A 110,692-nucleotide genomic window follows, 5' to 3' on the forward strand; every position below is an offset into this window, starting at 1 on the left:
ATCTTTATGTAAGAGGCTTAGGAGTTTGCCATGTTCTTTGATAGGTGACTGTTTCCTGAGTTGCATTCACTTTTGTGCCCAGTTGTATCTGCAGGCTTCATAGAGTTAGGAACAGAGCATGCTTGCTTTAAAAAAAAATACAACATTCCTCCAAAGATTAATTCAACTAGGAAGAACTAATGCCATAACAATTGAAGTAAGGATGCACGTGTGCTCTCTGTTCTACATCCTGTTTTGATAACTTGTGTGCTTCATCACAAAGGAAGGATTTTCCTTATGGAAAGCTTCCATTTTTAGAACTGTGTATGCTTTTGATAATTATTTGTTCAATGAGACAAGATTAATAAAATGTACAGAACTGAGCTTTGTGCTTTCATGGTAGAAATCTCTGCCATTTTTTCCTACTGCAGGATTATGTCTGGCCTATCTGTACCACAGTGGTCATTAAAGACAAAAAAAGGCAGCTATTAAGGAGAAAGAGAGGAAATGGTAATATAGACAGACAGCTTTATCCAGCTTGTTACTGAGACCAAAGGTGAGCATTGTCTGCTTTGTCCGATGACGGAAACAGAATGTTAGCGCTGCTGTCATAGGGTGGAAATGGAAGACAAAGAACTGTAAAAGTTAGGCTGTGGCTTGCCAGAAAGGATTAACTTTTCCTTACAAAGAATAAGTTTTTAGTAAGAAAGGTTTCACCTCTGGGAATGCCTCTTTGATTTTAGGATAAAATTTCCCTTCTTTAGTCTCCTCTAGTGTATTGTTTAGTGTACAAGCACTAGTCACTTTGGAGATCTCTGTCTGGGCCTCAGCACTTAAGAGGAAATTAATTTATTCCATCTGCATAGAGTTTTGCATTGTTTTATATACAGGGTTTAGGTGTGATAGGAGAAATGCAACATAAACCTCAGATATTAGGGACTACTTTCAGTTTTTGTAGTCAAGAGACATGTTGCATCCAACGTACACTTCCAGCACTGATTTCTCATGCTTTATTTTATACTTAAGAATTCTAAGTACATGCAGCAGTGTACCCCCAGGTTTTCTTAAACAGAGTAAATGTTTCTCGAGTGCCTTGTGTTGACATGCAGCCTCGCAGGATGAGATTCCTCTGGTTAGAGTGAGCTTTTGTAGCTCACAGAACAGCTGCTGTATTTTCCCATATGGTAGTACACCTAGGAGGCTTGCTGTTTTGTGAAGTGCTTAAGGACAGCTGAATATTGAAGGGCACTGTGTAAATCAAATCATTTTCCCACTACGAAATCACTGCCGTCCTTTTTCTTAGCTTTTTTTTTTTAGACGTAGAGTGAAAAGTTGTACCCATGTGAAGACTGAATGTTGATTACAAATGCACCTGTGCTGGACTGTCAGATAAGCCATAAGTTACTTCATTTTTATTTCATGTAAATTTTAGCAGTATTCATTAATTTCTAAGTATATTTCTGGAATGTTGTTATGAATCTCAGAAGCAAAAGTAAATTTCTAAATCAGATAAGGCCTTGTGCAGGGAAGTAACAAATAGTACTTGGGAAAACTGAAGTGATCAGAGATGCCTAATATTACCATAAATTTTAAAATGTTTAAGTATTTCTTTCATATTGAGTATATAAACAAATGACTGTCATGGTGAAAGTAGTTTGAAGGAAAGTGTTCATGTTCATTCTTTGAAGATTTTTCCCAGGTGGGATATAAAGATGTGCTGTTACACGTAGCCTTGCTGCGAGAATGCACTGGATGCCACTGAAAATTTTCAGAAATTAAGCATAATGAAGGAGCTGTAGAGAGACAGGACAGAGAAATTAGAATATATTTTTCAGGTCCTAGGAAAAAAAGTCTGAAATAAGCAATTTTTTTAAATTTTTGTTTTTTTCACAGGCTAGGTCTTCTGTTTGTGTTTATTTGCATATATTGTTTTATTTAAAATTGGTTTTATTTTAGCAGGAAGTTAAGTGTAGCAGTGTCCACTTTTCAATAGTTTTATGAAAGGAACTTTTTTTATATCTGATACTAATATCTCCAGGAAATGAGGACATGGAGAGAAACATCACTTTTTTTTCTCCAGGAAATAAATCCATCCTAACTGTATTTTTCTCTGGGTTGAATATATAATACTCACATGTACATACTTCTTTCAAGATACATTTTCGGCCTGATTTCCGCTTTGCAGAGAAAGGAGAGGTTACTTTTTGCTCCTCTTGCTGTTTAACAATGAGGGTTCTTTTTACTTACATAAATCATTATCTGCTGCTTAAAATAGTACCGTTCACTGGCATGGAGTTCACACATCAATCCCCCCAGTCGAAAGTGGGGTTTGAGTTTTACTTACATGGAAATAATGTTCATTATTCTTTAAAGTGTGAAAATAAAAGGACTGTGAAAATAGGATGGTATTGTCCCTGTCAGGATGTTATTGTCATGCTGTTAGTAATAATGGATATACTCTGAAAACCTCTGGAAGAATAGGAAGTCATTCTGAGGTATATTTCGGAGAACTGTTCATAGATGTTATGCAAGGCGATGTTACTCCTTGCCATAACTTTTCTCTGTTTAACACTTGTGAGCTACAGCATAAAGCAGTATTAAACTGACTAAGTATTTCATGCTTCCCTTTGCTTTTGCTGGGACTGAATCTTTTTAATGGCTTGTAGTTCAGTTTATCTGGTGAAAACGCAGACCCAGTGTTACATCAGTAGGGTGCAAAGATTTTGTTTTTTCTGCCCTTGCTGTAAAGTGCAAGGTGATTTCCTGTCAGGTTTGACAACCTGGGTTCCATTGCCTATGGACCAGAGTTCTGGGATTTAGAGAACAAATAGGAAAAAAGCTCAGCTTTTTGAAGAGAACAGAAAGAATCTAAGAGGTTCAGGCAAATGAAAATAATGATTGGAATTCTAAATAGGAGTGACTGAAATCCTTTAAAACATGCCTATAAAATAAAGGCAATACATAACAATGCTGATTTCATGCAACTAGAGAGGTCAATAGGATGCACTTGCCAAGGAAAAAGGCTTACCTACCACACGAAAGTTGTAATTGCATCCCCTAAGTGCTCAGAAATAGTGCTTTAATCTTTGGCCACCTGAGTGGGGGCAGATAATGGAAAGCAGCAACTGCATATACTGTTGATTTCCTGGGAGTCTCTTGGGTAATGCAGATATGACCTGGGTGCTCAGCAGTGTTGACTGACTGATACACCCACACAGAGTTTTTGATTTCTCACAGCTCACTGTTACTGCTGTGTTCTCTTCCTGAAGCTACAGATGGGGTCTAGAGACTAGACCAAAAAAAGCCAAGCTCACTGCAGCAGATTATCACTTTGCAATTATTTTTCAGCTTTGGGTAATTAATTCTTCACTACTTCTTGTAACAGAAGTTTTAAAATGCTCTGGGCAGAATTCAAGTAGTGCTGCATGTTTTTTTTTAATTTTCATTCTAGATCTGCTAAGTTACAACTGAGTCAGTCTTGTCAGTGATTCAGAATGTTAAGTCAGTATGTAAGATTTTTGTTGATGATTTGCTCTACTTGCAAGGGTCAAAAAAGGGTTTCTCTTTGTAAGGGAAAATGCAGAACGCAGAAATAATTTCACTATTCTATGCATGAAGAATATTTCTTATGTGCCAGAGCAGTGCTGCCCTTTAGATTTTTCCCTAAGAACATCCTCATAAAGTTTGTAGAATTTTACAGATGTCACCAAGTTTATTACTAACTTTTTTGTTCATTATCTTTGGAAGAAAAATACTTGCATTACTCAGATGTTAGAGCACATATGCAAATTTGTGTGTTCAGTTGCACACCGAGTTGTTTGCTTCTGTGTATGTAGTAATATTTGCCTGGAAACTAAGGGGGGTTTTTCAGACCTGAAAATCTGGTTTTCTGTGCAGTGCCCAGTTCTAAAAAATCACTGGATAGTCTTGTAGGCTTCTCTTTTGGGATGAAGAGAGTAAGTGTAGTCACTGAAATGATTGTGCTTCGTAGCTATTATTAGTCCTGTGCTCATTTATTGATGTGTGTGTGAGGGTAGGGATATTGGAATGTTATGCAACTGGTTGGTCTACTATGTAATCTGCCCGCTGCTATTATACCAACTACAAGTTTGGGGATTCTCTCAAGCATTTTGTATTTCACATTTTTAATTTGCTGAAGAGTAAACATCTACCTGTAGTCAAAAGCTTTACAAGGACTACAAAGAATTAACTTTAAATTCTGCTTCTCCATAGTGGGCTTGGGCATACCTCGTGGGCTTGGGCAGGCCAAGTCATCTTTATTCCACCTGTAAAATGGGTAGAAAAATTTATTTTATGAGAGGTCTGATTTTTAATAGAAACTTGCCCCAGCATTGAGAGGGGGGAGCTCCTTCCAGTGTCTCAGAAAATGTGGGATTCATTTAGCTTTGTTTACAGTGAGGAGTGGGCTATACTGACAAGCTTTCTGCAGGATTTGGCTGAAGATACAGGCTTTGCTAGTCAGACTGATCTGCCCAAGGGTTGTCTGATGGCATAAGTATTTTAAGAGTGAAAAGAGCATCAATGGTGATGAAAGTTCAAGATGTAAATTAGCATCTTGTCCTTGTGAGTTCTTCAGGAGACTATACTCAATTTTTAAGCAGGCCTTTAAGTCCCCTAATGGGCCTATTCATGGGCTTTTTTTGGAGTGCAGAAATGCCAAATTCAAAGTATAAGTCCTGACCACCTGGAAGTTTTGAGCATTTTAACTTTAAATCATAGGAGACCTGGGAACAAAGCTGGTTTAAGAGTCAAAGTAAAAATATCCCGCTACTTAAAAATTTACAGTGTAGTAAAAAATCACATCTGAGTGGAAACTTGCTTTCCTTGGAGAGCTGGGATGAGAGGGAACATACAGTCAGGTGAGGACAATATTCCCCTGAGAGCTGTTCACTGAAATTCACTTTCTGCCTCATAGTGCCATGCTTTAACGAGATTCCTTGTATGTTATGATTTGGGAATCAAGAGCTTTCTGACTGACAAACCACACAAACCTCTCCCTCACTTTTTGAGTCTATAAATAGGGATAGTATCTATTTATGTTACAGTAATGTTGTGGACATTAGTGTCTTAAAAACCTTAAAGATCAAAGAAGTGTGATTACTAACAGATGTCTCTCTGACCCTGTAGGCTGGCAGCACAAAGCTTCTAAGTGTTCAGGAGTTTTGGGATCCTCTCAAAGAAAGTTTCTATTGCTGTGTATACATAGAAGGGAAATCCTGCAAGAGAAAATAGTCAGGATAAGCACTATTGTGAAGTGCATATGAAAAGAAAGATGTAGCTAGTCATGCAACTGGGACAACAAGAGGAGAGACCAAGAGGACTCGGATGTGGGAAAGGAAATGGCATCTCCTGTCCCAATACAAGAAGATATTTGAGATGTGTTTTTGTGGACCTAAGTGTCACTGCAACCTCTTTGTCCCATTTTTTCAAGCCCTGAAAAGGTGTTCTTCCCCGATTACTAATCTGCTTTGTAAAGTCTGCTCTTGGATTCATTTAACACTTTATCTTGAACTCGAATGGTTCAAGATACCTCCAACTGAAATGCAAATTAGTCTTAGATGTCTCTCTTCAATTCACACTTCTTGGAAGAAGTGACACAGTTCTTGAAAATATCATAATGATATTTCTGTGACATACAGGCTCTTTGTTGCATACATAGTATAGCTAATCTGAATCATACCAATATCCTTATGGTCTGCCCGAAAGTGTCATGTATGCAAGTTGCACAGCACATGATATTTTTCACTGAGTATGTGATCTGGTGATCTCGTGTAAAAGAAATATCGTCAAAGACCAGGGAGAAACAGGGATGAGGGGTGGGATGGGAGATATGTCCTTTTCCAAGAAAGGACCAAGCAAGCTGTAGCAGTTAGTGAACATATGCACAGCAGCTCCTAAAACTTTTTCCTTTTAACTTAAAAGCCTAAACAGTTTCTAAATATAAGTTTATTAAAATAAGTTTAGCAGAAACGGTTTCTTTATGATGATTAGTTGCATAGTGAATAGATGTAGCTGACTCATTCCAAGTTCTCTTTGGGTTTTGCTTTCTGAATTTTTAAATTATACATTTTCCTATTTAAAAATGCCTATTTTTAAACTACTCATTTCAAAACCATGTTGCACTGAAGTATTCTGACCCATCAAATGATACAGAGTATACTTAAAAATAAAATGCTTATTCTGTATAACATCTAGAAAACTGTTTTTTTTTTTTTTCTGATTTTTAAAGATGCTACTTTCCAGAATATGAATAATGGAGAAACCTAATTTTGCAGCCATAACCATTTTCTGCATCTATTAGAACTAGTAACCATGATCAGAGAGCATTGTAGTAGGTGCATCAAAATATACCTACTACCTCAAAGAGCTAACACCCATAAGCATAAGAAAAAGGTAAGATATGGTAGAAGAATTAAATTCTTTTCCTGTTGTGCCATGGAGAGAACTTGAGGAGCAGGTGAACACCAGTTGGTTACTCAGGGGCAGTGGCTGGTATGTGAAAGAGGTGAGCTTTATACAGACCCTGGCCCCTCACCTTCCATGCTGCAATGTTATGGTGCAATTGTTTGACAGTTCTGTGTTATGTGGAGGAGACTGGCTGCCTGTAACACAAAACTGTCACGTAAGCAGGATAAATTTAGCATACCCTAAATAGTAAAAAGGTAGGATACTGGGACCTTAAATGCATGGTGTTGTATCTTAATGTCTTGCTGACCTACGTACCACATGTTGCAGAGGTCTGGAAAAGGAAGTCTTGTATTCACAGAGGAGGTAAAAGTATGACTTACCTTGAGGAAGGTCTTTTCCCCAGAACTAAACCTCATCTGTTGTGTCCTTTTGTCAGCTGAATCCTGGAGCTTTTAGGATTGACACCAACCTTCGTGTCTTTTTCTAATGTGCGACCAGACTGAAGAGTTTGTGAGTGAAGAGTCACTGCCTTTCAGGGGCTAAGCTAGCATAATTGAAATTGTTTTTGCAAACCCTTTGAGCTGGCTTGGAGATTACTGACCTGCCTAGCCCGTGTTACTGTCAAATACTTCTACAGCACTGACAGAGAACTCTCACCTCACACATGGTGGCACGGGTGGGAAATTAAAATCTTTTAATACATGAAGAAGCTTCTGCACATAATGCAGATCTACTATAGTTCTTTCTTTCTTCTTACTTCCAATCTTGTACGTTAATGAAAGTATAAAACAGAAGCAATTCCTTTGGCAGGGTGGCTGAAAATATTTGTATGATGAGACTGTAGCCATCCAAGCTGAACTATTCATAGTGTCCCAATAAGTAACTATATTTGTTAGCAGTTTTCCATTAATAAGATGTTCTGGTGTAGGAGTCTGTGTATTTGGCTTTTTATTCACGCTGACGATGTTTGTTTCAGTAGAAGTGTGGTGTTTCGACCATATGCTCAAATGTTAACATGTTTAATGCCAGCAGCAGATTATTTACATTAAAGGACTTGGAGCCAAGTTAAACTCAGTTGCAACTTTATTAAATGAATTACAGTATTATTAGCAAAAAACAGCTGTGATAATCAATTGAGTATATCTTGCTTTTTTTTTCCTCTCTAATTTTTCAAGTGGGCTGAGGCAGATCTGTCCTTGTTAGACAGTGCTCTAATCACTACTTTAATCCCTTGTGCAGCAGTGTAGAGGGGGAATGCCAAGAGGTATTCTGCTTGAACCTGAAGCTCATGAGAGTGAGGGATAGGAAGGTGAGTATATCCAGAATTTTATTCCATCCTCCCTCCCTCTTGTTAGGGGACTAGAAAATGTTACATGTCTTTCTTTTGACAATGCACAATTTAGCTATGTTAAATTAAGCAGTAGTTCTGGAAGAGAGATTTTATGGGTGAGACTGATGCAGTTGAGTAGACTGTCCCCAAAAGGCTGTTGATGTACAATATCTGACTGTATCAAATGCCTCATGAGCTTTCCACCTCTCAGATCAGGCTTTTTTAACTGAAGCAAGGGTATTTTGGTAGAAATGTCTGTCAGAAGAATAACCAGACTGAACAAGTCAGCAGATTTGAGGAAGTGGTAACTGAGCAAAGCATGGCGTGGACAGTTAGTGATGGACATCTCTGTTGCAGCCAGAGGAAATGGTCTGTTCATAGATTATGTCAGAACTGGAACTGCAATGCAGGAATAAAGTCTCTAGACTTTGTTTTAAACAGTAAGGAATAGGGCATTACTTGGTGGGATCACAGTAGTGGTAGGATGACGTGACTGTGAAGTGCAGAATTTGAATAAGCATTCGGCCTTTAATAAAATCACCAAAACCCAACTCCTAATAACAGCCTCAAACCCTGGATGATCATTAAGCCAGGTTGGAAAGAGGATCAGAAAAGTCTTTCTTTATACAGTTCCCCTTTCCATCTGAAAAAAGAGAACCATCAGAGGAAGGCAGAAAGGAGAAGTTCAACGGAACTTTTATGGTTTGTTTGTTGGCAAACACTAGGCCACTTTTTTTCTTATTTTTCCTCCCTCCCTTTTCCCCTTCCAAAGTTGTTAATTCTAGTTAGGCCCATTTCAGATGTTCATGGAGAGGGATAACAAGGACGTAGCATCATAATATGATCCAGCCACTAGTGATTTCTGCAGAAGATGGACTGTTGGCATCCCATGTGAAATATGTCTGCCTCAAGAGGCATTCTGACTGTTTTTGAGACAAGAAGGTAGCAGAAGAGCTGTACAATGGAGAATGAAAAGCTGAGGAATTTACACAGAGGAAAAATTGATCTGCATGTGGATTAGGCAGCAGTAGAGCTCTAGAGAGTTTTCTCCTTGCTGAGCTGTTGCTTCTGAGACTGGGGATAGTGAGCATGCAGGCAAGCTGAGGGCTTGTGCGCCCCTTTTTGGAGAACATAGATTTGTAGGAAGTGTTGGAACGAGTTATCTGGGTGCTGAAGGTAAAAGAAGGTGATATATATGAAAATGAGAGACTATGAAGTTGAAAGAAGCAGATTTTTGTGAGAGATCTTTTTTTCCCACCCTTGTGCATTACGGTTCTGGTTTTATACTTGTGAGCAGGAGTGAATGAAAGAGGGCCCGTTTGCCCGGGTTTGTGTCTCAGAGCCCATCATCTTTTCTGTATCATTTGCAAAACCTCGTGACACACACTGACCACAGCAGCTCGTTTCTCATTCTGAGAACACGGTCAGACTGTGGTGAGGGGTTAGAGAGGTGGTAGCCTCAACTTCCCCAGTTATTTTAGGCCCCAACCACTTCTGAAAGGAGCATGATCTTAGGGGGAACATTTGATTCATTCACTTCTTAAAAGCTGTCAAGCTCTCAATCTCAATTGTGTTATTTTCCTAGTTACAGTGTCTTAAGAAAAGATCCTGTAGGATGCAGGCACTGATCCAGGAAGAAAAATGGCAGTTGGAAATGTCAGGTGGAACAGAAGTAGTATTTCCATGTTTACAGAAACCTTTGATCATGCATTCACCTTGTTTTTTTCAAATTTTTGTTAATGGCTTTTTTTTACTGCTCTGTATCCGGTGACCTGGTCCAATTCCTTGTATTGAGTTAGAACAGATAATGGTTTATTTCATTAAGGTGGTCACTTACGGGAGTTGGTTGGAGAGCACAGTTCAATCGTGCAGGCAAGTGAAAAGAAATATGCTTGGAGGAGGGAGCTACGTAAATATTAAGTCAAATTTGAAACTATCAAAAACAAACAGTGGTCTCAAGTCTGGTATAATTTTCCCTTCTGAAATACTTGAAAAATTGTCTCTTGCATTCCAGATCCCAAATTTGAAGCGTGGTCACGCTTTCTGAAACGGAAGACTTACCACAGATGTTGATTTCTATACGTGATTTAGTGGCTTCAGCAAGTGGCAGATTTACAGCATCAGGACTTTCAAGTTTTATTGCAGACGGAGTCATTTGGTGACCTTTGGGTGACTCTCGGTTAAGCACCTACACACAGGGAGCGTGGCCTTGAGCAATGGGGAACGGCAGCCGCCTCCCGGTGCTCCCGCGGCGCTTGGCCCAGGGCCGGGCGAGGGCAGAGCCGGCGCGGCCCGCACTTCTGCCCGCCAGCAGCAGGGGTAGCTCCGCCGCTGCTGCCCGGGCAGCCGCTCCCCTCCCTGCCTCCTCCTGCTTCCCTGCCAGAAGGGGCCAAGGCAGCAACCACAGAGCTTCTCCCCCTCGCTGCCTGCGCTGGGACGGCGACAGGAAAGGGGAAGTGGTGCAGGGTGTCGGCTCGGAGGACTGCTTTTCTGGGAGCATGCTGCGGCCTGTGGAGGTGGGCATGGAGATGGGAGTTGCTGCCGTTGCTTTTTCTTTCTCCCACCCCCATGCAGGACTTGATTATGAAGTTTGCTTTCTTGATGTTGAAATGAGTTTGTGGCAAATGCTGCAATACCCTGAGTGGAAAAATGCTGTTTGAACCTATAGGAGGCTTTCATGTGGTATGGAAAGAAGGAAGGTGAGCTGAGGGAAAGCAAATGACAGCTTCATCCAGATAAGCTTCCAAGTTAATGCCACATGGCAGTCAGATGACTGAGCACAGCTGCATGGCTGCATGGTCACATTATTCACATCCTCACTAAGTAATTCGTTGGTTACCTCAGAAGCACAAGTCAGGGAAGGGGAAAGCAGAGGGGCTGCTGGGACCCACTGTCATGTGGCATGGGAGAACCTCTGGTACTGCACTTCATGCTGGGTAGTGAAAACAGTGCAATAAATACCCTTGTGCACAAAGCCTGCTTTTGTGAAAACCCAGACCTAGAGGACAGCAAAAGAAATCTTGTCCAAATGAGTAAACGCTCAAAGCTTGTTGATTTCCACCTTCAGCATTAACTTTTTTCACACAAAGAGACACGGTGGCAAGTCTGGGACTGCTGGCAGGCACAAGAGGAAGAAGTATTGAGCTGCATGGGCAGTATTTACTGCTCCTATTTCCTCCACAGAAACAACTGTGGGCGGGTCTGGTTTTAGTGCATATCTCTCGAACTGGCTTTGCACATCATGCATGGTGTGGAAACCACGGGTTGGGAAACCTGACCTAGATGAAGGGAAGCTGGTGAATTACTGCTCTCAGCCTGTTTGAAACTCCAGTGCCACAAGGGAATGTTGCTTCTAAAAGGAGTTGTTACCATTTAAGTGTGGCAAGCCAGTGGTGATGTTCCTTGTGTGATCATTAGCAGAACTGCTGAATCAGACAGAGTTTCTCTAAACTTAGTCCAACACTAAATGCAGAAATCGGGTAGAGGAGGTAGAAGCAGACAGGGTAGTGGTTAATTTAGTTCTGTTCCTGAAATTCTCAGGCTTCACGGAACACATCAGAAAAGGATGTGAGGGGTAGCTATGGGTTGTGATGGAGCAACTCCTGGAGAAAGTGTGTGAATTTGAAAGTCACGGAGTAGTTGAGACACCAGCTTCACTTCCTGTAATTACAAGGGGAGAGAAAACTGGAATAAGGAGTTAGACTCTGGCTAAAGGCAATTCCTGTGAGGCAAAGGATATCCTCAAGGGATGTTGCCCTACCAGTGTCCATGGCCACTTCTCTGTAAGGGCAGGAGTAAGAGGCTCTTCACTACTGGCTGCATAGTATTTCACTGCCATTCCGCAAATGGCAAATTTTCAATACCTTTTGCTGAATATATATATAAAACAGCCGTGATTATTTCATGTGGCTATTATGATACGTCTACTCTTGTTTTTCGTGAAAGCTGCTATGCTTTGGTAAAAAAGATTTTATGAATTTGAAAGATCTCAGACAAGTTGGTTGTGAGCTGTGTTTTTTTTTCTTGAAAAACACACACCGAACAAGCCTCCTCAAAACACAAAAGACGTTAAAAACAAAGGTTATTTTCTCATTGGGGAATTTTGAAATGTTCAAACCAAGCAGCTGTTTTTTCAGCTGTTGCAGGTATTAAACAATAGCAAGAAAATCCTCTGCTATGACCTCTCACAAGAAATAATCCTTTCTTGATCATGCTGAACATCCAGGTTCATTGCTTCTCCTGCAGTAGTAATATTCAGCTTCTCGACTTGTTACTTGCACAATGACTCGTCCAAATTTTAAGCTAATGGTATAAAATATGAAATAATGAAATTGCAGATGTTTAAGTGCATCCTTGGGATTCATAAATTATGGGAGCTATAGTGAATTGTTAGGAATGAATTAGGTGTTTGGAAGTGAGTGACTTTGAAGATATTTTTGCTTTTTTTAAAATGCTGAATGCTTTTGACCTTTCTCCCCATTGTAATGCAAGTGAACACCTAATAACACCGCTTCAATTTTGTTGCTTTTTTGTGATCATAAATAACATTTACTTTCCATGGTGATACTTCAATTATGCAAATCAAATTCTCACTAATGGCTTTTTTTCAGACCCCATAAATCTGGAGTGTAATTTGTTTTTTACTAAATAAGTCAGGGGAAATGCAGCACTGACAAAGGTGGGCAGATGCATTTTGGATCCTCTCTTTAACTACATCTGTGCTGTGTAATCACTTAGGAAAAAAAAAAACCAAAAGCCAGAAAGCCCAAAAAACTAGTGGTCTCTATAAATGTTAAGAAATGGAAATCATTATTAGAACTACTGTGGTTTCTGTTGTTATTGTCGATAAGGGAACTGTTGTCGATTTATTTCACTTTACAAATTTCAGTGGAACCAATCATGAAAAATATTACTTTGGGAATATCCTGTAGGATTCCTTTACTTGGAGATCAACATTTATTTCTGGCTTCAATCTGCTTATTGTTTAGATTAAAATCTGCTTTGCATGGTCAACATAGTTAAAAGCAAGCAGATTGGCTTCTGACTCCTACATTATCAACATAAGAGTAATTGCAATCACAAACAAAAAAGCAGGAAATAACTTGCATTACTTGAAAAAGAACACACAGCTTTCATGTACACACATTTTTAAGGTTAACAATTACTTTCCCTTCTCTTTCTCCTGTTTTCAAATCAAAACAGAATCCTATCCTTAAAAAGCAACAAAAACTCAGGAACAATCAAACCACCCCAAAAGCTGAGAAACAGGCAGTGATCAGTAGTTGCTGGTACAAATAAAAATGGGCTTCTGCTGTGTCATTTCTAGAATCATATTTAAGAAAGGTACAGTGATTGAATGGTTGCTGCAGAAATAAAAGCGTAGGAATGTACTGAGGCAGAGCTGCCTGAGCCAGACAGACCAGAAATACAGTGCACTGCAGAAATGTTTAAATTCAGTATGTAGGAATATAAAGTAATTTCTGCGCACCAACCAAGGTCACTTCAGCTGGCTGAGAGTCTAGAAGATAATATTAGAAATGCAGGGTTGTGAGGAGGGGACTCGGGAGGAGTGCAGTGCTTAGGACCATCCTGTGTATGTTGAGGGTCCTGTGATAGCTACAAAAGGTGCATTTGAACAGAGAAGATTAGATGTTCTCCATTATATGCTTGTACTTTCCCTTTACCATCTTTTTGGCATTCTAAGATTTTATAAAGAAAACTAGAGTGTAAGAGCATGAGACACCTTAAAGAATCAGTAGGTGAATAGCAGTTCTTTGAAGATAAGCACACTCTGCTCAGAGGCCTGTTGATTATCCAACAGCAATTTGATCTTATGCTCTGTTGGTTCAGTGATTTGACACATGGTGTTGGAATTGTTATTTAGGGTGTTTTATGTAAACCGGTAGGAGCTGGTTTATCCTGTTTAGAGTGTAAGCTAGTTCTCCCATTCTCCCAGCTGAATCTAACAATTCCATTACAGTGAGCGCTTTCCTTATTTGTCTCCGAACTCTTAACTGTGATCACAAAAAAAGCAGCTATGATCTCTCTCTTTGACATGAGGTTGTCAGACTTTACTTAACACAAGATGGGATGCTGCCTTGCCTGGCTTTGGATAGTTGTTCCCCATTATCTTCAGAAATTAAATATTTTTAGAAAAGGATGGTAGTATTTGAAGAACCACCGTTGTTCAAGTGTTTCTCAGGCTGCAATCCTGGATTGCTGGTTGGCCATAAAACATGGGAAATTACAGGCAAATTATTAGCAGGTACACAGTTTTAGCATTTTTTCTTTTTGGGGAATTTTAATAAGTAACAGGGAAGCAAGCATGGCCTTGGATATTGTTTGTTTAATTTTCTGAATGAACAGCTAGTCCTATGATTTATTTATGTTTGGGTTGTTGGGAAGCACTGTGCTTGGGCTCTGTTCTGGTGGGCCTGATTATCGTGGGTATGAGATGCTGTCCATCCTGCCTCTGATCTGGAGCACAGAAGTCACAAGCACTGGTCTGCAGGAAGAACTAATACAGCTCCTATTGCAGCCTGCTTGTGGCCATCTAAATTTGGCAACCATGTGATCCTTGGTTTTCATACATAAACCCTTGGACTTGGACAGTCCTGCTGTTGCCATTGTCATAAACACTTCTGGTTTTTTCTTCATGGCTAAGTGCCGTGGCACATCTGTGTCACCTGAGCCATACACAGGCTGCTGTCCCTGCAGTGGTCCATCCAAGCAGCTTCCAGACAGGTCATTTCACACAATGATTCAGAGTGTTCAGTTCTCCAATTTCTGAGGAAATTCAGCCCTTGCAAAACTGAACAGATGGATCTGAGTTCCAGCATGTAGACACGGAACTATGTTTTATTCCCACATCCTGAATGAGTGCTGTAACTGCTAAGGAAGGGCAAGGAAACTGCTGCTTCCTCTGCTCATGCTGTGTAGTGGAGATGTTGCCCTTCCTCATGAGAGCAAAGGGGTAGGCAGGGCAGAACTCAGCATGCTGAACTGCAGATGAAAAGCAGGGCCTCCTGTTGCCCTGCATGAACAGCTTGAGCCCCTGAAGAGGGGGATTTAAGGAGTTTCTCCCTCCTCCTTGCTCCCTGGTGCTGCTTGAAGCGGCTCGTGCTGGAGAGAGCAGTTTACATGGACTGCGCACTTGCCTGCACATTGCATGCAGAACTTACTTGCTGAAATCACAGCTGTTGCTTCTGCTGCAAAATCTGGAGACTGCAATAGTTTTATGTCCTTTTGTGCAGCCCTGCTGTGCCAAAAACCTAGGTCCACAAAAAGATTAACAGCATGTTCCTTAGGGGACATTAACACCACAACACTCTGGAAGTATGTACAGAGGAAAAGTAGCGTTTGGCACTTATTTCTTCCCAAACTTTCCTCCCAGCAGGCTGCATATAAAATATACATTAACTCCCCCAATAACTACATAATTATGACAGTTGAAATAGAATTAGAGGAGCTACCATAAAGCCCAGACCCCATGTCCCACCCTCACAGCAGGCTGCCAGTGAAGCACCTGTCAGTTGTGATTTGCGTCTGTGCAGTTGCTTCTTCCCTGAAAGAAGAAGAAGAAAAAAAAAAAAAGCAGGCTTGCTTCCAGCCAGCTACCCTGAAAATATCACCAGTCACAGCAACAGTTGTGAGACATAGCCAGGATAGCTTCTAATGTGTGCATCACCATGCTCTTACAAGCACAGCACTGACAATCAGTTCTTTGCATCTTGTTGCACTTCAGCCGCTGGTGGGACATCTACGAGCTGTGACCAAAAAAAAAAAAAAATCCAGCTGTAGCATATCCAAAGTCTGCACTGATATTTTTGTCAATCAATTTCTTAGTCTCCTCTCAAGAAAGACTGTATATAGAGTACACAATGTATCATATATATACAGAGTACACAATAAAATAGTTGTACAAGAAAAAAAGACTCCACTTTCTCTAGAAAGCTCTAAGCTGCCTGGGATGGTCTAACACCCAGAGTTCTGTGATATATGCATTAGCATCATTCAAGAATAGATGGCATCTTTCTCTTGAATAGGCAACATGCTTAGCAGGAGAAATAAGAAAAACTGTCTTCCAAATACCTGGTATAATGCATTGGCATTTTCAGAGGTTGATTTGGACTTTCAGGATTTGTTCTAGTAGTCCTAACTCTGAAATATCAGCATATTGTATTCATTGCTTTAGGTGGATCCCTTCTTTCTAAGCTGAGACCAAGCTCTAAGGCAGTTGCAGTTTAAAGATAATAATGTCTTTAGCTAAATAAGCCCAGGACTGCAATTTTTTAAAAATGTAGCTCTAATCCATTTGTTGCAAATTATGACTTTCTGTGTTTGCACTGCTGTGACTATGCTGGTTCCTGATGTAGGCTCATTAATAGATTATTTCCTTGTTAGCTGTAGGTAAAGCTTTGACCTAGAGCTGATTAGGGAAAAGAACTTCTGTATCTATTATCTGTTCTCTCTCATAATTAGTATAATTATGCTTCTGTGCCCCAGACAGCAGTCTCAGACAGTCTGCTGTGGAGCCACAGAAACTGTCTGGATTCCCAGAATGGGAGTTTGCTGTTAAGTAAGGCTTAGCTGGGTTCTGTAGTGTCAGGGAAAAGCTGAATTACACTATTACACAGAAAGTAACCAAACCAGTGCAGAGAGATTTCCCTTCCTCCCCACCCAGTTAAATCCAATTAACTGTGAGGAATGCAAAAAGCAGGTTTTGTCATTTCCACTTTTTTAAAGGTAAACTGGTATGCCTATGAGACAGAATCAGTCAAAGGCACAGTATTTCAGTTTATAGATGAAAATGACGGGCATTGTTGAGGAGGAGAGCACCCAGCTGAAACTGCTCTGGTTTTGACACAATACTGCAGCTTTTTAGTAATGTGTTCACCTGTTCTCCCTTAGCTGATTGAAAGGGTTTGCAGCTGGGTGTGACTGGGACTAGTCCAGCACTGGGCTGGGGGCTGCTCTCCAGCAGTGAGGGGAGGGGTTTTCCCTTCCCAGGGTTATCCTGCTGCCTCTTAAGTGAGGTTACAAAATAAGAGCAAATGAGGGGAGGTCTCTTTCTAAGGTAGATCATGGCACCTTTTAGGGGAAAAAAAGTTCAGAAGGTGAGTTCAGTTTAATACCTACTTTTGGTGTGTGTGGAAGACTTTGAGCAGTGTAACAGGCAAGAAATCTTGTAGCTTAAAATTTGAAGGATTTTAAGAGTGTGTTGGAGAGCAGTACCAACTGTCTTTTCTGTTGCCTCTTACCCTTCCCACCATGTCAGCACCTCAGAGTATGTGTTGCTCTTTCTTGCAGTGTGACTGCTCTGACAGGATTTAGCAGGACTTGTTCTTTACAGCCATCTCAGGTATCATTGCTCTGGTGCTGTGGAAGTGTAATTCCCATCATGAAATGGCAGCTGTGGCTGAAATGCAAAGCTCAATTAAAGGGGAAAGAAGATGATGGTAGTAGGTAATTGTGAGGAGGCAGCAATTTAACTCCTTCCTTGGGCTCAGGGCTTGGAGTCCTTACCTTGTGCCTTACAGTGGAGTTTTCCAGTGAGGTAGAAACAATTGGTTTTTCAGTGGGAGCAGCCTTCATCCAACTTTTTGAATTAATCTTGCAACCTGAGAGATCTGTAGTCTGAGTGCCCGTATCTGAGGTGATGAGGGATGTTCTAGTGTTTCATGCTCTTCTCCATATAATGATAAATTCATGAGCAGCCACTCGAAGAGTGGAGAAAGCTCAGGCTCTGGGATACAGTTAGCTTCGGTATTAGGATGCTTTCTTGGGAGCTAAGAATTATAAAATTGGATCTCTTCCCAAATGGAGAGGGTTTAAGCTAATTTACCACATCTCAGCTAAATGCCAAATTAGTCGTGGTCTAAAAGCAATGACTCTTGCCTTGAAAGTAGGAGTAGAGGTGTTTAATTAGAGGATGTGCATCATAGACCAGTGATGCTGCTTCTTCAAAAAGACCTGGAGGTCCCAGGGAGGCTGGGCTCTGCCACTTGCCTGCATCTCCTGAGGAACCTGATTGTCTTTGGACTTTGGGTGAGCTCAGTGATTCTGCTGACACAGTCCCAAGTTCCACCCAAGGGCTTGTGTTTGGTTAGACCCTGCAATGCCACCTGTGGAGCCGCTCAAGTCCCACTGTGGCTGAATTCCTTGCTGTTAACCCTCAGCACTGTAAGAAATGAAATAGCTGAAACATGTGAAAATACTTTGTGTAAATAAAGCACCTGGTAACTGACAAGGGATAGTTGGATTTTATTTTTTTGGTTGATTGTTTTTGCTGTATTGACTTCTAAAAAAATTAATTTAAGAAAACCATTAAGTAAAAACATAAGCCAGTTGGAAATGATAAAACCACTCTGGGTTGTGCTGTGCTGTAACTATCCATGTTCTTTCTGTGTTCCACATGTAATAAAATAGCCTGGGAGAGGTCTGTAATACCGTCCCAGGCTGCTTGCCTGGAGGTGTGAGCAAACCCAAGGATGGGCCGTGATGAGGGGTGTGGCATCTGTTCTGGTTTGATGGGCGAGGGAATGAGTGTGAGACTGTGATTAAGGCTCTTCTGATGGGCTGTGAGAAAGTGAAAAGCTTGTTTGTGTTGTCACTGGAAATTGAAAAGGACTTCTGTGATTTATGGACAAGTCTGCTCCTGCGTTTAAGCTTTTTCAGGCTGTGATTAAATGCTCTTGAAGCTAATGATTGTCTGGTTGATTGGTTTGTTTTTTAATACAGATTGGTAAGACTGTTTTGTTAGTGTAATAACACATTTTGGAAGTACATACGTGATTGAACACAAGAGCTCGTGTGTTTAAATTAGGTTAGTGTCTTGGGGCCCAAGAAAACAGGTAAAACCTGTCAAGGGGAAGGATGCCATTGAATCCTAGGTTACCAAACAGAAGTCTGAGATGCTGCCTGCATGTGGAAACATTTCAGGTTTCAGCTAGATCTTTACTAACTTTGGGACTGAGTTCCAGTTAAGAAGCATGAATTAGTTTATTAACTGGCTGGTACTGACCTTTCTCTCTGTTTACTCACACTGATAATGCTTTCTGTGCCTTACAGAAGAAGCTACAGCTTGGGCTCTCTTCCTGTGGAGCTTGCAAGCATTTACTTTGCAGGGTGAAACCTCTTCCTTCAGCTGATAAAGGAGCACCTTGTGTTAGAAGTGTAACTATTAGAACTGAGGCAGCTCCCAGTTGGGCAGGGTGGAGGCTTGGAGTGCTCATGAGCAATGGAATGTCCCCGTTCCAATGAGGACAAGCCCAGTGTGAGCAAGGCTGGCACAGAGCAGGTGAAGGAACCTGGTGATCTTACACTGTTTACACAACCTACTGCCAGTTGACCAAATAAATAAACTTGCCTGCTGACTGTATCCAGAATGAGTCAGGCCATTTTACAAGAGGTCTGTTTTGGCTACAGAAGTGTAGGTGTTCTCTTCCTGTGAAAGACATTGAAAAAGAGTGAGACTGACTTGCTTGTAATGTGTGAAGAAGTTCTGGCATTTGCTCCTTGGGTTTCCTTACCTCCTGTTTGCTAGTCACATTAGAGTGTATTACTTTTTTCCTAGACTTTCAGAATATAATTTATTTCTGTTAGCCATCCAGTCATCATGCCATCTTCCAGCCCAAGGGAATTAGTCATCCCCAGCTCCATTTTAACTTTCTCATTTTCAAGATGTCTTAAAATAAAAAAAAAATTAAGGTTGGGTGTGGCTCCCATGTGAGAGTCCTTGAAGAGAGTGTTGTTCACTGACTTTTCCTTTCAAAGTATCCAATGTGAGGGCCTTTATTGTTCATATTTTTTGTTTCTCTTAAAGTGGAAGATGTGAAAGAGTCACAATACATATCTATGAATTTTGAGGTTTAGATCTTGGTTTAGATTTCATTTCTTGCCACTCTATGAGATAAGCTTTTTTATTAATTTTCTTACAGGTCACAAGTATTCTTTTTATAATGCTGTTTTCTGTAGGCATGGTAAACAGGTTATTGAGTTCCTGAATAGGTATGATTCTTTTGGAACCTCTGACTGACAAGCATTTTGGTGGCTGCAAAAGCTGGTATGATGTTCCCTTGTAGAGTCCTATGCGAGCTCCTGTTGATGGTTGAAGGCTTTTCTTCATTTCCTGGGATTAGTTTTGATGGCCACAGTGTTAAAGATCCACAGTAGGAAAATGTCATGAAGGCATAAGCAGGTTTGGGCATTTTTTTTTGACTGATGGAAGGTAGTGCACAAGCATACAATTTATTAAAATATTCCACTGTGAACAGAAATAGCACAATGGCAAGTAGAATTCACTCTCAGAATGGCTTTTTATTTTTGCTCTTAAAATTTCTTTGCCAGCTGATGCTGTTGAGTTAGGGTGGTGATCCTGGTAGAAGAGGGAACAGCTCTGAAAGGCTCCTGCAAAGCTGCAGTCACAGTGCAGTGAGGTTTAAAGGTCTGAGACTATTGAGGGATGAGGAAAGTAGGATTTCTTAGAAGATGTAAGAGGTCTTGTAACTGATGCATAAAAGTCTGGGTTTCCCAAGCAGAAGTAACAGCCTGGGAAATGGTGTTTACTAAAGACCCTCCTTCTCTGTTAGGAGAAATGTGTTTCCAACCTGTTGTGCGAATAGATCTCTTCAACACCTGAAAATGGATGCAAAGAAGGAAATCTTCAAAATCCCTGGAGGAATTTGCAAGCTGCAGAAAATCCCTGAGCCCTGCATAGAATTGAGAGTTTTTTGTGTTTTTTATTGACGTCCTGGTAGTCCCATGCTGCAGCTCTGAAGCCTGAATTCTGGCTGCTGGGATCAATTTCTCTGCCATTCCCATGGATGCACCAAGCTTGGTTCCCAGGGCCTGCTCTTTAGGTAGTACTGTCTCATCATGGTTTGTGTTCAGGTCCCTGCTTGTGAGGCCCATGGAGAAACTGGACACTCAGGAGGTTGTCTTTGCAGTGTGAATGATTCTCTTTGTCTCAGCCTGACTCCTGCAGCTTGTAACAGGCAATGGTGAAATGGCATCCACAGCAAAAAACAGTCACAATTTCTCTCCTCGGACTGTCCTCCCTCTCCTTCCTCTTCCTGTGTTGTGCCAGAATTGTGCTGTTTTTCACTATTTCTCTTATATTTTTTTCTTTTTCCATAAGGAGAATATGGAATGAGATGAAGCATTTTCCTTTTTCTTTCTTTCAAGCCAGCCTTTCCTCTGTCACATATGATCCACTCAGAAATCCCCAGTCCACATCTTACTGTGATTGGTAGCAGTTACCAGATGGTGCTTCTGGTTCAGTGTAGCTTGTGTGCATCTTGGAATAAAGGCTGTGGTGAACCTGGCTGGAGTTGTGAAAACTCTGCCCAGTTGTTGTACTGCTGACTGATGGGCAAGGGTGAGTGCAGTTCCCTCACTTTTCTGTCAGTTCTTAACACCTTTGTGGTTGTTCTCTAGTGCTCTGCAGAATGGCTGCATTGTCTTGCCTTGAGCTTTCCCACAAGTCCCATATCCACTATCATCTTAGTGCTTTCAAACTTTATGAATTGCCTTTTGGGAAGGACCTTTGCAGTGCCATCTGAAACAGCTCTCACTCACTAAGCTCAGCCCTGTAAAGCAAGGCTCTGAGAAAGTTCTGCATTTCATAACCAGTTCCCAGAATCTCTACTACTTATATCCCAAAACTTAGGTTTTGCAGTCTATCTGGACTGTTTTGTGAGCAATCAAAAATTGTTTAAAAAAAGGTGTACTTTGTAAATCTACAGATTACAGATTTCTTCCCCCAATTACAATTGGAGGAAGAAAAAAAAAGTTTCAATAAGTGGAAATGGATGTTACTGTAGTCTGATCCACAGTTAGTCTGCACTCAAATACTTCTCAAAGTGGCCAGCTGAGTGTTGGCTAGTTAATGTGAGATGTTAAAAAGTAGTTGAAGTACCTGTTTATATTCCAATAATCAGGTGGCTTTCCAAGGTTGTCAGCATGCACAGCTTGAAGCCTTTTAAGGTTCCAGGAGTTTATAGCGTATTTGGCCGTGCTTTTTCTATAGACTTCAAGGTTTGTTTCATTCTTTCGCAGAATGTTCTGAGTTGGAAGTGACCCACAGTGATGATCAAGCCCAGCTCTAAAGTTAATGGCCCTTCAGTCACAGTGATGGGGTGGTTTTGCTTTCTGCATGCATGGATTTACACTTGAGGAAGAGAATTTCAGTGTCTTCACCTCCAATAATCTTACCCCAATGGGCCAAAGAATTCATTTGAGTAGAAGACACCTTTTGCCCCAGGGCCATTTGCAGTCCCCATCAGCTTTTCGAGGTCACTGCTGATGAGTTGGGATAGGGCCTTTCTGCCTGTAGAGCTGTCAGCCAGTAGCAAGATGCACTTTTCAGCTTGACATTTGGGGCAGTTCACTGCAAGCTGGTAAAGTTTGCAGGGGGGCTGCTTTGTTTAGTGTTTCATGCTGTTGTTTCCAAACAAGGGAACACTCTGTGTTTGTAGTGCTGAGAGCCAGTCCTGTTACACTGCTCTGGCTGTTGCGGCAACTACAAGCATGGTTGTTGAATTGTGTAGCACTTCTCCAGCTGAAAGTTGATTCTGGCCAATGGGCTTTGGATTTTTCCCCTCATCAGAACTTGATTTGATTATAATTGGAAAAGAAACCATTTTGTATGGACTTTTACTGGAGAAAAAGCAGTAAGTAGATCTGTATCTCTGTTTCTGGGGTTTTTTAATATTTTGGGTTGTTTTTTTTTCCTGTTCAGCATCTTTCCCATCTTTTGATGATGCACATAGGATTTTTGGGTCATAGTGAAATATTTCATTGATCATGTTATGAAAAATCAATGAAAAATCTGACAGTTTTGTGCTGCCTACTATGTATGCAGTGATGGGTTTGACTGCTCAGCATTGTGAGCAAGAATAAAATTCCTTGGGGTGCCCAATTATAGCAGCAGTGAGAGGAAATTCAGAAGAGTAATTTTGGCTTCCTTCATTGCCTTTATGTTGGCCTCTGAGCGAGTGGCCGTTCCACTCCTTTCAGATTTCACAGCAGCAAGAGCACTAATGGCAGCTCTGTGCAATCCTGACTTCTCGTGTCTGTGAGACTGAATCAATGCTTTTGCTTCCACATTTGATAAAACAATTTTACACGCACACTGAGCAGCTATTCTTGTCTATACCTGCTTTGAGGTGGACTAGATGAGCTGGAAGATTTTACAGAACGCTGTCTCTTTCATTCATTCTCCCTCACCCACTCTTTCTTTTTCTTTATTTTTTTTTTTTTAATAAATTGGTTGACAATAGAACCGTTCTCTAAAGGAGGTACTTTTAAAGCAAAGATGAGGAAAAGCCAAGGGGTTTAATAGGGCTTACTCATATCAGGGGAAGTTTAAAGCAGGAAAAAAGAAAGTTAATGTTAACAGAAAAAAAAAGCAGTTGAGCTTGCCCAGATCAAGCATACAAAAATCAGGTGCTGTTACCACAGTATCTGAACACGTAAATTGATAATGTGTTTATTGCTGTAACATTCCCATGTGGTTTGGAGCAGAACCTTTTGGGAGGGAACTGTGACCTAGAAACTGAGTTTAGGGGCTTGGATATCTAAAGTAGGCTCTAAGCAGAGTTTAGATGCTGAAATCCAGACTGCAGTCTGTCTCTTCCCTCTTCAGTCCCTACTTACCCTTGGAGGTGAGGAACCTCCCTGACATCTATGACCAGCTGGATTTTCCTTTTGTACCCACTCAGGACTGCTTAGAATGGGAGTTCCACAGCACAGCTCATGGGGAAATGTGACCTGACCCCAAAATGAAGAGTTTCTTTGCCTAAGATGTGATCAAAGTAGACTCATTGCTCGGGGGAACCAAGCTCCTGACAAGCATCACACCTCTATTTTGGCTGCTTTTAGATTGTAGCTGGGAAAGGAGTGAGCCTACAGGGGAAGGTGCTTGCCTGTGAAGAGGAAGGCAGGGGTCAAGTGCTATTTCTGAGCACTGTCTTTTAATGTGCTGTTTAATATTAACATCACATCCATAAGCAGAAATGAGAACAGGCAGCAAAGCTCTTCATTCCCATACTACAGTCATGCTTCCCCTTAGGCATAGTTCTCCCCCTCTGGCCCAGAACATGCATTATTATAATTTGGGTTGAGTGGCAGGAGGAATCCCCTTCCTCAGGGAGAGGCATGTCTTGGACTAATGCTCTTTGCCCTGCACTGAAGGCTTGAATCTCTTCAAGGCAGTCATTTAAAAACAGTGACCATGCTTCCTAACAGAAACCCAGCTGCATTTTGGAAGATGTTTGTGTGTGTGGTAGGCAAGAGATCTCTTTCCAGCCTCTGTGGCAAGAGGTTGTGTAATACATAATCTCTCTTCTTAACTGTAGTTGATTTATCGGTGTTAACTGAACAAGCAAGCACTTTGCTCTTTTGCAGGAGTTGTTTGGGAATACTTGCTAGCAGCAGGACCTTCCATGGATCAAACAGTGTCTGCTCACTGCTTGGTCTGTGCTTTAGAGGCAAGCAGGCAGACCCCACATAAGCAGCAAACCTTTGGTTTGTTTATCAGCACAAGTATAACACTCCTAAAAGAGGGCACTAGCTTTCCTAGAGTGACAATCCATGGCTTTCTCTGTGGAAAGATCTTCACAGTGTAACTTAACAGCCACATGTAACTTGTGACTATCAACTGGCAGCAAACTGCTTTCTTAGGAAGAGGAAGAAAGTGGCTTCTAATATTCCCAGCTAGTTAAATGTCAGCTGTACCTGACCATATGCATAGGGAAGAATAACCGCAGGCACCAGCACAGGCTGGGGGCTGACCTGCTGGAAGCAGTTCTGTGGAGAAGAACCTGCATGTCCTGATGGAGAACAAGCCTTCCATGAGCCAGCAGTGTCCTTGTGGCCAAGAAGGCCATTGGTATCCTGGGGTGCATTGGGAAGAGCATTGCCAGCTGGTCGAGGGATGTGATCCTGTCCCCCTGCTCAGCCCTGGTGAGGTACATCTGGAGTGCTGTGTCCAGTTCTGATCTTCTCAGCACAAAAGGGACATGGAGCTCCTGGGGTGGGTCCAGCAGAGGCCACAAGGGCGATGAGGGGACTGGAGCATCTCTTAGGGGGAAAGGCTGAGGGAGCTGGGTCTGTTCAGCCTCGAGAAGAGACAACAGAGGGGGGACCTCAGTGTTTATAAGCATCTGAAGGGAGGGTGTCAAGGGGATGGAGGCAGGCTCTGCTCAGTGATGCCCAGCAATAGGACAAGAGGCAACAGGCAGAAGCTGATGCACAGGAAGTTCCACCTGAGCATGAGGAAGAACTTTTTTACTGTGCAGGTGACCGAGCACTGGAACAGATTGCCCACAGAGATTGTGGAGTCTCCCTCAGTGGAGGTACTCAAGAACCATCTAGATGCAATCCTGTGCCATGTGCTCTAGGCTGACCCTTCTTGGGCAGGGAGGTTGGACCAGATGAGCCACTGTGGTCCCATCCAGCCTGAGCCATCCTCTGTGACATATATATACTTAGCTGTATATCTGGGTAGTTCCTTAGTGCCTAACTGCAAATGCATGAAGAGAGCACATAGAAATACTTGCTGGATTCATGGAAACTTGTTCTCTTCAGACTTAATGAAGTTTTCTTTCCCTTGCACTTAAAATGTATTTTTCTGGGGTGAGTCTGAGAATGTGTAACTAAGCTGTTTGCCTGGTTTTCCCAAGGAAGCAGCTGCTGCTGTGCAGCAACAGAGAATATGGTGGAGGAGGCAGCACTGCTTTCTTCATGTAACAGGCACAGCTGCAGGAGATCTGAAACCTTGTGGCTACACTTGACCTGGTTTCCTTGTCAAAAACACATCTGGTTTTCAATTTGATTTAACATGGAATCTGTGTTCTGCTTGTGCTGGGGCTAGGAGTCCTGAGATGCAAATCCGTCTGTAAAATGCCAGTGTGTTACTGCTGGGAAAATTACCAAGAGAAGAGATCTAAATGTTGTCGGTAGTCCTATGAGAGAGGTTCACCTTTGTCTTGTCACCTTATGAGGCTGGGACTTCTGCCTGGCAATTTGAGTGTTCCAGAAATGTCAGACTCCCCTCTCCTTCCTGTACAGCTTTGGTTTGGCTGGTATCACCTGGCATCCCCTCACAGCAGCACTGTCTTAGTACAGGTGGCTTTCCTCTGTGCTAGTATTTCTTACCTGGCACCATGGACAACAGGAGCCCAGAGTGTCCTCTGTGACACACGTACACTGTGCCATGGACTTGGTCCCTGTCTTCCCTGGAGCAGCTCAGCTGAGGAGTTTCTGCAGCTCGCCTAAGGCTCCTGCAGGAGCTGGGTCCAGGTGGAAACAGGCTGCTCTTGGTTGCATCCTGCGCCAGAGGTACTGGAATTCTTTTGTGCAAATGAGCAATCATTTTCATCTTAAGTGCTGGGAGAATAAATGCCTGCAAACTGCAGCCCTCTGACAAAACCTTTGCTTGCTTCTGGTATCGAGAGTGTTCACAGAAGAGACAAAGAGAGAGGAGATTTGCCAGAGTTACTGATTGTAAGACTGTATAAATTCCCAAAGAGCAGGCAAGCCTGAGGTTTTAAAATTCTGCCTGACACAATCCCTTCCAGTATCCTGGCTTAGGAGGGCTGTGTGGATGCTACAAATGTTTGAATACAGACCCGTTATTTGGAGTCTGGATGTTTTAAACCAAGGCCTGAAGGGCTGTCATGCAAAACAAATGCACTGGGGTGGCAGTGGAGTATGGAACAGCTAATAGATGTTTTCCCTTTGCTTGACATCTGTCACCTTCCCCCATGCCAACCTTTCCTCTGTTTATAGCAAACCATTTGCTTCCATTAATTATAACTGGATTGCTGCCATCTGGCCAGCTTTGTGCCTGTACAAATGTCAACAGAGTCAGGACTGCACAGGTGGGGAGAAGGGCCAGTCAGGGGAGATCTGTTGCATCTGTTTGGGGAGAGGCAGGGAGGAGGGAGAAATGCCACCCCCCCTTTCCAAATCAGGCACACTGGCCTACAGCAATAATTGAAATGCAGACTGGGAGCCCCAGGATGCCACTTTACCCAGCCCTTTTCAGAGCAGACTGCACTTTAAGCCATCCCCTCCAGTTAAATCTCTTTATCAAAGTGGTCTGTATGAAGCTTTACATACAAGAAGATAATGGTGCTGTCATTTTTACAAATAATCACAATGGGAGCAGAAAAATAAGAGGAAGATGATTATGCCTGAAAATGCAATGAGGTTCCAATTGCTAATGCAGTGGAAACTAAAAGGAAGCTGAACAACCATCCCAAGCTGTTCCTGCCAGGCTGGCTTTTCTGCTGTGATTTAGGAGTGTACAGCTGTTGCCATGACATTAAGAGGAAATGTACCCACCCTGGGATGGTTTTTCTTGTGTAAAATACTATGAAGACAAAGTATTTAGTGTAGTAGTTGAAGCAAATCTTGAGTGGGAGAAATGGGTTAACATAGATTGGCTTGGCTGGGTTGTAGAAGAAAAATCCCTTCAAACCTTCCTGTGACTGCCTCCAGCAGTGGTGTTCTGCTTCTGCTGAACATGAAACCAGAGGATGGCACTGGTTTTAACACTGAGGATTAAACCCCATTTTAAAAGGAAGTAGAACAGCAGGCTTCCGTCACTCCTTCATATAATGCATATAATGTTGGGAAGTGTTTCTTTGTGAAGGGGAATGAAGAGGTTTGATGGGATGTGATTGTGTGTACTCCAGAGTACTTCAAGCCTTTTAGAATGATGGTGATCTGAATCTGTTCAGACATGGAGGACTTGAGTGCCGAGGTTGTGAGTACTCCAAACACCTGAACTAATGGCAAAATGGTTTCGGGGGAGAAAAAATGGTGCCTTGTTCTCACAAACTTGCAAGGAAGGAGATCTTTTGAAGTCAACAGTAAAGAGATTTCTAAACAGAAAAGCCTTGGAGATGTTTTTACAGCATGTTGTAGGAGGTATGTAATTCCCTTCTCCATGGCCTAGCATATGGGTATCCCTCCTTCGTGGTCCCCTGATTGGACAGGGGCCCCTGGCCCCCACTTTGCTGCAGTGGCAATGGTGTTTGTCTGGGGCTTAAGTGTCCCATGTTGCAACATCCCAGTCAAGTAAGCAGCTTCCAGCTTCAGTGTTCTCCCATCAGAAAGGACAGCAGCAGTAGATCTTTAACAGACCTCTTCCTTCTTTCTCACATTCTTGCTCTCCGTGCAAGATTTTTCTTCCCTCTAAAAATGAGCATTTCTTGTTTCTTTAAATCAGCAGCACTTTCTGTGCTGATGATAGATACTGCCTTTGCTGGTTAGAGGTGAGGCAAATAAAACATAGAGCTGACTTATCTCCCAAATTCTGCAATAATCTATCCTAGCACAATATTTTCCCTAATTAAACTAACTTAGGGAATAATTTACAGGTCAAAGTAAATGGACTCGCTTAATGCATGAACATAGTTGGAAAGCAGAGTGTCTCAGAGTGATGCACAGAGAGCAGTTATTGTGGCTCATGGGCTGGTGGGGGTGGAACTGTCAGTTCTCTGAGACAAAATGTGCCTCAAAACTATTAGTTTTGTCTGCATTAGATAAACAGAGTCGACTGTAACAGGAACTTAACAGATGCATCTTTTTCAGGAAAAAAAACGGTCACTGTGTCAATTAAATAGCAGAGTATTAATTTGCTGATGAGATGTGCCAGTTTTAGTATCAGTGCTGCTGGATTACCAGCAAGCCTTTACAGGTTTGGGGTGGCACTCATCACACAAGTGTAGAAGTAACAGAGAGCTCTGCTGGCAGGGCCTTGCTCTTGGGAACAGCCTAAAGGCAAGAGAAGGTGCATTTCTATAGGCTCTGTTGTGCAGACAGGGTAAACCACAGGGTTTATGTTTAAATCCAAGGTCTTGTTCTTCTGCTTGGATCTTTACTTGAGTGAAAAGATTTGAGCTTTTCTAAAACATTTCCTATTTGAAAGTGTGTTGAAAATGTGCAGATAGCAAACCCACCATTGCCCACAACTTAATCCCTGCTTTCTGTAAGTTCTTTGCTTCTCCAAGAAAAAGGTTGTGCTTTTCTTCTCATCCTTTTTGCGTTGGATACTTTTCCATATCTCTGAGTATAATTACCTGTTGCTCTTAATTTTTGCTTGGGGTTTGTTCACCCTGGTTTGGCTTGTCACCGCAGGCTTTCCAGTCATTCCCGTGAAAAAGCTGTATTGTTCTCTCTGTGAGATGTCAAAAGGTAGGAAATGAGAGAACAGATGGGGAAGTGAAGAGAAAAGGTGAGGCAGAAGCTCTTTGGATGCTCAGCTGGGCATTCCCAGTTGTAACCACCGTATGGGGGCTACAGCCAGTGGTTTGGGTGGTGACAGTGAGTGGTCACGGCCCCCTGAGGCACAGCAGCAAACTGCCCAAGTCTTGGGAAAAGCCTGTGTTCCTGGGAAAACTGTCGTGGGAAGGTCTGGTTTGACTTCTCTGGGTCTTGGCTATGAGCACATTGTGCTGTGTTAGCACCTCTGGAATGAGGTCTCTGGAAGTGCACTGAAGGCAGGCAGTGGGGATGTTCATTAATGGCAGGGTTCTTTTCCAAGGAAGGCTAAAAGGCTGTGAGAGCTCTGTTAAAGCCGGTACATCCATCTGTTCAGCTGGCAGATGCAGGAACGTGCACCTGTGCACAGAAAAGAGCAGCACTTGGCTGCTGGAGGGTGCTAGCCTGCCTCAAGACATTCCCATCTGGGAATACACTGAGAGCTGGGGGAACTTTACAGATTGCTGAGTGTGAAATTGCCGCGTTCCCAAGACACTGAGTGATCTGAATGTGCGTAGCAGGGGGGCTTTCCAAGGTGGGGGGCATTGATGGATGGGGTGACCAGTGCTGACAACAAACTCGGGCTCTTAAGAAAGGAAGCTTGAGAATTCTTGTTATTGTCACAGAAACAATTTTGCAGCTGTGGAGAGAGCAATTTCTGTCTTCTCCCACAGAATAGGCTATTTCAGAATTCAGTCCTGATATCCCCTGAAGTTAAACAAGGAGATCAGGAGAACAAGCTTTTGTCTGATGCCTCCAAGAATGTATGTCCTGGTATTGATTCAGACACACTTTCTTAGTGCTTCTGCTTTTCTCTAGATTGTAAGTGATTTAGATTATACCTGAGGTTTTCGGCTTTAATGGTTTTGGGGTTTTTCTTGATCACAGAATAATTTAGGTTGGAAAAGCCGCTTAAGGTCTTTAAGTCCAACTGTAAACCTACACTGCCAAGTCCACCACTAAACCATTTTACCATTTTTAAAGCTGGTAAAAATGACAAGGAAAGACAAGTTTCTGCAAGACAGACTTAGAGTGCATTAAATAAATATAAATTTTATTAAAAACACCCACATCTCAGCGTTATCAGGAATGATATAATAATAAACAGCTTTCAAATAACCTGCATTACATTACAATACTTACAGTATTTATAACCATCCTTGGATTCTTTTTATAGACATACCAAACATCTCATGAAAATGAATGAAACTAAAGTTAAAAAAAAAAAGTAGAACATAAGCATAGAAAATGCACACAGAAGTTCATTACCTTAGTGTCAAACTGCTAAAGTTTCCTACACAAGTTAACCACTAGCTTTAGAAGTGAACTTTATACTGCTGTGCGTCAATCAAGATGAAAAATTCATTCAAGTAAAGTTGACAACTCTCAGAAGCATCTTCAAGTATGGCTATAATCGACCTGATAATCCTATACAAGCAACTTTGTCTGCTTTATCATTCGTTCCAACTGAGGCAGGGTTCTATACACCAGAAATTACAGCTCAGGTATTTACAATACAAAACTGATTCACCAACTAAACTTCCTGCTCCTGCTGCCAGCAGTTTGGCAAATGACAGTGCATGGCATATTAACGAAACATCTACTATGGATTACATGAATTAGATAGGATTAAAAAAAAATCACCAAAAGATGAAGATATATAATGATTTACTTAATCTGACATATAACCATCATTTTTTTTCCCAAAAAGGTGAAACTTTTGTTTCAATGAGTGGATAAAGCCACAGACTGAGAAAAACCAAAATTGCCGTAATAAATATTTGACCATTAAACCCAAAGGCCTCCTTTGATTTACTTGAGTTAGGTTGTGATTCTGTTGGATAGAATTTCTTTTGACCAAACTTAATCTTACAGTATATTGCACAAGATATAGCTGGGACATGGAGGTTTGCATGTTTAGGGAAGCCCTTGTACTGACTGTACCTTTTTATATTTCATTTTATTCATTACAGTATCCAAGAAGCCTTGTTTAGAGAGTGACTTGAGCAACTCTAGCAAACAGTCACTTGCCAAACCCCTGCCTTACATTTTTCCCTTTAATCAGCTCAGTGCATTCTACTTTCTTTTTGTTTAATCATTTGAAACAGTCAAAACATTCTAAATCTCTTAAACACTTCTGTTACAATAAAAAGAGCTAACAAATTTACAAAATTAGTTTTAGTTACACAATACATGTACAAGAAAAATAAGAGAAGGGATTCAAAAGAAAAACATTAAATCCATGAAAAAAAACCAAAACAAAAACCCAAGAATAATATATTTAACCTACAACAGCTTTACATACACACAGGTGACACGTTGGCATAGGAGAACATGAGCTGAAATATCCCTGAATTTTTAGAACAAAAAAAAAAAAAAAAGTTGAAGTTCAAGTTATACTTGCTAAAATGTCAAGTATTGAGAGTTTTTTTGTTTACTTTTTTTTGTTTTTTTCAAAGGCTATTGGGGGGAAAAAGATGGTATACAATATATAAACTTTCACACTCAGTTCAATATCCTATTGCCAAACTAGTGTTGAGGTATATGACAAGTAGGAACATCACTCAAACCTTTTAATGTATTTTTAGCTCACATTATGATATATTTGTAGCAGGCTGAGTAGCACCATGTTGTGAATTCAGCTCAAAACCCAAATATATATAGATTTAATATTTTTACAGTACTAAAATACTAAAGCATTGCGTTAAAAAAAGTTTTGTTTACAATTTAATTTACTATACAACTCTCCTGCTTTTTAAATTTTTTTAATAGAAATTAATGATTTAAAACCACCACAGCAAGCCAGCTGCCTATTTTTTTTCTGTTAATCAACGGAATCGCAGAGAACTAACCCTGTTTCATTCATCTTGTGTAGGCATCGGTCTGCTCAGTCTTTCTGGAAAAGAGGCCACTTGCACCAAGAAATGACTTGCACCACAATGTACATAATTATCAACACAAAAGCAGTTCTGCCATTCCATAGTGGGAGCACACAGATCTCTAGAAACAGCAGAAGGCCAAGCTAACTAGGTGTAGTCTGTTGCATGCTGCTAATTATTACCTGTGGTTAATATAAAATTCTTTCCTTAAAACTGTACATATTTGAGCAATGAACTTCTCATAATAATAGTAGAAAAGAGTTTACAGTATAGATGTGTGAGATGAGCACCAGAAAAAAATGTGTTTTGTGTACTAAAGTATTCCCTTATATCCAGTAAGCCCCATTTTTACCATAACTGACTCTATTAAAAATGGATATGTAGCCCACTAGCTGATGCATGGCTAAATCAAAAGTATTTAAAAGCTCTTTTAGTTTAAAAAAATTATCTTTGCATTTTAAAATCAAAGTAAACTCTTTTTCTTTTTTTTTAATGTCTTAGTACCTTAGCATTGTTCAAGTTGCCAAGCTTAGGTAGACAAAGTGCTTTTGAAACACTATTTAAAAAAAAATATCTCTCTCTCTATTTTATTGTCCTTTTCTAGGACTTGACTGGATGAGCAAAATCCAGAGGTCTTTGTAATTCCCATATGTTAAAAAGTAAGCTTATTTTAACACCAGGTAACTTCAATACATACATGAATGAAAAGGTCCTCCCTGTTGCTGAAGAACATTTGACTACATCATTGACATTTTGTTATAAAGGCATTAACTGTTTCACTGATAAAATAAAGACACCATTCTCTTGGATAGCACCATGGGTTTAGAATATTCAAACAAATTCAGTGTTTTGCTGTCTGTTTGTCTTATACTTATCTACTTTGTTAAATAAAATCAAAAAACTATTAAGATTACAGTAAAAACTGCATGTTAAAAAGCCATAATTCCAGTATTTCAGTACATCATAGATTCAGCACCAGATGTTATTTTAAGATTCCTGCAGTTGTAATACTACAGTATTATTTTTTAGGGTTGTTTTTGCTCCTGTTCCATGACTATGCAAACTTGATGACATTAAAAGTGGCCACAGATGTGAAAAACTGTAAGAAAAAAAAAATCCATTTGCAGATTATCTCTTTCAGTAATAGAGCCAGTGTTCTCCAATGTAAATTGTGAAACACTTTTTTCTTGTGTTCTCTCCTTTTTTCTTTCCTTTTATATTCCTCTTCTGTTTTTTAAATTTTTTTTTTGCATAGGATGCTTTGGTCTGTTTCCTACATGCCATCTGTGACCACTTAAAAATCAGTGGAAAACAAGTGCTCTAGTGAGATTTACCTCTTTTTGCTGGTGTGTCGAGGCTTTTTCCACCGATGAGCTCCGTAAAAACAGTCTTCTTCTCCACCCTTGCCTTCCACGAAACCTAAAGCACTACTACCCTAGTGACAAGGTTAAATGAGGTAACCAACCAAGGTGTGAAGTCAGATATATCGGTTGTAAGGCCCTGTAACCCGTGTAAAGGCATATGGAGATGTGGTGACGGTGGAGTCCGTGGTGACCGACAGTGTCCTTTGTGCCAGGGACTTGATGAAGCGCAGGTACGTTGGCTCAGAGGGCTCGTGGGGCTCCACAGGCTCCCGCTTGGCTTTTTTGCCGTAGGTTTTCTGAGGCACGTAGTCTGGGCCGTACTTCTCACATTCCTCTTCTTTCTCTCTTGCCTTCTCAGCCATCTTTGCCTCCCACAGAGCCAGACCATGTTTTGGCTCATTCATGCTCTTGTGCTGGTAAAATACAAGGGATATTCTGGTGGGATGGTTCCTGTTGGGATTTTTTAAGGGAGTCGTTGCGTGGAGCTCGCGTTTTGCACACTCTATGAGAATTGACCCATGAGATGGAGCAACTGCCACTCCTCCAATTTCTGGATCCAGAAAGTTCTGCTCACTATCTGACCAGACTTCATCGGGATCCTCTGCTTTTTCTGGATTCAGCACGTCAGTTTTATCTAAACCACCCTGGGGAGTAGTCCTGTCATGGTTTTGACCTGGAAGCATGTTAGACAAACCATTAACTGCATGCGAAATCATTTCATTATCCTTATTTTGGAGATGCAGTGAATTAGGAGGACCACTAAACATATTTGGAGCAGAATGGTAGTCATGTGATAAATGTTGAGGGGGTTGCATGTGATGATGTTCACCTGTTTTATTCATGGAGGCATAATCCATGCTTGGATTACTCAGATTAGACTTTAACCTTGAGGCAACCTCCATAAAATGGCCATTGGCCTCATGGGTTGAGTAAGAGGAAAATGGCCCTACATGGTGTAAATTTGGTCTAATGGTGCAATTATTGAAGGAGTCTACCTGCATATTTTGGTTTCCGTAATTCAAGTACTTGGGACCAAAACTCTGGTTGTTCCCAAACCTATGCTGGTATAATGTTTGAATGGGTGGTAGACTTAGTTTAGACATATGGTCCTGGCTCTGACAACTATACAAGTCCATGTGCTGATGCTGGGAAGAGTAGGAGCCCAAGTAAGAGGGGCAGTTGTCCATAGCTATGTTTCCATTGCATTGGTAAGGGGGATATTGGTTATTTTGACTTAAAGATCCGGAATAAGGATTCATGGGACTGGAAGAATTCAAATAAGACCCCGCAGACTGTGATGAGGTTGGATAGAGGTTCACGGGATTGGACCCTCCATATGGATCTGAAGTGTACGAAGAGTTTGGATAAGCACTGGCTGGATTAGGCAACCTTCCATAGACATTTGCAGAACCTGAACCCGAGTAAGAGTTAATGGGATTTGACTGAGGGTTGTTAGGGAGAGAACGCTGTGGATGCTGCTGCTGCTGTTGTTGTGTGGCTGGTCCTGAAAGACGTAAAAGATCTGTAGATGTAAAAAGGAAAAAAACAAACAACCACACAACAAAGAGGCTTTTAAAAAAAAGGCCCCAAACCAACCAACCACCCAACAAATTACATATTTTATATGAAATTTCTAAGAAAAATAGATTCATTAACAGATGCTCCCTTTCTCATATCTCAAACATCATCCTTTAAGAAGCTGAATAAATACTAAGGCTACTCTTCCTTTTTGGCATGTGTCCAATGAGATCAGATGCTAGTGGCAGTGGGGAAAAGAGGACAGTGCAGTCTGTTCAGAGTCACATGCACAAAATCCAAAGAGTTGAATAATCTTTTAAGTAGCCCATGAAATAGAGCATCAAAGTGCTCCCAAACAGCCATGCACAAAGTGACTGTCTTTTCCCCAAGAGTAAATAATTCTTCTCATCTACATGAATAGAACTGACTCCAAGAAATACCCCTGGCAGTATGTTAAAACCAATGTTCACTGATAGAACAGTGCAGTAATAAGTGAGATTAACTGAAGACATAAGAGCAAAAATAACATTCGCTAAAGTGCAATGGCATAATTTAATGGTAACAACCCTTGCCTGGGTCATGGGACAGCTGACTTCTATTCGTAGGTATTTCAGTGACCTTCTGGGTGGCCCTGGATGTATCGCTTTTTTCCTCTCTGGGAAAACTGCTGCAACAGTAAAATAGTTCTGATAACTCCTTTGCTCAGGACTCTCAAATCTGCTGCTGAGAACTGCCATAAACTCTTAACCCACTATGGAAAACCTGCTTTGCTTTTGGTCTTGAGGCAGAGAGTATAAGTAGTGGTAAAGAGGTTACGCTTGTACCTCCTGAAATTAGGAGGTGCTCTGTAACAGTGGCAGACATTGAGTGATGTGTAGGTCATCCTTTGGCAGCAGCACCACACACTTCTCTTCATGGCTGCTAGCACTACTAGTCCTTTAAAGATACATTACTATACACTGGATGGCAAGCAGAGTTTGTTTCTAGATTCCTACAAGTGTTAACTATCCAACAGTAAAGGATTTCTCATTGCAACTTTTTTTTTATTTTTTTCTTCTCTGGAGTTGTACCAAATTTGGCACTCTAGTATTTATATAATATTGATATTTGTTTTCAAGAAATCTCTTGCCTTTTTACTTCAATACATTCTTGGGCTGAAAATAATGGTTTTCTTGAGGCTGAGTATAACTGGCCCTGATTTGTGGGATGCTTACCACTGCTGACCCTGCTCAGATTCCTGTGTTTACCTGCCAGCTGCTTTGCGTGACCTGCTGCTTCAGAGGTGCCTTGCTTGTTGCGTGCTGCAGCAGACTTCTCTCTCTCAGCTTTGCTAGACCCATTCTCCAAGGAGGAAAGCTTTTCTGCAGCTGCTTTCTTTGCTTCTAGCTTCCTTTGCCGACAGGTCTTAACGGGCTCTGCCAACATCCGTACTTTTCGTCGAAAGGAGGTAAGGACCTGGATGCTGCCGTTCCTCTTCTTCTCCTCCTGGCCCTCAGTGCTTCCAAACTCATCCACATCAGAGACTTTGTATAACGGGAGCACGTGGAGCTGCTCATCTTCTGGTGTTTGGCCAATTTCACGATTGTCTTCTCTAGTCAGTGTGCAAACCTGTTAGAAAAATGTATTAGAGATCTGAAACTCTACCTCTGCATTGTGCCTTGCCCTGACACTGTCAGCAGTGGCATCTGGCAATCTCTTTGTAAACTGTAAGTTTCTGTGCAATTTTTGCATATCAGAACAAGCCTACAAATGTAATCTCTTCCATTACTTTATTGGACAGTGTTAGAAGAAACAGAAGGCGTAAATATCGATTTCTTGTGCTGAAATTAACAGTATAGTTAGGGATTACCCTCATGTGAAATAAACTCTGTGATCCATTGTACCGTGGCCAGAGAGCTAAAGCAGTGGAATCTGGACTTTGTACTCACCTGAAGATTCTTTCACTACAATACATGAGGTAGCTACCTATTAGAGAGAGTGTGCAATATAACACACTGGTGTTGTACTTCACACCACCTTTACAGTGTAACTGTAATGTTAGTAACAAGATTTAGGGGAGTTACTGTTGTAATGCAGCAAGCCTGTTGTATTAGTTCTAGATAGAACAGTTATTGGGAGGATCTTTGTGAAAAAGGTGCTGATAGGGACATATTCTGCAGCAAAATCATCGTCCCAGCTTTGGGAAGAAAGCTCAGCTGGAAATGTACATTGTATTGGTGGTGATTAACTTGTGAATTAAGTCAGACCCTGGAAACAAGAAAAATTCAGTTTGAATTGAAAAGACAGACTCTCTTTGGTCATAATAAGAGCTGCACTGTGAATCTAGGGAGCTGCTTCTAATTACAGCCTTAGGAGTATTCTTTCCTATGTTTGGCCCAACTGTTTTGTCGCAGAAATAATCCAATACACATTCAAAACCAGCTTGCTTTTCTAGTATCTTCTACAGAACTTCTGCTGTACCTGCCAGAAATCAGAACTGAGGAAAGTCAAGGGTACATGGACTTGCAGACTTTCTGCTCATCCAAAGAAGGAATAAAATCCAAATTTTCCAAAACTCTCTCAGAGAGAAGTTATTTGTTTCTACTTTTATTTTATTAGAAGATATAATCCAAAGTTGTTAGAAAAAGAAGGATTTCAAAAGGATAAACATGAACCGTTTTTGTGCCAGGAACACTGCAACAGGCATTTCAGTGCTGCTGGGACCTTCTTTCCATGGTCTCCACAGTCCCTCTTTTTCTAGGTCTGTGTTAAACCTTTCTTTAATACACCATAAGTCTCATTCAATTGAAAGAAAATTGTGTAGGGGGTAGTAAGTTAGCTCAGTTACTGCCTAATGGTTTTTTTTTTTACTGATCTGCATTTTGCAATATATATTTAAACAGAGAGGAGATAATGAATCAAAGCCAGGAGCTGAGTACTGAAGTGAGGAGGCTGTTACACACCCCAGACTTACCAGAGTGCTCCCGTTTTGCATATTGTGCAAGTCTCTGTGAGCATGAGCACAGAAGTCGAGGCAGGCAGTGACCCCTGAGAATGGGCGACCTTCCTTCAAACCCAGGCGACACTCAGGGGCTCTGTGTTCATACTCGATCTGGAGAGACAGGACAGGTTTCACTGGGTGCTCCAGGACACCAAGTGCCCAAGGAATGCTCTGCTGTGACAAAGGGCAGGCCTCCCTCATGTCTTGGAGGTGACAACAAACACATCTTGAAAGCAAATAAACTACAGCAATTCGATGGCCATTTTGTATCCATGCTTCATTCCTAGATGCTTTGTTCCCTGGTATCTTCAGTCTCTGGCGTGATTGTGAAATTAGTCACTAATACTTTTCTTTGTGTATTACTCCTGATTTTCTGCCAGGGGTTGGTGTTTTTGCATGACAAATGCAGTGCGTGGTTTCCGTGACTGGCACTCTGAGAGTGATATGTTTGTGTAGACTGGAAGTATACCAAGCTATTAAGGGGAAGTGGCTTTAGAAAACTGACTTCAGAATGACTTAATGAAAAATAATAATTTGCTTTTTGATTTGTAATATTTTGACATGTCAAACATGTATTTCATGAACTTAAGTACAAATCTAGCCCCTGACTAAAAAGAGAGAGAATTCAGTCAAGACAGTACTTTGTACCCATGCAGTCATTATTAAGGAGCTTTACAAAGAACTCATAAAGCAACAACACACCTTACACAAAAAGGATTCTGTAATGGACGATAAAGCCTTAAAAAATGATGGTTTCATATTTTATTTCAAAAATTAAAAATGAAACCACATTTATAAAATACTTTGCTGAAATTCCTGAACCTTTCAAGTGAATGCACAGAACATCCACGCTTAATGGAACTTAATGGATCTCTTTTTAAGTTAAGGTCAAATTAGATGCTTTGCCAAGTCTTCATTCAAAATCACTAAAAATATGTCTAGTTTGCTCACAGACATTCATTTTTCAAATCTGGATTATTTACTTCCCTGGAATCTGAAAACAAAAGAAGAAAAAACCTTGAAAACTGTGTAAACTTCTTTGGAATTAAATGTGAGCAGTCTGAAATGTTATCCAGACTATAATTGCCTGATCAAACTATATGGGTTTAGCTGCTCTCCGAAATGTTCTGTTTGGTCCAGTTGGGAAAGAGTCCCTTTCCAGTTCTTGGTTGTAATCCAGAAGTGGTCCAGATTTGGATTAGAATAAATCTGGGAATTTGAAATGTGGTTTTAGTGCGTTTTTTGGTTTTCAAACCGTTTACAATATCATACAAATTAGAACTCAATCATCTCCCTTTAAAGCCACTGACAGTAGCTCAAGTACAGTTTCCCCACAAATACAAGGTCTACATGAAACTCCTGAAATAAGCCAAACTATACACATGCCTTATTGCATAAGGTAAAAATTGAAACTTGTAAAAGCATGTATTTTCAACAAATGTTGGGCAGCACCACAGTTTACTTGGAGAAAAGTTCTTAAGTGAATTTTTGTGGGAAAAGAAAAGCAGCCCAAGCAAAGAAACAATTTATTGTTCACCACCTCATTTTTCTTTTCTTTCTCTTCCTATTTTCTCTTGCAGAATGTCTCTCAGATATTTGGACAGATAACCACAGCTAGTGGGCACATAGCCACAGTTTTCTCCATAATGAGTCTCCAAACATCATCAGATCAGGTAAGTGAAACTGGGTACATCTGCACTGAGTCTGCTTACCCTGTCTAGCTGCTACTAAATACGCAGTAAATGAGAGCATTTTGCAGCAGATAATGATGGACAGTTTTGTGTTAATTTACTGTTTCTGTTAAAGCTGAGAATCTGTCTTGTGCTGGTTGTACAGTGCCGTCAATAGGAAAGCAGGGTGATGTCACAGTTTGCAGTAGATGCTGAAAGTTTGGGGATTGTAGTTCTGTGAATGTTCCTAACAGTAAACCTGAGCAATGAAAATAAGGTTAATAGTTACATGTTTGCAAGGGGTGTGCTGTCAAATTTTGGTGTAACTATCTGAAAAACATTTTGTAATGAAATGTAGACGAGACACAGCCACACTGGGAACCTCATCAGAGCTCTGAACATGTCCGAGAACAGATCCCCTCATGCAAGAAGGCTGCTGCAGGCATTTGTGTGCATACACAGGAGTGAGTTGTGTTCCAATATAGACCTTCACTTTAAAAGCATGTTTATAAAGGCAGTTTTGGTGAAAACTAAATTCATCTGCTGCTTGAGAGAGCAGAACTGAAACTGTGGTTTCAGGACTTGAGTAGAAACTGTTGCCAGTCTCACACCACATACATGGCAGCTTTGTTGGTTTGGATGGTAATTCATGCTAAATTGAGAAATTTGTATTTTGGAGCTGAAGAGTGAAATAATTTTATCATGTTGATGTAGCTGAAAGGTTAATTCTATTTAGTGGACCAAATCCTGTTAGTTTTACTTGTGAGAGCATTTTAAGTGAAATTGTTCATTTCTACTTGTCTTCATGCTGATATCAAAGAAATGTTGGCATGAAATGTATATAATGGTTTGGTGCAAGGCTGAAGCATTGGAAAGTATCTTAAAAATTAGGTTATTTCCATGACTTCTCATAATCCTTTTTTTCCCCATAATACCTGGTTGTTATATGCATCGGGTGCAAGCTTCTTGTAGGTAGGTGCCATCAGGGTTGACAGATTCTGCAAATGGGATTCTAGTTTTTCTTCCTGTTAGAGATGAAACAAGGTTCAATGACACTTCCATACTGTACACCTGGGATCCAACAAGTTAGGGTCTTTACACAATTTTGTTTACACTGACAGTTGTGTAAAGGCATAAACCAGTATCACTGTGACTGATATGACTGTTATGAATCTCCTTTTAATGTCACAGTTCCAAGGCCTTTAAAGGAATGGAAGAGTTATAGCGGTGTAGTGGAAAACCTGAAATAGAACATCATATACTATACACTTAATTTGTTTTATATTAAGGAAAATCACATTTTTCAACATGGATATGTTTTAGATCTAAATGTGTTATCCTTGTTATTTTCCTTTTTGGAATTGTGAGAAAATAATACTCTTCAGAAAGCTTGAGAGAAATAACATCAGAATGGTCCAAGTAAATATGGCTAATTTAAGGGTTTTGCACATTGCAATGGCAACACTTGACATACTGGAATATTTTTACATGCAGAAATTTAAAAATATTTAAATATTGCAGCCTTCAAAAAGTTCCCAATCCTTAAGCAATGAATGGATGTGTCTAGTAATTGGTGATATGGAGGTGGGAATGACCGCACTTCCTTTTACTATAAATTGTACACTGTCAAAATAAAGTGTTTTAAAAAAATAATCTAATAACATACTCCAGAGTTGTTCCCCATCATCTAAGGATGAGAATCCCAAATTCAAAACCTCCCTTGTATGAGGCCCTTATCTTTCATTTTAAGTGCATACAGAATGGTGGCATACTGGAGTGGTGTATTTGTTTTTAGGAGTTTTTGTATTTAAAGAAGATGTGAAGAGCTGTGAGAAAACAGGTTTCAGAGAGGAATGCATTTGGTGGGTTGAAAGTTTGTGTTCCCTACTACGGGACAATATCCTAGTTTGGTTTGACACAAAATTGTCAAAAAATATCTTGCTGTGACCTCGTGCCTGCTGCCAGAATGTGGAGCTTTTGTATGGCCTGTAGGTTAGCATTTGTTAGTGTATCTTCTAGTTTTTACTGGTGAGGATTCTGTGCTGCCTATAAACTGTGTGTGTGCTATGGAACCCAGCCCCTGGTCTGGATGCGTGCTTTGGCTGCCCCCAACTTTGGGACCAGGACTGGAGGGTAAAACCCTCTTTCCCGTGTAAATCTGGCTTCCATAGGAAGTAAATCCAAGAATGCAAGTTGGAAGAGTGCCCTGGTGTGCTCTGGGCAGGTATCCATCTTAGAAATGTAGGTAGTTTAGGATTGCAGTTTGTGATAAACGAGGCTTTGTGCCACAGCATGTATGGAGGAGAGCTATTCTGTAGTTCTTGGTGCTGTAGAAGAGCAGTGGGCAGGAAAACCTGTATGTTAGTTATGATGATATTCTGAACAGTGCACTCTTTTCAGCACAGGCTATAGGATGTGGAATTACCTGTCTCTCTGATTATGAGACAGTAATGCTTGGATTTGTGTAAGACATCAGAATACAGTAAAACTGCACCAACATGCCAGTACACAGGCAAGGGACTAAATCTGCACATCCTTGCCAGAAAGCAGACTGGGCCACTGGAGCTTCACATGACTTGCTGGAGGTGTCCAGGACTCACTGCAGTGATAGCTTCACGGTATCTTGTGTCCAGGCTAAGGTCAGTGTTTATTACTCTGGCTCATTTTCAACATTTGCCAGTTTGTTGTAACATGGAGCCCTGTCTGGAAACATTCAGTGGGGCAGGACTGTACGTAGAATGAATCTTGCTATCCTCTTCTTCCTATTGTCATCTCAGAGTTTCATCATGTTTGTCTCCATTGAACCAGTCTGCTCTGGTTCTCAGTTGCAGTGTTATGTGCCATTAGCTGGTAAACCTTTCATTGTGCCACTGGGGAATGCTCAACTGCAGGCCTAATACAGCCAGAATTATTCAGGCCATGCCTTCTCCTCTAATTGTGAATGCCTGAAAATATGGTTTCAAGTCTCAGGGCTTTTACCAGCTGTCAGAATTTGGACAGTCGATTCAGCTGGCTCAGTGACTGGAATCAATCAGTTTTGACTGGCAGTTATTTAATTACCCTACATGTACAGCACTCAGGGAGGCCTCGGGCCCTGCTTTCTTGTATTGTATCTCTATTTACAGAGCGACAGAAAACATTTCTTTGCAAATGAAGCTCATTTCAGAAATGGACACCAACCTCTTTTGGGTCATCTCCCATCAGCTTGAACTTTCTTGGAATCTTGCTTCTGGCAAACTTACAACCATTGTAGTACATGCTCCAGGAGCAACCAAAGGAAAATGAAGCACCACAAGTTTCAGGGTCCAGCCCTTGGCATGCACAGTTCCGTCTAAAAGATAAGAGAGCACAGCTGTTAGCAGCAGGCAGGTTCTCCTGTGGTGCTCTGGCAGTGGCCATCAGCGTTCTGCCAGTGCTCCAGGGAATCAGCGGTGTGGATAATCTTCCACCAGTATATAATGAAGAAATGCAAGAGGGAGACATACATGTCATAACAGAAGAATTTATCAGAGTGAATAATTTCATGGTTACAAAGCAGGGTCTTCGGGGGTTCTACACTTGTGTGAGAAACATGGCTTTGCTTGGGTGAGGGTATGTTTGTGTGGTGCCTTGTTAGGTACTGATATTCATAGTGCCTCAGGGGCTTGTGCTGACAGCCCTGCAGGAATGTGGGAGCATTCTGACAGGGGCTAAGCAATAATTCCTGAAATATTACTCTACCCATGAAGCCAAAGTAACAAACAGTGACAGCTGTGGTAATTTTGGTCTAAATGTTCTTGTCTCTCAGAAAGGCACGGGAAAGAGATACAGTGCAATTTCTGTAGATTAAGGCTAGTCTGTGTCAGCTTACACAAGTATGATTTAGTGCACCCAGCTTTTATTTCAATGTTGAGGTACCAGCTATCCTGGCCCCTGCTGAGATCTCGTCTTTTAAATATATTGAGATGCTTCCTAGCTCTGAGAAATTGTTTTTCCCTATTTATAAGAGTGTTTACTTTGGGTTTCCTAGAAAGTTTGTGGGTTTTCAAACCACATGAAACAGCTAGGGAGGTTGTAGACGTTTCAGCGTAAACAGCATGTGTAGAAGTGCTGGGTCTGAAGATGGGGCTGCAGGTTTGGTGAGCACAGCCTTTGCTCCACTTACTCTTCATTCAGGGCGCAGCGTCGGTTGGTGAGCGTGCCGTACTTCCTCAGGGTGTCGGTGAGTTCTGAGTAGAGCTTGTCGGCCAGGCTGGTTGGGATTCCCTCCCAGACCAGGATGAGAATCACAATGACGGCCGTCTCACACGTGTGTCCTGCTCGCTCGCGCACCAAGCAGAGCAGCTTCTCCTCCTGACTGCTTCTGCGGACTACCTGCATGTACAGCAACACACACCCCAGAGCCCCAACACAAACGATGCCATTCTTAATGTGAAGAGCAAGAGAGTAGGAAACCTCAGCATTACTGAGTGTGGGAGGAGGTTAATTCTTCGTGTATTCTTATCTTTCTTCTTCTACTTGTATCCTCTCTTCTAGCAGTTCAGTCTATTTTTCTCACTGTGATATGGCAAGGCTACCCTTTGTGTTAATGGAGCTGACTCTAAGAGGTTGACTGATGGCATGGAAAGCTGTGGTGGTGGAAACCAGCTTTATAAAAGTAGCTTCCATGCTCTGATTCAGCAGGATTCCTCTCCTGAATCTGTGTTACAACTGTGGCCCAGACTGACTGATGAGCAGTGAGGTGTCTCCCCGCACAGAGCTGGGTAGTGAACACCTGTCTTCGGGCAGGAAGCATGCAGAGAAAGGCAGGCAGTAAGAAAGGGACTAAATAATTGGACATGGGAGCTCTCTCCCCTTCCCTTCCAAACTTAAGCAGCTGTAGTCATAACCAGCCTCACAGTTTTGTGACCTCCTCTTGTTACATACAAACATTACAGTGTTGGGAGGAAAGCAGTAGATGTTTTTCAAATAAAACAGTATCTTTCCAGTAGCATAAGCACTGAGAATCATTTCCTAAAAAGGGTGCAGTCTGGCATGCATAAAAACTATAATGTATTCATTTTCCCTCATGCTGTCTAGCCCCAGCAATCCAAACCACTCAGTAATTTGTTCCAAAGTGTGACAGTGTTTGCTAAGAGGGTGTCCTAACACCTCTCTCAGACTGGGAAGGTATTTTAAAGACATCACAGTGGTGCACTTACTGGACTTATTTGTAGGCTAAAATTAAACAGCAATGAAAATGTCAGGTGGTGCAAAACTTTAAGCAAACATGCCCTTCTTCTTAGGTTTTCATACCTTTGAATTAAATTTTATTCTTGCTATTCTCCATGCAACAAGTCAATGGAGTGCGAGAAGGGTGGGAGCAGGCTACAGGCACCCCATATTAGTGCTGCTGTTGAGCTATTTGAAGTTTCCTAGTGTCAGTTAAGAGGACATGTCACTGCTGTCAGCTGCATGAACCATCATACCAAACTAGATTAATTTGTTTACATCACTTACCCATTTAGCAATTGGACATCCTTGAGAACTTTTGCCTTCTTTCCCAGTGTAGACAACCCTCTCAATCCTTATAGCTTTTCCCTTCTGTCCAAATCTTAAACAAAACAAAAATATGTACAGTAAACAGATTCATGTGGTTCTGTGTAAGCACTGAAAAGATGGAGTACATTTGCCAGTCTTATCTTAGAAAAATAAACACTATGAATTACAGGGAAAGATGTGCAATGTGGTTTGTCTTCATGATTTTATTACAGTGGTGGAATGATATATTAAGAGAGGGAAATGTCTTTAATACATCCCAGATGGGTAAAAATTATCATTATCACATTAATATTACAAAATATTTTAGCCATTTCTTTAGAGCATTTGTTATAGATGACATTTTGAAAAGTGGAATTTTTTAAAAAAAACAAGTCTCTTTATTCTGGTGAAGAATTTTATATTTTTCTTTTAATTTCGGGGTTGATGTTTCTGTGAAATGTACATAATTAAGTTGTCAAGGAACAGCTGGCATGTAACAGTCACTTTATTAATTTTCTGTGCTTGTTTCTGGCTTAGGGTGAATCAGTTAAGTCAGGATTAATTTGCTTCATATCTATTTTTTTAACTTTATAATCCGCTCATAAATTGTTACTTATTTACTTCTACTCGACTTCTGTACTCCAGATAGGATCACAAGGTGCCCTCTGATAACACCATTTGTGTGCCTTTTTGCAGCTAAGGTGGGCAAGCTCGACTCTTGCTGAAGGATTTAAACAAGGGGATTACGCTCTCAAGGCAGGCTCTAGCTCCATATGCAAGCAGTGCTGTTGCCAGAGCAAAGAGGAGCCACTTTCCAGATGGAGATATGTGGCAAATGCCACGTGAAGGATATCTTTACTCAATAAAAAGTGCTGGATGTGTTGAGCCATTTCCAGGCATATCTCTGGGATTGCCCACCTGCTGAGCCCCAGGAGCACACCAGGGCTCAGGGGAGGCCGGGGCAGAACCCGCAGTGGCCGTAGTTTACAGACTGAGCCACCCTGGACACTTGGCTGCTCCTTGGGCACTGGGCAAACTGCACTTCCATCACCATTTCTGGAATTCTGCCACTCTCACTGCTGTTACCTTTTAATAGCCAAGTGTGGGAACGAACTAAATCAGTCTCTCTTTATTCTTTGCCTTTACCAATCAAGGTATATTCCTGTTATGCAGCCATTTAGTGATGCCTTAAGGACTTTTGACCCTTTTTCCTCTTGTTTTTGCACTAAAGTCTTGGTGACATATTTAAGGGCCAGTATCTGTATTTAAATGTTTGTCCTGTAAAGGAAATGAAAAATGCTTATTTTTAGATGTGATCTCATTGTGAAGTTTTAGTGTCACAGGAAACTATATAAACAAAATGAAGTTGTACTACACATGTTCTGCAGGCAACTGTTAGGTCACTTTTTCCTGCTTAGGCTTGGATATTAGTATTTATTTGTTTCTTTACTTAACCACATTAAAAAAAACATTTTTAAATCTTAACATTTTCTGTCAGTTTTCTAATCTGGATTGCAGGACAACTGTGTGGATGCCTCTATAGAACTATGTTGTACACTACACACTGGAAATTAAATGGACTTCATCCCAATTTTTTTCAACTGTCAGAAAGGAATTAGTGCCTGATGTTTGTCATGCTTGCTTTCAGGCCAAAGCTGATTGGCTTTAAAATTCACTGAGCATGAAGTAGGAATTGGGAGAAAGAAGAGGTAAAACGTCTGTATCTGCTGCAGATTCTGCAAGAAATTAGTTCTAATGTAGCTAAAATACTAATTCTAAGTCTAAATCCAAGTCCTGGCTTCTTTAGCGATGCTGATACCTTAACAATCAATCCATATGCATTGGAAGCCAGGTTAAAAGTGCTTGAGTTGTGATTAATGTCACCAACTGCACATGTATGCTTGAGAGCATCTTTATAGTGAAGGGTTTGGTTCTTTTTTACTTAGGGATACAAAATTAACTAATGAGTTCTGGAGTTTAGAGAATTTCATAGTTCATACCATACAGTTGAACACTAGCCATTGTTCAAGTGGCTGCTGCTATACTCTGCTGAACCTGGCAAATTAGTTAGTTGTACGTTACCTATGATATCTCATATTTTCCTTCTGCCAACATGAAATGAAATTAAATTCAAAAGAGAAAAGAAAAAAGGTAAGGTCAATGTTAAGAATGAAAAACTACTTTCCAATGTAAAAAAAACCAGAAAAAAATTTCATCTCTATAATTGACATTAGAACATGAATAACATTCCTCTTTTATTTATTATTTGTAAATACTAAAGAACCAGTTGATGAGAGCTCTGGAGATAACAGATGGTGAAGAATTTCTTCAGAGAGTCAGTGTTCACTCTCCCTTCCCAGAAGGAAGCTGATTTATGTAGTTTACATGCACTCGAGCTACTCCCAAAGCTGAAAATTACTGGGGCAAGCCATGCACAAGAGTCACAGGGAAAGAGGTGCTAAGAAAGAGAAAGCACCTTATGATTTAATCTGAAGGGTTTAATAGGCTACAAGTGCCCCATGGTTGTGCAGTGATGAGCACAAGCTAACAGACTGTGCTAAGAAATGGTGCTCCTTAGCTCAGACCGAGTACTGCAATAATGCCCACTTCCTTTTGGTTCTGCAACTAGCTGGAGCTTCACTGCTGTTCTAGAGTCCAGATTTTTAAGGTAGGAACAAACCAAATTCCCATCTGTCTCTGACTTAACTGAAGAGTTTTTCTTTTGCTTTTTTGTTCAGGAGGGGACTGAATTCCCAGATACCTCTAAAAATCTGGTCATTATTGGCCACAAGTAATGCAGAATTCACAGTGCAGAAATCACTTTTGTGACAGCTTTTAATTTGTATATCTTAGGTAGGCTGGTGGGGGTTGTGCTTACACATATTTTTAAACAGCACATATCATGTATCTTTTCTGTGCCTTTAAAAATTCCTGGTTTGGTTGGCTTTGATGTACTAAATACACCACAGGATGCAACACGATGACAGGGATTGTCCATAATCAAGATAAGACTGGGTTTGTGCAATACTCCAAGGCAGGGGAATGTTTTTTCACAACACTGCTTATCGATTCTTGGGCTGAAATCCCATCCAGCAATTCTGTGGCACTCCTCTAGACATGAATGAAAGAGATTCAGACATTTAGTAATTTTGTGAGAGGAAACTAATGCTGAAATTTGGTATTCTTCTCTTCATCCTCCTTCTCCCCTGGCATTCTCCTAGCCAGAGGGAACACCAGCTCCATGCCTGCCTTTGCAGGCACTGCCAGCCGCCTTGCTTGGCAGGCTGGTGAGAACTTGTTCCGGCTTGGGTTGGCTGGCATCTGTCTCCCAGGGCACAGCCCGTGCCAGCCAGCAGACTATTAGCCCTGTCAAATATTGTGACTCTCTGGTGAATAGCAGGGTGCGTAATGTTGGCAACACTGGAGTAGCTAAGCCTACAAGTAATTACTTGATTTGCAGTTGTTTATTTCTTTATGTGCAAAAGCTGGAAAAATTCTGACATCCACAAAAGGATAAAAGTTAATCTGCTCTGTGCCTTTGCACTAATTACCTTTGTTCCATGATTTCTCTAATAGCTGCCACATTAGGACCGGCTCCTAGATGGGTATAGAAGGGACCTTCATCTTTTTCAATAATTTGCTCTGTTTAAAACAAAATAAAGGTTATTATTTTGAAGCTTAATTCTTTCATGTAAAATGTCACATTGCAAAGCTTACCTCTAGCTTGTTAGAAGACTGCTGTATGGGCTCGGGGTCAGTTTTCAAACACTTTTGCCTAAGGTATTTGCCCACACAGTTTGTACTAAACATGCAAAGCAATGGCTAATCCTGCAAACAGCTGTGATAGGGACTGTGTGCCTTTCCCTAGCACAAACACTTATTCCACATCTCAGGCTCTACACTGACGTTCAAATTGGTATTTTCCTGTTATCAGTGAACAATTGTTTCTCCTTCTCCCACTTCCTCCTCTCCCAGTATGTAGAAAGGAGGATGAATGGGATAACAGTGGTAAATATTGATGTTAGGGAGCAGTATCATACTTGTTTTTGACAGTGCAGGAACTTACAGCTTGAAAAACTGGCCACTAAAGTTACACAGAGAATTCCTGCCACCCACAGAAAGACTGAGAAAAGGAAAAAAAAAAACCCAACAAATTTGCTGAAAAAAAATCATGCCCAAGGCCTGGTAAAAACCCTTGTATGCCAAGAATGTGGCCTCAGTTTTCTGTGTGTAGGTAGGACCGTATCAGCAGTCACAATACATGCTGTATGTTTGGTTTGACACCAGGAAGCAGGCTCCAGCTGTGTGAAAGAGAAGGCCAGGCCCTGACTGGGTTCAGGAGGTGGTGGAGCTGTGCTGGCTGATGTCTGAATGCTGACTTGATGCTTTCTGCCATGCTACCTCCACAGGCTGGATGGGTAGTGCTGCTCTTGACAGCCAGCCTCTGGAAGCACGATGAAGGCATGATATAAATATGAACGTGTCAGTGGGGCGTGGCTTAATTTAATCTTCTTAAGGACAATATTGATAAGAAAGAGCAATAAACCTATAGATTATGCTGTGGTACTGGGTACTTCAGAGGGAGTTCCATACTCTCGTATTTCTTAGTGTCTGCTAGGACTGAAGAATTAAAATGTAAATGCAGGATAAGTTCTTAAGTTTGCTTCGTGGTTTCAGTAGGAAAAAAAAAGTGATGATTAGGAAATAAGTGCTAGAAAAACTTGTGCTAATTATATGGAAGAAACAATATAACCCCCCCCCCCCAACAAATGATAACTGTGTTTTCAAAAAAACCTACATTTTGAAGGTTGTTTCTTATAAAACAAGGAACAGCAAGGAATTGGCTTCCACAGTTCCTACTGGGAGCTCTAGAAATACACTACTTCCTGGTTTTGTTCCCACATACCATCTCTGAGACACAGCCCCAACATTCAAAAAGGCAAAGAGATCCATTTTGCATTTTGGAAGAGCATTGATTCAACTTCCCTCTTTTACAGTTGATACAAAATCCTAGTAACTGAAACTTTAATAAGGATTTTTATTTTCTTCTTCTCATTTTTGGAGCTGGACCTTTTGTTTCAGCCTGAATAATTTATCCAGTAGAGTCTGAAAGTGCCTATTACACTTGGCTATGTGCAGTGTCAGTATTGTATGAAAGCTTGGGCTAGGGGACCATGTCACTCTGCTCCCCTCTGCTCTATTTTTCCAGCTCTTGGAGATAGGGTTTGCCATCAAGCAGCAACAAGGATCCCCCCACTGATTTTTTTGGTACTGCTTGTGTAGCTTCTCTATGAAACTGTGGATCTCTTTAGCCTTACAGGAGACAAATGCCTGAAAAGGAGGATAAACTCTTGCAACAAGTAAGGAATAATCTGACATCTGTTTTTGCTTAGTCTTTACTAAAGGAAACTTCAACAATTTCACTGTTAGAGCAGAAAATGGCCATAAGGCTTTAAAGTTTTGGACTGGGATAGTTTTTTTAAAAGCTATATCTAACCTTGACAAATAAATCAGGTCATAAAGTTATGACCTACTTTTTATCAGTATGTTGTTGTTACATGTCTGCTGCTCAAGGAGAATGGATCTGAAGCCATAAGCATTTTGACTGAAAAATCAAATAGGTAATTGCTTTATGGAATAATGAGAAAGGGGCCATGTTTAGGGTTGGTAAGTCGAGTAGGCATAAGTGTGTAAAATCCCAGTTTTATAAGTCTTCACTAACTACTGTTCTTAAAAAACCCCAAGAAAATATTCCAGCAAAAACATCCAACTAAACCTGTGATCCCAACCTGAAGGCTCATTTCCTTCCTGTGAACTATTATGTTTTTAGTACATCTCAGCACTTACCAACACAGCTGCAAGATGGGAAATCATACTGGGTTTTGGCAGGTGTGTCCAATAAATTTTTTACAGGCGTATCCAATAACTTGGAAGGTGAGTCTAAAAAATTATTGAGAACAGTTCCAGCTGTTCTTTTGGTCGGGGTTTTCTCAGCAGACAAGTTTGCTTGCTGATCTAAGATTGGGGTTTGAGTGTCAAAATCTGCAGCACTGGTATTTCGTGATAGGATGGTAATAGGGCCTGCTGTTTCAACCTTCACATGTTTGGGTGATTTGAGAGTAAAAGTCTTATGATCAAACAGTGATTTGACCTGTATCTGTTTTAGCTGCTGCTCCATTGTCTCAATGATGCTCTTTTGTTGCATGTTCTCACAGCCAAAGTGCTGATTCTCTTGTTTAATTGTTTTTTTCCACATTTTGTTTTCCAGCTGTCCAGCTGATGGGCGCATGCAGACATTAGACTTTGTGCCAGCCTCAGTTTTTATAGGCTTGCGTGCTGCACTGGGACCAATCTCAGTTTTGGGTTGCTGGTATGCTTGTTGCTCCTGTTTTTGCAAAAGATGCCACCGCAGAGCAGCATGCTTTTGAAAATCCTTAGGGGTCTGGGACTGCAAATGACAGCCTCTCTGGTCTTGGGTGTGGGGGGCAGTTTGGCTGTGTGGTAAGTACTGCTGAGGGATCTGTGGAGCTTGTTTGCTTGGGAGGTCTTGGTTCAGACTAGCACCATAGCCCTGTGAGGGCTGGAGGGGTGGCAACTGCAGAACTGAGGCTTGTTGTGTCTGTTGCTCTTGTTCTTGAAAACAATGATTCACATCTTGCTTTGCGGTCAAGTTATTTGAAAAATACTGCACATGCTGCAAGTCCTGCATTTTGTTGGCTCCAAAGCGTTCCATATTTGCGGTGTTCGCTTTCTTCTCGGAAATCAGGTGTCTGTTGTTTGGGCAAGGGTGCTGGAGACTGGCATTTGCCTTCTGAGTGTAAAGGGGAGCTTTGTTGTTCATGGTCTGTACCTGCTCTAGGCCTAGCTGAGGGTTAGGCAGTGGGAATGCAGCTGATTTAGCATACTTAGTGCCAGTTTGGAAACATTCATCTCCTTTAAGTTGATTGAAGGAAGTCCTGTCTAGAGGCTGCTCAGCATTGCTTTGGGGGTGGGATACGGCTTGGGGCAGGTCTTTAGTTTTCATTTGTGGAGCCTGCTGCTGGTTTGGGGTTAGCTGTGGACTGCATGGCAGTTGCACTGCATGTGCCTGTTTTTGCAGCATCTGTTGCAAGATGTGTGAATGCAAGAATTGACCGTTTTCCCCTGGCTGGGAATTCAAGTGCTGCGGCTTCAAGGGGGCCCCTGAAGGCTGTTCACCTTGTTGTTCTGATCTTGGCTGGAAATGGAGCTGCTGTGGAGGGTGTTGCTGCACTTGGGACTTGAGAAGGGAATCCACCTTTGTGAGCTGTGGCTGTGGTGAGTGTTTCTGGAACGGCAGCTGCTGGTCAGCTGGGGGATGTGGCTGCAGCTGGGAGATCTCACTTTTGTACAGTGGAGGAAATTGTTCCGGTTGCATTATCTTCTGGCTCTGGGCCTGTCCTGAAGGCCCCTTTAATGAATCAGGACTTCCAGCATACTGTTTTGTATAAACTGTTTGGGCTGTGCTTGCCTGGTACTGAAGAATTGACCGCAATAATGCCTCGCTGGGCTTCTGGGGAGGCTCTCCCTGGCGGAACTGGGTGGAAACCAGTTCTATCCAGGCTGGTTTTGAATAATGTTGAGCCTGTTGTACGGGCTCTTTCACTTGGTCCTTGTCTTTGTCAGGAGGAGTCTCAGGTTCTTTCTGTCCTGGGAAATGCTGATAGTGTTGTTGCAACTCGCCCTCGCTTCTGTGTGTTGGCAGGTTTTGGAGGGGAGATTCTGACGCCAGCGTCACTCCTTCGGGGCACTGCGGAATTAAGGGGGCCACAGCAGCTTGCGGGTTGCTTTCACTGACATCTTGTTGTGTCGTTTGTGCCTGTTGCAGAAGGCTCTGCTGAGGTTGAAGTTGTTGGCTGAGGCTGGGACTTTCTGACATTGGTCCCTCCTGTTGCCCTTCATTTTTTATCTCCCCAGGAAGAGTTTCATGACACCTGTTGTCATAGGAGTGGTGTCCTTCTCGCACCGCGGCAGTCAGTGCACCGTTCATTTCTGGAGCAGGAGCAGTGGAGGAATCTTTGTGAAACGTTGAGTTCTGTGTAAAGAAAGCACCATTATTTTCTGCTTGCTCAGAGTACCTTTCCAGAGCAGTGCTCTGAGCTTGCAGGTTACTGCTGGAACTTAGAGAGAGGTCGTGGTTGGGAATCTGCCCTATGCTTCCATGAATATTACTGTTTCCTATAGGTAACTGGTGAGGATCATAGCCTGGAATCTGTTGCTGTAGATCTGGTTTCTGAAGTGAACAGCTACCTGGCAATACAGATGGTTTACTGGAGTCTTTTGTGTTGTAGTCCTCAGTAACCACTACAGCTGGCACTTGAGGCAGCTCAGAGTTTGAGGTCTGAGGGGAAGTGATCTGCCCTGAGGTATGGGATGAATGCGTTGTCTCATAGGACAACTCATTAGTGGCCTGACTGGTAATGGCATTGATATGAGATGTGTTCTTCTGCATTGCTATGGAAACATGTTCTGGATAATATTGAGACAGTGTTTTCTCCAGGAGTTCACCATGCATGTTTTCCATGGAAGAGGCAGAAACTGTAGCACCATTAGGCATTGGCACTGCCTTGTTCTTAAGTAGTAAGACAATGTCCCTGTTACGGCAATGAATATTTTCCTGCTCCTGCTCATCCTGAATCAGAAGGTCATGAGGGTTTTCTGAACCAACACTGTTGTATCTTGTAGACGGTATCAAATCTGAAGCTTCGTTTTCTTGTCTTTTAAAACTTTCAGATTTCTTCTCATTGTAACAATTGGAGACACTTGGTTTTTCACTATTGTCCTCTGGCTCAGGTTTTTCTCCATTTACCTCTTTGTCTTGTTTCACCTTCTTGCTCTCATGAAGTCCATACAGAGAGGGCTCGCTAAAAGTGCGTTTGATCCCACCATTTTGCATATATTTGGAATATACTTTCTTTTCTTGTAAAAGGTCTGGGCTAACACAATTGTTTGGACTTCCCTTCAGGTGGGGCACTCCAAAGTTGCTTTTATTGAATAGTGGCTTGTGGTCTCCATTTACTTCCACTTCAGATCTCTCTGTTGCTGGACTCCCATTCTGTAGCTTCACTGCAGAAGGCTCTGCCTGGCAAATGTGAGAAGACTGTGGTATTAGAAATGGACTCAATCTATTGCCGTCAACATGGTTGGTTCTGTCCTGTTCCATCTGGCCTGCTCTGAGGCCATCCACAAGGCTACCCTCCTGACGTATCTGAAAGAGAAAAGAAACAGGAGAGAATCTAAGTCAGTTTTAGTTTCCATTGAAGGACAGCCAGTTACTGACAATTCCTGCAGTATTCAAGCACCCCTTGCCCTGGCCAGCTCCCACACACAGCATGAGCCTGCAAGCGCACCCGAGGGGTGTTTCACTATCCTAGTGCATCTTGCACCCCCAGGTCTCCCTTTTTCTTAAAGGTTTGTTCTTCAAGATGAAAAGAAAGTGACAATACAGAGTGACTTCCTTACCCCCATTTAACACAATAAGATATTTTACCAGAAGAAATCTCTCATAGTAGAGCAAAAAGTATTCTCCGCTTTCGAATTATTTGCATAGACTCCTCTGTCATCACATTTTGCCCTTGGTAAGACAGAAAGTCATGTTGAAACTGTGGTTCCCAGACTTGGTGCTAATCCTGTAATTTGATCAAGTGTGCCAAACCTCTTTTGTCTAACTTGAAGGAGTATTGCCACCAAGTTTCCAATTAGAAGGGAAAACTTTTTTTTTCCTGTCCTCAGCTGTCTGACAGGATCTTTTAAAACTGGCATTCCTGAAGACCACGCAAGTGGCACAATACACAAGATAAAGCCATGCTTGACTGCTGTCCACAGGAACTCTTACAGTTCATCAGCAGATTGGTAAAGTTAACAGAAATAGAGTAATTTTTGAAAGGCTTGATGGAAATGCTTTTTTTCAGGTATCAATATCCTTTCAAATTTACATATAGACATCAAGCATGCCTTAAACCATGCTTTGGGTTTTGAATTGAGCTCTGCAGCTGTGGAGCTAGGATTTTTTTTTTCTTCTTTGTTGGGGTGGGAAATCCCATTTTCTCATATACCCTTTATTTACAAAGTGAAATTTTTAGCTGGATAAAAGTACTGACAATGTGCAGTGAGCAAATTCCGTACAATGACAAGTTAATCCTGTTCACATGCATCTTCCCAGAATTCACAGACCCAGTTAACATAGATAAAGCCCTTGTTTGACTCTGCTCATAATTTATTCTTTTTTGGTTTATGGTTCTCAACTAGTCACAAATGACAGAAGGCAGACTGACAGTGGGTCTTACAGATTTGAAGTTGCACAGAGAAAATTTGGATATATGCATGTCTGTTCTGAAGCTTTTATTTTTGGTTTGCATAAAGGAGAATCTGAAGGGTTCTCCATTACCAGGTCAGCCCTGCTCAGACTGCAGAGTCAGGAGAAGCATTACACGTGACTGGTATTGCCACTACGTAGGAAGAAAGCTATTACACTGAAAAAAATCTCCCATCATAATTGCTCTGCTTATGTATTTATCCTACATTAATATTTTTATGTTATTAAAATGTAATTTAAAATATTATTTAAATGTAATTTATCTAGTTTTCAGTGCAGTATTGCCTTACTCAGTTTAGTAATATGATTCTAAAATGCTTTTATAAGTAATAGTAATTAATTATATACACTGCATCCAGCAGAATTCTCTCTGCTTGCAGCACTGATTTCAGTAGCAGGACAATTCAAATGCACATTTTGACCAGCAAGCACATATATGATAACTTGTATTCATTTCCTCCGAATGCCAAACTTGTTTTTAGATTTACTTTTGACCTCTTGAAGTTTGATTTTTTTCCTTCCTTTACTCAATTTATTTTTTTTATGACAGAAGTAGAGAAGTTCTCGCTGCAGGTAATGATACTTTTAAAAAGAATTTTTGCAGGGAAAGCTAAGAACAGGGAGATGGAAAAAAATGTTTGTCAGTCTTGCCTGGGTTTTTTTAATATGGTAGTGTAGGCTTATTCCCTTCTGGAGGTATTTCCCACCCTAGCTTTATAGTACCACAAGACACGAGCCTTTGCAGCTTTCCCAGGGAGATGATGTTCCACGCTTAGCAGAAGCTGTGTGAAAAGGATTCCTCTGATGTGTCATTCTAGCCAGGCAGTAGAATGATGCTCCCAGAGTGTCTCAAAAATAAAATGCCAGACTAATTTGGAAGCCTTTCTTTGCCTCCACACCTTTCATTCCTAAAACCTGCAGGTGAACCACAGACATGAGTGGATAGGCTGCTGCATTTCATAAGTATGAAATAAAATAAAGGGCACCATAGTGATTAACACCGTGCTGTCAAGCTGTTTCTAAAAGATTTATTTCTTTTTAAGAAAGTTTTAGTCTGCGTGACTAAGCTGTGAGAAACTTTGTCTGGTCCTCAAAATCTTCCTTGTGGCTTTTTTTCTGAAGTACCTTGTAGGTTGCAACCAAATTCCTTCTGGGAGTTCCCAGGCAATCTTACTTCTCAACTCATTACTATTTATCAGATAAACCCACCATTTTCTTTAGAAATGGGGGCTCCCCGATTTCTTTAAACTTAGCTTGCAAACCCCTCAAAGGAGCACATCTGTGGTCAGAAAAGAGTCTTAGGTTCATGCTGTTCTCAAAACCCACAAGGTTATTTTGTGAGATGAATTATTGTTCATGGCATTCTCAAAAATCTTATGGTACGTTTCCCCAACTTCTGACCACTTTCAGTGTAAAAGGCACTGGTGTTAAACATTGCAAAGAACATGGGAATCATTTGGTTCTTCAAAAGACAAAGTTAATTCATGCATTAAAAGTGCCAGATCTGCATTCTTTGAAATGCCTCTAGGATGGGGGTAACTTTGCATTATACTTCTTTCTCTCACTGTCTACACTCAAATTATTCACTATCCTCAAGTCACACTTGAGTAAAAATCTTCCTCAAGCAACTACAAATCACATCAAATGTAAAGTAACGTAATTTGTAATGTAGAACTGGCAAAAAATAAATGGCCACAATATCTTTATTATTGGTTTTACCTGGCACACCATGAAGTAGTACTCCTACTTGCTTGCATCTTAAAAAGTCTTTGTGGTTGTCCTTACAGAGGTGAACACTCTACTTCTCAAAGTAAATCTACCTTCCCACAAGGGCAGTATTTAGTCTTTTTAGTCTTTCCCATAGCTGTATTTTATCCAGACCATTTAGAAGCTCCACATATTTTTCTTCAGCTGTAATTCATTAGAAATTCAAGTCACATCATCAGCATCTGTGAAACAATTACTGCATCTAGGACTGACTCTGCAGTCTAATCCATCATAATTATGACTGGCCTCTTTGAAGATGCCACGATGCATGACTTAAATATAGCACATTACTGTGCAAATGGATCAGCATCTCATCCCACCAATATGCATTCAAGTTATAATTCAGACTACCACTGTTTGACTTTTTCAGATGCAATCGATGTAAGTACATTTCTTTCTTGATGCACACAGGGCACAAACTGAAAACTAGGCACTGAATGAGAGCCTGAGATTTTTCTGTTGTTTGTTTTATGGACAAGTTTGGCATATTCCTGCCACCTCTTATCAGTATACTGTGAAAGGTGTTGTTACAAGCAGAACAAATATTTCTGCAGCAACAGAAGTTGTGTCATTTTCCTTCACAGAAAATCTTTAGTTTTAGCCAGTTCTGGAGGTTCATAGCTTATTTTCTATAGCACCTGTATCTGGAGAGTTTGTGAATGCAAAGCAGCTCAGATGAATGAGTGAGTAAATACACCCACTGCAGGGGAGTACAATCTTCTGCAAAACTGGGCAGGATTCCCAGGAGAAAAAGTAGGTGGGGGAATAGCTGTGGTAGAGCACTCATGGACCTAAAAGGATCAAAAGGTGGGATGTCAGATGGGTTGTTTCCCCTTCTGGGGTTAGCTGAGATAGACATTTATCTCCTCAGAGGTTTTTTTTCCCCAGCAGAAATACCCATCCTCAGATCAAAACGTCAGCTGACTTGTGCTCAACTGCTTATCGGCATGAGACTTGGGAAAGCAGAAGTCAGATACCCAGAAGCTTGTTGATGCCTCACTGGGTTGTTCCTGGGGTATTGCCACAGCCTCCATCCTGCTGGCACCCTTCTGCCACTGCCAGATGACACAGAGGTCTAAATTGCTCCCAGACAAGAAACCCCTCTAGCACTTTCTCGACAGGAGGTGAATTTGCCCATATGCCTTGCCAAACTCCAGTTTGGTAAGTTGTACTATCTGTTGCACTCTCCTGCTCCTGTTGTCTGTGTACGGTAGCTGGCTTCACTTGTGGCTACCTATCCTTATGTTCTGTTGTGCAGTTGCATCTCTCCTCTGAAGCTCATGCATCTGGCTGAGTTATAAATACTGAACTTCCAAGATAGGAAAAAGCTCTTGAAGTTAGGGGTTTGGGTTTTTTCCTATTTCACTAACAAATGAAAATATGAGAAGAGGCACGAGTGGTTATTACTTAGGTAAGGGCACTGATGCATAACATTGTCAGAAAGTTCAATTTCTGTTCTAAAACCTGAAATCTTCTGGACTTGCTTATGAGCAAAATTGTTTCTGATTAACCCTATGACAAAACTTTCTCTTCTTTAACATTGGAACAAGGTGTGTAAGCAGTTAGAGTGATGCTTAACACCAGGATTTGATATTATGGGATATGATTCCCTGGCATAGCTAAAGACCAGTTGCTGCAGCTGTGCCCTCAATTAACACCTGTAAGCAGCTGCCAGGGTCCCTAGACATGCAGTGAACTCAGATGGCTAAGGATTGATAGTTAACACATCAAAGCTCCTTACTGGGGAGACATTTCCATTATTGCTGGGATAAAAAGTTGAACACGTGGTATAGTTTAAGGATTTCTTACATGTTTTGCACTTAAGGTACTGTAGTTTATACACAGAGAAACAACGCGAGCTTCCACATGGAAACTTAGAGGAGAGGCAAGACCAGGACAGATTTGAGAGAGATTGCATTCATACCCAAGGTGAACTGAAGCTCAAAACCTCACAACATCCCCTAAGGATTTGCTCTGCTCCTTACCAGCAGCACTGCTGTGCTGCCCTACTGCATATGTGATGGCTGAGGAAAACACAGTGAAACTTCAAGGCAGATATAAAGGAGGGCCCAGAAGGACAAGGACACTGTTGTTAGCTGAGCTCTGTGGCTTACAGTAGGGTCTTTTTGCACTACATTCAATTGTCTCTTCATTAGGATAGTTTATTTATTTAGGGCATTAGCAATGCTTCGGAAAAAAACTTGAGTAAGGATGCCGTGTGTTGCCTGTCCCTTGAATTTTTTTAGTAAAATCTATATTTCTTCCTAAAATATACATATTGCTTTCTTATTGTAGCTTTAAAGAGCAGTTAAGGGGTTAATCTAGAAACTCCTCAACGACACTGTGACTGTATTCTGCAGAAGGTCATATTACATGAATATAATTGTCTTCTCTGGCATTTAGATCTATGATAGTCTGTGTCAAACAAAAGAAAATGTGGGATGGATAAAATTTGTTACCTAATTTATAGCTAAATTATCCTTAATTTACAGGGAAAATGGTGACTAGTGAATATATGTATAAGCAGACATACAGGAATGAAGAGCATGGGATTTGTGACATATGAGGATTAATAATTCATTAAATCTTCTCCAAGCCAGATGCTTCAAAATTCATGCATTTTTAAAATCAACTAGTGCTAAACCCCCCTCAATTTACTGACACCAGTTCCTGCATTTCAGTGATACAATAGTATAATTGCAAAAGCACTTGAATCAGTTTGATTTTTGAACTTAATACAGAGGGCATGATAGTAAAGCTAAATAGTGATTTCTCCTTGCTACATTACATAACCATCAACAAGACTGGATACTGTGTAATTTCTACCCAGATGTGGAAAAATTGTACTATTTTAACAATTACATAAAATCAAGGGAAGTAAAAATTAAATGACTCTACAATATGGGTGAAAAAAACCAATTGTGCAAAGGAAATGAATTCAGGATTATAAAATATGAGTAAACAGAAATTATAATGTTGCATCACAGAGCTCTCCAGTTCCCATTTTTTCTGATTTGTGTTCCATACAAACTTTGTACCAAATTTTACTATGTAGCTCTTCTAGCAAAACACCACAGTCCTAAAGTAGTTGCTTTAAATGCCACCATGGTATGACCAGATAAGAAATGTTTCCCTAAAGGTCAAACTTCAAAACCAGGTTGAATTTAAGAAACAAAAGGACCCTCCTATTGCAATAACCAGATCATTCAAGGTGAGGTTGACATCTCTGTCTGTTCTTGGCAGTTATGAGCTCTTTTTTGTAGTTTAGGTTTGGTGTGTGGTGGATCCAGGTGGTTTGTATGGACAGGCCATTCCACAGAGCTGCAGCACTCCCCAGGTTAGCTTGTTTGGTGCTACCTTGGGTGCTGGGATGCCAACATACTCTAAGACCAGTATTGCTCAATTTCTTGAGCACCACCCTGACTATTAGATGTCTTTAACAAATACAGGTAAGCTGAACTAAAGCACCCTTTCATCTTTGCTTTTTTTTGAGAATCTTTGTATCCGACAGACAGAGTTATAGCCTTAAATCTCAGGGGTGCTCAAATAAGTGTGTGTTGAGTGAGATGCTTTTGCATAATGAGAAAATTCTCTGTGAAGTCTAGACCAGCAAAATTATTTCAAATTGTGACCCACACAGGACATAATTCAGTAATTTCACAGTGCCTGTGAATTAAACGCTGGCAAAGATGTTTGGGTTGGAAAACAGAACAGTCTCTTTTTCTTCATCTCAGTCCATTATGTTAGGCTAGGTGTGTTGAGCAGTATTAATCAGGTGCACAACCAGTGCTTTGACCCGTTTTTGATTTCTGGAGAAAGGATGTTATTTGAGGGATGATTTTCCTCTCAGTACTTCAGCTACTCCATGTGTCAAATGGCAATGGTGATATAGGCTGTTGATTAAAATCAGCTCCCTGAGAGCAACAGCTGACTTCTCTTGCTGTTCTGGCCAAGCTCTGCAGTGCAGCCTCTTGTGAGCACGCCAGGATAAGCAAGCGTTGGTGGCTGAACCGTTCCTCAAGGCACACTTGATGCTATCAACCTGCTGTTTAGGGAGGGTCACCAAGAGGTCACTGTCATCATTATCCTCCACTTTCTGTGATCTTTGTCCATTTGGCTTCAGACCTGGATATAGCACGGATTTCTTGGGTTGATGACTTCCTAGCACCAGTCAAAGGTTAGTTATCCATGACGATTTCATCACAGCTTTTGGCAGAGTGAAAAACCACAGGATGGAAAAAAGAAACACTGGCAAGCTAAAAATTTCAAGGTTTCATCTTGCTGGAGCAGTAACATTAGAAAACAGACATATGAGCGGAAGAACTGATAGAAGAGAATAAAACCTTGTGGGCTGCAGTGTCCTCAGGAAACCTATTTACACAGCTCTGGCTTCCATTATCCTTTGAACTTTAAGTAGGAAATCCTGTTGGTCTCACAGTTTTGTTGAAAACAGAATTTTTTACAAAATGTAGTTTTCTTAAATTTCTTTTTAAAAGTTGAAGGTCATACTGAGAGAAGAATGGGGAGAATGCAAAGAGAAGGTTGATGGCTCCAAGGTGTACGCTGACTGGTGCTCCTGCATGTCCAGATGGTAAAGCAGAGCTTTCAGCCCCTTCACTGGCCTCACTACGGTAGCCTTTACACCCCTCTACACATTCTTCCTCTGTTTTTCTCATGGCTCTGCCACACCTAGGCTGGGATGTTGTAGTGAATCAACTTTTGGCTGCTGTGTTTTGAGAAATGAGAGGCAGCCAAAGAGGCAGCTCCCACACTACATAGTGTGCCGTGTGTGTGCCGATATAGCCAAGGGGCAGGTTCTGGGGATCCCTGCCAGGGCCAGTGAGCCATGAGATGCCCTGTGACCCTGTGAGAGATGCTGCCTGCCCCTACATGTCCTGCTGGGGCTTCACTTCCACACAGTGGAGCTGGAGGAGTTGAGCCAAAACAAGGGTACTGGTTTTGGAAACATCTTACACTGTTTTAATTGTTGCATGATTTAATTTCAAAATGTGTTTTCATTCCCACTTGTGATTTAGTTTTATTCCTCCCAATTTGTGCCTTTCGTGACTTACAAACCAGCCCAATTGCTCATAAACACATGTGTAAAATAGGTTTGTCAGTGCCTTGTTCCTTGGCTTCAGGGCAACACCAGCCAGACCTGTACCAGTCCACTCCAACCTGTTTTCAAAAGTCTCTGATGATGAGGGTTGCATAATAACACACAGTTACATGCAGTAATTAATATAACTCATTAGAAAGCTTCTACCATTTAAAACATCACCTTAGATCAGCTCATCCCATCTGCCACAGACATGCAGAGCAGGTTTTTTTTCCCTTCTGTGCTATGGCTTCTTTCTCCCCATGTAACTGAAGATTGTCATTAATGCTCCCTCCTTAGACAGAATGAACAACCCAGTTCATGACATCCAGTCTCCTCCCTGGGTGGATCTATATCCATACCATTTGTTCCCTGACCAAATGCATGGAGGTCACATAGCAAATCCACAGTCTGTTCTCTGGAGACATTATGCACATGCTACACTGCTAGATTTTCTCCAAATTCAGATGCTTGATATACAACCAGCTATAACGTGTATCTGTACAATCTTCCAAAAACCTGTATGAATTACCTTGACTTTCCCCTCAGTAACTAAACAGTTTTATTCCCTCACTGTATAAATCACACTGGAATCAGCAAAATAGGCTTGTTACTCCTAGCAGAGCTTTATAGAAAAGATTGCTTCCTTAAAATCTTTCAGTGTGCTTAAGTCTTCAAGCTATTCACACAAACATCTCTTCTGACTTCCACTGTTGCTAAGGCAGCACAGAAGATAAGAATCTAATGCATTTTTAGAGGTCTATGAGAAGATGCTCCCTGAAGCTATGGTTGCCATTCAGCTTTTCTGCATTTGTGTGTGGTCTTCAGGAGCAGTTTTCATGTGGGTTATTGCAATCTACACAGAACAGTGGCATAGATTATTGGGCTGAAATCCAGATCTGAGAAAACAGTTACCTCTCCAGATGTACCAGAGATGACAGACAAGGTGGTTTTGATGACCAGAGCTAGCTGACAACCTAAGAACAGTTGAGGTCTAATCCCGATAAAAGCAAAACTCTGGGAAAGAAACAAAATATGAGCTGGTGTTGCCATACCACAGTTCCAAGCCCACAGAGAGCTCGGCATGGGTACTGTTACCATCCCCTTCAGCTTTAGGTTTGAGATGAAGATGTGGAACTGTGTTTTCATGTTGAATATGCAATATACAAGTTTAGGAAGAACTTGGTCATTGATCGTCTTGGATAAAAGGGCTCAGGACCCAAACAAATTGTCAGTCAAAAGACACTAACTTCACATTGTGGCATCATTTATTGAGGAGCTGCAGCCTAGCTTCTTAAGCTTGGCTTGAAAAACGTATTTTCTGTAGTAACCACCTTGGCTACAGTATTTTTCTTCCCTTTCTAATTTTAGTTTTATATCCCTTTCCAAGAGAGCTTTTAGGTTTTTCTTTAGAAGGCTGCTGTTAATCTTGTAGTGAGGATCAAGTGATAGGCTCCAGTTCGTGCTTCCACACAACCAAGGCCATTTCTCAGTTACTTCTTATCTTGTTCTATTCCCACTTACAAAGGATGTGGGTTTTATGTATAGCCATTTAAAACTTCTTAGTATTTAAGCATAAATGGGCAGTATATGGGGAGTTCTATGTATTTTGTGACAAGAAACATTTAAGAAAACTACTAGAGAAAAAATATTATTACAAGGATACAGGCTTTTTCCTTTCTGTGGAATATCACTTAGGTATTCCAGGGAAACTAGAAACCAGTAACAAGTCTAGATTTTGTGAATGAGATGATTGCTTAAAACACAGGTCTAACATGAAAGTTTCTCCCTTTAACCAAATTAAAAGACTGGATAAAAACTTGGAATTGCTGTGCTGAGAAACAGTTGGGACCCGAGAATGAGCTGGCATTCCTGCTTTTCTTTAATTTCCAGTAATTCAAAGGAACATTGTTTCTCCTGTTTAAATTTTTCCCTTTGTGGCAGGATGCAACATGAAGAGGCAGAAAATTCACTGCTGCCAAGCTAAAAGGAGCCAGGGGAACTGGCAGATTGTGATTTAACTCTCACTAAGACTTTTAGACTCCCACAGCTGACACTCGGAAGAGCGGTATTTGAGCAGTCCTGAAGGGAAGTGCAACACCTCTCTCTGTCCTTCCTTTTCAAATATTTTCAAAGCTTTGAAAACAGTTGGTTGTTCTTCGTTCTGGCAACTCGCCACTTGCTGCCGGCTCACATCAGTTCATGGTCTTCTGAGGTATCTAGTGGCCTGCATGGATTTGAGAGAGTTTGAAGCTCTAATGAAGGACCTTTGATATTTTGGAATATTTAAGAGACATACAGAAATGGGTGAGTTAAAAGAGCTGCTGTCAGCCTCTGCAAAGCCCACTTCATATTCTCAGTCACGAGATACCATTTCACTAATTGATTATTGTCTGTCCCCAACACAGCCATGCTCTTAGTGCACAAAGAAGCAGTGTGGATGAAAGGCTCACCATTGTAAAGTACACACTCAACTGGATTTAGAAAGCTGGGAACTACAGACAAATCTAAGATATGAGACTACTTTGAATGAAACTCATAAATCATAGCTGAGACTTTTTTCAGCTTAAGTAAACATCTTTCCTACAGACAATGAAAATTAATGGAAGCCTTTTAAATGCCTCTCTTTAGTCTTCCTAAGAGGACCTAAGCGGGGGAACTCTCCTCAAAAGGGTCAGGTGATTTTTCATTCTTTAAATCCACACCTCCAGCAATGAAGACTTGATCCCACAAGCCCTGCAGAACTGCTCCTACCTGGCAAGGTTATGCAGAGTGTTTGCCAGGCTAGTCCTTCAGCCAGCAGCCTCATAGCTGTTGTGGTCTTGAGCTCAGGAATGCAGGTGTACAAGAGAACGCCCTGCATTGTGTGCTTGAGTTCCTGTAAGCGTGTGCGTGTCCTCATGCACCAAGTGGATTGCACAGCACAGTCCCTGCTTTTCTTGCCAACACAAACCCACGGTCCCTCTGTCACCCTTGCTCCCCCAAAACACAGCAGGAAGAGAACAGTTTCAGGGGCAAAGCAAGGATTATAGGCAAGAATTAAGCTCTGATATATGCAACTGGTTTTACTCAGAAGAAATACAGCACAGACTGTGATTGGTAGTGTTACTTCTATACAGCCTTTGGTGGCAATGAACAGCTGCTTTTTCATTAAAAAAAAGGCAGGGGGAGTTGGGAGAAGAGAGGAGATATCCATCAGGATACTCAATGTCTAATGCAGTCAGCTAAGCTAATATGAATGCCACTGTCAAATGCATATAAGGGTACTTTATCTTTGGTTTGTTAACCTTTGAGGGTCAGCCAGGTTGATTATGAGAAAATGAGCTAATAATTTTACTGTGGGAAGGGTGGGGGACAAGAATGAATGGCAAAGTTTATCTGCTTATTACACTCCCCAGCAAACAGACCTTCCTAACAGCCTCATCTAGCTCACAAAAGCTTTCTGCGGAAATGGTGTTTAATAAATCAGATGTGTGCTTCAGCTTCCCAACCAAAAATTGTCTTAAAAGTCTTTGATATGTATTGGTGATTAAGCAAATGTTCTGAAAAGTTACTTGCACCTAAAATTAGAACTGAAAACAAGATGGGGAAAAAAATATCCTAAAGTACCTGCAGTTAACCTTTAAAAAGGCATGTAGAGGACTAAAGCAAATCAGGTGAGTGCTAGAGACAGAACATGTCCCCATACTGCTGTGCATCAGCTGTGCAGCATGGCAGCATGACAGAGAGAAATTATATCATGAAGCTGTTTGGACTCTATGTTCAGGGTGCCGATGGCTCCAAGCCCATCTTATTTCCTACCTTTTCCCTCTAGCACTTTTGAAGTCCTGTCACTGATAGGTCCCAACGAAACCATGCTCCTCTCTCTGAGCAGAGGGGCCAGCTGAGCAAGCAATGTATACAGGGCATGTGTCAGCATCATCCAGCAGGGCCCCAGTCCCATCCTGCAAATTGATAGGCATCCCAGCAGCTCCCAATCTCCCCCTGCCTGAGCTCCCTGACCCAGCCCTTGTTCCTGGAGCTGTGGAGGCAGAGGTGTCTTCAGAGTTGTCTTCAGAGTTGTTAGATGTTTTCTCATACACTGCAATATAACCAGGCACCACAAAAGTCTTAGTCCGCGCTTAAGTTTTTCTGTCTTCATTGAAAAAATTCAATGTCTTGAAAACAGCTGGTACTACTTAATGATCTTTTGGTAACAAAGGCTGATTCCTTTTGTTATGCTCTCTGAAGATTAAATTTTGCTCTGGACTCTATTGCCTGAAGGAGGCTATTGTAAAACAAGATACTCAGAAATCAGCAAAAAGATGTTCGAGCTAACACAGAACACCAAAACATTTTAACTCTAGTGGTGCTGCTGCCAATGAGTTAAAGAAAAGATCCTGAGGTTATCCTAAAACCAGTCTGGTATTGTGGGCTAATGGATGAGGAACTATTTTGTAAAAATGTGCACAGCCTTATAAATGAATCAAACCTCCATGATACAGAAGATGCTTCTTTGAAGTTTGGTTTTAAAACCTGACTTGGTCAAACAGGCTATCATGGAAATAACTAGATGCTGGTAAGTACTGCTGTTGCTTTAAATTAAAGGAGGGAAATACAAAGCTCAAGGATTTGCAGTGCCCTTTACAAGAGACACATTGGGAACAGCCTGTGTCTACCGAATACTGAAAAGCTCAATCAGGATTCCAAAGGAAATTGCTATGAAAGATTAAATATGTGGTCAGCAGTAATAACTCTCCCTCTGTTTGTTGTGTCGGATTGTATTTGTGTTGGAGGAAAGATTGGTGTACTTCAGATAGCAACGAGGAAGAGAGAGAGATTTTGAGAGAGATTTTCCATTACAAGGTTAACAAGAGGAAGTGGATGAGGGAATGTGCTCCACAGAACTGCAGGAAGCTGAAGCTGGAGGAAGGCATTGCAGCAGCTAGAGATTGTGGCTGAAACTTTTGATGACTAGAAACACTGACAGTGGTTTTTAGAGATGAAATTACCATGGATTGCCAACCAACAATCTTCGAATTTCCATTGTTGGGATGCCCCTGCAGCACCTGTGGGGGTTGGCCTGTGAACCCTGGAACCTTTGTTTGGTGTTAATTACAGAGGCTTCCCCCTGGATCTGGCTTGCTAGGAACCTACTGAAGAATTTGCACCGACTTATTTGAAAGTTTAAGCTCATGCTTTGTAACCATGGCACTCATTTCCAAGTAACTGCAGTAACTTTGATTCAAATCAGTCTTTATAGGAACTGGCCCATGTGACCTTCTGACTCCTCCCAGTGCAGAGCAGCTCCATAGGGCTTCCTGGTTCTGCCAACTCGCAGTGGAGTACTCTCCTCCCATCTAGCCTGGCACCAGCACACACACTGAGATCCCACCTGCAGGATTTTTGAAGCCACTTCTTTGAGGCTGTCTCTGGAAAGCCCTCCTACTCCCCACAGTGAGTTACTGAATGATGCTGGGGCTTGCACTGACAACACTTCCTTTATGCTCCAGCTGGAACAGGGCAGCAGCCTTTGCCAGTTATTTTGCTCATATAGGTCACAACCACAGATACAGGCTCACAGGGAACTGCAGTAACCAATACATAACTGCACAAAATGCAGGAAAAACATTTTGTGAGCACTTAGAGCATCACTGTTGCCTCTTTCTGTTAAAGCTACAGATAGGTTTTTATAATACACAGAACCAGGTTAATTAAGGCAAGTTCTACCAACGTTATCTCTCAGGACTAGATTTGCACTTCACACATGAAGACATGGACAGTAACTAGTGCATGTTATGCTGCGCATACCTGAGTAACTCTCCCTGAAGGATTCAGGGTGGCCAGACACTGTAAAACAGTGGCCACAGGCCATGAACTGTGTACAGCGTGGCATAGCAAAACATTGAGTGCACAGGACAAGATATAGTGTGTTTTTTTCCAGCCAGAAGCTCAGGGATGAACTATTCATAGGCATTGTAAAACAGCTAAGCCTTTTAGTTTTAAATGAACTTGCTTGAGTTGAGACTTACTGGGTTTTCAATAAGCTGACTGAAAAGAGGAGCAGCTGTAACAATCTGTTATTGACTTTTTTTTCTCATTTGTGGCCTTATCATCATTTAGATTTCGTTTTAGGTACAACAACTTACATAACTGCAAAATGATTTGTTACTTTATTAATACTTTCATTTCTGTGGACTATACATGGAAAAGAGGACCATAAACTTTTGCATCAACTGCATGGATGGAAAAACTGCTGTTAACTAGGCCAGATATCAGATTTTTATGCAGAAACATTATAGATTCTAGTAACTTAAAGGTGTTACCATCGATGACAGGAAAAGTAGTGATAGTATTTTGTATATTGGTCATGCCCCAGTAACACCCACAGTGCTCTTCTGTTGTAACACTGAGTGTTTCATGGCTTGACAATGTTTATTTGCATTCTTTGTATTTTTTGCTTGAAGGGAAGCTCTTCTGTAAGCCTTTTTAAAAAAATAACCAAAAATCCCTTTATTTTTTAACTCTAGTTTCTGTATTTCTCATCTTCTCATCTCATTCTAATCTTGTCTTTTCTTAAAGAGGAAAAAATAGAGTATTTGAATGAAGAAGACAGATGATATTAAGTACCTGACACCTCAAAAGAGCAAAGATCATCAGCTTTCTCTTTCAATGTTATAGTTAGACAGTGCATTTGACAAAGTTAGGCTGTCAAATAGATCATCTGCTGGGAAGATTTACACAGTTCTCTCACTTGTTATCTCTACTCATGACAGAAAGCTTAGTTAAAGTCAAGTCATCCAGATGAAAAATGCGAAACTGTGCTTCTTCACTTAAAATTTTTGGTGCTTTTAAATGCACAAAGTAGGTGCATTAGTTTCCTGCCCTACATGATGTTGATCCAGAATGCATATTTAGCATTTGAGGCAGAGCCCTGAAAAGTCAAAATGACAGCACAAGGTGTTAGATAAGAGGGATATTCCTGAAAGATTCCCCACACCAAGGAAGGTATGTAAATTAATGCCCCATCTGACTTCGGTCCATGTTTAGTGTCTGTCTTACAAGCAGAACTGAGAAATGCTTTGCAGAGGAAAACTGAATCAGTGTTGGATGGGCAGAAATATTTCTTTCTTTAGTTTTACAGTCCTCACAGCTGGTTGCTTTTATTGACTTCATTTCAACTTTAGCTGTATTTGAGAGCTGCTGAGGAAGAAAGAAAATCTAGGAAAATCTTGTGCTTATACTTCTTGTCTCACAGAAAAAGTTCTATATTCCTTTTTCTTTTCTTTCTTCCAATTGTAAAAGAGAGCTAAAATTTTTCTTGGCTATCTTTAGGGGCGAAGGAAAGGGATTATTTCCTACCTTTAAATGGCATTTTAGCAATTCAGAAAAACAAGCTTTTGTTTGAATAATGAAGAACAGTAGCATCACCTTGTAGCAGGTGATACAAGTGATATAGCAAGATTTTTGGTTTTGCAAGGGTAAACCCTAATTCTGTAGTTCAGATATAAAATAGGAATCTTTGTAGATAGGAGGAGTTTCAGAAATGCATAATCCTTGTCACAGTTGACCTTTTCTCTCCTTGAGCTTATGGGTGTTTTCTCAAGAAGCAGAAATTCTTGTTCTTGCTGTGCATGGAGGAGATAAGGACAGTATCACAGAGGGAGGCAATTGTGTTTTCTTAAAAGGTAAATTACTATTTAAAGAGGGAGGGAAAGAACAGACAGAAACTGTTTGGGGGGGATATTTTGCCCAGGGGAAGAAGAAAATATGTAGTATCACAGCTGAGACTAATTAGACTGAAAAGACTAAGAAAAAGAAACCACAACAGTGAAGAGGGGAATCCAAAGCTTGTAGAAGTAAAATGCACCCACCAAGGGTAAAATGGCAGAGATCAGCATTCAGATTTGAAACTGAATTGATTTACTGACTTTCTAGAGAAAGATAGAGGGGGATATGGGTTTTTTGGATTTGTTCTTTTTTGATTTTTTTAACTCATCATCTGATGAAATGCTTAGTTCATAGCCAAGAAAAGAAAAATCCAAATACAAGAAATCTTCCTGTGCCTTCATAAAGAAAACTCTAAGTTACTAACACAATGACTGAATCCTGTTTTACGCAGGTAATGACTTGAAACTCCCTGCTGGAAACAAAGGTGATTCACAATGATGCCTGACAGATGCAGAGGCAATGTGACTGTGAGATGGCACAGTTATTCAGGTTTAAGGGACGACAGGAGTTTATCTAAGGATAAAGGAGGGAGGGATTCCCTGTGCAAGGTCAGTGTAGGGGAGAGATCCAGGGGGAGACCAGCTGTCTGTGCTTACTAACCTCCAATCCAGGAGGATGGCTTTGTTGTGCTGCTCCAATACAGAGCAGGTTAGACTGAGTGCCGATGAGGTACCAGCCATCTAGGAAATCATTTTCTGTTTCGCTGATTTTGGTTCTCGTTGTTTTGTTTTCCCTTCCCTTTGTATGTAAAACAAGCGTTGAAGGAGTTCCTGAACAGAGGTCGCTCTGCTCCTCTCCAAGAGCGGCCTTGCGAGTAATGAGGCTCTGCTGGCCCAAGGGCTCACCAGCACTTCACAAAGGGCCCTGATAGTACATAAATTCAGATCATCACCAGATAGATAATTTTATGTGGTCTGCAGAAGAATAGGCCTTTGTCAGAAGGAGATGATAGCTGACTTTGTTTGGGAGGGGGAGGGGAGGGACGAGTTTTCTCATTTTCTGTGTATTTCTATTCAGCTGCTGCAGAAATATCCCCATCTGCTTTGAATCTACATTTTAATTCCAAGCAAGGAATACAGCAAGCTGGCTTGTTCTGCCTGGCAAAGTAAATACACAGCAAGTTGCTGAGCTGAAAGCTGTTCCAAAATCTAGGAATATAACAAACTTAAAATCCAAGTTACCTGGCCTTGTGCTGTGTTTAACCATATGATGATGATAATCAAAAATAGATTTCATTTGTCTGTCCTTTAAATGTTGTTATTTACTCAAGAGTACATGTCTTTTTACCTATCTGCTTGGTCAGAAAAATTTGGTTTAAGGATATGAAATGGGTTTGGGTTTTAATTTCTCTGGTGAAAGCGTGCAACAGAGCTTTGCCTGCTTTTCCTGCATGATGAAAGGGTAGTGAAACAGGAGGTGCAAATTAAATTGTTGATTACCGTCATTTATAACACTTATATCTGAATTTATGTAGTATGACATGACTTTTTCTAGTAGCAGTGAAATCTTGCATGGTGTATATATATGTGTGTGTGTATGTATGTATATGAAATGTTAGCTTCAGGATCTCCACAGTTGGAGTTTCTGCTTGTCTGTCCTAGTGCATAAAATTTTGTCCCTAACTGTCAACAGGTGTCAGAAACAGAAGCAGCTGGAGCCAGAGTTGAACAACATTTCTGTTCTGATCTGATGCACTTGCAAATAAACCATGTGTAACTCCTGTTATGGACACCCAGCAAAGGCTATTTGTGATGCAGACCCTAAGTTAATTTCTGTGCCTGTGTCACAAAATACAACGGGATAGTGAGTGATATACAGACTAACTCACAGGCTTATAAGCAGAACTGCCTCTAAATTGTTCCTGGCTGAAAGGAGTAATAGAAATGCAAGTTATTTGTGTGGCACTCTAGAGAGAGTACAATTTAAAGGATTTTTTTTTTTTTGTGATGGAATGAAAATGAACAAGCAAAACTGTTCAAGCAAACTTAAGCTGTTGTGAGAAAAGACAAAAAATGAGAAGAGGGTTTACTGTGAGCTGAAAGGGAAAAATAATTGAAAGATACCCATTCAAATGCTTCATCTGCCTGCTAATTTTAATTAAGACTCCTCCTTTGTAACTATGCCACATAGCCTGAGCCTTTAAAAGAAAAAAATTGTCACTAGGCAGATTTCTGAGAGTCTCCTGATTGAATCATCATTTTAATCTCTTCACTGCCACCCCCCTTTCCTGAGCAGAAGCTACCCACTGCACTATGTGACAATTAACATGCTGAGAAATGCTACTGCACTCCTCAGGGAGTTTCAGTGATGCAAAACACTGTTCTGCTGTGTGACAAAAACACCAAAACCTTTAATATATATTTCTGGTGAAATATCATGGGTCTTTTAAGCCTGGATGCACACCTTGTTTTCAGTAGGAAAAATACTCTTCATTAACTTTTTCTTAAGAAAAAAGTACTCCTTTCCTTCAATTCTTCTCCAGCCCTCCCAAAAATCCTCTCCAAGTTTGGAGAACTTGGTAAATACTTTGCAAAGAATTACCAACCAGTGACAAAACCTGTTGTCTAGGTTTGTGTGTCTTTGCTCAGTGTACTTTTACTTTCTCAAATCTTTCCTCATCCTTGCCTTACTGCTTCATGTTTCACCTCTCTTCCCTAATAAAGCACTAGAAACAGCCTCTTGCTCTGTGCCTGGTGTGGTCCCAGCCTGCTCTTCTGCACTGTCTCACTCCAATCCCACAGGAGCCAAGCCAAGTTTATTGAACTGGCTACTGCTCCCAGTTAGACTGTACCAGTCTTCTCTCCTAGCAACAAAAAAGAGGGGGGTAATAAAAAAGCAAATTAATCCTTTCTGCATCTTCTCTCTGTCACCTTTGTAAGTCACAGATCAATCCAAGCAAGGTCTGCCCACAGGGACATGCTAATTGAGATGCTCTTTGGCAGCAGTCTCTGTCCTTGCACAAATGTTCACAAAATGACTAATTAAAAACATGCCTCTTGCCCTGCTTCCTTCCCTTGACAGGCTAACATAGGCATGTTTTCCTTTCATTATTTTATGGACAACAATAATGAACATACCAAAGAAAGAACACTTCAGGAACAATTTTGCCTGAAGAAAATACCAAGGGTGGTTGTCCCTTTTTTCTCTCACACCCTGATGGCTGCCAGCATTGCTGGGAGGATACAGTCCAGAAGGAAGTCATCAAGAGGGGGTGTATGGGGAAAGGTGAGTCACTCCAGGCAATTCTTAATTATAGTGAAAAAGGAGGAAATATGCTTAAGCTGAAGAATTCTGTTTCTGTTATTCCAAAACAATAATATTCTGGTTTTGGGTATTTGCAAGGAGAACAAACAGATTTTCTATGAAGCCAGGAGGGTTAGTTCTCAGTGAGAGACCCTTTGGGTTCTGCTGCTCAGCTGAATGTCTGTCCTTCCATGGCCTTGCTTGGAAACCAGAAGGCACCAAGTAGAAGTGCAGAGTGGTACATTACTCCGGAAAGCATACACCATGCTAAATGGCAGAGCTCTTAATTACCTCATAGATAGAGTAATCACAGAAACATGCAAAGAATGGGAGTAACTTTAATTCAGGAAAAATAGTTAAGTGGGTTGTGTAATGGGGAAAACTAGCAAATGCAGGAGGAGAATACAGTGGTGAGGTGACTGCTGCGAAGCAGGCAACAGAATGATTTCCACAGTGATCAGAGATCATGATGCAACAGGCTGGATTTTTATCTGGCTGCTGTGCGTGACTACCATCAGCTCTGTGTACGCATGAAACACTGAGAACTGCTTTCAGTGCTACTCTACTGCACGTGTGTTCATTGTTGTCTAAACTTGGGAATAATTGCTGTGAAACTTTCAAGTACGTAAGAGTTTTCCTGTAGGCAGAATGGACAAAGTCCTAAGGGAGAAACAAGCTGGCACCTTCTGAGGACCTTGATCTCAAGACTTGGAGAGGAACAGCTTTGCTGTGCTGGAAAAAGCTGCATGTGCATCCACGTGCTTTGGAGGCAGCCTCCTCGCTGGGTGTGAGCCAGCTGCTGAGGAGGCAGCTCTCCACGCACAGCCAGACTGCTGGGTGAGTGCCTGCAGTGCACAGGGACACGGAGGGAAAGCCGTGGTTATTCCTGCTGAGGCAACAAAGAGACGGCGGTGTGGCACTCAGCAAAACTTGACTGCGAGACTGAAGAAATGAGCGAAAGATGGGCCAAAATGTGCAGTGGCGTTTAAGCACACAGACATGCAGATGGACACATCCTGGGGATTTACAAACATAAATAGAAACTCAATGGAATTACAGAAATACCAGTCTGACTCTCCAAACATCTGAATGCTGCTGGAGAGATGGTCCTTAGGGCCTGTTTGACCAGAAGTCAGGTATGCAGGTTTGGTGACCACAGAATGCACAGGTCAGATCCTTGAGAATGCAACTGTCCCGCAGGACACCTGAGCTGTGCTGTGGACTGCTGGTGTTTTGCTAGCCCACTTTCCATAACACCAGCCTGTGCCATTCAGTGCCATGTAGTTTGTGGAACTGCTGCTGACCTCCACAAGATCCTGACAATATGTGGACAGTTGCCAGAATAAGCCTTATGAAGCTGAGGTCAAAGTGCAGCAGCAATTTTACCTTGATACTGGGCCTCCCTTGCTAAGCAGGTATATAAACCTAGTTACAAGGAAAAGCCAAATGCTACAGGAAGTACGATTCATATTTCCACACATAAATCCACCTTCCCTTTATGTGAGTTCCAAACCCTCAGCACAGAAAGATGAAGTAGCCCGATTTGCAGGCACAAAAATCGGTCTTCCTCTGAAATAGTTAACTACATTTTTGTTCAGAGTAAGGAAAGGGGGTGGGAACTGGAAAGAGTGATCTTTATATGTTGGGTTTTTATTTATGTAAACTATCCAGAACACCTTGACAATCTTGGGGATACACAGAGCTATATATAGAAATATGAATAACTGTGTAAGTGAGCATGACACTGTGCAAGCCAGAATACTCCTGAGTGTTTTCAGCCATATGTTTTCTTTCTTCCCTATAGCTTTGCATAGGTTATTCTAAATCACTTTAGCACTATGTAAAATAATTTTTTCTTGCCTTTTATGGTAGATACTTCAGTATGAATACTATGTATTCTGAGACTTCCTCAAAACCTCACAGTTCATCTTGAAGTTTCCCCTGAATAAACACTTCTGTTAGGATCCTGTAAAGCTGTACCTCAAGCCCATTGGAGTAGATTGTTCTGCAGTGAGCAGGTTATACAGAAACCTCATTGCTGAAGAAGTGGAAGTGCTATAACATGAGGATTAGTAGATCGATAACCCCAACAGGCTGAATCCAGCTCCAGAATCAGTACATACCTGTCATTATCCTGAGTTGATTAGAGCTTTTTAGAACCAAATGCAAACCTACCAGGTAAGGTGTTTTCCAGGGATTTTGGTACCATTACTGTTACTTGTGTTCTGAGCATGAAGAACACATCCTGTGAACCAATATTTGGTACTCCTGAGCTGAAATACAAATGCTAAATTATTCTGGCTGGAGTGGCAACTATTCCTGATTGGGACCCATGGCATGCTTTCCAAGCAGGTAGTTTCAGGAGCACCAAGCCTCAGGAAGATTAAAATTATCCTGTGTTTACTTTTCTTGGGTGACTGAGAGTTTGCTTCACAGGAAGCTTTTCTCAGAAAGCTTTTCACAGGAAGACGCTCCATGTTTGGGATCACAGAGAGAGGTGAGAAGGTAAGAAGTAAAATTGACCAGGCCTTTTTGAAGCAACAGACTTACCATAATTTGACTGGCTAGAGGACAGTACTTTGTATTTACAGTTGTCTTTTATGGAGAGAAGCTTGATAAGTAATGTTTTGGGGAATGTAAGTCAGAAATAAAGCCTGGAGCAATGCTTCAGAAGGGGATAGGGCAGACAGGTGGTACAGTTTAGAAAAATTCTGTGCTGTTTTGATGCATACTAAGTCATGCAACTGCACGAAATTCGTGCCAGTCAGCAAGTTTCCCAGAGAACATTTCACACACAGTAAAGTGATGCACACTTGAAAGACTGGAGAGCCTCAGAACTGAAAGGGACAGAAAGCTGGGAATGTGCTAGAAGGAGTCCCTTCCTAATTTTTAATTTGGGAAGGGAACTGTTTTGGAAACAGCTGAAGATAGTTGCAACGTTTGGTCGCAGGAACTGAAGAGAGAAGTTTGAAGAATGTGAAGGGAAGCAGGGTAGTCACACAGGCAGAAAATGTGTAGGTGCTTTGGGAGCATGCAGCTGCCAAGAATTGAGTAAGGGGAGTGCTGTATATATCCAGATACAGATGCAGACCTTGGTTAGATTATTCAGATGTCTGGCCTTCTATGGGAAAAACAGCAGTGAGATCAAAGGAAGGATCCTAAAGGAGGACAAGAAGGGATGAGTGAGAATGTGAAATGGAGAAGGCTAGATATAAAAAAAAGAGGTTCTGGATAGTGGAAGAAAAAGCTTACAAAAGCATGTTTTGAAATAAAGCAGTGGTATTTTTCAACTTGCAGAAAGTGAACAGAGCAAGCGAAAGGTGAAAAAGAGTTTATAGAGGCAAGAAATGAGATAAGAAATAGGATTTTCTGTTGTCTTTTAAAACTAATCTAACAAAATTGTGAACTTCAGCTTTCTGTGAATGACAGTTGTTCTTTCCTTCTAAGAGCTAGTGTGGTGTGACCAAGTGGTAACAATGATGGACATGATGAGAAGAAGGTCTCTGGTATGGCAAAAATACAGGAGGATGAATTTACCTATCTAGTTAGTTCACAAGATGTGCTGTGAACGCCCCATTCAAAACGATCAAATGGTTTATACGATATCTTTTCTGCAGCACAAGGAACCAAATCTGTGTCCTGGAGTAAGGTCACTACACTGTCAGCTGGGTGACAAGCCCAGTGTGAGCATTGACTCATGATTGCAGGCCACAGGCCTCAGGCCAAGGGATGTCGAGCGTGCCACAGAGGTGACGCGCGCACTCCCGGCGGAAGGCTCCCAGTCCATCGGCACGCCGCCATGCTGTCCCCGCGCCAATTCATGGAAAGGCAGCCGGGCTGCCTCCAAAGGGAGTGTGACTTGTCTGCCTGTCCAGATGGATGTGGCGTTGTGCTGGCAGCAGTGAAAACCTGGCAGGGAGGAGGAAGAGAATCTGTTGGGTAGCCACTCACTGTTTGTGACAAGCTTTTTATGGAGACTGAACACTTGCCGAGGATGCCCTGTTAGCTTTGCCCAAAAATATCTGGTGTTTTGCAAGAAATAGTGGAGACAAGGGCAGGTGTTGCACTGCTGTGGGTCAGGGTAGCTCCCCTGATTTCAGCAGAGCCGTTCTTGTTGAGTTTTGGCTCAAGGTCTGAGCAATGGTATTACACAGTGAGGCTTTACTGCACTCCTGTAAAATGGTACCGTTCCAGATATTCCTGGTATAACACAGATGTGTCCCTCAAGTGTTCCTGTTAAGATATGTTGCTACTGAGAATTTATTTGGGGTTTCTGCATAGGTTTGAAAGGTAGCAACCTCCTTGCTGCAGCTTAATGCTTCAGACAATGCCATGACAACTGTATCACACGGTGCCTGCCAGGTTCAAGCAAGGACATGGTGGAGCACACGTCAGCAGTGAAGCTGCAAATGAGGTAATGTGTTATCAGCAGACAGGTCAAGGCTCTGTGTATCAACTCCAGGAGCACAGAGTGACTAAAAATAGCTTCCTATTGCAAGTGCCCATTTCCCAAAGAAGGAAATGCCCTTGATTAATACCTTCCACCCCAAACAAACCAGGAATGACTTAATGTAGTTCCTGTACCCCTTTACATCCTGATGGTCTAGTTGGATGCCTGGCTTAAGTGCTCTGTTTTCACCCTCCAGAATGTGACCATAAGTCAAGAGTAATATAAAGACACGAGCAATCCCAGCCACAACCCCATCACCTGACTGTCACCAAGGATAGTATTACAGTTATGCACCAGCCTCTCTCTGTCAGGAATGTGAGTGTCTGGAGCAAGTGTGGAGATGAACTACTCGTGGCTTTTGAGGTACACATCATCAGGTCAGGATCTAGACTACTAAATCACCTCACACATCAACTTCCTACTTGGGTCTGAACTGTGAACAGAGAAGCTTTGGCTTATGTTATGAAACTAGACTTTATACCCATACACAGGCACCAGAGAGATCCCAAGGAAATATTTCTATTATTAAAAAAAAATTAGTATTCATCTGTAGTTTCTAGAGTGCCCTAAGAAGTTTATTTTATCCATAAACTGTAGTGGATATTTTGGTCCTTGCAATGTATGAAGAAGTCTATAGCACAACACTTCAGTGTGAGGGGTGTGAGTCTGTTCTCCCTAACAGTGTGGAGCAGCATGGACTTGAGGCAAGGGTAGAAGTGAGTGAGGTCCAATTTATTATTAATATTGGAGGACAAAAAAAGAATCAAACTTAGGTACTCTAATTGTGGTTTTGCATCTTCATAAAAATAGTTTATTTGATTTCAATAGGTTGTTTCACTACCTTGTCCATCAACTCTGATGCTTTCACTCTGGCCAAACAATTTATATTCCTCCTGTCCTCCTAATTATACTTTTCCATACATTTACATTAGTAAGTCATAGAGTATGCTGATCCTGTCTAATGAGAGTGACAGGCTTACAGCTGTGCCACTACAGTCCAATGCAGTCTTCTCCTGAAGACACTACTGCTTTGAGAACATGCAATAGAGGGCAAAAATGAAAAAGCAAAAGCATTTTGAAAAGGCACCTACTAATAGACACACCAGAAACAAGCATGGTAAATAATTCATGGCACATTCTAGTGACCACAGGTGTTTTAGTAACACACATAAGCAAGGAGCTTAAGCAGGTCCATTGGATCTGGCAGGCCGAACTCCTCTGCATTTCCATTATCTGACTCAGGACTGGGCTTTTTTTTTTCTTCCTGACTACACACAGTGCAGTGAGTATAAAAAGGATGATTAAACACCACTGGTGAGCATGTCTCTTCTTCCCATGTTGCACACCCTGGCAACAAATCAATTTGGTCCTTTGCTGCAAGACTTTCTCTCTCTTGCCTCAAAATTACTCTCCCAGAATCCTCTAGAGCAACTTTTTTTCCCCCTTCACAGTTCATTCTGCCAGTTGCCACTTCAGTAAAAATCATATAGCAAGCAATAACTTTGTGTTTTCCATTCCCTCTAAAGGTTAACTATAGGTGAATGTTTTATTCTTTATAACAAGTAATTGACATGCATGAGCCAACTTTCTGTTCAGAACATAATTTGTATTCTTGAGAGATCTGTGCGTGTTCTTGTTCATATTGCTTCTTCCCTGCAGGGATCTGGGAGGGGGAGGAGAAGGAGAAGCTTTTAAAGTTTGGCTCACAAAAGTTACAGAGAAAGATCTAGGCTTTCAGCTCCATCAGATAAATGCTAATGTAACTGCACTGTGTACAGTACAGTGGCACATACTGATAGGAAAAGAACAGAGTAAATAAGGGGGAGGGAGAAGGGGAGAAGTCAGCAAGCAAAAACCCCTGAATACTCAAGTGTTAAGGCAAGCTTGCTGCTAAAATATAAATCATCAGGAACTTTGATCCCAAAGGTTGGTGTGCTCTTCTTTAGAAATACAATTCAATTTGGTGGGAATTTAACGAAAGATTTCTAATGAAAAGTTGATGTAGTTCTTCATAGCCTTACACCTGGGCACTTGATCAGCGTTTGTTTATTTAAAGATAGGATCCCAAGATCACTGAAATTAGATTTGTTTCACTCACTTCAGTGAGTTTAGAAGGAAGTTCAAAAAAGCACCATTTTAATGGGGGTGTGGTGGGGACTTTCACAGAGCATACTTTTTTTTTAATAAATCCAGAGTCTTCTCATGTGGTTACATCTTCTTGTGAGAAGATCTTTTTAGAATTTTGGTTTAAAAAGCGTGTCAGCACATATGCAACCCCTGTAATTCAGAACATAGTTTGCGGGTTGTGGTCTCCTCAGTCAGGCTGATAGTTGTGATGGCTACAGCTGTGTAATCCTTATGATGCTGGCATCTGTCAGCTGCCACTTTAATTTTACCACACAATAGTGATTTTTTTATTTTGTAGTAAGGATCTTCAACCCCTTTACATATGTTTTTTTCAAAATGAAACAGACCTAACATCCCCTTTAGCAAACACAGAATATTTTGAAAGCTAACGTAAAATCACATATAGAGACTTGATATTCACACTTTAACCTAAGAGGGTAGCTCCACCTGACTAGCAGTAACCCCCCCCCTTAGCTTGTAACATTCAAATGTATGGTTTTGAAAGAGTGAACAATATAGTTTTACTGAAGAAAATATAATTTACAGGCAGAACTGGGACAGGATTATGTATTAGTTGCACATGATCATGGCCATTTATTAGACTTAGCTAGTGGAGTCTTCACACTACTTAGGTTACAGTATCCTTTTGTAGCCTGCTCCTTGCAGTTTCCTGCTGCACTCACCAACAAGCATTCTCCACACACAGATCCCAGTTGTCTACCAAAAAATACTCTAAATAGTAAGGAACTAAGGCAACTCAGGCAGACAAAGCCTGAGTTGTACAGTAAAGCCTGAAAGAGCACCATGAGGTTATTCTTTCCACTCACACTTTATTTCAAACAGGTGTGCAACGGGAACATATCAGAGAGATTTAAATAGGTTAAACAGACTGTGAATTTCCATCTACGCTTGGTCTAATTAAAGCTATGAACATACGTGAGACTGAGAATTTTGTTTAGAGTAATCCCCTTTTCAAAACTGTCATATGCCAGGAAATGTAAGATGCAGAGTTGCTTATTCCCCGTGTTGTTGAGCTACTGTATTTGCCATTTAAATATCAACATTTTCAACAGCTTTCAGTTTAACCCACAGAGGTTTTTCCACAGTAACTTCTGGCTGACTTGTGAGCCCCTTACTCATACCAGTGATTAGTTAATTCCACAAATGCAATCGGATTACGTTTAATTATGACTGCATCAATGCAAAAGGTTTCCAGCCCTTTAGGACTAACCCAGATAGTGCTATGAGATAATCTCCCAGAGGCTGTGATCACCAGACTTTTTTCTACTTCTGCTTGTGTGAAAGATAAGCCACTGCCACCACAGACAAGTGACAGAATGTTTCTATTGCAAGCCATACTAAGCATGGGTTTGGGGTTTTTTTTTTTTTTTTTCTATTGTTATCTTCCTACAAAGAACTTTCTGCCTCTTCTGACTCATATTCTATCATAAAAACAGAACTTTAAAATCTAGGGTGCAAGGATTTTCCCAACTTTACACCATCTCACTCAATATACTTCCAAGCTTTGCACCTCTACCCAGTATTTGCACTTAAAAATAAGTAAGAAATTATACAGAAAAAATATTTATGTGCTATTTATGTACCGCAGGCATGGCTTCATGCATCTGCTGAGGAAGGGGAGCTCCTGTTAGACACTGGAAGAATATAAAATGTCCTTTTGACTTCCCTCACTGTTATATGTTTTTTCCCAAAGGGCTATAGAGTGAGTTCTTCCACGGATGCATGTAAGTTCTCACATGTGATCTCACTGCAGTCAGTGGCATTATTTGTTAGATTAAATAATTGCCACTGTGGAAAAGCACTCATGTTCATGTTCTTTTTAATGAAAGGGGAAAAAGCTTTTCAGTACAGAGACTACAATCCTACGTGGAGCAGCAGTCAAAGGCCAGAACTGGAAACAGGTGCTCATGGATCACACAAGTCCTCCTGAGGCCACTGAATGGGTCCAGGGCTAAATCTACATACAGACCACAGGGCTACCCATTCCTCTAGGGCTTCTTTTGTTGGTGTCTGAGAGACAGATTTTCCTCAGCTTTTGCCTGCAAGTTACAAAGCTTTCTTTTTAAAGAACTGCTGTGTAATAACCTAAAATACCCTGCCCCATCTATCCTGACTGCAGCCAGGCAGAGTTCCTTCATAGTATCTGTCATGCCTAAAAATATTCCTGTTATGAAAATAGAGACAGAGATCTCTGTTTTTGTGTGCTGTGCCTGTGTGTTTAATGTACCTGTAGGTGCACGTGGAGATAGTCTGAGGGTGAGATTCGTCATCCTCAGAGAGTGAACGCTGTACTGAAGGATTATTTAGAACAGTGAGCATCATGATAAGGGCTTGATACCTGTTTCTGAGTGTCTGTCTATAGCTTTACTGCTGCACTGTAAAAAGCAGACAGTATGTAAAGTAGAGCAGGGAATACCTCTAACTTCAAGACTTGCTAAACTTGCAAAGCTGTGGGCAGTGCTGCTCTCAGTAATACTTCTCAGGCATGAGAGAAATATAGAGAGCAATGAGGCAGGCTAAGCATCGTAAGTGAGATGGGATATACAGCAGGGATGTTTGGAAGGAAAGAAACTAAAGGACAGAGCAAAGCAGGCAAGATGTACCTTGAGTGGTGTGTAGAGGATGACAGTGGCAAGGGTCACAGTGACAAAGCAGAAAAGTGAGAGGCGTTTTAGATCACATGTGGTTTTCCTTCTCTGAAAGTTTTAAGTCATAGAAAAAGCCCATAAAGGAATCAGTTATGACCATACAGAAACAGGAACTGATGAAAGAATTTAAGTCTCGGGGTAGAGGAAAATCCTATTAGTTGAGTGTTTCTCACAGTTTTTTTTTTTTTTTCCCTTCTTGCTTTTAAAATGATGTTCAGCTCCCAAACAGAGGCAAACTCTGCAACTGAACCTGCCCAGTTTAGGTGTTTTAAGGTACAGAGGGAAGCAGAAGACATGCAAGCACAAATACCTGCTGAGTTTAGGAGAATAGAAAGAAACCAAAGAAAGGATAAAACAAAGAAAAGGTCTTGGTTTTTTCCTGTTCCCTCTGAACCTTGTCCAGGTCAGCACTATTGCTGACTATAGGGCAAGACAGGAGCTTCTGCAGGATGCCCAGATTGTATGAAAGGAAGTTTATTTCTCACAAGTGTTATCTGTATATCCAGTGTTGCTTTGAAACCTTCTTTGCTTCATAGTCTCTACAGTTCTCCAACCAATATCTCCATGTACTCAGCCTCTGAGACTGCTGAAAACTACTTCTAAATTCCCTGGAGGGAAGGACACAATCAGAGGTGGCACTTTCCTGCTCAGTTCTGAATACAGAACCTGTAACCCTTCCAAAAGGACTGCCATTTACCCCCTTGAATATCCTGATTTAGTTTAAATCATATTCATTTATATAATTAACATTTTAAAAGGATTTCTAAAGTCTGAGTCATAGCCTGTAAAATGCTTTGGCACATGCAGAGGAATTTAGGTGCTTTCAGGTTAAAACAATTTTGGCAAAAGAAAGAAAACCAGAGGCAGTAATAAAAAGCCCAAATCCTTGAAAGGATATGATGTGTCCTTCCCCATGCATTAGGCTGCAACAAGTGCGTTGATAGGCAACATTAGATATGCCAGGATGAAGTAAACAAAAAGTCCAAGGATTATGAAGTAAATATTTGGGTGTATTAGCTAACTGTTTGGGGGTGTTTTGCGTTTTTAAATTTGTTTGTGTTAATGTTTGAGTCCAACATGCCTTCTAAAAAAAGATAACTGAAATGATCTGTCTCCTGCCCACAGTCATCTCCTCCATCAATATTTTTGCTTATCTCTCTTCGCATGTTTCATGTTGTTTCAAGCAGCTCTTTAGCAAGCCACAAAAATGTTAGCTATCCAGCTAGGTTTAAGTGGACCCCAGCTGAAGTAAATACTTCAGGCATATTATCTCTCTTTTCCATTTCTTGGTTAGTATTCTTTGGGTCTGCTACATGTAGATCAGGAGTCTTTAAAATGTTTTGTGAGGGAACCATGCATTACAGTAACTCTTGCTTTCAACAGTGCTGTTTCTATAGTAACCACCTTATTAAAGCACTGCAGCCATCTGCTTTAAATACTAACTTCACAAGACCATCAGGACTAGCTTAAAACGATATCACATGTTCATTAAATATTAAAACTAGAAACAAAAGAAAAGAACTAAAGGAGAGAGCTTTTTCCTGTTTCTTCAATCTAATCTTTGAAAAAAACCCAACACCTGTTTGCTCTTGTTAGATAATTTAACAGTTCATGCCAGTGCTTTACAAAGAACTGTGGATGTGGCCACACTTGATGCTGGTGACATAAACTACAACTTTCTGGGATGTTGCAAAAATGAACAAATGAAGAAAATAGCTTATTGGGGTAGGTGGACAGTCTGTACATGTTCCTGATAAGAGTTTTTCTGGACCCTGTTTTTGCAGCAGTACTCTCAGGCATACTGTGGTGAAGTCTTTAGAGGAAGGAGCACACAGGGAAACAGCCAGCAGCAGCTGAGAAGTGCCACGCTGAAGCAAACAACTGTCTGCTTTTATCATGGTCTGCTAAAGGGCAAATGCCTCAGAGAAATGTATAATCACTCAGTAATATGTTCAGCCAACCTCCAGCTGATAACCAAAACCATGAGACTATATCCTTAAGGAGTAGAAGACTAGACATGGTCCTAATTCACAGAAATGTCTGCTACTTACAAAGGAACCTGCTTAAGTGACAGGCTGTGATGGCAAGGTCTTTAGATTAAGCACACTCGCTGTCTTTGTTTCTTTTCAGCAATTTGAAATAAGTTGGCTGCTATCTTCTTTAATTACTGTCTTTCTTCAAATTGTGCTAGAAAGCCAAAGGTAGCTCCTCAGAGCCCTTCTCTGTTTTCAGTGTTTGTTATCTAGCTCACACTCCAGAGTTATTTTCACTGTGCTTTCCTTCCTGCTCCCTCATTCTGTGCTGCCTGTTTTGTGGCCCTGACCCAGCACAAGCTATTGTATTTGGAGTCAGAATACACAGGAACACTCATAATTTGCAAATTTAATCTGAAAATCCCACTGGAACAAGAAAGAGCAGGAAAATTCAGACCTTCCCATGGTCAAACCATACACCTCTGGCACTATAGCTCAAGAGAAATATTTTCTAGTGTTTTGCATTCTCTGAAACATGTTTCTGTCTTCATTCACTACAGCTTAACAAAGCCATACATGCTGCTAAGATTAAGTACTGTATTCATCTGTTTTCCCACTTCTCTTTACTGCCACATTGAGCAAGTGCCTACACTTAAACTGTTTATTGTACTGTCCAGATCTTCTTCTATGGCAGAGAACTCTTTGCATCATGCATAGAAAAGCAGCAGTGTGCCTAGATGGGGCACAGTCCTTGGCCAAGAAATGCACATTCTAATGGATCACCAGACCCTCACAAAAATGTGTAATTACTTAAGATTTCCCCCACTATGCAGTTCCTCCTTCTTGATGTCACCAACTTCTCTGTTTCACACACTAGCTTTTTTTTTCTGAACTTCTTAGGGTGTTTCTTGTATTGGTAACCTGAGGGCAATGTCTCAAGGCAGGAACAATCATGAGCAAAACACTGAATGAGGAACAGGAGTTCCTGGAGTTAGAGTGAACATCAAACTGAGCAGTTATATCAACTTTTCTGAGAAAAAAAGTCAATCTTTGCACAGGCTCTTTTTTGTGGCTTTGTCAGACATTAAGTTACTTTTCTTCTTAAGCTTTGGCAGGGCTTCAACTGGAATGCTTTATCTGTCCAAAAGGCAAAAATGTTCATCAAAATGAGAAGACTAGGAAGAGTATAGAATCACTATTAGCAGAGGTATTCTAGAGCAGATTATCCACCTGTTTATAAGAAGTGCCAGTTTTGTGATTTGGCTGACTTGGGAGTAGAAAACAGAACAAATAGTCTCTTCCATGACTATTTCATACAACTTTTAGGAACAGCTTATCCATCTTTCTTACTGCTGTGCACTGGTACAGGGAAAGGCTGTTTAGTATATCCTGATGAGAATTTTCCTGGATAAGGGTGCAAGCAGGTTTGAACAGGCCAAAAAGGTGTTCACAAAGGAAAGATACTGACCACTCTTCCCCTCAAAATTAAACTAACCCATATTGTCCACATCAAAACTTTACACTGAAGCATGACATTCTTTTGCATGGAGTTTCATGGAAATTGCCATTCTTGAGACAACCATACTCCATATTTGTGAACCTACAGCAAGGATAAAAAATCAGGGAAAAAAAAAAAAAAGGCTGCCAGGATATTGAAACATGAGTAGAAGAGAAGGTCTGATTTTGCTGCTTCTTGTATATCTCTGTTGAATGAATGAATCAGGGTTTCTGCAGCTTGGCTATTAAAATATATGCAGCTGCTTTCTTTCATTGATATATAACTTGACTACTAGAAATAGGGCTTTTGTTATATTTTGAAGCTCTGGAGGTTGGCCATGGCCAAAGTCAGGCTGGTGGGCAAAGCACAGTAGTGTTTCTTGTAGGACTGAAAGACATGGGAAGAAACCTCAGCACCTCACTGGTTTAATCCTGTGTATATGAAGACGAGACATTGCTGGTATGGCTCAGCCATCTTTCGTTTTTTTAAACTCACTCTATTAGGGGGGATTTTCTTGTTTTCCTAAGAACATCTCCAGGCACTTTTACCCAGTACTGTAAAAAGTCTGAAATGCTCCTTGTTCCTTTCATTGTTTTTGTTCTCTTATTCACATATTATAGTTCTTGTGACTCTTGAATTTACACGACTTGTTATGTTTTTAAGTAGGGTGATGGGAAACACTTTCTGCCAGTGGTTTATGCTGAACATGTATTTAGGAGGCCCGTTGCATGTCCCCACCTTGCGTTTGAGTGCTGCAGGCAGTTGTTAGTGTAACTTAATGCACTGTCCAGCAGGTGTTCTGTACATTTTATTCTCTGTGCACAAAACCAATAAGCAGTTGGTCTGTCAAGGAATCATCTTCTGCTGAGAAAACAATGAATAAGAGAGACAGAGGAACAATTTGACTCATCTGTCTACCTCCTAGGTCAGGAAGTCTTCTCACTGCTTCATTCAGTGCTTCAAATTTCAGAGCACAATTGATATGCAATTCAGATCCTATCCAAGATTCCCAACTCCAAGAGTCATTAATACAAAACCTTCAGGTAAATACCAGAACTGTTGTTTCATCTCTTTTTCATCTTCCCCTGCTTTTTTTTTTTTTTTTTTTTGGTATATTGGCTTTTCAGAGTGGTGAGTAAAAAGGAGTATTGACTGAAGAAATGAACTGTTGAATAATCTCTTGCTCTCTCCCACACACCTAGGTGGCAGAGACAGCTGTGGCTAAGAATAGTTATTTATTATGCTGAGGGATTTTCTTCCCCAAACTGTGCACTGTCATGACTGTAGATCAATCCATCTAAGTATAAGAAAAATCAAAAGTCCTAAGTCTGTTCTCTGGGAGTTGAGTAAAACTCTTTAGTAAGACTTGCATCTGAAGTATCTGTGCATCTGAAGACATAATTAAACTTTAGGTGTGCCTTTTGCTGAACTTGTTAAACAAGATTTTCACTGCTTTTTTACCTAGAGGACAAACCCATGACAGAGTCTGTATTTATTTTGAGATACTCATCTAAACTGACACAATGGCGGTATTCACCCTGTAGCATACAATGGTAATCTTACACTGTTCCCTTACCTCCTACCCCCAGCTAAAAGCATTGAATAAAATAAGTTTCATCATAAGCAGCACTTCTTCCCTTATATTCTCTTCATTGGGTGACTAGAACAAACTCTTAATATGGTGTAAGAAAATATTATAAACAATAATGACATTCTCTGAGTAAGAGATTCACCAGACAGAATTTGTGTATCTGTATAGTCATTACACTGGTTAAGTTAAACGTACTGGTAAAGCCCACAGATATCATAAATACTAATAATTTAGTCCTTGTAAACCTCAGTACTCTCTGATTCAGAACAATTTAAAAAGTGCTTTAGGGTTTCTGAAGAAAGACTCCAGAGGATGTACAATGATGTACCCAAGAGGAAAGCTATATACATTAAGGGATGATTTTACACTAAGGCTCTAATTCTCCATTCTCCCACTCTGCCCATACTTGTACAGTTTCACAGTAAGGTGGATTTACTTTCCTCAGGCAGGAGAAATGCTACAAAGAGCTCTTAAAATAGGAACACAGCAGTGACCTATTTTCAGTTCTTCCATTCTTATTTCTAGGTCTCTTATGTACAGTGTAATGAACATTGTAATGAACATTCAGCAGTGAAAAGACAACAATAACTGACCAAGTACATTTGCTCACATTCTAAATACAAAGTTAAAAATAGTTAGGAGACTGGACAAAACTGGCAATGGGTCAGGGGCTGACCTGCAGAGCAGTTCCCCAGCTCAGGTTAGAGCTATCAGAGACCACATGAAATGAGCTAGTGACCAAGCCAGAGTGAACACGTGTCACCGTCTCTTGTTTTATTTTGCTTACATAGCAAAGAAACCTTGCAGGAATTTTGACAACTCTAATGTAGAGCTGCCATGGGTATGGTTGGAAAAGATGACATCTGTACTTAGAAAAATTTTATTCAGTAGCGGGACTGAAATGTATTGCAGAAGAGGCATGGAGAAACTCATAGTGTGTCTTTCCTACAGGGTTTATCATTATGATATTTACAAACACTGTGATGTATTACAATAGAACTACTGTCTTTTTACCATCTCATCTGCTTCTGAAAAGTCAAACTTTCTATTTGGGAGGAGGAAAATACTTTTTCATCATTTAGGAGGATTCTGTAAAGCTGAGATTAAATTCTTCAATTCCAAAAGTGAAAACTGGAAGTGATTTTTAACAAGGATAGGTTATTTTTGCTCATTTCACAGCTTTTTCAAGAAAACTCTGATTATTTTAAGCAATCACTTACAGTTATAGTTAGTACCTGTCTTCCTCCACATATGTGTATTTCTGAGACAATTTCAAGAATGCTAGAATCTGTCAAAAACGAATTGTCTGATCAGGTACTCCACTCTACTATAAACTGCTAACTTCTAGAAAGCAAGCTGGTTTGGAGTACTTTGGCATACAATACAAACTTCTTTCAAGAGCTTCAACAATGAGGAAGGAATGCTTTCTTTTTTTTCGCTAGATGTGTACTGTAAAAAATATACATGTGAAGATAGAACATGGACAGTGAATAGACAGTTGAACACTGAGTGCTTAGTTTGCTGAAGCAGCATTTCTGCTATGCTTTTTTTTCTTAAGGCCCATGTCAAAAAACCAAATTAGCCATGTAGTGGTATTCATGTTTTGTAGATGGAAGTGTTTAATTTGAAATTACTAAGGCATCTTTTTCCTAAATGGATGGTCACAGCCTGACTACAAAGCATTCATTAGTGCCTGAGTGCAAGTGTTAATAAAGGAATAAAAAAGGAACTGTCAATCAGGAACTACATGATCGTGCAGTGTTCTTTTCTTTTAGCCAAAGTAATCCAGCTTTGCATTTCCTTCCCGTTGTGAGAATTTTATGTGCTGAGTTAGTTCAATGCAGAAACAGAGTGCCGAAGAATACAGTCACTTCTATCCCTGAGCTGCTGAATCACCCGCAGCTCCTGCTAGTTAATAGTAGCTATTTTTAGTTTATGGTGGAAAACGCTCTCATGGTGGCAATGATCCTTCAAAACAGTTTGGGAGAAAAATCATCTGCTTTGAACGTCTCTCAGAGCCGCTGTGGGTACGAGCACCTCGCTATCCGTTCCCAGCACTGGCGATCTAGGTCAGCCTGGCGCGCGGGATGTGGCATTCGCTGCCTCTTTCATAACTGCCTGTAGGAGTTCTGGGGTCATGTTTGTAAACACTGCTGCCATGTGCGCGTAAGCACGTGGCGAGACACCAGCCTGACCTGGAGTGCCAAAGCCAAGAGGTAAAGCTTGGCGCCAGTGTGATGTCGCTAAGCCAACCAGCGCCAGCGCCCCGGCTAGCGCACACCCCTTGCAGCCCTGTGAGACACCACGGCGGAGTGTTTGAAGGGCAAGTGGGAACCTTTTTCCTGTACGTGGCACACGTGGACGTGTGCTCATGTTGATGGTGGGGCCCCGCAGGTTTGTCTGTCAGTGTAAGCAAATGGCAGTGCTGAATTGTTCTCAAGAAAAATGGAACTCCTTTCTGCCCTAAGTCACTAAAATTGGAGCCCACATGGTCCCAGAACACAATGCAAAACTGTGACTCCTAGGGAAAAAAAACTGGATAAGGGCACATTGCCAAAGTTTCCAAAATGACTTCAAAGACACATAACAGAGACTTCGTGTCTGTAATAGCTTTTTGCTGGCTTTGCACTGATGAAATTAAGACCACGTTTCAGGCATTTGAGGAAGTAGCTCCTAAATTATTTCTGTTTATCAGTAAAAGTTGCATGATACAGCCAGTACAAATAAAAGTCACAAGTCTTTAATTTCCTCTTAACGAGAAATAAGCAGGTCCAGCCACCCAAACCTGTGCGAAGTTTCATCTCATGCTGGCCACACATTTATATGCTTCAAGAAAAAAGAAAACAACAAAACGTGACCGGGGGGACAGTCTGTGGTCAATGCCCCTCTCCATTATAGGGGCTCTGTTTCAAGCGCAGCTGTAAGTCTCATTTTCTTTGACTTTCTGGGAGAGCTGAGAATAGGACAAAGAGTTAAAGTGTTACCAGTCTCTGCTGAGTCTGCACTTTTCAGCCAGGCAAGGCAGAGAGGCCACTGGAAGCTGGAAGAGGGTGTGCACTCAGCGGAGGGTGAGCGGGAGGGAGTGCGGGGAGGTAGAGTAAAACAAAAGGAGAAAAATAAACTGTGCACACCCCGAAACAAAACAGGGGAACAAGTACAGAAAAAGTGCTTGTCTTTGAAGAACGGGAACTTTTCTGTTTGTTTCCCTCCATGTAGTTATATCTTGTTATCTAAACTCAAGGTATGGTAGATATATGAGTCCTTGAACTCTGAACTGGTGAGGAGAGTAGCAAAAGTAAGTGATTTTAGCTGAGCAGCTGGAAAGAAACAGGCTTTGTCTTTTTGTGCCTCAGCTACGGGAGGCCATTTAACGCTGCAACACACAGCTGTTCAAACCTCTTTCTTACTGTACGCCAGTAGCATGCTAAAACAAAGCAGAACTAAGGCAGTCTTCTCTGAGTGATAATGCAACTCTGGTTTTAAATACTAGCTGCTCCAAATTACTTGTGTTTTGTTGAGCCCCATCTCTTAAACCTGGACAAGAATTGGTCCCTGGTTTGTTAGTGGGAAATGAAAAAATAAAAATGTCCATTCATTTCCATAGGCTTTCTCAAATCCTGCCCTACTGAAAATATTACCCAATTCCTTAGTAGTGTTTCTGGAAAGCAGAAAAGTACCTTCCTCACTGTTGTGTGTACATCTAGCTAGCGCTCTCCAGTGCTACTACACTATCGAGCAATGAAGTTTCTATTTTTGACTCACAGTGGACAACCTTGCTCTAAACCCCTGGCCTGAATATTACTTAAATGTAAAATGAGCAAACCTGAACAAGCTAGCAGGCTCCACAGCCCATCATAGCCCTGCCTTCAGCCACAACTGCTACAAGCAGCCAAGACTGTGCTGAAAAACAGGAGCTCTCACAAGCTGCAGTGTGGCACCCAGTGGTGCCTAGGGACCTAGGAGGGTGTTTGTAAACAACACGGCCACGTGCACATGAGCCATGTGGGGCTGGGCTGGGTGAACCTCCAAACTGCTGTGGTAGAGGAGCAACTGCGGGAGGCAAGTTGAAATGCTCTGCTCTGCTCCATCTTTTTCCAAAGTATTTGCAGTGGTATTGTATCTCTAAACATGGCAGGGAAAAATCCATGTGTCCTTCACAGTCAGCTGCGTCTGCCAGCATCCAGAGATGCTGCACGAGCTAAATTTCCTATTGGATTTTATTTCCAAATGCAGTTCATCATGGATTGTGTCGCAAGTCCATTAATGTGCTGAAGTTAAATAGGGTGGGCTCTTGGTTAAATTCACTATATAGCCAGGCAGGCTGAGCTATGACTATGACCCACAGAAAAGGAATTCCCAAAGGCCAGAGACATTAAAGATTACCATCTCCAATTCAGGTCGAGGAGATGAGGGCAGTTCAAAGATGTTCTTTTCTCTTGAACAGAAAGCTATGAATGCTGCTATGGTTAATGTCAGGTTAATGCAGGTTTGTGCATCCCATCTCCAGCAAAGACATTTCTGACAACAAATTAAAATTGGTTTTATTTTGGTATTGTTTCCTCCTTTGAGCTCTGCTACCAAGTGTGATGTCAACAGGAAGGTTCGTGGACCCTGACAAACCCTTAATTGATAAAATAGATCAAATGGGAATTGTGTGGTAGATTGGAGCTGATATACATGAACAGCTTGCAGACTGTGGGAAATTTTGCCTGAATGAATAGGAGGATCAAGGGTATTAAAGGTAGTTAACTGAAGTACCTACTTATATAAATGTCATAACTGTTTCACACACTGTGATTGACTGACACAACCTACTACTTTTAATTATTGTTATTTTAATTATTTGTTTGGAGGTACATGGAGACACCTACAGCGCCAGTAAAATGGAGATAACATTCTTCCCTGCATCCTTTCTCAATTGGAGAGGAGGGTTTAAACAGTGACACAAAGCAAAAAGTCAACCTTTTTCCTGAGGAGATTTATTTAATTTGCTGAGTTGTTTTGGATAAGCACTGCTGATTTAGAGGTACGAAAGTTTGTCAAGCAAAACCAGAACATGTTGTCAATCAACAGAAAATGGTACTGAAAACCAAATTCTAAAAAAAAGTGAAAAGTGTCTAGTTTCTGTTTCTTAAAATTGATACTTCTGTTATCTTAGTAAGCAGAGAAAACGATCAGTAAGCTTCTGAATGAGCAGGAAGGAGGGTATCATGGGTAAAGCTCTGGGGTTTAGGAGATATGGGTTCAGTTCCCAGCTATACCACAGCTTTCCTGTAGGTCTTCTAGGGTTAAGAACAAAAAAGGCACAGAAATGAATGACTCCAGCAGGGTTTGTACCACATTGCATGATCTCTGTGTGCTTTGGCTCTCAGTTGTTGCTTATTAATTTTATACCCTTTCTCTCCTTCTTTGCGTGTTTTGCCTGCTCATTAACATCAGCACCCTGGGGAAAAGGCTGCAGCAGTTCTGCTTAGGAACTCCTCTGACACACACACACACACACACACACACACACACACACACACACAGAGCAGGCACTAATAGCAGCTTTGCTTTATTTACTGCAAATATTTAGGTTTTTGAAAGGGAGCGGCCTGCCTCTGCTATAAACAAGTTACTAACACTCTGGCCTCTTGTGTGCTGCCAGACCCCTTTTCTCATCTCTTCTACTGACTTAAATAGTAAGACAGAACAAAAATGGCTTATGTTTGTACAGCCCCAAGCACAGTGGGATTCTGTTTCGTGGCTGGGATATGAGGTGCCTCCTAATGTGCAATAATTAATTTCACTCTATCCACTCTCCTTTTATTTAGAAGCATCAGAGTTGCCATCCTGAATTAGACTCATGCTCCAGCTTGTCCAACAAAGTATCTCTAACCAGCTCATTGTTTCAAGAAAAAGCAGCTATTCTCTTAGTAGCTAGACCCACTCTTCCAGAAGCAAAACTTCTTATTCATCAGCTAGAGTCAACATTTTATAGTAAAATACACATTAACTTGCAACTGCTTTGAAAAGTTGGTGTTTCTAATTAAAAATTTGTTTTTTAGCTTCTATACCTGTAGTCTTTCCATCCATTTCTTCTCCTTGTCCCCCAAAAAAAAGAGAAAAAGCCCCAAAACTACTTTTCTTTTTCTTTTTTCAGTACTACAAAGTATATGACTGACTAGATGCCTCACTGCTCCAAGTGTGTCTGATATAGCTTGGTGAGCCCAAGATGAATGAATAGGGCTTTGTGAAAATAGCAGTTTGCAGGATCACAAGTCAGCTGACACTGGGGGAAAAAAACCAAAATACCTATACTTAATGTATTGTCAACTGTACAACATAGACACAGTGGAAAAACAGACAGAAATCTGTATTTTCCTGCCTGGTTTCTCACTTCTCAGGCAGTACACAGAGTAATAGAAAGAAGACAGATCAGCACAGTTCTTGGTTTTCTTACTGCTTTCTCACACCTACAGAAGCTTCTCTGCATTAAGGATTATAGGGAAGCAGAAAAGTACAGGTCCGAAGTTATTTAGGAAAGACAAATGTTCCATGTGAAATATAGAAAGCACCATAGAAACAACAGAGAACTGAAAGGCTATATTTTTCTGCTTTGTGTGGTTTCCATCTTTATGAATATCAAGAGTGTTTTTCCCTATTTGGTCTGTAATTTCACTTGCTTCTAGGCATGTGACATGTACATTTGCAACTACCTATGCATGGAATGGGAAACACACTAGCATACATTTTCCTTCCCACAAAATGTCTACTAGATACACAAAATGAAAGAAGTGTTAAATCTGACCCTTTCCAGTTGTTTAGCTTTCATGTTCTTGATTTGTAGTGTTGCCATTTACGTAATACTTCAGAGCTGTTTTGGGCAGACAAACTTGAAATTAAATAGAAAAGTAAGCAAAGGAGTGCAGAGGGAAGAGAAATTCGGCAACCTGAAAGTATGTTAAAATCTGTAATATGTGCGCACACATACTGCCACTGCTCCATATCCCAGGAAGAGGTGAGTCCATGTATTTGCCAGCTTTCATATGTTATCTTTTATGGATAAATTGCATTTGTTTTATTAAGCTGTACATGCACTTGGAGCTTCATGGAAATACCTCACTTCTGTGGTCTTTAACTTTGGGAAAACAGTAGAAACTCCTGTTTAGTGCAACAATTCCTTTTCCTCATTTTGCTGTGAGCAGGAGAGTCCAATGCTACTTGCACACAAGAGAAAATATGCAATCATTCTTTTCTCATTTTTGCTTACATAAGAGCTAGAAGAGTTTTGTGTCCTTTGGCAAGTATAAAAATTTTATAACTTCAAAGAATGTGACTTCAAACACAAGTGAAGTAGCACTGAAAGAACAAACAGATTAAACAAAAATGAAAAAAAGCATCAGGGGCATGAAATGGGGGTGAGTGTTGCATGAACAGTTGTCTTTCATTCGAAGAGACAAATCTAGAAAGATACTAAAGGACACAGAAGATGAGGGCAAAACTCTCCTGCCAGAATCAGGCCCAGGGTTAATGTTTACCCTTGATCTAACAGCACTACAAGTGGCAAGAGAAGGAACAAATAGCACAAACTCAGGAATGCCTTTGGCACATATTCTCTCACATTTACTCTTGCTTGCTACCTTCTGCTACCCAACCAGTGCAAGAGTATTGGGAACTGTAAGTCAAAAAAAAAAAGGCCAGAAAAGAAAATGAAAGGTGGTAAAGAGCTTACTGAAACAGAAGCAGATTCTGGATATGACACAAATCATTTTATCCTGCAAATGAGAAGACACCACTGCAGTGTAATTACAAAATTACAGTGTTGTAATAGACATCAGCATAAAATGGGAGCAACCAATGTGAACGTACAACTGCTAGCAGAAGCCATGTGTATAACAAGATCTGTGATCAGCCTTCCTACTCTGTTGCATTACAGTGAACACCATGACTCATCCAGACAAATTCAGAACCTGGAAGAGGCATTTGTACCAACTGCTTCCTGGCTATGAGGAGAAAACAGATCTTAGGATTCATTTTGTAAAGCAAGTAATGTGCTTTGCACAATGTTCTGAGTGCTTCTTGCAAAACTGCCTAAGAAAGTCTGGAAACTGCATGGGACCAGATAAGGAGTGTTAGAACCTCTGATAATAAGGTCCTACAGCACATGCAGGGCATAGGCTTCAAGTGTCTCCGAAGACCAGAACTGGCCTGACAGGTTTGGTTTAGGTCCACAGGTGAGAGCATGAAACATGTTGTCAGTTGGGTGCTTCTGACCTGCTACAGTGCATTTTCACAGAATCACAAAATTTTTGTCTCTGCAAGGCATCCCCAATAATTAACACCACTTCTCCCCCTCTTTTTTTTTTTTCTTTTTTTTTTTTTTTGAGCAGCAGATTGGTGGCATTATTCATTTGGTTGGGTAAATGCAGAAATTTCCACCAAGCATCTTACATCTAATGGAGATCCTAAACTTGCCTTGCAGTGGTATAAGCTTTCGTAACAACAACGCCTCTTTGTGTCAACATGTCTCATTAAGTAATAAAGACTTTCAGCTATTTGATTTTACTCATAATGTTAGTGAGATTCATGATTTTTTTTCTTGTTCTTTAAAAAGGGAATTGTTCTAGTATCCTAATAGTCAGTGAATCATGCTTAATTAAGGAAAAAATATATAATCATATACAGTGGGATTCTTATATTGTAAAGAGTTGTTTTGCTGTAAAAGCTTTTGGGACTTTAATTAATTATACATTTTTAAAAGGGGAGGAGGGGCACAAAAATAATTTGAAACCTTTGCAACAATTCCCTTAACCCCCATCTCATACTTCGGGTCAGTCTGTTCCAGACAAACCCGTCAACACAGCTCAGACTGCGCTAAAGCACAGAGGAAAAAAACAACTGCGTTCAACAAAGGATCCAGCGGTCTAGAATGCAACACAGATGCAGAAAGCTCAGCCAAAACCCAAGCTATGATATGAGTCCTTAAAACTCTGCATTTTTTTATTTCTGTCCCCCTCCTCCGCTGTCCGCGAAGACTAGGGACATTCCTAGAACTCTGTTCTCACTGCTGCGTCAAGGCAGCTGCCGAGGATGCTGGGACTGTTTGTAAACACTCAAACCACGTGCACGCAACCACATGGAGAGTCATCGTCCTGACCTAAACCTACCCACTTGGTAAGCCGGGGTTTCGCTGCAATGGAGCCAAATCCTTTCCCAACACATTGTGACTTAGAGTAGCTCACGCCAGGACACTGGAACACAAACTTGGACTGCTGATGCATTATTGGAAAGGAGATTAGGCAGAAGAGTTGTTTAAATTTCAGTCATTGAAATGTGAGTTTAAGGACAGGGTAGCTCATGTAGAGTACTGAAGATGTTCTTTATACAGCTGCAAAAATTCAACTTAAACCTGGAAACTTCCCCTCCCCCGTGCATACACCTGGTAAAACAAATATTCCTATGCTAGGAAAACATGTGGAATATATTTGAGGTTAGAGGTAATGCTGTAGTACATGTGAAGATTATTTCATGTTGTCTAAATTGCATCATAGTATTTAATCAGAGTGCGGATGGTACTGCCCTGGACCTGGGCAAGACACTTCCAACGGGTATTTGGTTATTGAGCTATTCCTGGTTATCTTAGCTATCTAAACGCTCACCTGCTCATTTCTTTGAAACTGTTGTGGTTTAACAAAACTTTGTACTTGATTAGGCTTAAAATGCTGAATCTTCCTTTCTTGCTGAACTTGAGCATAGAACAACCCTATTCCCTTCCACACTGCAACAGAAATGCCTCCTGTATTTAACATTTTATTTTTGTTTTAGTAAGAGGAAAAATGCACACACAAGGAATTAGGTCAAATACTGCAAGCTTTTATTTGTCTGTAAGAATAATCCTTCTGGGATTTCTTGCCAGATGTATACTACAAGGCAACAACACTCCAACTTGGAATCCTCACCTCCACAGAAAACTTCACTTTTTAAAGACAGCTTCAATTTTGTTCAGGTTACCAAGATGATTCAGCATTCTGGAAGGTGTTTTACAGAGATGAACAAGCCTGCTTGAAAAGACAGACAGGAATCTAAATCTTTACGCCTTTTATTTGTTAAAGTGTTTTTCAAAGCATGGCAATTGTCTTTAAAGTGACCTCAGATTTAAAATTCTTTACTGTGAAAAACTAGTAGAAAACTCTTTCTGATCCACCTATAAGTTAGGACATGTTTTTTTCTTCATTTCAAGAACAGCGTGAGATACATGAGTAAAATTAGTTAGCTGTTCTTTCTATTTCTCAGACCTTGTTTTTCTCTACCTTCTTCCTCCCTGCTATGTAATGCAAGGCACATTCCCAGTATTTTAGTCCAAACAACCTTTTTGGGTCAGTCATCAGCTCTCTTTGGGATTAGTCCAGCTGATGCTGGACAGTCAGAATTTTGTTCCTTAACCCCACCATCTCTGCATCCACCCACTGAGCAGTTCTTTGGCAAAATGGGTGATTTTCCATATATATAATATATATATATATTATATATATATATATATATATATATATATATATACACATACACACATACAGATTTTTTTAAGCAAACTTATCTACCCTATGGTAATGCAGAAGTGATTTCTTTTCAATGGGTGACTGAGAGGATGATTACTCATGGTACTTTCCATTTGTAAGGTTTTATTATCTAGGATTATTGGGACGAGGTATGCAAATTGAACATGTAAGCAGTGATGATAAAATAGCAACTGGAACTATGGCAACTTGTTAGTAGTTACTTGTTCAGTGTTCAAAAGCATATTTCTGCTGCAGAATGTCACTAAATGAGTAAGATGGTACTCATTGCCTTATGAAGTAAGGGATGGGAATAATGCTGCAAGTGTGATTGATTCATACAATTCTCTTTTTGGCTTTCAGCCATGATGCAGTCATATGCTTTATCTCTGTCAGACTACAGCTTTTTTTTTTTTTTTAATAATGAATCATAGTACATCCCACTCCATTTCAGAACTAGCACATTGCCTTTCAAAATGATGTCACAACACTTAATGCTGCTGGCTGACTGCCTTAACAGCAATCAGAGAGCTGGACTAAATAAATACTGTATATTATTTGCCAAAATAATTTGTGGTTGTGTTCTCCAGCACAGTTTCCAAGATAACCACCGACTCTACTTGAAACTTGGCAACTTTGTTCTACCACTTTCAAGCTCCAGTTGTGAAGCTAGCTTACAGATGCTGCTACCATGCCTAGAGCTACTGTGCAGCAGCCCAGTGAGAGAGGTAGAGGGGTCACTCCCTGTGACCAGCCAAATTTGACAGCTCTTCTGGAATTCCACCTTGACAAACTGTCAGGTTTTAAAAAGGACCTTACTTGGCTCCTGTCAAAACATGAAATCTTCCACTTGGAAATAAATGGAACAAGGGATTTGAAGTCACTGCTTAGGCACACTGATAAAAACACTACTGTCCATGCAAATAACTTAGGAGTGAGGCGCTCCCTATAAACCGGACCAGGGTCAGTAACATTAATCCAACCTGACCTTCATGTTTTTTTGAGCAGCAGATTTGCTCCAAAATATGATAAGGGTTTTTTTTTCCCCTTTTCTTTAGGGCTGTCTTGGTGTTGTTAATATTTAAGAGAACACTGTGGAAGACACAGGCCAGCAGCATCTGAAGTGCTTGGGCAAGAAGGAAAAGTCCCATCCAACTTTGGCAGCTGAAGTGTGCAGGTTCTCCCAATATCGCATGCAAAAGCCAAAACATTTACAACCTTGTATTTCTGCTACCCAGTGCAGCACTGGTACCAACAAGAGACCTCGGAAATCTGTCCATCATAATAATTCAATATCTCTGCAGCAAGCGCACGTTTCTTGTTCTTTAAACAATGCTGACATGCCAAAGTCTAGGACCATGTGGACTATATAAAAACAATACCAGTTTTCCTGGCTAAAAGCCACCATAATGAATCACCACAATACCAAAGTTCTCATAAAAACCTTACTACTAACAGTGATAGCTCTGTAGATTCAGGTGCCTCAGTGTCTCCTGTTCAGCCTTGTCTTCTTTTGAAGATTTGTTCAGAATGGGCAATACAAAACCATTTTCTGAAGTTCCCTGTATGCATTCACAAAGGGGTTTTTTATGCCACTTCCCAAAATGTGACAACTCTTTCCACTGAAAAATAACTTTTGAGTTCTTCATGTCACATTAACAGCAGTTTAGTGCCACCACCAAAACACTGTTGTTTTCCACAGCTTTGCATTCCCTTTTTTCCTTCCTCCCCTCACCTTGGCTTCTAGATTTAAATGTTTTCTGACTTCACTGGCAGGGCTCATTCTAAGCTTTCCATGAGAGAGACAAAATACTGCCCAACAGGGATTTTTTTTTTCATTGGTTCCAAATGGTGGTTTTCTGCGGGATAAAATCCAAGATGGGTACATTGTTTCAGAGATTTAACAGCAGCAGTCAGATCCCGCTGTAACTCGAGTTTAGACCTGACTATTGACCATTGACATCTATCTCCCTGTTGAGTATCTTCGGCAACCACGTCCTGTTTTGCACTTTACAACCTCCAAAGTGCTAGAGTGGAATACACATGCAGATACACAAGTGAATGTGTGACTACACTCACCCCCTGCTGCAGTAAGTCATCCTGCCATTAACACGCGAATAGAACGGCCTCATTAGCCGACAAACAACACCCACTGACCTGCTTTCACTAGGGACAGTGTTATCTGCTCATCTCTGAAACTCTTAGACTTCACATTGAAAGGAAGAAGAAGAAAAGAAAATTATTCTGAACATATATTCAGAGCTGCCGATCACTGCTCAAAGCCTGCACACTGGCATGCCGCTCATCATGGGAAGCAAATCTTGTGATGAGATCTTTAGCTGCAGCGTTTCGATGAAAGCACGCTAGACCACATCACTTTTCCCTTCACCTCAGTCCGAAAAGGAAAATTACTTAGCAGAAAAGAGTCTGCTGAATTTACGACACTCAGACCACGAGCCGAAAAGCCCCCTTTTAACTCTGGGCAAGAGAATCAGTGCTGGTGTCTAAGGGGGTGATTTAACGCCGATAAACGCCGCGATGCGAGCGAGCGAGCGCACACTGCCGCGCGTCCGACTCAGGCGCGGCGAGGTTGTTGCTCTTGTCTGTCATCTGGCGGGGAACGAGCCTGACCTCGCCGAAAGCGTTATTTTAGGGGAACACGCTCGGGAAAGTGATTCTCCTTCTCATGCCGTGGCCACATTGTGCCCCGACGGCGGGGTTTAGCAACGCGGGCGAAACACGCGTGTGGATCATTGTACGGAAAACGGGAGGCCTCTCTCCGAGCCCCCGCCTCGCCCGCACGCACTTCTCCCTCCCGAGCCCCCGGCACCGCGGTCCGCTCGCCACCCCGTCGCCGTGCCCAGGCCCCACCAGCCCCCCGCCCCTCTCCCCGGGCTGCGCCCGCCTTTGTGTCCGCCCGGGGCCGCGGAGCGGCACAAAGCCGGGGCGCCTCCGGCCGCCGTCCCCCGTCCGCAGACAAAGGCGCGGGGAGGGGCGGCGAGGGGAAGCCCGGGTCCGGCCCCGCGGGGAGGGGGCGGCGGCGCCCCCGCCGCCCCCGTCAATCAGCCATGTTGGGGGACCCACGGCGGCGCCCCCTCCTCGCCGACCCCCGGCGGCGCGGCGCGGCGCTGCCCCGCGACACCTCCCGGCGGTGCCGGGCGGGGAAGGCGGCCGGCGCGGGGATCCCGCTCTGACCTCTGCCGCGTCCCTCAGCCTCGCCGACATCCAGCACGCACAGCCCGGGCGCCGCGCTCCCCGCTCCTACAGCGCCGCCATCTTGCTTCCTTCTGCTCCTTGGCGAGCGCGGCCGGGCCCCCGCATCAATATGCGCGCGGCGCCCTGACGTCGGTGCCCGCCCCGCGCACCGCCCCGCGCGCGCGGCACGGCTCCCCCCCGGTCCCCCCCAGCGCGCGGCGCGGGGGCGCCCCCAGCACCGTCACCGGCGCCGTCCCCGTTCCCGACCGCGCGGGGCTCTTTTCCCGGCTGCTGACGCTCTTTTGGCCTTTTGGGGATTCCCACCCCCGCCTTCTTGCACCCCCACCGCCTTTTCTGCTTTCGCCGGTGGGTTCGCGGGACGCGGCGGGGCGGAGGGTGCCGCCCTCCAGCGCCAGCCCCCGCCGCCCCCCGTGGGACACCCCCCGTCCCGCATCCCTCCCGTCCGCGGGGGCCGGCGGCACTTTCCCACGGCCCCGGGAGCCCGTCTGCTGTGCGGCGGGCTGCTCTCCCCCGGCTGCGGCGGGAGGCTTGGGAGTGCAGCTTGGTAGTGCGCGGTGGCCGGCTGACAGAGAAAAAGAAAAGCCAAGAAAGAAAAGTGGTGGGGGGAAATTGATAAAATCTCCTCAGGCTTCCCCAAAATGAAGCCCTGTGCCCGCAGACACCGGGCTGCCAGCGGGGATTGCTCAGCGCGGGGTGAGCTGGACACTCATTCCCGGGAGCGCCCGCAGCCCCGCGGCTCGGTGCGTGACGAGCGGGACTAGCGGCACCATTCCCAAACTATGGGCTCGTGGCTCGCCGCAGGAGAAACGGTGTCGTGCCCGCGACAGCTGGAGCCACAGAAGGAGGTCTGGGTGCCGGTCCCAGCCCCGCAGCCCCGGGAGCGGAGGTTGGTGCCCCCGCGCCTGCCAGCCCCCGCCGGCGGGGGACAGCTCCCCGCTGCCATCCCCTCCGTGCGCCGCTCGCCGCCTTCCACCGGCGGAGCTGGAGCCCTTCCAGCTGGGCAGCTGCGGGGAGCAAGAAGTAAAACTATGCAAAATCGCCTCTCTGGGAGCTGGCGCTGGGCTATCACACCGCCGAAACACCGCCCGGAGTCCCGAGCGCCGGACGGACCCCGGGGCCGCCCCTCCAGCGGGTCCCTCTACTTCCCGCTGCGCCAAGTAGAGCCGACTCCAGGCTACTTTCCTCCGGCTTGTCCGGGATGCGTGCGGGGCCCGGGAGGATTTTAGGAGAGCATTAGCTTTCCGACCAGGCCTTCTCCCCCTCTCCGGTGTGTCCTTCACCCCAGAGGGGGCCAGGAGAAGGTCTACAAGCGCTATGTTCATCAGTGGTGCCCAAGAGATGCTGAATCTCCATCTGTCCCCTACTTGGCAAAGGCAGGCTGTTGGAAAAGGGCTTCAGCAAGATGACAAATCCAGTGCATTCGATGCAGATCAGAGTGATTTCTAGGAAGTCCAGGTTATCACTGAGTAATTTGTTTTTCATATCACAGGTTGTACTCTGAGTTTTGGTTTTACTTTAATTTCTGTGAAACATTTCAGAAGTACACTAGAGATAAAAGTTTGCCCTTACAACTTGTTAAAATTGTTGGTGGCAGAGTGTCACTTCTGTACCTTTGTGAGGTGGCTCGCTCTCCCCATCCTTTGGAAAGGTGCTGGGCTGGCTAGCCCTATCCTGTAGGAAAACGCATGGGGTTTCTGACAAAGACCTTTGTGTTTACTTCTGCAGAGCTGACTTCAGCAGCATTTCGTTCAGCCTAAATCTATGCAAATAGACTCAGGTCTCTCTCTTCTTGGAAAAGTAAATGATGCAAAAAATGCTTAAAGTCTGCCTCAATTTTGCCAATTTTTTGGTGCTTTCACAGCACTTGCTTGGTTTCCAGCGGGCTTTAATCAGCATTTAAAACTGTTTTAGGTTTGACTGTTTTATTAAAGCCTGGAGCTGCTTTATCCCCTGGAGTGGCACATCCAGCTGACATGACAAGGAACGAACATGCTCAGCCTCTCAGTGGGTTCAAAGAGTTGTCTCGTCCCTAAGCTGCTCTAACAGCACTGCAGGCACCTCCATCCTCTGCACCGTCTTGTTCTGCCCAACCAGAGCTCGGCGTTGAGAGGGTTTGGCGGGGCCTCTCTCTGTGCTTTTCTCCAGCAATTTGCATTGCGCTGGGAGAGGTGACTCTCCTTTGCATGGCTCAGATCCCTCCCATGCCCGTGAGCCCTTTGTGGCTGGAAAAGGCAGGTGGCTCGTTTTGGCAGGATACTGCTGCAGAGAGGGTAAAATGGAAAAAAGAAGGAAAGAAGGAAAGAAGGAAAGAAGGAAAGAAAAAGAAAAGAAAAAGAAAAAGAAAAAGAAAAAGAAAAAGAAAAAGAAAAAGAAAAAGAAAAAGAAAAGAAAGAAAAAGAAAAAGAAAAAGAAAAGAAAGAAAGGAAAGAAAGGAAGAAAGAAAGAAAGAAAGAAAGAAAGAAAGAAAGAAAGAAAGAAAGAAAGAAAGAAAGAAAGAAAGAAAGAAAGAAAGAAAGAAAGAAAGAAAGAAAAGAAAGAAAAGAAGGAAAGAAAGAAAGAAAAACCCTCCACAACCAACTACCAAACCCAAAAGCCACAAGCAGGAGTTTGAAACTGAGCTGGGATTCTTTTGTTTTCTGACTGTGCTTCTGTGCTGAAGATAAGGGACTACTCATGCATGTTTTACTTGCACACATGAATGTGAGAAATGCGTGCATTTTTTAAATGCTTCCTGACATAGGTGTGGTTCCCTTCCCTATTCTTTGCTCTCTCTCACTCTCTCTCTCTCTAAACTTTACTGCCCTAGTGACAGCCTGTTGTAATCACGAGGCTCAATAAACTCAGTTGCAGTCCTGCTGAACCAGCAGTACTGTCTTGCCTCCTGGAGCACAAGGCACGTTTACTGGAGCCTCCTCTGCACTGCCAGCTTGTGCTCAGCTATCTCCTACAAACCTCCTAAGTGACCCGGTGCCATCCTGCTGCATCTTGACAAACCAGGATCTTTTGGCTTCCAAGACAATGGCTTTCTGTTGTGCATACCCCTGTCAAATGTAGTGTGCTCTATAGTACATGTTACTTGGTATCTGTTAGCAGCTGCATGGGAGGGACATGAACCTAAATTCTCCCTTGGAGTAGTTCTGTTTGCTTCAATGTATTTATTGAATGAGATATTTTGACCCATTTTGCTTTGCCGTATCTATCAAACAGGGAGAAAAATTACTGAACCTGACCACAGTGAGAAGTGACATAAACCCCCCCCCACACTTTTTCACCCTTAAAGAGTTGGGGGCAAAAAAAGTCTTTTAACTCTCAAACATGCTGTTCCCTGACTTAAGCTGTATGCATTCCTCAAAGCAAGTATCTGCTGTAAAAAACAGATATGCAGCTTCTTTGGAAATGTGCTGAAATGCACTTAGCTCAAACAATGTTCTGAAGCTGTTTCTAGAACTATCCCAGCCACACCATTTTTCATGGGCAAAATGTCAAGTGAAAAGCATCTTGCAATGAGAGCATTTGTGTGTACAGCATGTAATTGCACACAATTAATGCAGCGTTTTCAAAGAGTGTGGGCTTTGTCCCTCTCCTAGAGGAAAACTTGCTCACTGTTGGAGGATGTTGGGGTGGCCAGGATGAGAGTTGCAGCCAGATTCCTGCTGCAGTGAGCAAACCTGACTGACTTTCTGAAGGAATGTAATGCACGCGGCCTCCTCAAAGCCCCAAATGAAACATCCAGAGAGATGTACAGTGCAGATAATATTTCACTCTGTACCCCGCATTGCAGAATAAGTGGGTTTGTATTAGCTACCCACTTCACATAGCTTGCAGGGACAAATTGAACTCCAACTTTTAATTTCTGTGCAATAACCAGTTCAGAGCCATAATTAAATTGTTTCTACTGAGACTTCAAATTTTCTTGTTTTTATTCATGTTGTATTGCCCCCATAATAAAGTGTGAACAGCTGTGTGAGGTGAGAGGAAAGAAATTTGCTAGGTACACCATTTCACCTCCTCAAGCAAACCTCTGGAGCCCAGAGAACTGTCTGCTGTAACATGATGGACCTGCAGAAAATCTCTTGTGTCCTTTCTCCACACAGACATTTGTCTCTGTCACGAGGGACACTGATTTCTCATGGGCCCATGTCTGGATCAAAACAGCATCCCCCAGCATCCCTAGAGGGGCAAGGTGAGGGAAAGGCAACAGGACCAGTTCAGGGAGCTGTTGTTTTGCTTTGGTTTATACTTTCAGCGGGGCTTTTTCAGGTCCCGAGACATCTGCTCATCCATGAGCTTGAGATTCCAGCCTCAGAGCTGAGGGATCACACTGATGCTGTGGCTGCAGCTATGCCAGCCAGCAGCAGGAGGTGGCCTTGCCAGACTCATGTTGATGACAGGATGCCACCTCACTTTTTTCCCCCGAATTCATCAAAGATCACTATTTGTCATGTCTTTACATTCCTATCCTGGACAGGAAGGGGGTTTTCCTGGACTGCACAGATGAGTTGTTGCAGAGGAGACACGTAGGTGTTTTGTTTGTCTGTTTGGGAGTGAGTTGCCCAGTGGCTGCGATGCCTGCAGGGATGCTGTGATGAGTTGTCTGCCCAGTGCTGTCATTCTGTTGGTGGGAGATGTGTGTTTCCTAAGAGCTGTAGATGGCTCACCTTTTAAACCCTTGCCTTTTGTCAGTGGGTGTAGATATCTTTGTGGTGCTCTTCAGTGTCTGTGGCTCTAAGGTGGCTGTAGCCTTGTGATTGCTAAGGCATTTATGGCTGGAAAACCTGAATTTTGGCACCCTAGACATCTGCTATGCAATTCCTTCCCCCAGGATCATGGTTGGGATGAAAGCCCCTGGCAGAAGGGATAAGGGAGGCTTAAACAGAGGTGAAGCAGGAGGACCCTTTCTGAAGGTATAGCTTGTCTTTTTGGGTTCCCGAGCTTGCTTTCTCATCATTGTAGGAGTAAAATCTTGAATCCTCTACACAAGAGAAGCAGAAGCTCTACTTAGGGGATGAAGGGGAAAGTCTGGGCTGAGGGATGGACAACCAGGTCTGTGGTTAGTCCTGAGGAGTGGCACTTTACTTTGTTGACTTCTGGTAATAACCTTCCAAGAAAGGGCCAGAAGCTGACCTGCAAAGGAAGAGCACTCAGCAGTGTGTATAGATCTTAGATGCAACTGAGTTGGTGACATTCAGGATCAAAATTAATTCTTCCTGCTCTGCTCATCCCCCTCCCTGGCCTGCCAGCATTGCTCATTTGTGTTCACTCCTGGACTGCAGCACCTTTGGGAAAGGCAGCAAAGCTGAGAAAACAAGTGCATAACTCAGTACCACAGACCAACACACATGGGGACAGGAGCAGAGTGCATGGTTGCTCTTCCCCAAAGCAACTCCTTGTGAGTGGAGAGAGCAACCGGTCTCACTCCATCAGTCAGGCTTGCTGTGGAATGTTCTCCCACAGGCAAATGCCTGTCACAGCAAAGTGTGGTGAGCTGTGCTGTTTCTGTCGAGTGCATTACGCAGCCATCAGGTGGCTAGAAGCTACACCGTCAGTCAGTCCAGCTCTGGGGAGGAAAACTGTGCTTTTAACCCTTCTCAGAATCATTGAGCAATGACGTGCGACCAGGACTGCTGCACTAGTTTTAGGTTCTGTATGTGACAGTGTGCATCTCTTGCTGAATTTCTGGGCTAGAGCAACATTTGGTAGCTGTATCCATCCATTCTCTGATTGTTGGAGGAATTAAAATCCTTCGATAACCCCTGAACTGTGAGCATTTTGCAGCTGCATTAATAGCTTAGGGCTCGAGTGGACTGGGCAGGAAAGGCATGCTACAGCTGCCAAATCCCTTACTGATTTTTTCCCCCTGCCTTCTCTACTGATGTTTAGTTTTCTCCTTATCTTCAAAGCCTTCCACAGCCTTGTGGGTGGCATCCTGGCGTGGATCCTTCCATGCTGCCCATGGGGTCTGCTGCACTGCTCGGCATCACCTCGCTTGCTGGCAGCTCTTGCCCTGCAGCTCCGCAGCAGCGTTAAGGGAGCAGGCAGGTGGAGGAGGCCATGGAGTCTCCTGTGTGCTCCTCCTGGTTTCTGCTGGTGACAGTGATGGAGGGGAATCCCTTGTGTATGATGAGCCCTCAGTAGCAGTGTGAGAAGAGCCTGTATGAAGCAGGGTGCAGGAGGCTTTTGCAGGAGTTTGGTGCTTCTCTTGCTGGAAATCAGTGGTGTTCACTCTGCTTTCTCAGCTTTACCAAAAAGTGTCCCAGTTTGAACAGTCGCTTGTTTTCAAGGGCTTCTCTCTCTTCTGTCCCTGAACATGACTTTTGCTCGACTAGAAATTGAACAGGATGGATGGAAGGCTAAATTCCTACAGTTGCTGGGCCCTGAGAGGGGCTCAGTGTCTTTTCTCCCTGGAAACTGACTTCACATTCCTCAGAACATCATGACAGAAAATTAAGGAGGGACTGGGCACTGATCTCCTGAAACCACATTTTCAAATTAGGTGTCTGAAAACAGGCTCCCCGTGTTTGTAGCACTGAGGAAAGATGTCTCTGTTCCAGGTGAGTTTGATGTCCACTGGTGACACCAGTGACAGTCTCAGTAATCAGTACTGGTCCCTTTCAGTTAGATATTTTCCAATGTATATATTTTAACATACAGGTTTAGGTATCAGGAATTTGGTCATTTTCTACAGTTCATCTCTCAATTAGGAAGGAAGAGGTTTTGCTGTTAACTGAGAGAAGTCAAGGATATGTGCCACTTTTTGCAGTGCAGCCTGTGATTTCCTGGCATATAATGAAAGCTGGCTCCTAAGAAAGTCTTGCAAAGGGAGAAGTGCCAAGGGAAAACTAGAAGAGACTGATGAAACAGTTAAACAGGCTGATTACAGACACCTGGGATGTGATACAGCAAATGGCAGTCTTTGGAAGGAGCCTTAGTTGTGTGTCTGGGTAGGAGCTGGGAAAGGCAGAGGCTGCAAGGTTGTATGACTCAAAGAGCTTTACTTTTTCATTTTTAATCATTAGACATTTTAACAAGCTCAGAAGGACTTTACTGTGTTGGTTGCTGTTCTCCCAGTGCATCCAGATGAAAAACCCAAACCTTATAACGGGGTTGCCATTGCCCTGTGACTCAAAAATTCTCAGCCCTTGAGCAGAAGTGTCATGTTTGTTCATATCCTTAGTGCAGGCACAATTATATTGAGTTAAATTCTGCTTAAATCAATTTTACCCTGCAAGTGAAAGCTTAACTAACTGCTTTGCAGCATGCATTTAAGCAGCTAAATAGTGTTCAAAAGCAATGTAAATGCATGTGGGCTGGTGATCTCTTTAGTGTGGATTTTCTAATCTAGAAGCAATGTATAAGGAAGATAAATGTTGTAGCTGTCTTTGTCTCTTTTGATTTCCTTCTCTGGCAGACTAGTTTGTCCGTGGTCCTAGCTGAGCTGTCAGCTTGCTTTGATTTTTTCTTACATGTCTGCTACTGATTTAGGCAGGGAGTCAGCACCATATCTCCTCAGGGGCAAGACACCCAAGGAACACCCATTTGAACATGAACTGGCAGTAGCCTAGGGTGTTGCAGCTCGAGGAGGGAGCTGTGCATTCTGTCCTTTTTCTTTGGGTGAAAGTGGGGATGTTATATGCAGTTGCCCTTCTGCCCTTCTTCAAAGAGCTGTTGAGAAGCTCTGCTGAAAGATACAAGCATACATCAGAGTCACAGTCACTGCATTATATGAAAAGGTACATTTTTATCTCAGGATTTGAAGAGCGAGAAGAGTAGACTGTCAGAGCTCAGCAGCTGTGAGGCACCAGCAGAAGCCCTTGCCACCCTGAGCAGCTTAAAAACCCCACAAATTCTCTCTTCTTTCAGGAAAAGGCAGCTGCCTTCCTGGCTCATTGGGGCAGCTTTCACTATCACAAGGTCTCCTCTGTCATCAAAATGTAACAATGTGTGCCCCTTTCTGGCTGGCAGCGGGGTGATGCAGGTGGGATTTGCTTTTGGTCATGGCCATCAGCAGGTACTTTGGGCAGGGCTGAGGGCTGGAGTCTAAAGCATGTTCAGAAGTCAGCCTTAAACTGGCAACAGGCACCTTTGCATGCAGCCACTGCTTCAACGTAGTATACCACTGTCAAAATGAAAGATAGCTGTACTGCTTCTTGGTGGTGGCAACCTGCCCTGTCTTCTGCTTCCCTTAATAAGGTGTTGAGAGACAAGGAAAAAATGGTTCTTAAAAAGTAAAAAAAAAAATATATAGCTGTTGGGATGATGTCCGCCTTGCTAATTCCTCTGAAAAATTAGGAGACATATTAAAAAGTAATTGCTCCGATAGAAGAAGGTTATCTGTGATTGAGGACTCTGACTGCCACATAGTCTGCAATGTACTTATCTTATTTCCTTCCACCAAAAAAAACTGGATGAGCTCTCCACTTCTGTGGCAGGATCCTCAACTTTCTTCAGTACCAAGGGATGCCACTGATCTGAGGTCCTTAAACTGAAGCACCTTAAGGGGCACAAATTGTAGAGGATATTTTATCTGTCATTTTTCAAAAAATTCAACTGCTGGATGTTCCCAGGGCATCTCAAATTAGGGACTCACTTTATGGGATTTTTACTTCCAGTCCTACTTTGCCTTCCTCTTCCATTTGTAAATAAGAACACTAATACCCTTATCAGCAGAAGGATTTAGCAAAGATAAACAGATTTGGTTTTAATTCCTTTAGAAATCATGCCAGAAGTAGAGAAAATAAACAGGAAGTATTTGGATACTTAGCACAGAAGCAAACCAGGATTTAACAGGCACCACAGAGACTCTGGGGGACAGATTACAGCTTGGAAAGACAGATATGGAAGGGCATGGCTGATTTAGGAATACTAAGCAGAGAAAATGGGGGTTAAATTTTGTGACAAATACCAGGAAAGGCTGCTCTTCATCTGACATTCGTGAGGAAGCAAGAGGAAGATTTATTGAATGACTTTGGAGACAGATAAAGAGGAAAGAGAGGAGGATGTCAAGAGGAGGATGTCTTGGTGGGAAGGGAGATGTTTAGGAAGGTGCTGCACAAGCAGCTGCTGAGCAGGTGCCCCCTGCCCACAGGTCTCCAGGAGGGGCACAGGCTTGGCATCAGCAGAACATGCTGTTCTGGAGCCAGCAGCCCAGTGGTGCTGTCCAAGGACAAAGTGTGCCCCACAGGGAGGTATCCTCTGGTGTTCACAGCTTGGTGAAGCTTTGGATGGAGAAATGCAGCCATCTGGAGAGCTTCCAGAAATATATTAGATGAGGGAGTTCAAAGGTCATCTGCAGGAATGGCAGCTTATACAGCAAAGCTCTCCCCCAAGCAGAAGGGTTTGGAGTTGCTGAATTGGGATTTTGGCAGCTGTGAGGACATGCTAAGCCATCTGCTCCATGTTAAATTCTGTTAAAATGCTGAGCATCAACTGCCTTTCACATCCTCTGGAAACAAAGCAAAAAAAAAACCTGGGCTAATTGGCAGCAATTCACATCTATTGCCACAACAATAATTTCTGACTGTAAAGATTGTTCTGCACTTAAAAAGGTTGCCTGGAGAAGAT

The 110,692-nt window shown here is 41.9% G+C and overlaps 1 protein-coding gene across 2 annotated transcripts; it reads right to left on the reverse strand.

Annotated features, from left to right (window-relative positions):
* Positions 1-31,434: 31,434 nt before the first annotated feature.
* On the reverse strand, positions 31,435-101,253 carry TET2 (tet methylcytosine dioxygenase 2). 2 transcript variants are annotated; one of them, XM_068187471.1, is made up of 10 exons: positions 101,111-101,253; positions 50,769-54,147; positions 48,473-48,563; positions 44,901-44,994; positions 43,567-43,775; positions 42,603-42,753; positions 40,358-40,447; positions 37,726-37,863; positions 36,020-36,380; positions 31,435-34,758 (listed from the first exon to the last, which is right to left on the reverse strand). In XM_068187471.1, the coding sequence occupies exons 1-10, from the start codon at positions 101,138-101,140 to the stop codon at positions 33,368-33,370; spliced, it is 5,934 nt and encodes a 1,977-aa protein (XP_068043572.1). In that variant the 5' UTR covers positions 101,141-101,253; the 3' UTR covers positions 31,435-33,367. The 2 variants fall into 2 exon arrangements, with proteins under 2 accessions (XP_068043572.1, XP_068043571.1); XM_068187470.1 differs by having other exon boundaries at positions 31,435-34,776.
* Positions 101,254-110,692: the final 9,439 nt, after the last annotated feature.

The sequence above is a fragment of the Anomalospiza imberbis genome, chromosome 4, assembly GCF_031753505.1.
Source record: "Anomalospiza imberbis isolate Cuckoo-Finch-1a 21T00152 chromosome 4, ASM3175350v1, whole genome shotgun sequence".
In the NCBI taxonomy this organism is placed as follows: domain Eukaryota; kingdom Metazoa; phylum Chordata; class Aves; order Passeriformes; family Viduidae; genus Anomalospiza; species Anomalospiza imberbis.

Bases quoted from the DNA above. Each gene is read 5' to 3' on its own strand.
- TET2 (XM_068187470.1), bottom strand. From the start codon at position 101,140: ATGTCGGCGAGGCTGAGGGACGCGGCAGAG. The intron at 48,564-50,768 runs GTAAGTGCTGAG...TGTTTTAAACAG, and splicing joins CCCATCTTGCAGCTGTGTTG to AGCAAATTATTGAAAAAGAT. The intron at 44,995-48,472 runs GTAATTAGTGCA...GTTTTGTTTAAG, and splicing joins AGAGAAATCATGGAACAAAG to ATTTGGACAGAAGGGAAAAG.